At 39.0% G+C, this 126,222-nt stretch overlaps 1 protein-coding gene and 2 pseudogenes across 3 annotated transcripts; all 3 read left to right on the forward strand.

Annotated features, from left to right (window-relative positions):
- Window positions 1-50,572: 50,572 nt before the first annotated feature.
- Window positions 50,573-86,284, forward strand: LOC149161208 (AUGMIN subunit 2-like; annotated as a pseudogene).
- A 5,233-nt stretch (window positions 86,285-91,517) lies between these two features.
- Window positions 91,518-92,291, forward strand: LOC149161209 (AUGMIN subunit 2-like; annotated as a pseudogene).
- Window positions 92,292-103,800: 11,509 nt separating this feature from the next.
- On the forward strand, window positions 103,801-112,161 carry LOC149161210 (phosphoenolpyruvate carboxylase). 3 transcript variants are annotated; one of them, XM_089436913.1, is made up of 12 exons: window positions 103,801-103,956; window positions 104,402-104,636; window positions 105,386-105,777; window positions 106,490-106,574; window positions 108,186-108,408; window positions 108,593-108,696; window positions 108,865-108,952; window positions 109,146-109,300; window positions 109,395-110,393; window positions 110,513-110,899; window positions 111,027-111,320; window positions 111,751-112,161. In XM_089436913.1, exons 2-11 carry the CDS (start codon window positions 104,469-104,471, stop codon window positions 111,315-111,317), a joined length of 2,892 nt encoding a protein of 963 aa, XP_089293039.1. In that variant the 5' UTR covers window positions 103,801-103,956; window positions 104,402-104,468; the 3' UTR covers window positions 111,318-111,320; window positions 111,751-112,161. The 3 variants fall into 3 exon arrangements, with proteins under 3 accessions (XP_089293039.1, XP_089293040.1, XP_089293041.1); XM_089436914.1 differs by lacking the exon at window positions 103,801-103,956 and adding an exon at window positions 103,977-104,077; XM_089436915.1 differs by lacking the exon at window positions 103,801-103,956 and adding an exon at window positions 104,141-104,257.
- The last annotated feature ends 14,061 nt before the right edge of the window (window positions 112,162-126,222 follow it).

Genomic DNA, 126,222 nt, shown 5'->3' on the forward strand with positions numbered 1-126,222 from the left:
CAATGATGGAGCAAGTCAATCACAAATACTTGAGTCAGCAAGTCAATCACAAATATTAGATGGAGCAAGTCCATCACAAATACAGTTCCAACGGTCTGCTCACCCGATGTCACCTAGAACAGCAAAACAATTACTGAGTCCAACCATCTTCAACAACGAAAACATTCAGCAAATTCACCAGATTGACTGTGAAGAGGTGACCAGCGCAGAAGCTGAAATCATACAACTCAAAGACAACTTCCTTCCAATAGGCCTTACCCCGCTAGAGGACATTTTTGATTCAAATGACATCCCTAGGAAGCCAAAGATGCAGCCATTAGATGCAGCAGTTGAAGAATGCAACATTGGTACTATTGACAAGCCTAAAATAATAAAACTATCTGCTGCTTTGCCCCCTGATCAAAAACCCAAATACATTGACCTCTTTAAAGAGTTTCAAGATGTTTTTGCTTGGGGTTATGAGGATCTGAAGTCCTATGATACTTCTGTCATCCAGCACACCATTCCCCTCAAGCCTAATCAAAAACCATTCAAGCAGAAATTGAGAAGGATCAATCCTGTGCTCCTTCCTTCCATTGAAAAAGAATTACATAAAATGTTCAAAGCTGGTATCATAGCACCAATCAGGTTCTCTGAGTGGATTTCAAATTTGGTCCCTACAAGAATGAAAACTGGTGAGATTAGACTTTGCGTAGACTTAAGGAATTTGAATCAAGTATCACTCAAAGATAACTACCCTTTACCCAAAATGGATCACATTCTTCAAAGAGTAGTAGGGGCTTCAAGGATATCATTGCTTGATGGGTTCTCAGGCTTCAATCAAATCCTAGTACACCCTGATGATCAAGACAAAACTGCATTTACAACCCCATGGGGAACTTTCAAGTATGTAAAAATGCCCTTTGGATTGAAAAACGCAGGGGCAACGTTTCAAAGAGCAATGGACATTGCTTTTGCAAAAGAGATTCATGACTTCTTGGTCATTTACTTAGATGATCTTACACCCTTTTCAAAATCTGACCAAGAACACTTGAAACATTTGAGACAGATTTTCATAACATGCAGGAAATATGGTATTTCCTTAAACCCCAAGAAGTCATTATTTGGCTTGGAAGAAGGGAAACTCTTAGGACACATTATTTCAAAAAATGGCATAAGAATTGATCCAGACAGGATACAAGCTATCCTACAAATGCCTCACCCAAGGAATGTCAAGGAGTTGCAGGGATTCTTAGGAAAAATTAACTTTTTAAGAAGATTTATCCCGAATTTAGCAGAACTAATCAGATTATTAAACAATATGCTAAAAAAAGATTCAAAGGTCAAATGGACTGTTGAAGCAAAACAAGCCTTTGAAAGTATAAAATTGGCATTAACTCAAACCCCAGTGTTAACCAATCCTCAGTTTGACAGAGACTTTATCATTTTCTCCTTCGCCTCCCAACATACTATTGCTGTTGTTTTATTACAGAAAGATGACCAAGGAAATGAGAAGCCTATTGCCTTCTTCAGCAGAGCTCTTAGAGATGCCCCTCTAAAGTACCAAATCATGGAGAAGCAAGCCTATGCTTTGATCAAAGCTATTAAAGACTTTAGGATTTACATCCTTTACTCCCATGTTGTGGCTTATGTACCAAGTCCTATTGTAAAGGACATTATCACCCAAGAAAACTTAGAAGGCAGGAGAGGAAAATGGATTGCCAATATACTAGAATTTGACATTGAAATAAAACCTACAAAGCTGATAAAAGGGCAAGGTTTGGCCAAACTAATGACAGAAGCAAACTTCCAAGCCTTAGATATCAATCAACTAGACAGTGAAACAGAGCTGGCGACTCCAAAGATCAATGTAGCCTTTGAACAATCTTCTTGGTACTCTGATATCTGCTATGTGTTACAAAACCTGTGTGCTCCCCCAGGACTGTCCAGAACTAAGTGTAGGTTCCTAAAAATGAAAACATCTAGATTTTGTGTGATGGATGGAAATCTGCTTTGGAAAAACCATGAAGGTATATTGCTGCACTGTCTAATGGAGAATGAAACTAACAATATCATGCAAGATTTCCATGCTGGAGACTGTGGTGGACATTTGTACTGGAAGTCCACTGTGGACAAGATATTGAGGGCTGGTTATTACTGGCCCACCATGTTCTCTGATGTTAAGAAATTTACAACCTCATGCCACAAATGCCAACTGTTTGAAGGCAAAAGACAGTTGCTGCCACTTCCTTTGAAGCCCATTGCAACAGAAAGACCTTTCCAACAATGGGGCTTGGATTTCATTGGGGAAATTCATCCCTCATCTTCAGGGCAACACAGATGGATTCTAACAGCAACAGACTACTTCACCAAGTGGATTGAAGCTGCCCCATGCAGACAAGCAAATGATTCAGTAATTATTCAGTTTTTGGAAAACAATATACTAGCTAGATTTGGCTGTCCGGACAAGATAATAACAGACAATGCTGCTGCCTTCAGATCCAAGAAAATGGTAAACTTCTGCCATAAATTTCACATTACTTTGGGCCATTCTACTGCTTACTATCCTCAAGGAAATGGTCTTGCTGAATCATCAAACAAAAGTTTAATAAATATCATAAAGAAAGTGCTGGAAGAGAACAAAAAGAACTGGCATAAGAAACTAGTAAACGCTTTATGGGCAGATAGACTAACAACAAAAAGATCAATTGGGACCAGCCCATATGAGTTAGTCTATGGATTAGAAGCCAGATTTCCTTCATCACTAGGAGTACCGGTTATGAAGCTTCTGCAAGAAAGTCAAGCAGAGCCAAATGATATGCAAAGGAGGATCAATCAGATAATCTGTTTACAGCAAACTAGAGAACAAGTTTTCAGCAGAGTGCAGATATTACAAGAAAATTTGAAAAAGGCCTTTGATAGGAGAACCAAAGCAGAAGATTTCAATGTGGGGGACAAAGTCTTAAAGTGGGATGCAAGAAGAGAAGAGAAAGGAAAACATGGAAAATTTGATTCTTTGTGGAGAGGACCATTTGTTGTCCAAGCAGTGCAAGGTAACAACACTTACTTCCTAAAAAGCTTAAATGATACAGATTTGGATGAAGGTCCTATCAATGGCAGGATGCTGAAGCACTACTTTGACTATTCCACATGAGTGGAAACTAAGGATTCATTGTATATATGCAGATGTACATATTACTTTCTATTTAGATTGTAAAAATACAGTTTTCTAAGTGATTCACCAAACAGCAAAAGGCAAATAGAATCAGAGGTCCTTCAAGAAAGAAGCACATAGTTTTGACACATCAAAGCAGCGAATTTCAAGATTGAGATGGGCAGTCAAAGAACAAGGCAATCTGACCTGCTGTTCTTGGTCTTTCGAAAGAAAAACCATCCCCATGTGGAGCCACTGTTGGATACCTATACCAATAGGTTTCATATTTCATGATTGGCAAGGGAAAGTCCAAATATGCTCTGCTTTGGTATCACAAAGATCCCATATTTCCTAGAGAACAAGAGGTGTGTAAAGTGTTTTCAAATGTTGATGACCTTATTTCAATTTTGGTGGATGATCCAACAGTTTAACCTGGATCATGCCATGTTTCAATTTTGAGTTATAGAATAGAGAAAGAAGTCTGTCCAAACTGCTTAATCTTGGCAGACAAGTAGTTCAGGTAGAGAAGAAAAGGTTCCCAACAGCTCAATCTGGGACCTTGGAAGAAATAAGGGTAGAAGTAGATAGAAAAGAATAAAGAAAAAGCCAAAGAAAAGAAAAGGCAAGTAAGGGTTTGCAAGTCCAAGTGCACCCTCCAAGGAGAAACAGAAAATGTTAGGAAAATAGCTGGGTAAGCAGTTGTGGTTGCAGAAAGGGTATTTTCACCATTACACATATGTCAAAAGGTGTTTTGCCAAGGCAAAATCTATCAATGGACAAAGTGGTTAATTCCATCAAATTGCAGCAAGAAGCATGACTAACCTCCCTTTCCCCCTTCATTTCATTACTAACATTCCCTTTTCAGCTGAGATTCATGGAGAGAGATCATGGTTTTATGGTGGCTCTTGTTCATTCAGAAACCACATTTCTTGTCTAAAATCTTTTCATTTTGATCTAGTCTCTAAACTAAAGCAGTTTCACATGAACTCAGTGAGATCCCCCTCATTTGCCCCTTTCATTCATATTAACCTCTAATTCTACTATATAGCTCCCCCATCTTACCTTGTCCCCTAATAATATTAACACTATGGTGTATAAAGCCCCAAATTCTATAAATACTCCTCCCCTTGGCATTATAGCCATATGTTCTTCAAAAGGAACCAAAGTGACCTCTGGTCACCTTGGTGAACCTATCACGTCCCATTCCCCCTTGCTACAAGCCAACTTGCTCCTCAAACCACCATTTGCATTGAAAAAACCCTTATAAACCCTCTTTTACCCTTAAATCCTTTGCAAAAATTACCCAAAGTCTAAAAAGCCCGCCTCTGGCACATTTCCAAAAGGTTAGCGCGCAGTTTGTTTTAATGGAAAACATTGAAAAACCATTAAAAAACCATATTACAAAGTTTTCCGCCTACGCTTATAAATCAAGCACCTTTTTACCTCACCCACCGTCGGATCAGATCTTAAGGATCCGACGATCCACAGCGATATCGGAGCGGCCCCCATGGTGGTCCTTTACCGCCCGAGAAAGTGACGTTGCGTCACGTCACGGGCAGGCCACGCGTCAAACAATAAGGGCTCTCGGAGCCAGGCCTGACACTTTCAGCGCCGTACCCAGACCGCCCCGAGAGACCGTAGCGGCTAGCCTTAACCATAACCGCTACGGTCCTGACCGCCAGCTGCCCTCCTATGTCATATCGCCACGTCATTTCTGCTTATCCTTTTGCCGATTGATTGGTCCACCTCGCTGATGACATGGCTGCCACCTCATCGCCCCCATGGACCAATAGCTTACCGCCACGTCACCCGATGACGTCAGCTGACGTCACCTCACCTTGGCCCACCAATGACGTCATGCTGACGTCATCACTAAAAAGCGCCAAAATGGTAAAAAGGTCCATATTAACCCAAAAAACCGTGTTTTTCTCACTTTTTACTCCTGTCGCTACTTCGGCTCTGCATGGCTGTTTACGTCCAAATTTTCGCCAACCTGCTCAGTTAACCAAGGCGACCTCCAGAGCTCCAACCGTGCACGCCCATGCGACCTCTGTTCGTCAATTAACAGGTATTTACCGTTTGCTGCCCTCCATACGCCTGTTATTGAAATTAAAGTTACTCAGAGGGCTAAGGAGACCTTAAAAATTATATTTTCACCGGCCATTTCCCTCTGCACGTCCACATTTGCAACTGTGAAGTCCAAAAACACCAGCCGAGCCTTAATACCTGTAATTTCGCTCAAAAAACAACATTCACCGCGTATTCCCGGCAAATTTCTTGTTAAACTCAATTCACCCGCTAAAAGAGGACATAGTGACACCATAGAGAAGCCCTGCTCCTGAAACAAACAGTATTTCAACTGCTGTTGTGTAAATTCCTCCTCTGGTATTTGAGATACAAACTGTTTTTACAGAAAATCACTTCTATTCTGTGTTGCTTCCATTAAACCATCCACCTACAATTGTTGAACTTTGAAGAAGACCATGGAGACTCCCATTGCTCTCAACATCAAGCCCCTCAATGCCCCTCACCAGGAATTGGAGTGGAAAGCCCTGGGAGATATGGATTACCAGATGTTGGATTGGTTCCTTATGGGCACCAAATATAATATTCAGATGCTGAATGAGTTGAAAGCCCAGCATCTTAGTGGAGCAGACATTTTGGGAATCTGGGACTCAAACCTGCCAATCTATAACCTCCCCCAGGTAAATCCTATGCCAGAGTTGATATACAGCTGCCAGGAATGCTATGACCCAAGCCGAAGAGCTGTCATTAGCCCCTCAGGCTTAGTTTTGTTCCAGATCACCTCAGAGAGTATTAATGAGATGCTGCACTTCCATACTGCCAAGCAATTGACCCCCCTCAATATGCAGAATTTGATAAAGAAAGGAAGCAGGCTGACAACCGACCAAGTCATTAAGATTAATCAGTTGTTTGTAAGACCAGGCTCTGACACCATCAGAACTCCTCCTATTGGATATCAGTACTTGAATGAATTGGGCAGGATGTTAGTAGATTTGATCAGCTATGCCCTAGGATTCAAGGGAATGGAGGATGTGGATGAAAGCATAATGGCAATGCTGTCTCTATTCTCTCCTGGTAAGCCCCCAGCTGTGCATTATGATTATGCTACATACGTTGCAGATAAAATCCATGACCAGTTTATGAACTTGAAGAGGGAAAGACTATTCAGGTATACCTCATACATATACCACCTCTTCTTGTTTTATCAACCAGCTACCTTCTCTTTTCCTTTGAAGCAACTCAATGCCCAAGGAAATCCAAGATCAGTGGTGTTCTGGACCTCTGTCTTTCACTGTACATCTGTGTCACCTTACACATACAATGAGTTCATTGACTTATTCATTTATCCAGCCTTGACAGTATTGCATGGTGTTCCTCCTCCAAGGCTAACTGATGATATGAAGAGAGTTCTTCACCTAAACAAAACCTACAGCATTGGTAATTGGTACCTCTACCAAAACCACACAGTCATCAGAATATATGGCTGTGAGTTGACACCTTTTAGGTTGCCAAGGTATGTCCCCATGAGGCTTTTTGCCTTGGAATATTTCAAACAGTTTGGCAACTCATACTACCTGCATTTTCAGAGCAAGAACAAGAAGTCACAGCTAAAGGTGAGGAGCCAGCTGGGTCCTTTCCTATATAACAGAAAAGAGGAGGGGTGGAAGGAGGCAGACAATATCCTGGAGGGCCTCAGACTGCAAACTAGTTTTGAATGGATACCCTATGACCCCAATCATTTTGTCTCCCTCAGGAGGATAAAGTACAAATTGGGTAGCTATTCACACGTAAGGCGACCTGAAATTGAACAGTATGCCAATGCATTAAGCTGGGAAGAGGGTACCTTAGAAGAAGAAATAACTGCTGAAGAGCTTCTAGAAAGAGAAGCTAGAAATATACAAAAGCAAGCTGACTTGGAAAATTGTGGACAGGTTCCTCATTCATACAGAAGACAGCTTGGATCAGCCGCTTCATCATCAACAACACAGCAGCAAGCTGCCGGGAAAACACCACAAACAGCCAGTAAAGATAAAGGGAAACAGGTGGAACAGCCACCTCCATTGACAGAAGAGCAAGTGGAAACATTGGTGCAACAGCAAGAAGAGATGGAGCAGCAACAAGAAGGGCAACAGCAAGAAGAAGTGCCACTTAAGGAACAGCAACCCTTGCAGCAAGAAAGGGTGATTGACACTCCTAGTTCCACTGAGCAACAGGCTCAGAATATAGTGCCTCCTAGGGCAGAAACTACTTTTGATGCCTCGGTCCTCCAAACCCCACAAAAGGAGGACTTAACCAGGAAAAGAGATAGAGAGACTCCCCTGACTTCATCCATCAATCAGGGAGAGAAAAGGCAAAGGTTGAATGACTTCCCAGAAGATGATGCGGCAATAAGACAAGCATCGGGCATGGGCCCACCCAGCCGAGAAGTGTCAGCCAGTTCATTCCAGCATGAACATGATAGAGCTATGGGAGGAGAGGTCAGTTCCTCCAGCCAGCACCAAGAAGGACAAGTAAGCATCAAACAGCAATTTATCGACATTAAAAGGAGGAGTGATCCTATTAAAATACAGCTGTACAATCATTTGCTGAACCTGGCTCCCACCAATCAGCAAAGACTCATGTCTGCCTTTGATGTAAGTGAAGGCAAAATGATCATGAGTCATTTCATGCCCACAGCTCTGCATCCCCAATCTGCCTCGGATTACCTGAGAACCAACATGGAGGTTCTGGCCAAAGATATACACCCTATGGATAAAATCGAACTGCATAAACAAACTGGTGAAATGGTGTATGCCTCCTTGGCAGATGAAACATTGGAAAATTATAAATTGAAGAGCAGCCTGGATAATACAGCCTCTCAGCTAGAATTGGAGAGGGCTTCATCACAAGCCAAGGACAACAGAATCAAGTCCTTGGAGGATGTAATTATAGAAATAGGACATGATCCTAAAGATGTTAAAGGTATCCAAGAACTGTTAAAGATAAGGGATCAAGACATGGCTGCCTTAAGGAGGAAAATCAAGCTCCCAGCCACCATCCATCCTCAAACAGATGAAGTTGCTCAGCAAAGGCTAGAAAAGGATGCTACGGATTTGATGATATCCTTATACAAGGAGCTGGTTCGGACTCAAGACCAGCTAGGACAATCAGAAGCTGCAAAGGCAGCATTACAGACAGCATTGAAACAGAGAGAAGAGGGCCAAACTTCCCAGCCCCCTCCGGAAGTAATCAATCTTGAAGAAGCTCCTCCAACAACTACTCTTCCTCCTCAGCAGACAGGAACTACAGCACCATCTACAGCAACAACTACGCCAACAACAAAGCAGACTCCTAGTCTGGATATGCAGAAGCTGCAAGCTGAGATCCAAGTTCTTGAATCCCAAATGAAAGAGCTTGATGAAGTCAAAAGGTCTTTGACTAAGGTGAATGAAAGATTTGACAAAAGCAAGCAGAATGAGGCAGCAAAGGAAAGAGAGGTAAAAGCTCTAAAAAAGAGAATAGCTGAACTAGAAAAGGAGCTTGCACTAGAAAAAGTAACAGCAGAATTAAAAGCAGTCCTCTGGGGCAACATTGGTCGATCCATCACCAATCAGTGGCAGTATATTGAGACTATGGATGAGCAAATAGTACTCATCACAAAGGCAAACAAGGAAATACACAGAGCTAGAGCAAGCCTTGGCCACATGCCAGATGCTGCCAGCAGAATGATCAATATTTTAAATAACAAGACAAGCTCTCAGCTGGCCACAATAGGAATTACCAACAGGACTGAGACAATCTCAGTAGTTAAAAGAGTCCTGACACTACGAAGTCTAGTTGGAACGCTGGAGAGGAGAATACAGGATATGCAGACCGAGATCAACAAATTCCTGGACAGATTCCTGGCATTACAGAACAGAGGCCTCCCCAGCATATTAAGCAGTGTAGGAAGACTGCTTACCCTGGAAAACTACATCAAAAGGGTTGATGCCCATGCTGCAGCACAAATTGCAAAACAACCTAGTACCTCAGCAGAAACAGGGCCAGCATCAGGGCAGAATTTGTATGATAGGGTGGATAACCTGTTTTTTATCATGAATGAAATTGATCACCTGTTTGATACACCACCAAATTTCTTTAAGTATACAGAAGCAGATGAAACTATGGAGGCAATCATAAAACACCAATTGCCCACACAGGAAGTATGGAGGAATTTGATACAGATAATCTTATCAGGCCAGAACCTGTAGCGTTAATTTTCTCCAGTTTATGAACAGTCATGCACAGGCAGAATTTTGGTGGATAACTCCACAAGGAAAAGACAGATGCTGAGCCAACTCAGCAGGGCTATTTACTCACCACAGCAGCAATCACAATCACAGGTGGCAGACCCAAAATACAGCGCACGAGCCATAAAGTCGGATTCTCCAGCATTTGATCAAAGTATCCCAACCGACTTAGCAGCTCCCAAAGGCCAAAATATCTTCTGACAGAACATCAAGACGCCTTTATTTTGTATTCAATGCTGTAATAAATTTCTGATAATAATATCTCAAAAGTTGGTGAGAACATTAAGTCTGAGATAACTTAGAACTCAGATATTTTTGTAAAATCATATGTATATATTCGCCCCTCACTGAAGCTTAAGGGGTTGTTGTTATTTTCATTTTGGAGATCTTACTTGCTGTAAAATTCTCAGAGAAATAATACAAAGGGTGAATGGAATTTCCAAAGCTTGGCGTACCTTGATGCATTGTGATGAACGGTGAATGTTGCAGGATTCCAGGGTGGTTCATAAAACAATAAGTGATAGTGATTGGCACATCTTTGACATGCTTAGAACTTTTGAACATAAGTGTGAGCATATTATAATAGAGTGGGCTAATAATAACCAACCCTCATAACTGTATGTGTTATAGTTTCACCCGCATATTGACCACTTATCGATCCATCATGTAAATATTTAAGGACCTTATCTGTATCCTGCAACTTAAGGCACCTCAGCAGGACACCATTTTGGTGCTTCTAGTTAATCACTCCATGCATTAATTGGTAAGATATATCTTTTAAACGAATTAACCTATTTTTTTATTTTATAAATGCAAGGGCAAGGTGCCATGCTCAAGAAATTGCCGTAAATATACATACCATGGAATTATAGTCATGGATTGATGAACATGTTCAATTTCATATATTTCTATCTCTTGCTCCCATCCTGAAAGATCTTACTTGAGAGCATCTCTTGCTTTCACTACTAGCTTACATATGCCATGATCCTTTATGGTTTGAATTGGTTTGAACTTCATATTTATTCTTGAAGACATGTCATCCAGTTAGCCCTCTTCTCACCCAGCTCTTGTTGCACGAACAATGTTCTTACTGTTTGTTATAGACAATTTTGTGCCTTACAGCAATAAGCATGAATTGTCAATAATCCAAGGGATCCAAAGTTCCCTAAACATGATGTTCCTACCCCTAGAGGAACAAGGTCAGCAAACTAACAGCTCTCAGATCAGTTCTCCACCTGAAAACACTCAAAAACAAGCAATCCTGAAATCAAAGCAGGTGCTCCACTGGGTTTCTGCGCTGAAACACAACTGCTCCATGGTGTACCTACGTTGGAAAGCAGGTAGAACAAAGCCCACCTGCGTTGGGCGAGTTTGGACATGTGGCACAGTGAGTCATTGCTTGGGAATCTTCCAAAAATGACACTTGGATCAGGTATTTCGCCTTGTGATGAGTCAGAGGCTTTGTTTCTCCAAGTGGAAGCAAGGTTCACCAAGTGGACTCAAGAACTGAAGATCAACTAAAGATTAACTGAAGAGAGAGAGGACACAAGGCAGCTAAACATCAGTTGCAAGCTGACTCATCCTTTCTCAATTCATCTATATATTGAGCTCTCTCCTATGAGCTCAGGAGGCTGGAATTTTGTGCAAAGTAATGATATGTTGTTGGTTTCATTCTTGAGTTATTGGGTGATTGTTTGAGAGAGGTGAAGAAGAGCAATTCTTTCTGCTGGGAGGTGTTGCTGGGTTGGAGCCTGCAATGGTTGTAATACTCTCAGAACCTTTATTTCTTCATTAATAAAAGCTATTTAGGTTCTTCTATGTGATTTTGTTTCAATTATATATTGTGATGATTGCATGTTTGGTTTATACTAATCCATGAACCAGTTATGATTGCATGCCTCTTGTAGTTTCCTTCTTTGTCATTGTGCAGGATCTCATTGTAGCTGGGCGAGCAGAAGGACAAAGAGCTAGGAGCAAGCAGCCAAAGAGGAGAGTTTGGATTCGACATTAAGCGCAAGGCAACGGTTAGTGCTTCCTCCATTCTCTTTTGCTTTCATAAAGAAGTAAACTTTCAGTAGTTTGTTTTACAGTTGTTGCTAAGGAACTGTCACCCTTAGAGTGGGTTAGGGTCATCCGAGTCGGATACTTTTCGCTACAACAAACTGGCGACTCCACTGGGGATCGTATCCGTTTGATTGTGTTTGTATTATCTTTGCTATTCATCTCCTGAACAAAAGAGTACCAAATCGAAAAGCTTTTGACTATATCAAAAGCGAAGTAGAGGGGCTGCTACTCTTGCTCATTTTCTGAGCAGATTCATGATTTGAAGAGCTGATCTACAAGGATCCTTGTAAGCTCTTAGTGATAGCTTTGCACCTTCTAAATCATCCCTTTAAGTGTGCTTGACTGAATGCTTCTGATTTGAGCAAAAACCGTGCAATTTTGAGAAAATTATGACCCGGAGACTGTGAAAACGCAACTCTCGTTTTCCAAAGCAGGTAGTACACAGGCTACCTGCTTTGCAACGCAGGTCCCGAACTAGCTACCTGCGCTGAGAGCCAGTTTGACTGTACAGAGCCTGCGTTGACCCAAATTTGCTTAGTGCATTTGGGGTTTCCTCCTTTCTCTTGCCTGTTTTCACTTAGTTTTGCTGCTAGGTGTCAGTCTTGTGCCTGTTTTGAAACCAATATTACTTGCCATCATTCTGCCTCTGTTATATAACGAAATTGTACTTGTTCTTTGTATTTCTTATTCATTTACAATTTCCCATAACGAAAAGTAAACTAGTCATGCTTTTGGCCTCTTAGATCTGAACCTGTGTTAGGCGTTTTGCTGGTCTAAAGAGTTAGCTTACCTGTTTTCCATAGCTGATTAGTCATTTTTCTTTCGTTAGTATGGTTTGATTTCATGTATTTCCAGTGATTAAGCAAGTGAATCTTAAGGTGTCTTTTGATTTTGGACAAGCTTGTTTACTTTCGCTTTAAATCGAAATCAAAGTTATATAACCACTTTCTTTTTGTATCCATCCACATTAAGAAAGGGAAAAGAAAATACATGCATTGTGAATTTTGCATTTGACTGTGTGCTTGACGATTTAGGAAAATTTGCATTTTAGTGTGTGCTCTATGATATGTGTGAAAAGATTTGCCTTTCTTTTCCCTCGGTAGTTAAGGTTTTCAAAGTTGAAAGATTGAAAAGTTTGCTTCTCATCTTAGACTGCATTCAGGAATTTGTTATATACATCTCGTGGTGATCCTTAAAGGCAAACTGATAAGCAAGATCAACATTAAAATAAATCCAATTTACATAACAACGCTTTGTAACATAACGCAAACATCTAGAGGTCTAGGTAGAGACGTGTTCCGGCGTCGTTAAACATAGTGACTGTCGATCTCTACGAAGGTGGGTGATTCCTCCTGAGAGTCGGTGGCACTAATACGGACTTGTGCTCCCACGTACCGTCGCGTATATATTGGGAGACCCCTATAGGCAATTATCCTTTATCCATAGGAAGCCGTGTCGACCGCCCTACTGATCACGATGCAGTGAACACAGCATTCACGAAGATCGACCACCCGTACCGTAAAACGTATTTTGTGGTTTCGCGAAAGGTTTGGCACACCCTCTGCCTAGATCTCCAGAGCAGTTTCTTTTGGCCCTTTTCAAACTCTATAACTGAAAAGGTCCAACCGAGCATTTGTCACTTCGGGCTCGTTAAAACATCGAAGGCGACTAGAGTCATCTTTAGCTTTTTCTCGACTCTTAAAACATGAAAAAGCAAGTTTGTGTCTAAAAGCGTCGTTAATAAAATTTATTTTAAGCGGAACAAAATCACCTGTTATTCCCACGTTGATCTTTCAGTTGAAAAGTATGGAGCCCACCAACCAAGGAGGCAACCTTGGCGGAAGTCCAAATCCCTTCTCCTCTTGGGGAGATGTTGGTGCGCCTCATATGGCAACATTGTCACTTCCAGGATTGACAATTGGCCTACCTGTATGGCTCTTTTCAACTAATGTAGTCCAGATCGCCACTAATCCTGAGCAGTCGACTCAACGGTCAGACCAGTCTAGGACTACCCACCAGCCTTCCACTTCTTACAATACTTCCTCTGATCCTTCATCTTCGCAAAGTAGAGCTGGCAAAAGTCAGCCTCCCAAGGAGAAGAAGGAAAGGAAGAAGAGAGAAAAGAAGCAGAAGGAGCCTATGGCGAAGGCGACTGGGGGCAAACAAAAGATAGCTGACAAAAACCCACACACTGCACCGACCGGGCCTAAATCACCATGTGTCATTTGCGAAGGGGCCCACTTCCATCGTGATTGCCCTTGTATTCCCCGGATACTAAGGGACTGGTCCCCAAGATTGCACAATCCGGTAGCATCAACCTCTGGCAGTCATGTTGATTGCAGTCCGTCAACTAGCGAGAGTGAAGGACGAAGAGGGAGACCAAGATCACCCTGTATATTGTGTGAAGGCGAGCATGCCATCCACAAATGTCCATTCTTAGATGAGGCAAAGAGAGTTTTGGAAGATCGTCCGGTTTCGCCGTTACGACTTCCTCCTGGATACCAAAAACTCGCGCCTAATCCCTCGATAGTTGAAAATCCAGCTGACCCACCCAAGTGGTCAGCTGAAGTGTCGGTCATTGAGAATGAACCTACTGAATCCAGACCAGACGAAAGTCTAAAGGTCGAAACGGCAGTTGACCCGGTTCTTCCTTCAGAGGTTTCATCATCCAATGACTCCGTCATTGAAGACCCATCTTCAAATGACACCCTTACTGAAGAGGATAAGGATGACACCGTCCATATTCTTTTCATCAACACAGACTCTGATGAGCATCAGGGCAATGCGCCCATTCCTTTATCGCAGGAAGGAACATCGTCAGGGTCGTATCCGGCCGTATATTCGGTCCCACCACCAAGCAACCTAGTTGTATCCTTTGATTGGAATCAACTAGGCAGACCCCGGTTACCAGCCAGTATCCCATTCAGAATCATAGTCCAAATCTACAGAATGGTGATGGCTGGAACTATCATTGATGAAGGGGCATCTGTGAGTATCCTTTCCTCTGTTGCTTGGAAAGCACTGGGTTGCCCGGCGCTTTTACCTGAGATGAGAAATCTATCAGGTTTTGATAAAGGAACCAGTCACCCGTTAGGGATTCTCCCCAATGTTCCGGTTACATTGAAAGGGAAGTCAGTTCGCATGAACATCATGGTCGCCCAGGGACCCTTGACATATAACTTACTCCTTGGACGAGACTATATATATTGCATGGAGGCAATAGTGTCCTCACTCTTTAGAGTCATGTGTTTTCCGCACGAAGGAAGAATGGTCCGGCTAGTAGACCAACTTTCATTTCCAGGATCACGCATTGCAAATAGTCAAATACCATCCCTTAATGGTTTATTCACTCAAGGAATGCCACCTCCCCCGGTTCAACTTCCCGATGAATGCGAGTAATTCGGAAAGAAAGAACTGGGACCCAGGGGGCATGCACCCTGGCCTGCCTCGGGTAGAGAAAACCTTAGGTATAAAGTTAATTTCCGCAGAAGGATGGACTAGTCCGTACCCCGTCCGGCAGAGGAAGAGAGGGTTGTTCTAGGATAAAATTCTTTTGTCAAATTTATGTTGAAGTGAAGCGGTCGCTCCCTTTGTCTAAAGAAGTGGGCTCTCCTAAGGAGGGGGTCTATTTGTGGCAGCAAGAAGCCACCATCTTTGAATGTCAAGCCTCACCCATTAAAACAAGCTGTTTTGAAGGATAAGTAGGGGCAGTCTTCAAAGAAAGAGATGAAATTGCTGCAACAAGTGGTCACCATCCTTAGCAACCTAATGATAGACATCGCCGAAAAGAGAGTTTAGTTTGCGGCAGCAAACAAAACCATTTTTCGGATAATAAGTAAGAGATGGCAGAATCTCGAAATTATACTTTATACCTAGGGGCATGCAAACCTTTTGGAGTGCAAGCACGGGACGACTATTTATTTTTTTAAATTTTTAGGTCCTCCCTTTAAACCTGTAGGTCTAACCCATTAAACTCGTAGGATTAGCCGTTTCCAGCTTGCATAAAGAAAGGATGAAGGGCAAAAGTTAAAACCTGCCAAATTGGAGTAATTAGTGAGGTATCGCTCCTTAAATAAGATTACCTCACCTAAAGCATTCCTTGTATTAAGACTGGTATTTTCGAGCAGTTTTAGCAGTGTTCATGCTCGTTAAAAAATAAACACAAGAATCGAGCAGTTTTAGCAGTGTTCATGCTCGTTAAAAAATAAACACAAGAATCGAGCAGTTTTTGTGCAGAAGTTCATGCTCATTAAAAAATAAACGTAAATTGTGAGCAATCTTTCCCTAGCAGTTCAAGCTCATCCAGAAAAAATGAACCGGTAAACAACCTCGAGAAATGTAACCTTTGAAAGCCATATTAAAAGCCCTTGGTCGTGTTTATATGCCCTCACCTCCATCTGTTCATTTGGCCAATCATTCACCTCCATATGTTTGTTTACCCATTTTGAGGAACAGCTGCGAAGAGTGATTTCACTTAGCCATCCTTGTGACACTGCCGTGATTGGAGAATTCCAACCTCTACCTGGAATCTGCTGCTATCCCTGTTCATCACTCGTTCCTCAAAAGACGAGTCTTCTTTGAGCTCTTTTCACTGACTCGTAAAATATGAAAAGTTTGCCGAGTTTTGGCCTTCCAGCTCGTTAAAGCAACCGGAAAGCTATCCCTCCTCTAGATTTTAATCTTTTTGGACCTGAGGGATTATTACACAAAAAGATCGAGCGCTTGTTTTGTTCGGCTCGTTAAAGCAACCGAAAATTCATCCCTTCTGTATTGTTTTATACTTTTTCGGACTTAAGGGATTAGATGACGAAAAAGGAATCTTGGAGTTAACTTTTCGTACCTTTTCAGACTCTCTAAAAATGAAAAGGACCGAGTTTTCCTTGTCGTTAGACTCGTTAAAATGATTAAATAGCGACAAACTTGTCTTTAGACGAGAACGAGTTTCCCTATCGCTAGGCTCGTTAAAACATATCGATGGGCTTGCCCGAAGGGCAGGTTATAGAACAAGCATATGTTATCCTCCTCAAGCTTGACAAAAATAAAGAGGTACTGGTCAGCAATGACTGGGGAAAAATTGGGAGAACCTCACAGTATTAATGGTAGCAAGTCGCTCTTGAACATGACACTTTGTCCTCCGTACCGCATCGGGTTGGGTTGTTTCATTCACCGGTCGCAGAACCATGGTCCTCGCCACACCGTCCACAATTGGGGTAATGCTACCAATCCATCACATCAGTGTCGTTATATGTTCAAGAGATGTGGTTCTGTAAAGAGTCAACCCTGTTCCGCCCACTGCCATACATTATCCTTCATCCACTTCATGACCGCCACCCTGAATCATACATCACAGTTTGTTTTCACCTCATCATAATCACTAGCTCCGTTCCATGTCACTGATGTGGGATTCATTAAGGCCCTCCTTTGACAGATCGCTCCTTGTCGACATCAGCTCATTATCCAAGGAGTTGATCTAGGAACACCCCCCTCAGTACTTTGAAGCTTGCATGCCTCAATGGCAAGTTTCTCACTTCCGGCGACAGGTATACATCAATGACCTTCGACCAGAAGATTTTGCATGGTGGTCGACACCAAGTCCTTTATTCCCACCATGTAGATTGTACTGCCGTACCTTGAGGGTCATCATCCTTATCGGTGATTCCTCTCGCGCTTGTTAACGGTTTACATTATTGACCGGTAATCAAGCGATGTCTTTCCATGTTCGACTTCAAGAAATTCTCACATGGATCGACTTGTACATCGAGTGAAGATCGGAAGAGTTTGAAGACCCCGGATCTAGTTTCATCCATCCGGGCTGCGATATATATTCAGGACATAAAGACATTTGATATGTACATCATTACAGCAGATGATCATCCTTCTCAAAGGATGATAATTTCGGCAGAGAAATATCAGTCTACATCAGACGATCATCTGTTCTATGTACCAAAATGTATTTATAAAGCTGAGCATGGGAATGCCCGCCTCAGCTAGATCATGAAAAATGTATGAAAAATAATGTATTGTATTGTATCTTATGACAGGACACTTCTCAGCATATTGAATGAACTTCGGATCCTCTCAATAAAGCATTTCACCCGATAAACGACCTCATACTTTAGGGGGCATCTGTTATAGACAATTTTGTGCCTTACAGCAATAAGCATGAATTGTCAATAATCCAAGGGATCCAAAGTTCCCTAAACATGATGTTCCTACCCCTAGAGGAACAAGGTCAGCAAACCAACAGCTCTCAGATCAGTTCTCCACCTGAAAACACTCAAAAACAAGCAATCTTGAAATCAAAGCAGGTGCTCCACTGGGTTTCTGCGCTGAAACACAACTGCTCCATGGTGTACCTGCGTTGCAAAGCAGGTAGAACAAAGCCCACCTGCGTTGGGCGAGTTTGGACATGTGGCACAGTGAGTCATTGCTTGGGAATCTTCCAAAAATGACACTTGGATCAGGTATTTCACCTTGTGATGAGTCAGAGGCTTTGTTTCTCCAAGTGGAAGCAAGGTTCACCAAGTGGACTCAAGAACTGAAGATTAACTGAAGAGAGAGAGGACACAAGGCAGCTACACATCAGTTGCAAGCTGACTCATCCTTTCTCAATTCATCTATATATTGAGCTCTCTCCTATGAGCTCAGGAGGCTGGAATTTTGTGCAAAGTAATGATATGTTGTTGGTTTCATTCTTGAGTTATTGGGTGATTGTTTGAGAGAGGTGAAGAAGAGCAATTCTTTCTGCTGGGAGGTGTTGCTGGGTTGGAGCCTGCAATGGTTGTAATACTCTCAGAACCTTTATTTCTTCATTAATAAAAGCTATTGAGGTTCTTCTATGTGCTTTTGTTTCAATTATATATTGTGATGATTGCATGTTTGGTTTATACTAATCCATGAACCAGTTATGATTGCATGCCTCTTGTAGTTTCCTTCTTTGTCATTGTGCAGGATCTCATTGTAGCTGGGCGAGCAGAAGGACAAAGAGCTAGGAGCAAGCAGCCAAAGAGGAGAGTTTGGATTCGACATTAAGCACAAGGCAACGGTTAGTGCTTCCTCCATTCTCTTTTGCTTTCATAAAGAAGTAAACTTTCAGTAGTTTGTTTTACAGTTGTTGCTAAGGAACTGTCACCCTTAGAGTGGGTTAGGGTCATCCGAGTCGGATACTTTTCCCTACAACACTGTTGGATGAAGTACAAATATTATTGTGTGGTATTTTAACATATAAGGTCTGAAATAATTAATTACCATGTATACATCATACACTTGTTTATCAATTGTGGGATAATTTAATTCTATCCCGTGTAGACTAGTGCTCATAAAAGGGATAGTCTGCTCATTTCCTTCAATATCCTTTTGAGTCAACATGGCTACAATAGACGAATTTGAAGCAAACGTATAGAGCAGGAAATATTTTCCATAGTTTGGATTGAATAACACAAGTGCATTGGTAATAGCCAACTTAATCTTAGAAAATTCATCCTTCTCCTATTTATCCCATTTGTATACTATGAATTTCTTGATCATCTCTTGTATTGGTTTGATTATCTGAGCATAATCAGAGATGAATTTTCCTAGGAAATCAATTTTCCCTAAGAAATACTACATTGCTTGCTTATTTACTAGTAATAGGATTTGTGTGATGGCTTTGACCCTCTTGAGATCAATCTTAATTCCACTCTTTTCAATGATGTGCCATAGTAGAATCCCTTCAGACACACCGAAGACGCTCTTATTGGGATTAATATAAATCTGATACTTTCGACATCGCTCAAATATATGTTTCATATGATGTACATGATCTGATATTTTCTTGGAAAATAAAGTAACATCATCCAAATAAACAATGGCGTTCTGACCTATAAGGTTGTGGAAGGCAATTTCCATTGCTCTTTGAAAAGTCATACCTGTGTTTATAAGTCCAAATGGAATCTTCTTGAAAGCAAATGTCCCCCATTTGGCCTAGAAGGTAATTTTTATTTTGTCTGGTTCCTTTACTAGAACTTGATTATAACTAGACAAACCCTCTAGTAGCGAAAACATTTTAGACCCAGATATTGTTTGAAGGATTTGTTCCATGGATGGCACTAGGTAATTATATTTATTGGAACCCTGGTTAAGATTCTGGAAATCAACACATAGATGTATTTCACCAGACTTATTTCTGACTAGGACTAAGTTGGAGACCCAAGTGGAATGTCTAACTTTGAATATGGTCCAAGCTTCCAACATCTTTCTCAATTCCTTTTGGATAAGGGGTTCCAATGTTGGATGAAATTTTTGTAACTTTTGTTGGAAAGACTTTACCCATTCTTTTATAGGAATCACGTGTTGGATAATACGACTGTCATATGTCTTTAAATCATTATATGTCCATGCAAATACATTACAACATTTTTTAATAAGAAGATAAATTTCTATTGTTCTTATGGAGAACAACACTTATCGAGGTTCACATTCTTCGGATCTTCTTGATTCCCAAGATTGACTTGTTACGATAATAACTTTGATCTTTGATTCTTCATGTTGGTTGGTCCTCTAAATTGGTTCTACGGGTCATATAACTTCTCTGGGGACACCACACCCTTAAGCATAGTGTTTCCTTTTACTGCATTGGATGTCTTGCAAATCCAGATCGTGGCCATCCTCATCTATGGCAACGTCTTTAAATACATCTGCATTAGCCATAAAGTGTAGTATATTCAGATCGATGGCTTTCTTTAATCCAAGAATGAGCACTTCATATTCGCTAGTATTATTAGTACACTCAAACTCTAGACTGCATGAAAGGATATGCTTCTTGTTACGTGGGTAAGGAAGAACAAAACCAACTCTAGAATAGTCATGCATCCTGAAACCATCAAAATATAAAGTCCAAATATCATGAGCTACTAAGCTACTTCCTATATTGTTATTACTATTATTATGTACATCTATATTACTTGTTTCATTCTCACTAGCTAGAGAACAAGGAAGGAATTCCAGGTATGTATCTGGTGGAACGTGTGATAGTAGTGTCTGATAACACCTGAGGTTGGTTTCAAGGAAACAATTCCCAAAAATTAGATCAGTAAAAAAAAGAGGCTCATTGTGGTCCTCAAATGGTCTCACTCATGTACACTCATTGTTCACTCGAATCTGGTTATTCCTGCCCTTATATGGAAGCCACAAATGTGACTAGTTTGTTATACCCTTGTAGTTTGCTAGACCAATCTCTACTAAGAAGCACACCATAGGCTTCTGGTATGTCCACAATTACAATATTTATACAATGGTGAACACAATCACCTTTTGATAATATGATAAGCACATTCTTAAGCTCACCAATAACATGAACAAGAGACCTGTCAAGATGAATAATTTGTGCATCGGTTTCGTCCCATTTAGCATTTATTTTCTTTAATATAGATAGTGGAATTACATTTACATATGCACCATAGTCGTCTAAAAAATTATGGACATTATAATTAAAAATTTCAAATGTTAATAAAAATGGAGGGCAGAGTGTTATCTTCTAGTGTTAAAGCATTCACTACAGATTCAAGGGGACCGAAATAATTACCCGAAACCTTTTGAGAGGAAGAGGCTTTATCACCTATCGAAGCTTGTGAAAATTTATAGACAACAAGTTCATGTTGTCATGCTATATTTGCATGCTCATAGATAGAAATGTTGGCTCGCATATTAATCATATCTTCCACTATGTTATAATCAATCATTTCACCCATAGAAGACAACGTTGAAGTGTCTGGAGCAGTGGATTTATTCAACACTTCCAGAGTGCTAGACTTACTCTTGTTACTAGAAGAAGTGTTCTTGGACTCATCTCCAAACTTACTCTATGCATTCTAAGCAGGATTAACACGTGGTGAGATTCTTCTTAGCAACTGCTATTTTAATTTATGTCTTGTCAATTCCTATTTGTAGATGGGCGCTTTACTCCTTAAATTGTATCAACCATTTTTCTTCTAAGGAGGGGCCTCATATTGTGGTGGCTCTTCAACATTCTTCTTCTCAACGTTGTAGATACAATGATATGCATTCACAACATGTCCAATAATTTTTCTTTCTTCAGCCAATGCAGGTTCTTCTATTTGTTTTGTTTGTTTTGTCTCCTCATCTTCTAATAGAGCATTCACAATGTGTGCAACCAGAGCATTCATGTCGTGGCTCCACTGAGGGCATGACTTTTCTAAGTGATATTCTTGATGGAAAGAAAGTAATTATTCATGTTGATACTTTCTACATTCATCAAAACATTTGAGATTTGTGCAGACTATTAGGATATTTTGACACATAGGAAATAATTAAGTATAACTTGGTCTATTGTAGAGTTAGGTAAAGTGTGTTTCTTCACTATGTCCTTTTGTAACTTACAATTTTATGGTCATGATATATAGTGATCTGATGGTTCATTCTCTCCTCGGTATTACCGACACTTGATCCGTGGCTTAACACCTAATTGCTCCATGATCTCTATTTAAATAGCATGGAAGGTCATTTTTAGTGTAACCGTTCATGAGAGAAGCTTATATAAATTTTCATTCTTCTATTAATAAATTGCCTGAAGTGGTCGCGTTGGCTCAAGCCGTGGATTGTTTCCCTCTTTGAGGGTTTTAACAACGTCAAAAATACTAGTGTATTTATCTGTGATCTGTTTGTGAGCGGTGTCCTTTGGTCTTCTGTCTGAGGAACTTACCCTGTAAATTCCTACATGGTATCAGAGCTATTTGAGGGATGCATCCGTTGGTGATCCAAATCTGAAGCCGGTAGAACTGCATCCGACTGTCATTTCCTAGATCTACTGTTACTAACTACTTTTGGGCCAAGAGGACTGCTCTATTGTGTTAGGAGCATATGTTCCAGTGAGGAAACCCTTTCGTTTGATGCGAAAAGGTTTTCGGTAGCCCTAGCTACGTCATTTTTAAGATCTAGAAGTATACAATGTTTATTTGCAGTTTTTAGTTACTTTCTCTCTGCTTATTTCGGTTTATTTAGCTCTCTGATTTTTTTATTGCCGGATCTATACCTTTCATTTCTGCGTATGCTTTTTTCCCCATGACTCTATGCGATCTGGGCAAATAAGGAACAGTAAGGAAGGATTTTTCTCATGCGTATGCTCTTTTCCGCCACACCTTAGTGTGATCTCGGAAAATCATAAACATTGAGGAAAATATTTAGTTTCCATCTAAAGCTAACTTCAAGCCATAAGGTTTGGTTTTTTTTGCATGTCCATGTTGGGTTTTGTGTTTTTTGTTTTGTAGGAAAAAAATAGCTTTCTCAAGTAAGCATGCACCCAAAGCTTCAGTGACTAAAAAAAAAAAAACCCCTTCCTCTTTCCCAAAAATTACTAACCTTTTAATCTAGTTCACTTGGTCCAAAGCTACTTTATGAGAATAGAGGTTTTGAGTTCAAGTCTTTCTCTTTGTTGAGCTAATTAGATTAAGTTTGGAAAAGGGGGGGATTTTTTTTTTATAATATTATCATTCATTTCCGCACATTCACGCACTTCGTTGACATCTTCAACAACTTTTATTCAAAAAGCCATAACTTCTTCATTCATAAGTCGTTTTTTTTTTAATCAGCTTATTTTTTTGAGATCTTTCCATTGGAACACTTATTTTCAGCATATACAACTTCAATTTATGTTAAAATCGAAAGTCCATGCCAAGTTATTCTTGACAGCACCAACTACTTCCAATGGTGGTCCTACATTGTGGATTTACTTAGAAGTAAAGGTCTTTACAGAATAGCCTCAAGCAAAGAAACCAAACCTAAAGATGAAGATATGGCATCCAAATGGGAAAATATGCAAGATCAAGCACGTGGGTTGACATGGATTTCTATTTCTCTAGACCTTAGATTCCATATCACAGAACTTGATACCCCTAATGAAGCAATGAAACAACTCACTAAATTTTTTGGAATTAAAAATGAAACTAGAGCCCATCAACTTGAAAATGAGTTGTTTACGTTGGACCCCAATAATTTTTCTTCCATTGAAGATTTTTTGTCCAAGTTCAAGACCCTTAGACTTCTCTTGGAAGGTGTTAAGGTTAAGAAATAAGGTGGTAGCCTTATCTATTCCATTCTTACTAAGTTGGGACTAGCCTACTCTATGTTTTTTTCCACCTTTCTTTCTACAAGAGAAGCCTTCATTTCTCAAGGACAAGACTACAAGTCCCCTTCCTTTGATGCCTTGTGTGATTCTTTAATAAGAGAACAAGAAAAAATCTTACATCTTGGTCTTCTTAATCTTGGAAACTCTTCTAAGAAAGCCTTATCCACCCAATAGTAACCAAATTAAAAGAATCCTAAGAATCCATATCATAAAAAATGGTCCTAAACCAAACAAGGGTCCTAAGCAATTTCAGTCTCAAAAAAAAAAATCATTTCAAAAAATGATAAGGCAATTAAAAACAAAGGGAAGAAGACTGTTAGACATTGCCACTTTTGTAATCGAGATGGCCACTTAGAACCCAAATGCTTTAAGAAGATGGAAGCCTTGGAAGCAGCAATGAAGAAACATAACATCCATTTGGAGCACTCTTCAAATTCAACTTCATCTTCAGGAATAACACTTTTTGCATGTGGTTGTCAAGCATCATGGTCTTGATATGCACTAAATGTATCTTCTTCTTCTCATTCTCATGAGTGGCTCATTGATTCTGGAGCTTCTTATCACATGGCCAAAAACAAAGACATGTTCTCTTCTTTAAATGATTGTAACACCAAAAATATATACGTTGGTGATGATAGATCTCTTAGTGTTGTAGGGACTGGAACTGTTCATATAGACAATGGTCACTTTAATGATGTATTATGGGTTCCAACCTTATCCTGCAACCTTTTATCTGTATATCAGATAACTCATTTAGGTGAAGGTAAAATCATTGAATTTTCACTTCATGATGTTGTAATTAAGGACCTGAGAGATCCTAGACAGATTTTAGCTACTGGCATTGCTGATGATTCTACAAGGTTGTATAAGTTTAACAACTTTGGGTCATCAAATCTTCCCTCGGTATTTGTTGCTCATAATGATGAAGTGAGCAAACTTTGGCATGAGCGATTTGGTCACTTAAACTATCGCTCCCTTCAGAATCTATGTAAAGAAAATATGGTGACAGGTCTTCCAATGGTATCTTGCAGAGATGGTGTTTGTTCTGGATGTGTACTTGGAAAACATCATTGGGATAGTTTTGAAAAATGTGCCTCTTGGCACGCCTCAGCCCCTTTATAGCTTGTGCATAGTGATTTATGTGGTCCACTTCCAGTTGTTTCATTCTCTGGCTACAAGTATTTCTTAACTTTCATTGATGATTTCTCTAAATTCACTTGGGTATACTTTTTAAAACTCAAGAGTGAAGTATTTAACATGTCTTGGCCTTTAAGGCCTTTGCTGAAAAATAATCTAGACATCAAATTCTTAAGCTGAGATCTGATAATGGCGGAGAATATGTGTTTGGTCAATTTAGTGTGTCCTAAATTGATATTTAAAATGTCGATCCTAGAGTCGTAAACTACTGAAGTGAAGTGCAATGTATATGCAAGATAACCGATTTCTTAGTTCTTTGTCGTTTCTGAGTTTTTGGTTTTTTTTGGGTTTATCTTCTATGGATTCTCTAGTGTGAGATGGAAAAATTGAAGGTCAAGTATGGATGGTAATGGTGATTTCTACAATGATTTTCCAAACTTTAAAGTTCTCAAAAAGAAGGTTTCAAACTGGCTGTGATGAAATCAATTCTCAAAAGAAAATAAAAATGTACCAAAACAGTGAACTAGTGACAATGAAGCCCAATGTCCTTACTGTTGTATAAAAAGAAAATAAAAACTGAACTCAAAGCAACTCAAAGACTAAAAGTAAAACAAACTAAATCACACTACTTCAACCCATATTCTGACCCTTCACCTTTCGACTCGCTCCGGCTATTGGAAGTAATCATAAACAAGTTGAGTAATATGATATCTAAATTGCAGGAAATGAAATTGCATAAAATGAAACTAAGATTTAACTACTCATTCATATTTCAATTCCTGAAAATGACATAAGTAATTTCATCACTAACTTGTAGGAAAGTAAACTAAATCATACTACATCAAGTAATATTATGATTCCTCACTATTTGAGTCGCTTGGCTATAGGAAGGAAATCATAAACAAATGAGTAATATGATATCTAAGTTGCAGAAAAGTAAATAAGCAAAGCAAAACTGAAAGAAATGACAATGCTGGAATTAAAACTCAGTAAATGAATCAGCAGAAAGGACAAGATGATCTCATGTCATTAGTCATTAAAACTATGTAATTTTCCCGGGCTTGGCTACAAGAACCTGAAAGAAAAATATTGATCAGCTAGCAACCATGAGAAAGCATAAAAGAAAAGATGAACAACTGTTAGTATAAATATCAGGAAATATATACAAGCAACTGATTATAAAAGAAGTAACATAATGAAAGAAAGCGAGAAACTATACAGTAGATACAGAGCCTTGGTGTACAGGGGCCCTCTGCAACCTCGACCAATCAATACTCAGTCACAAATTGAACTTAAGAATGTTGTCTTCTCATATATTAAAGTGCAGCAAAAACATAAAAATAGAGCACGACACAGTGGGCTCGTAAACACAGTAAATATTACATGTAAAAAGCTAACTATCAAGCGTATGATAACGCTTTATTTATAAGTGAATGCTATAACTGATTCCTAAATTCTACGCTGCCAAGCAGACACGTAAATCTCCACGGCCTAAGATCTAGCAGTATGGTAATCATGACAAATAAATCCATGGAGTGGTGGCTGCTCGATTTGGTTCACAGGTTGATCCACAGGTGTTAGCACACCTCCGGAGATTGAGGATCTTGCCACGCAAAACTTCACGTGGGCAAAACAGAGCCGTGCCACCGCAAAACTCTTGGTTTGACCACTCCTTTGACTGTCTTTGACCATGGCTGTTTGTGAGTGATTCAGATGAACCAAGGGGACACGCTCCATGTACATGTCATTTGCAGCTTGCCCATGTGGCCGGATTCTCCATTGGACACCTATAACATAGTATTTAACAAAATGGCTGCGGAAACTTGAGCTGGCTACGGAAAGTGACAAGTTTCCGCAACTGATTGAACAAAAATCTAAATCAAACAGCAGTCACAAACATAGTTAGGAAACCATTTTATAAGCTCTTTTTAGACTAATATGCAATGATTTGACAGCTTGGTGGATCAAGTAAATGGAAAAGAAGGCTGAAAAGGTATATAGGGAAGATGCAAGTTTGGGACTCAACATACCCCCACTGTGAAGGTGTTGCATGTCCTCATGCAACCAAAATTTTAGTCATTCCCCTTTAATCCATATGTTCTGAAACCTCTGGTAGGACATCTAGTCCTCTTTTCTTCTTCCTTGGTGCTACCACCATCCTGGGTTTCCTTATTATACATCTGAATTTGAGATTGATCAATTCTCTACTCAACTTTCTGCACTTTTTCTTTAGTTTCTTGTTCTTCTTTTGCCATAGTCCCAAATGAAGCATAGTATTATCATGAATAATTTTATCTACTTTGCTCTGCTCCTTAAGTGCTTCATTTTCTTGCTTGATATGCTTGTTTAGAACCTCTAATTCAAACACCTCTTGCTTTAAGGATTGAACTAGAGTATCTGGTGTCATGTGGGGTTGAGTGGTACTCGGACCTGCAACTATTTTTTCTAAAGATTCGAGGTAGTCATATACCTCCTGTTGATTGGGATCTATTTCAGGTGTCTTTCTTGGACTGAGTTCAAAGTCTTGTGGAGGAGGAGGACTGATTTCTAGCTCTGGCCAAGAAGGGCTTTCATCAACATGTGTAGGACTAGTTTCAATACTTGGCTGAGGACGAGGTGGACTACGGCCAGCTGGAGGTTTCTCGAGTGTTTCCCCACCCAAGTCAATGAAGTGGGGCCGTTTTACTTGTGTTTTACTCCCCTTTCTTCTAAGCCTGGTGCTTCTTATTAAATATAGTGGACTAGTACTCCTTTCTTCTATGCTTTGTTTCCCTTTTTCCTTTTTCTTTGTCGTAGCAGTCTGTTCTTGAAGATGCACTAATCTCTCAGACAATGTTTGATAATCTTCCTCTATAGATGGCTCAGGTGATTGGTAGACATCTTCTATGTTTCTTTTTCCTTTCACTTTTCTCTGTTTCTTGCCCTTAGTTCTGTTCTCTTTTGCTTTTTGACCAACTTCTTGAGTTTCGGTAGTAGGAGAGTCTTGGACTATGGCACTCTTTTCTTTTCTCCTACTCCTTCTCGGTGTCTTTGGTGTACTACTTTCAGATGCCTCAGATGGCTCTTGAAAGTAATTTCTTATTAAGAATTGTTCCCAGGTATCTTTGTTTTTCTTCAGTTGGTCTTCAATGAGAATCTTTACAAGTCCATGATGATATAGATGAGGTTCTATATTTCCTATGTGCTTTTGGGCTGTGATACTCATCTTTTTCAAACTCAACAGTAAGAAATAAGGAAAATTAAGAGTTTGACTCTCTAAGAAGTTCATCAACAATCTAGCATGGTACATGTACATTGAACCAAAGCGTCCTTCGCAAGTGATAAATTTTTGGATAACTAACAGCAGGCTGGCCCATTCTTCTTTCAATGCATGAACAGGAATTCCTTTTGTAAACACAGTGATGTCCATACCTGGGTTTCATAGCATAATTCTCCATGCCTGTTCGTCCACGCTTTTGTTTTTAAACCATCGCTCACCTTCCTGGGGTAAGCCTGTGGCAGCTGCTACTGTTGTTTCAGTCACCGTGAGCTTTAAGTCTCCAATTTCCACCATCTGGCCATCGAAAGACCGTGCAAAGGCTTTGGTTACCTCTTTATTATGGCCCTTGAATTTTTGGATGAAGCGTAACCATTTTTCTTTCTTCAGCAAATCTTTTGCTTGAGGGTAACCTTCTAAATATTTAGGTCCTTCTGGTTCTACCCTTAGTAATCGTCCCATTCCTTCCTCTGTTTTGAATTTCAACTAAAAATTCAATTGCGTGTGAGGGTTTAGCAGAGGGAAGGTGGCTCGGTTGCAGGGTTTATGGAAAAATACAGTGGCTGAAATCGGTAGATGGATAGCAGGTAACGGGAGTGCTTCGGGATTACAGGCGGAACAGAGGATGAGCAGCCGTAGTGATTTCACAAGATGAAGTGAAGACGTATGTGAAGAAGATGGTCTTAATAGAATGGTAAGGGGATGGAGTGAAGTCGAGATTTTGAATTAAACAGCTGCATACGAAATGCTACATGTTTTAATGGATGGCTGCGGAAAATGTGGTGAAGAGGAGTCGTAATGAAATAGGTCACATCTCATGATTACAGGTGGTGAATGAAAGTGCAGTTGACTATGAGTTTAAACCCGAAAATCAATCATGAGACCATTAAGAAATGAATGCATGGTGCGTGGAATAATATCGTGGGATGGTAGTGGGTAATGGAGCTATCATGATGATCATTGCACATAGTAGAGCTTTTATGGTTTGATAACTATGCATAATCGTGACTTTAATTGCTATTTGAAAAAAAAATTGCTCATACCTTTGGAAACCTTGTCATTTGTTTCTCATTAGCTTTTAACCAACTGCTCTTCATTGATGTCTGGAGATGCTCCATGTCTTCATAGCATATGCTCAATCACACCTGCATTTTCATTATTATTGCACTGACATTTTGACTGTGGATTTGAAAAACAGAGTAGTGGCTGCGGAAACTGCTTCTGGCTGCGGAAACTGCTACCAGCTGCGGAAACTGACCCAACACCCACTTAGATGAACAAAGATAGTTAGATAATAACTAACTGAGTGAAAATGGTCCTGAAAGGGACTTTTATTGATGAAATGAAATGAAATGAATGAAATGGAGTGAAATGAAGCGGAGTGAAGTGAAATGAAAATGAGATGGAGATGGAGTGGAATGGCAAATGAGGTGGAGTGAAGATGGAAAAAGGAGAGAAGATTTTTTTTTTTGGAAAATATAGTGTCAGGTGTCCCTGATTTTCACTCTACATTTTCTGTATAAAACCGCCAATCTGTGATTGGTTTTCAGTCTTATACAATCTTCTTCTTTTTTAACTGAAAGAAACAAAGGCTAGGCTGGTGGGGAAGAAGGATTCTTCTTCACCATCCTTATTGTAGAATTTTCTTGAAACATTTTGACAAATTCCTCTTTTGAGAGTGGCTTATGATAAATTTTCAATCGGTGGCCATTCACAATGAGAGGAGTTTGAAATTCATCAATGGTCTTGATTCTTACCGCTCCATTGCTAAAGACTTTGTCAATCTCATATGGCCCAAGCCAATGGGCCTGAAATTTACCTTTGAAGTCTTTAAACTTGGAATCAAACAGTAGTTCCCAATCTCCCTCTTGAAAATTTTTCTCTTTGATGTATCTGTCATGCCACTTAGCTCTTTGATGTTGAGCTAGATCAGTTCTTAAAATTGCTTCTTGTCTGATCTCATCTAGCTCATTCAGCTGCTCCATTCTGTGCTTTTGGGCTTCTGATACATTCATCCCCAATTGAACTGCCATCTTGAAAGTCTTGACTTGAAATTCAATGGGGAGCAGGACTTCTTTCCCATAAACAAGTTCATAGGGAGAATGTCCTGTTGTATTCCTCCATGTAGTTATGTAGGCCCACAAAGCTTCAGGAAGCATCTTTGCCCAATCTCTTCTGTGTAGATGGACAGTTTTGGTGATGATGCTCTCAAGAACTTTGTTTGTAGACTCCACTTGGCTATTTGCTTGCAGATGGTAAGGAGTAGATTTTATGTGCTTGCTTTTGTATTCTTCCATCAGCTTCTCCATCAAGTTAGATGTAAATTGACTTCCCTGATCTGTCACAATTTCTCTTGGGACACCAAAACAAGTAAAAATATCCTCATAAAGAAAATTAACAACTGAATTTGCAGTGGCAGAAGGCAATGCTTTGGATTCTACCCATTTAGTGACATAATCAGTGCATACCAATATATACTTCTTTTGTTTAGATGGTGGATTAATGGGTCCAATAGAATCTAAAGCCCATTTTTCAAAGGGTTCGATGAGTACCTGTGGTTGTAATGGCATTTCATTTGAAAGAGTCAGTCTCCCAACCCTTTGGCAGCTGTCACACCTTTGGACATATTGTTTTGTATCTTTGAAGAGGGAAGGCCAATAATATCCTAAAGAAAGGATTTTATAGGCCATCATTTTTTCAGCAAAGTGTCCACCGCATGGTTCATCATGACATGCCTTGAGGATGTCAGGCATTTCATCTTCCCGAACACATCTTCTGATCACACAATCTAGCCCTGTTTTAAACAATTCGTTATAAATCCATGAATAATTCGAACTCTCCTGAATAATTCTTCTTTTTTCACTAGGAAATAAATGTGGAGGTAGCTTCCCTGTAACCAAATAGTTAGCAATATCTGCATACCAAGGAGTCTTAGTAGTTACTGCAAATAAATATTCATCTCGAAACTTATCCTCTACAAGAGAATCTTCATTAGTATTTTGGATCATAGACAAGAAATCAGCTACTGTATTTTGTTTCCCTGGTCTATCCAACACAATAATATTGAATTCTTGTAAAAGTAAGAGCCATATTGTAACTCTGCCATTAGTAACAGGTTTGTTCATTAGATATCTAATTGCAGAGTGATCAGTATGGACAAAAGTTTCATAGCCTGTTATATAATGTCTAAACTTATTGATTGCATGAACAACAACTAAGAACTCTTTTTCGGTCACAGTATAATTCAACTCGGTGGGAGTCAAATTTTTACTGGTGTAGTAAATGGCATAAGGAACTAAATCCTTTTGACCCAACACAGCTCCTAGAGCTGTATCTGAAGCATCTGTAGAAATATGGAAAGGAAGTTTCCAATTTGGCCCTCTCAAAATGGGTGCTTCAGATATTCTTGTTTTCGAAGTTTCAAATGCAAATTGACAATTAGGATCCCATTTTAATTCACAGTCTTTTGTAAGTAATTTGAAGAGTGGAGATGCTATTTTGGTGAAGTTTTCGATAAATCTTCTATAGTATCCAGTAAATCCAAGAAAATTTCTAACATCTTTTTGACAATTTGGAATAGGCAACTTGGAGATGACTTCAACTTTTGATCTATCGACTTTAATCCCATCCCCTAAAATATGATGTCCCAAAACAATACCTTCAGTAAACATCATAAAGCATTTTTCATGACTCAATGAAAGGTTTGTTTCTTTACACCTTATAAGGACTTTTTCCAAATTCTCTAATGCCTCTTCAAATGAATTACCATAAACTGTAAAATCATCCATATAAGCCTCTACACAATCATGGATTAGATCAGAAAAGATTCCTAGTACTGCCCTTTGAAATGTTGCGAGTGCATTACATAATCCAAAAGGAAGTACTCGGTAAGAAAAAGTTCCCCATGGACAGGTAAATGTGGTCTTATCTTGATCTTCAGGTGCTACCTGAATCTGATTATAGCCACTAAAACCATCCAAAAATGAAAAATACTTTTTGCCTGCTAAAGTATCTAATACCTTATCGATAAAGGGTAAAGGAAAGTGATCCTTCAAAGTTTCTTTGTTCAATTCCCTGTAATCAATGCATACCCTCCATTTACCATTCTTTTTAGGTACTATAACCAAAGGAGAAACCCATCGGCTATCTGAAATTGGATAAATGAAGTTTACATTGAGTAGTTTTTGGAGCTCTTCTTTCACTATCTCCCTAAGGTTTGGATTCATCCTTCTCTGAGGTTGTCTGATTGGTCTACTGTTTTCCTCGATATAGATGTGATGAATGCAAGTCTTAGGGTCAATACCTTTCATATCGGTATACTCCCATGCAAATGCAGTAGAATGTTTTTGCAAGATTTTGGTTAGCTCTCCCTGTTGTGATTTTTTCAAGTTTTTGTTGATATTCAATGTTTTACCTTGAAAGATCTCAATGGCGGAACTACCAAACTCTTCCATAGAGAAAAGAGACATTTGTCTAGATGATAGATACTCAATGTCAGAATCTACCTGAAATTGTGTGTGGTCATATTCTGAAGATGTTTCAAAGTTTTCTAATGTGTTCAGAATTTGACTATCTTCACTGATTTCAGAAATGGTAAAGACGGGTTGTATAGTATCCTCATCATCAACCCACTCATTATCCCCTATTTCTGTAATTGCTTTTGCTGGAGGATACAGATTGAATTTCTTTGTCGAATTACCATCAGAAATATACATATCCCCAGACCTACAACTGATAAAAGCATCAGCTGTGGCTAGCCAAGGTCTTCCTAAGATGAGAGGGTGTCCTCCTAAATTACTCTTGGGAGTTAAAATCATGAAATCTATTGGATATTCCCAAGAGTCTAAGGAGACCGAAATGTCTTCTAATACACCATCTGGTTTGATAATTGATCGATCTACAAGTTCCAGTAAAGTAGGTGTAAAAAGAAGATTAGGAAGTTTTAGCTCTTCCATAGTCTGTCTACTCATAATGTTGATAGCAGCCCCTAAATCAATCAAAGTATTTGGAATTTCTACCCCATTGACATATGTTTTGATAATTGGACTACCGAGATCTACATACTTCTGCATAGTATTTTTTCCCATCATGTTATCTGCAATTTTTCCTACCAGGTGGATTCTTCTTGTATCTCTCGGTTTCCTTCCTGGTCTTTTAAGACTCAACTCCTTTATTGTTTTTGCTAGAATAGGAATCTCTCTAATGGCTTGTAATAAGGGAATCCTGATACAGACATTCTTTAATTCATCTAGAAAATCATAGTCAGGCAACAAGATTTGTTTTTCCATCCCTTTGTCAATTTTTAATCTTTCAGGAAAAGGAGGTGTGGATGAAGATGCAGGTTGCTCAACTATAGGAGTTGTGGGGGTTGACTCTTTTTCTTTTTCTTTTTGATGCTTGGGTTTTGAAGAGATACTTCAGAACCTTTATTGGCTTCAAGAGAATCTTCCTCATAAATGCTTTGCTTTTGAGCATCTATAGAAGGCTTATCTAAAACTCTACCAGATCTGAGTTATACATCATTGAGAGGAATAATCATATAGGTAGGAAATTGTTGTCCTTCTACCATGTAATCATTTTGAGGGTTTTTATTGTTAGGGTTCGGCAATGGATGGGAAGGTAATTGATTTGTCTTCTATTGGAATGGAAGAAAGAGTTGAGAATTTGGATTCTGTTGAGAAAGTTGTTGTTTTTGTGGAAATGGCAATGATAGTTGTGGATTTTGATTTGGAAGTTGTGGAGCTTGTTGATTTTGAAAAGATGGAGGATATTGATAAAATTGAGCAAATCTCCCATAAGGATTTTGCATACCTTGTACCCATGATTGAAAAGGATTTTGAGGTTGGGACCAAGGTTGTTGCCAAGGATTCCAATTTGGTGGGGTTTGAAAGTTCATAGAGTTATTAAACCCTTGATTTTGTTGCCCCTGCCAAGGTCTCCTTGCAACAAAACAGAGAGACTCAATTGAATTTGGATCTTCTTGAAAGACAGCTTTGAGCCCAGGAATTGAAGGACAATCCTTGGTCTCATGGTTTTCTGAACAAATCACACATTTTTCTACAACTTTTGCATCTAAGGGACATTCCCTTAGAGCATGTTTCTTTCTACATTTTGGGCAAAAGATGGTCAAAGCTTCAGCTTCTGCTTTCTGCTTGTTTTGTATTTTAAGGGTGTCTAGTTGCTCACTAAGACTCCCTAAGATATCAGTTTTGAATTCATCAAGCATGTTGCCAATCTCAGCCCTACTTACTGATCCAGTTGCAGATTTGTTTGCTCTAATGAGAGAAGGATCTCTAGGCCCTTTTCCAGTTTTAGATTTTCCCCTTGAGAGATGGACACATAGCTCTGCTATATCATGAAGTGGAAGTTGAGATATATCTCCTTTTCCCATCATGTTCAAAATATCTATCCATTCATCTCTAATGGCTTTTAATAGAAGGGCTTTCAAGGTTTCCTCATCTAAGTTATTCATTTTTGCTCTTTTCATGTTGTATTGAAATCTTTCAAGTAAATCCTCTAAGTTTTCATCTTCTCTTTGCACCATTTTGAATACCTCATCCTTGTGATTGGTGGGCATACAATAGTCCAGGTATCTATCCAAAAATGTTTGTTTCATATCATTCCAAGTCCTAATGGATTGAGTGAATAATTCCATGAAGCATTTTAAAGCAGCTCCTTTCAATGTTGAAGGAAACAATTTGAGTTTTTGAGAGTCTTCCAGATAATCATAAGTTCGACACACGACTTCAAACTCAAATAGAAATGTTTTAGGATCCTCATTTCTTAACCCATGAAAGTTTGGGAGGACAGATGGTGAGATGTTTTTCATTGTTGCTCGAGAATCCTCATCAACTATAGGAAATCCGAATGAGTTATCTCCATCCCTATTTCCCTCATTGTTACCTCTACCTCCTCCATTATTTCATCCTCCTCCTTCTCTACCTCTACCTCTACCAAATCCGTTTACTACTTCCTCTGTCATGATAGTTTCCTCAGAGACTTCAGAGTCTTCTGGTTCCTCTACTAATGGTGAACGAGGAGGAATTTCTCCCTCTTTTTCTTCAGGTGATTCTACTTCTTCAATTACAATGTGTTTTCTTATAGAAGTAAAGAAATGGTCTTTTCTTAATTCAGATTCGATGGATGGTGTGGGAGAGTCTCCTAATTCAACTACTTCCTCTTGAATTCCAGGAATCTTAAGGCTAGGAGTGTGAGTTGGAGATGATGTAGGTGTCTCTTGTCTATTCCTTGAAGTAGATGGACTTGTAAAAATCGAACTCTTGGCCCTAGCTAAAAACCTTCCCCTAGAATCTCTTGCTCTATGCATGTCATTTTTTTATTTTTCTTCAAGTCGGGCAAATAATTCTCTTTCTGATCTTCCAGGTCACTATAGGTGCAAGAAGAGAGCATACTCAAGAAATTATTAAACCAATAACTCTCTCTTTTCTGATCATCTATATCACACTAGGTGCAAGAGGAGAGCATACTTTGAGAAGTTATCAATTTTTCCTTCCTTGCAATTTTCTTGTTTTTTTTTTTTTTAAGAAATTGGCTACCTAGTTTCACTTCCTTGGCAATGGCGCCAAAATGTTTGGTCAATTTAGTGTGTCCTAAATTGCTATTTAAAATGTCAATCCGGGAGTCATAAACTACTGAAGTGAAGTTCACTGTATATGTAAGATAACCGATTTCTTAGTTCTTTGTCATTTTTGAGTTTTTGGTTTGTTTTTGGGTTTATCTTCTGTGGATTCCCTAATGTGAGATGGCAACATTGAAGGTCAAGTATGGATGGTAATGGTGATTTCTACAACGACTTTCCAAACTTTAAAGTTATCAAAAAGAAGGTTTCAAACTGGCTGTGATGAAATCAATTCTCAAAAGAAAATAAAAATGTACCAAAACAGTGAACTAGTGACAATGAAGCCCAGTATCCTTACTGCTGTATAAAAAGAAAATAAAAATTGAACTCAAAGCAACTCAAAGACTGAAAGCAAAGCAAACTAAATCACACTACTTCAACCCATATTCTGACCCTTCACCTTTCGACTCGCTCCGGCTATTGGAAGTAATCATAAACAAGTTGAGTAATATGATATCTAAATTGCAGGAAATGAAATTGCATAAAATGAAACTAAGATTTAACTACTCATTCATATTTCAATTCCTGAAAATGACATAAGTAATTTAATCACTAACTTGCAGGAAAGTAAACTAAATCATACTACATCAAATAATATTCTGATTCCTCACTATTTGAGTCGCTTGGCTATAGGAAGGAAATCATAAACAAATGAGTAATATGATATCTAAGTTGCAAAAAAGTAAATAAGCAAAGCAAAACTTAAAAAAATGAAAATGCTGGAATTAAAACTCAGTAAATGAATCAGCAGAAAGGACAAGATGATCTCATGTCATTAGTCATTAAAACTATGTAATTTGCCCGGGCTGCCTACAAGAACCTAAAAGAAAAATACTGATCAGCTAACAACCATGAGAAAGCATAAAAGAAAAGATGAACAGCAGTTGGTATAAATATCAGGAAATATATATAAGCAACTGATTATAAAAGCAGTAACATAATGAAAGAAAGCGAGAAACTATATAGTAGATACAGAGCCTTGGTGTACAGGGGCCCTCTGCAACCTCAGCCAATCAATACTCAGTCACAAATTGAACTTAAGAATGTTGTCTTCTCATATATTAAAGTGCAGTAAAAACATAAAAATAGAGCACGGCACAGTGGGCTCGTAAACACAGTCAAGATTACATGTAAAAAGCTAACTATCAATCATATGATAACGCGTTATTTATAAGTGAAAATGCTATAACTGATTCCTAAATTCTACGCTGCCAAACAGACACGTAAATCTCCACGGCCTAAGATCTAACAGTATGGTAATCATGAAAAGTAAATGCATGGAGTGGTTGTTGCTTGATTTGGTTCACGGATTGATCCACAGGTGTTAGCACACCTCCAGAGATTGAGGATCTTGCCACGCAAAACTTCAAGTGGGCAAAACAGAGTCGTGCCACCGCGAAACTCTTGGTTTGACCACTCCTTTGACCGTCTTTGACCATGGCTGTTTGTGAGTGATTCGGCTGAACCAAAGGGACATGCTCCATGTACATGTCATTTGCAGCTTGCCCGTGTGGTCGGATTCTCCATTGGACACCTGTAACATAGTCGTTAACAAAATGGTTGCGGAAACTTGAGCTGGCTGCGGAAAGTGACAAGTTTCCACAGCTGATTGAACAAAAATCTAAATCAAACAGCAGTCACAAACATAGTTAGGAAACCATTTTATAAGCTCTTTTTAGACTAATATGCAATGATTTGACAGCTTGGTGGATCAAGTAAATGGAAAAGAAGGCTGAAAAGGTATATAGGGAAGATGCAAGTTTGGGACTCAACAATATGTTAACAACAAATTCATCAACTTTTGCACTGAAAATGGAATTCAAATGCAACATACTGTTCCATATACTCCACAACAAAATGGTGTAGCTAAAAGGAAGAATCGCACCTTAAAGGAAATGGTTAATTGTATGCTTCAATATAAAGGACTTAGTCTTAATTTTTGGGAAGAAGCAATTAATTGTACAAATTACATAGTAAATCGCACTCCTACTAAGGTTTTAAAGAATATCACTCTAGAAGAAGCATGGAGCTCAATTAAACCAGATGTAAGTCACTTTCGTGTTTTTGGAAGTGAAGCATGGGCCCATATTCCAGATGAGAAACATAAATCTTTAGAACCTAAGAGTGAAAAATGTATTTTTGTTGGATATTCTGAAGATGTCAAAGGATATAGACTTATTCCACTTAAGTCCAAAAATGTTATCATTAGAAGAGATGTAAGTTTGCTAAAAATATATCGACCTACAAGCCTAGTTCGGCGGATGTTCCACCTCTCTCTATCCCTTATACTTTTAAAAATATTTCTTCTTCATATGATGACAGTGAGGATGAAAATCCTCCCCCACCTTCTTAGGATCCTCCTTCAGCTCCTCAGCTTCCAAAATGGGTCTGTGCTACTTGGGATGCAGCAGGTGCTCTTGCCGATGATCCCACAGATCAGTGATGTACACGTTCTCAGTTCAATAGAGCCTCTTATTTACTGGCTCAAGCTTCAGCGAATTATGATCCTAAAACCTTTGTAGAAGCTTCAGGCCATCTAGATTGGGACACAACTATGAATGAAGAATATCGTTCATTATTGGCAAATGATACATGGGATCTTGTTCCTCTACCAAAGGGATGAAAACTTGTTAGATGCAAATGGATTTACAGAACCAAGTATGGACCAGATGGAAAAGTTGATAAACATAAAGCTCGTCTTGTTGCTAAGGGTTTTTCATAAGTCGAAGGCATTGACTATACTAAAGCCTTCTCCCCTGTTGCCAAAATGAACTCTATATGCCTTGTTCTTTCCCTTCGAAGTCCATCAGATGGATGTTAAATCTGCCTTCTTGCATGGGGACTTGCATGAAGAAATCTATATGGAACAACCTACTGGCTTTATAAAAATAGACTCCAGCCTTGTATGTCGGCTTAAGAAATCCCTTTATGGTCTCAAGCAAGCTCCTTGGGCTTGGTATCCCAAAATGGATAGCTTTCTTTTAGAAACTGGATTTTCTAGGTGTCATTCTGACAATATTGTCTACACCAAGAAAGTGGGCAAGTCTCTTATCATTCTTGTTCTTTATGTTGATTATAGTATCCTTACTGGTAGTGATCCCAACCTTATAAACCATGTGAAGTTCGGCCTTAAAAAGAAGTTTGAAATGACAGACTTAGGAAACTTGCATTATTTTCTTGGTCTTCAAATCTTGCAATCCAAGGAAGGTATTTCCCTTTCCCAGTCCAAGTATGCATGTGATATTCTATGCCATTTTCACATGGAAGACTTTAAGTCAACCCCTTCTTCCTTTCAGTATGGAGCCAAACGTTCAGTCACTTGTACTTCCCCTGAAGTTGATGCTACCTTATACCATCAACTTTTAGGAAACCTTTTGTATCTGACCCATACTCGTCCTGACCCTTCCTTTGTTGTTGGCCTTATTTCTCGATTTATGCAAAACCCACATGAAGGTCATTGCAAAGCAGCTAAAAGAATATTTCGTTATGTTCGAGGTACAATTCAGTTTGGGATTCATTACACTGAAGAAGCATCTCCTCTATTGGTTGGTTTCACTGATTCTAATTGGGCTGGTGACCCTGATGATCGGTAATCTACTGCAAGTTATGTGTTCACTCTTGATTCAGGACCTATTACATGGGCTTGCAAGAAACAAAGTGCCATTTCTCTTTTTTCAACAGAAGCAGAGTATCGTGGTGCTGTAGAAGCTAGTAAGGAAGCCATGTGGCTTCGTCAGATCCTGTCAGAGTTTGGCTTTCAGTAGCAGCATCCAACTACACTTTGGCGTGATAATCAAAGTTCCATTCAACTATGCAAAGATCCAATCCAACATCAGCGCAGCAAACACATTGAACTGCACATGCACTTCATCAGAAAGCTCATTCATGACCATGTTCTTGAAGTGCAATATTATTCAACAAATGATCAAGTTTCAGACATCTTTACAAAGGCTCCCACAGAGGTGAAGTTTACTAAACTTCGATTTATGGTTGGAGTTCAAGAAGTTGTCACTAAGGGGGGATAGGCTCTAATGCCTCCTTCCTTCTCATATTGTGTCATATTTGTACATCCTTCAATCCTATCCCAATTTGTTCTTAAGGGGGGATGTTAGGATATTCCGACACATAGGAAATAGTTAAGTATAACTTGGTCCAGTGTAGAGTTAGGTAAAGTGTGTTCTTTACTATGTACTTTTGTAACTTACAATCCAATGGTCACGATATGTAGTGATCTGATGGTTCATTCTCTCCTCAGTATTACTGATATGGCTTAACACCTGATTGGTCCATGATCTCTATTTAAAGAGCATGGAGGGTCATTTATAGTGTAACCGTTCATGAGAGAATCTTATGTAAATTTTCAGTATTTTATTAATAAATTGCCTGAAGTGGCCACGTTGGCTCAGGCTGTGGAATGTTTCCCTCTTTGAGGGTTTTAACCACGTCAACAATACTGGTGTATTGATCTGTGATCTGTTTGTGAGCGGTGTCCTTGGGTGTTCTATCTGAGGAACTTACCCTGTAAATTCCTACATAGACTTGGTAGGTTGATTTTGGTTGTTACTATTATCCTTCGAAAGGGGAAGGACTTGGGAAGCTTAATGCTGGTAGAAGTCTCACTTGAACTTTTTATAGGTTCTGAAATTTCATTGGTGAGTGTCTTCACCATCCTGGTCAAGATTTCGATGTCTGAAGCTTCCTTTTCTTTAGCCTTAGCAAAAGAATGTTGCGACTTCCTACTAGTTTCTTTGGATTCCTTTGATTCGTCATCATCCGTAATAACTCCAATCACACGCAAGTCCTCCTCGATTGCAATTTCTTCTAGAAAATTTAATGTCAATGTTGCCTTTGCGGCGCTTTTTAAGAATTGGGAAATGTTGGTGGGAAAGGAAGTTGTGTAACAATCGATAGTGATTGAATCATGTAGTTGTGTGCCCGAGGGAAACTTATTCGATACATGATTGAATTTTTTATTAAAATATTTCACTTCCTCTTTTTCCCCATATTCATTCTTCCTATCTCTTTCAATAACATGGCAAGAGTCTTGTCATTAGCAAAAATCTGGAGAAATAAATTTTTAAACTCCCTCCAAGTTTGGATTGAATTAGTGGGTGGACTATGGTACCATGTTTTTGCTCTGCCCTCTAGCATGTAAGGGAAAAGTATGCATGCAACATCACCATACCTCACCTCCAACATGTGTAGATGCTTGTAAAAATCATCGAGATGATCTTCTTCCTTTGTCTTCTTATCTGGATCATACTGTGATAGTAGCTTTTCCAAATGTCTTGGCATCTTATGTAGATTGTTTGAAAGAGAAAGAGGCTTTTGGGCCATCCAATCCAAATCTTGGTCAGCCATGTTCTCATCTCTGTGTTCTTCCTCCATATCAGAATCTAAGGAATCGTCACCATCTAACACGTCAAAGAGGTTGTTAGAAAGAACAAGTGTGTCATCCTCGTACTATTCATTAAGAGGTGTAATATGATCTTGATGTATTTTATCATTTACATATTATACTAACTCTTCAACATTGGAAAAGGCAAATCTTCCACTATAGAAACTAATATATGGGTATTGGTTGTTTCTTTCTTCTTCGAAAAATGTGGAGGATTCTGCACTCTAGGATTTAATCTGATAGGCTTAGCGTACCAATGTTATACAGTATTTTCTCTCACTCCCCATCTTGTATCGTGAAGTGACAAAATGACAAAATATGTTAGCATATTCACCATGAAACATTTTCAGAAGCATCCCTAAAAAAAATAAAAGAAAACTTTCCTTAAAATAATTCTAAAGAAACTTGTCAAAAACCTTGTTTTCAGGATCATCACTTTTTGCATAACTAGTGACACGTGCTGGTACCTTGTTGCACTATACTATCCTAATGCTTCCAATGTGGATTTTATCATGAAAAACATGCTAAACATCTGCAGTCACATTTTCCTAAAGTGGAGGAGAAGCTTCTCTTACTAGAAGTCTCGAGAATGGAAAGCTAGTTACAGATGAATAAGGATTGGGACAAGATTTCCCATTCTTGGTCCTTGATCCTAATTTCATGGATATTTCTCTTAAGATGTGGAAAATCTCCCTCCTTTTATGGATCCTTAACTCCCTCTCCTTCCCTATAAATTAGATCCCTACTATCCACAAATGGTTGGCTATTGATTGGTTGTCTTCCTAGTGCTGAACTATGCCCAAACACTGCCCATTTTGCTAAGGATAAAGGAATACTTGAAGATAGAGGTTAGGACTTGGAAACTCACCTAAAGGAGGCTTCCAACGTCAAGGCTTAAGTGGTCATAATTCTTACGTTTACCACCTATACATAATACATTATGTGTTTGCTTTCCATAAATGTGTCTATCATTGCTCATTTAGTACAATACTCCTTGATCTGTTATAAGGTTAATACTGGGATGGTTTTTTATATGTATATGTATTTTATCTCCACGTGATTTTCCTTTTAGGTATTCATCCACATTGGTGAAGAGGAGAATGATCTTGGAAGCGAGAGAATCAAGGATGACACCAACAGATTTTAGCATCAAAGTGAGGTAGGTCATCTATTCTCCTTTGTGTTTTTTGGTATAAGCTAGGAAAGCTTCCACATATTTGTCTAGTTTGTTGCTAGATCCTCCCATAGGACTAGAGGGATCATTTTTTTCCACAAAAAGGATTGGCTGCACAACAAAATGGTGACTCATCTGTGGAGCTTATAACCCTTCAAACCTCCTTTTTATGTTTGGTCTTTTTGATTAGTTTGGCCAACCTCCTAGTGATCTCTTAGGTTCATTTTGGGTCCACATTCTAAGTAGTATGTTATTTAGAGTGTTAAGTTTGGATCTCTCTTTGAGTTCTTTTCATTTTCCTAAGTCTTTCTCACCCAGCGCATTTTCTCTAGAAACAGTCGCGTTGTTAGCGTTGATTTTACCCATTAGAGTCACATTGAAGATGTTGTCATCTTATCAGCACAGGTTTTTACCATTAAAGTGGCACTAAAAACCCCTGTCAGCAAGGATTTTTACCTTTAACGTAGCGTTGGTCCAAAAAATGAGCATTTTTAGGGTTTCTACCAAAACGTTCTAGTGTGACTTGATCTCTGAAGCGTCCTCCTGCCCTGTGTGCATAGAACTTTCCATTATTTTTATTGATTTCTTATTGGTTTCTAGAAGTCCATCCCATTGTTTGAAGTAGTTTTTGATTCAAATTATAGCATTATAATTTTATTAACATAAATCATTAACCCAATGCAGGTAAGGTTGTGAGATGTTGCGCAAAATATTTGCAAGCTTAACACTATGAGTGTTGATTAATCTAACTAGTCAACCATACAAAACTAATGACTCTTTCCTTCATCAATCACTTAGTAGCAAAGGCTATAGACTGGATCAAACATCCCTCTATAGCTCTTAAGATTGTTGATGATGAATAGGAAAAGATACATAAATCAACTTACAACAAACTCAGAAATTCACTCAACATTATAAATCAAATATTCATTGAATGAATTCCACACATTAACATGAAACTAGTTCATTTAATCAATTGTTGTTGATATATTAGTAAGAGTGCATTAGCTGTAGGAACAAATTATTATTACATAACAGAAATAAAATGCATAAACACTAAACTACGGGAGTTGTGAGAAAAGGGGGCCCTCCCTTACTCACAACCCCTTCAAATTAGAAGAGCTTCCTCAAGGAAATAGATAGAACGTATAATATTGTATTAATTTGAAAAAGATACAATCTAGTACAATCTGATATGCAGTCTTAGCTAAAACCAACCCAACAACCCCTATCTTATAAACTAGAACATAATTTATACATTTATAAAAGCCCATATATAGCTCGAAGTAAGGAAGAATACTAATCTAAGCCATCGACTAACAGTCCTGCTACAAAATATCAAATTTAGCCACACTGGGTCTAATCCATGATTGAAAGCATGGATTAGACGAAATTCGTTACATGGATGTAGCTTTCCTCCAAACGACAAATGAAAGAAGGTTTATGAATCTGGGTGGTATCGTTGGTAGATCTAAAAAGGCCAATAGGACAACATCCATATATGATAGATTCCTAGTTAGAAAATTATATATTACAGATCTACATAGACACAATACAATTCCCTCATATATAGTGAGGGGTTGCCTTCTAGGGCAAAAAACCCTAAATTAAACATAACTTCTACCATCATATGTACGCCTAATGAATGACCTAGATTGACTATGAAATTACAACATTTTACAAGGCAAATTTACATCTATTTTTAGCTTCGGGGGAGCTGCCCCCGATCCCCTACCAAGGGGAGCTCCTAAAGATCATTGTCGCCCCCCCTAGACCCCCCTTGTAGTGCAAATATTACAGGCGGAGTTGCCACCAAATTACGAACTGGGGTCCAACGCAATGATACCTTTGGATAAAGAAGATAATCAGGCTCCAAACTTAACAATCTCACACTTGGAGACTGATTATAGCAACTCCACCACTGCTTCATTTGTTGGACAATGACTCCAATTTAGACTTGGTTGTTTCTCGTCTTCATCATCATACTTGAAGACCAATTGGAACTGAGAAAAATCTCAATTTCTCCCTGGTTACAACTTTTGTTAACATATCTACAGGATTCTGGCTAGTGTGTATCTTTTCCAGCTTCAACTGTCTATCTTCCAACACTGACCGTATGAAATGATACTTGAGTTGTATATGTTTTGTCTTGGAATGAAATGCAAAGTTCTTTGCAAGATGTATGGCACTCTGGCTGTCACTATATAAGCTACCGAACTCTTGCTTCTTACCGAATTCATCCAAAAACCTTTGTAACCAAATCATTTCTTTACTAACCTATGTAGTAGCAACATGCTCTGCTTCCATTGTTGATAGTGCAACAACACTTTGTAGTTTTGAAACCCAACTGACAGAGGTTCCACCTACAGTAAACACATACCCTGTTGTGTACCTCCTGTTATCTCTATCACCCACCATATCTTCATCAACATATCCCTGTAAAGAAATGTTTGAACCACCAAAGCATAATGCTTGATTTTTGGTACCTCTCAAATACCTGAGAATCCACTTCACCGATATCCAATGTTCTTTTCCAGGATTGGTCATGTACCTGCTTACAACTCCCACTGCATGTGCAATATCAGGCCTTGTGCAGACCATTGCATACATTAAGCTTCCAACCACTGATGCATATGGAACTTTAGACATATAAGCCATTTCTTCCTGAGTCTTGGGGCACACCTCCTTACTTAGTTTGAAATGGCTAGCCAAAGGTATACTAATTGGTTTTGCATTCTGCATATTAAATCTTTTCAACACCTTTTCTATGTACTCACTCTGAGGCAATGTTAATTTTCAATTCTTCCTGTCTTTAGTTATTCTCATACAAAGGATTTGTTTTGTAGCACCCAAATCCTTCATTGCAAATGAGTTTGCCAATTTGCTTTTGAGCACATTTATTTCCTGCATGTTAGAACCTGCAACAAGCATTTCATCTACATACAATAACAATATAATATAGCTACCATCATTTTGCCTTTTGAGATAAACAGAATGATCAGAGTGACATCTAGTATAACCTTGTTCAGACATAAACCTGTCAAACTTTAGATACCATTGCCTTGGAGCTTGTTTTAGGCCATACAAGCTCTTATTCAACCTACACACTAGTTTATCCTTCCTTGTTACCTCATATCCTTGTGGTTGCTACATATATATCTCTTCCTCCAAATCCCCATGGAGAAAAGTTGTCTTTACACCTAGTTGCTCAAGATGCAAATCTTCAGCTGTTACTAGACTTAAAATATTTCTGATTGAAGTCATTTTAACAATAGGAGAAAATATCTCATCAAAGTCTATAACCTTTTTATGTGCAAACCCCTTCACCACAAGCCTAGCTTTATACCTTTTTCTACCTCCATCTTCTTCCTTCAACCTGTAAACCCATTTATTCTGCAATGTTATTTTACCTGCAGGAAACCTGACTAAGTCCCAAGTATGGTTATGTGTTAAGGAGTCCATTTCTTCTTTCATGGCTTACCACCACTTCTTCCTGGTTTCTACCTACACTGCTTCTTCATAACATTCTGGTTCACCAGAATCAGTCAGCAATACATAATATAATGAAGGAGAGTATCGCTCAGGGAGTCTACTTATCTTGGTAGATCTTCTAACACCACTTTCAGATGTTTGAGGTGCTTGTTATTGTTGTTCTGGTTGTTGATCATTATGATTTTCAGGCACCTTCACCTTTTATGTGATCTCATCAAGCACCGTGCATTCTCTGTTTTCTTTTTCTTGTTTCTTTTCCTACATCTGATCCTTATACAAAACCTTTTCATTGAATATGACATATATGCTCCTAATTATTTTGTGTTTTTCATAATCATAAAAGTGGTAACCAAAATCATTAACACCATATCCAATAAAGGTACATTTCTTTGATTTTGCCTCAAGCTTTGTTCTATGTTCTTTATTAATGTGACAAAGGCTTCATAACCAAAAGTCTTTAAAAATGAGTAGTTTACCTCTTTACCTGTCCATGCCTCCTTTGGAATACCACCATCCAAGGAACTTGAAGACCCTCTGTTTATTAGATAAACAATAGTATCAACAGCATCTTCCCAAAATTGTAAAGGCAATCCTGCATGCAATATTATGCACCTTGCACGCTCCATGATTGTCTTGTTCATCCTTTCTGACACACCATTTTCTTGTGGTGTTCCTAGAACTATCTTCTCTCTGCGAATTCCATTCTCTAAACAATATCTATCAAACTCTTTGCTGCAATATTCACCTCCATTATCTAATCTGAGACACTTCAACCTTTTTCCTGTCTCATTTTCAACCAAAGCTTTGCATTTCTTGAAAGTATCACATACATCATATTTATTTTGAATACAATAAATCTAGATCTTTCTGGTTTCATCATCAATAAAAGTAACATAATAATGAGAGCCACCGAGAGATGATACCTGAGTAGGTCCCCATACATATGTATGCACAAGCTCTAATTTGTTGCTCTTCTTTTCTTTCCCAGCTCTGAGGAATCTAAGTCTCTTCTGTTTTCCATAAACACAATTCTCACAGAATTTTAAATCAACATGCTTCAAACCTAGTAACAAATTTCTTGAGTGAAGAATATGCATCCCCTTCTCACTCATATGCCCAATCTTATGATGCCACAATGTCGTATCTTTTCATATATAGGTTAAAGCAATAACATAATTAGAAATACCATTGCATAAATACAATGTAACAACCTTTTCTCCTTTTTCTATTACCAAGACTCCTTTACTGACCTTCCAAGTTTTATCTGTAAAAGTAGTCACACAGCCTTCACCTCCCAACTGCCATGTTGAAATTATATTTTTCTTCAAATCTGGAACATGCCTTACCTCCTTTAATAGCCATTGATTTCCATTCTGATGTTTTATGAAAATTGTACCCATTCCAATGATTTTACAGGGTTTATCATCACCCAATCAAACTTGCCCAAAATCTCCTTGAACATAACCATGAAAATGGTTCCTATCAGGTGTGGCATGGAATGAGGCCCCTGAATCTACCACCCAGGCATCAATAATATTTTCTAATGAAAGAATCAAAGCATCTTGCAACACATCACCTGTCACATTCACTTCATGATTGTTTTCTTGTTGCGCGTCTCCTTCTTTTCCCTTTCAAGACTTGCAGTCTTTCTCCAGGTGTCATTTCTTCCCACATTTCTAGCACATTATCCCCAATCTAGACTTGGATCTACCTTTCCTTGACTTACTATGATATCATGGGCTCTTTCCTCTTTCCATTTTTCCTCCCCTAGTATCTGCAATCAAAGCATTACCTGATGTCTCACCGGAGCTTTTCTGTTGCATTTCCTCGCTAAGGATTGCACCGACAACATCATCAAACTTTAAAGTACTAGATCCAGAGATAGAGTTACTAATGGCTATAACTAAACCATTTCAACTTTCTAGTAATGAGCACAGAAATAACAGAGCCCTAACTTCATCATCAAAAGTTACCCCTGCAAAACGTAACTGACTGGTAACTATATTAAATTCATTTAAATGATCAACAACAGATCCACCTTCTGATCTTCATATTAAATAAATGCTTCATAAGAAATACCTTATTTAAGGACGAGTATTTTTCATATAGTTTGGCCAATGCCTTCATTAAACCCTCCGTTGTCATTTCCTTTGAAATATTAAACAATATCGTCTCTACTAGGCACAACCGTATTTTTCCAAGTGCCTTTCTGTCGAGAATATCCCATTCTGTGTCTGTCATACTTATCGGCTTCTTTGTCTTTCCACTCAATGGTAGGTATAGATATTTCTGATACAGATAATCTTCCATCTGCATCTTCCACAGCTGGTAGTTTTGGCCATTAAATTTTTCGATCCTAAACCTACCATCTTCCGCCATTGCTCCCACTCAAACTAGGAACCCTTCTCTCCTACGAGTTTATCAGCCAAATAGACCTTCGGTTCTGATACCAATTGTTAGAAAATTATATATTACATATCTACATAGACGCAATGCAATTCCCTCATATATAGCGATGGGTTTCCTTCTAGGGTAAAAAACCCTAAATTAAACATAACTTATATCGTCGGATGTCTACCTAATGAATGACCCAAATTGACTATGAAATTACAACATTTTATAAGGCAATTTTACATCTATTTTTAGCTTCGGGGAAACTTCACTTCACCTATTCCCCTGCCAAGGGGGGCTCCTAAAGATCGTTGTCGCCCCCCCCGGGACCCCTCTTGCAGTGCAAATATTATGAGCAGCGTTGCCACCAAATTACGAACTGGGGTCCAATGTGGTGATACCTTTGGATAAAGTAGATAAGCAGGTTCCACACCCAACATTCCCCACAAAACCCATGTTCTCGTTTGAATTAGATATTTGTGGAACATATCTAACCGCCGATGTTGTTGTAGGAAATCCGGGCGGTTACAGGAAATCCGTGGCTACAGGAATTCCAGAGTGTTTGCAGGAAATAGGATCACACAACTGTCTGTAGGAAATGCGGGCCTGTTTTCGAATCAAAACAAATATGCACAATAACTCTAGATTATTTGGCATGGTAATTAAATAAAGAACAACTAGCTGTAAGGAATACTTAAAGTTAAGGTAAAAGACACTTTTTCATGTTAATTTGCATACCTTTAGCCTACAATACCCTTTTGGAAAAAACCTAAGTATTATAACCGAAATAGGCATAATAGGGGTTAAAGATAGTTCAAAATGGGAGAGGTAAAGTATGGAAAAGGGTGTCAAAATTGGGCAAAACCAAGCCCCAACATCTCCCCCACACCTAATTTCTTGCATGCCCCTTATGCAAGCAAAAATTTTGCATCTTCCCCAAAAATAAAAATAAAAAGGAAATCATTCCTTATCCTGAGCTGCAGCTACTGCAGCCAACTGATCTGCTACCTCTGCCAACTGGTCCAACTGGTTACCACTAGATTCTGCAGGAATTTGACCCTTGTATCATTTATTCTTCTCTTTCAATCGATTCTAGCATGCTTCCTTTTCATAATTCGGGCCACTTTCTAAACCCACTCATGTTCTTTTTGTATACGCAGGTTGTTCTCCTTCAGGGTCTCATTTTCCTTTCTCAAGGCTCTTTATGAAATGGTGAGATCGATGATGATTTCTTCCAATTCCTGCAGAGACTGTCTCTTCTGGGGGGTTACTTCCCCTTCCTGATGTCCTTAGAGAGATTGAGGGGACCCAAGGTCCTCCTTTGCTTGTTGTTCTCTTGATGTGTCATTCCTGCTTCCATGCAACGGGGAGTCCTGAAAGGACATTACTTCTTCGCCGATGAACTCGACTGACTCGGTCTTCTCTTACCTTTGGGTAGGTCGTGGTGTTTCTCCTTCTTCTTATCTGGTGTCTCGGGAAACACTTTTGCATCCGCAATATCCTTTATATCCAACTGAAGAGCCTAGATTCTAGTAAATATTTTCGCAGAGGCGGAAGTGCCATTCTTTGACTGAGGTTGTTTACCCATAATATCCCCTGTCACTAACACTTCCTCATCTCTTTCCTTCCTTCATTTGTAGCCTAAGGGTCTGTGGCTTCTTCTTCTTTGGTTTTTCTACAGGCTTCTTTTCAGTGGGCTTCGAAGAGTCAAGGTCGTTTCTTCTTTCCTTCTTTACCAGTGGCCCATGAGTCCGTGGATTTTTCTTTAACTTTTCCAGTGGTTTTTCCTTCATAGACTCTAAACGATCGGAGTTTTTCTCTTCCTCTTTTTCCTTTATCTTTAGTTCACGCATCAACGGCTTTTTCTTTGGTTTTTTTCCGGTGCTTCCTCCATGGAATCTGAGGAATCAAAATCCTCATTTTCTGCAAATTAATTTTTGGATAGGAACTTCTCCCATGTATGCTTCTTGTCTTTCAAAACCTCCCCCAGGATTATTTTCACCAGCCCATGGTGATAGAGATTTTCCTCTAAATTTCCCCCCCTCTCCTTGGTGGTCGTCGACATTTTCATCAGAGACATTCTCAAGTAATATGGAAAATTTAACTACTTTTCATGAAAATGACGAGGAGCCGAATGTGAAACAAGAATGCAATCCCAAAGCGAACTTCACATGTTATGTATTTCTGCAGGAAAAACAATACATTTTGCTACTTACTTTTCAAGAAATCCTGCGAAATTCCCTTACTCCAGTCGGGGTCTGAATGCTCTTTACAAAGGAAATATGTGCACAAGCCCTTATTGAAATGCTGGTTGTTAAACCAACATTCTCCCAGCTGTGGAATTTCAAATGATCATGCTACCATACACTCAAGCAACCTGAATTAGACATCCCCAACTTGAGCCTTATCAGCATTCAGATTCAGGGTGAAATATTTTGTTACTTCTGAGTTGTGGCCACGAAATTACTGGAAAAATGGTAGCCACCCTGCTTTTTCCAATCTCTCCTTACTGCGAGGGTCGGCCTCCAGCAACTCAGGCCCTTGCGGCTCGAAGTGGATGGGGGCACGTAATTTCGACATGGTGAAAAACTGGAAGACAAGGCATATGCACTTCTTTGAAAATATCAGGTTTAAGCTTTGCAACAGACTCACGCGACAAGGGAGGGCTTATTATAGAAAGTTATCAAAAAGCACGGGATTTTCGAGAGACAGGTCGTGATCATGATTATCATCATGATCCGACCTGTAGGAAGATATGGGGAGTACATCTATTGGTCATGTTAGAATCATGGTGATCAAGCGTGGAGTTAGAGTCATAATGCACCGGATTATGGCCACATTTTGCCGCAAGGGTGACCATAGCCGAAAAATCATACAAATGTTAAAAATTAAAGCGTTAATTACCCTTTACCTCAAGTGTCCTATCGCCAGCTGTACTTTACCTTTCTTACCTTCCAACGGTCTAGTCCTTTGGATGACACGTGCCTATCCTTGAGATGATAACCCACTTTAATAGTTAAATCAGATATATGACTTCATAATTCATGACCTCGACTAGTAATTAAAATCTGTTAGTACTTTAAATAATTTAAGTTAATGCTCTGTCTATGGTTTTTGTTTTTCAAAAAATCAGGGTGTCACTGCAGGAAATGGAATCAGGACTGCTAAGCCTTTTGCAGGAAATGGAACTGTGACTACTGAGCCTTCTAGAAAATCGAACCACAACTTTCAGAACTTCTACAGGAAATTAGACCATGACTTGCAGAATTTCTGCAGGAAATCGGACCATGACTTGTGGAGCTTCTGCAGGAAATCGAACCATCAATCAACACTTCTCCCTTGTTTGTGTACAATTCACTTCACATGAATAAAGGTGTTGATGTTGAATGTGCAATGAGCTCATTGGATTACTAGCCATTGAGGTCAGTTGTTAACTAATGCGAGGCCCATCACCTTTAATGAGAGCAAGGACCAAGGTACCCTCATGCATCCAATCGGGTGTGAATTAATGAGTTGTTGTCGAACCCCCCTATAGGATGCAGCAGTAAAGGAGCCATAGTGCTTCCCCATTGCTGTTGGTGAGATAACCTGTCATTAGGGCATACAAGCTTCAAGGCATCATAAGACTCTAATCTTGCACCTAGATAACTTGCTGATGTCGATGGGCCAATATTGTTGGAAGGAGGGCCTTAAGAAATCCCACATCAGTCCAACACAAGCAATCCAAATTTAACTAAAAACAAAATTTATTGAGAGGATCTACTAACCTGTAATTTTAATGAGCCCAGGGTAGTCCATGCTCACTGGATTTCAATTTTCGAGAGACTGAAACACTTGGAAAAGAAGACTCCGAGGGGGATCCTTTTTTGTAACTAGTCCATTGGGCCTGGAAAAAGGAATAAACCTATACCCAATAAACATTCCTCTCATGTTTTACCGAGCACGAGGAGGAACAAAGTGAGCTAATTGTGTCAACAGGAAATCATGAAGAGATAGTGGAAGGAATGATCCCCTCTCTCACCATCTCCAGCTCTCTTTTCTTCACAATTTCTTCCACAAATTCCTCCTTGGATTGTGGTTTTTGATATAACTTGATTCTTTGCCCATTAACCAAGAAGGTAACACTCCCATCAGCAATAGTTTTAACCCGAACAGATCCATTATCAAAAACTTTCCCAATTTCATAGGGGCCCAGCCAATGTGTGTTAAATTTCCCTTTAAAGCTTTTAAATTTTGAATCATATAACAATGTCGAGTCTCCCTCTTTGAACTGATTCTTTTTAATGTATCCGTCGTGCCATTTAACTCGTTGTTGCTGAATTGAGTTAGTATGCTGAAAAGCATCCTGCCTCATCTCATTAAACTCATTGAGCTGCAAGATTCTTTGCTATTGAGCTTCGTCAAGATTTATACCCAAATCTGTTGCCATTTTAAAAGATTTTCTATGAAATTCAATGGGCAATAAAACTTGCTTTCCATACACCAATTCATATAGGGAAAAGCCAGTGGTATTTCTCCATGTGATCCTGTAGGCCCACAATGCTTTAGGAAGTCGGTCAAACCAATCCTTCTTATGTAATTGTACTGTTTTGGTAAGGATTGTCTCCAACACCTTATTTTTTGATTCCACCTACCCATTGGCCTATGGATGATAAGGGGTGGACTTCCGATGAGTAATCTGATATTTCTACACAATTCCCTGCATAATATTTGACACAAACTGAGTACCTTGATCAGTGACTATTTCCCTAGGTACCCCAAATATCACAAAAATATCAAAAAAAAAAGAAAATCTACCACTGTTTTCTTTGTTGCTCTAGGTAGTTCTCTTGCCTCCACCCACTTCATAACATAATCAGTACAAACTAAAATATACTTCTTACCTTTGGACATAGGGTTGATGGGACCTACAAAATCAAGAGCCCACCTCTCAAAAGGTTCTATGAGAACTTGTGGTTGCAAAGGCATCTCGTCTGATTGTACAGGTCGCCCCATTCTCTGGCAGTTGTCACACTTCCATACATATTCTCTTGCATCTTTGAAAATACTTGGACAATAGTAACTTGAACAAAGGACCTTGTAAGTTGCTTGTCTACAAAATGTCCTCCACACGGTTCATCATGATAGTCTCTCAAAATGTCATAGATCTCATCTTCCCTAACACACCTACGAATAATCAAATCAGGTCTAGTGAAAAAAATATCTCCCCTAATCCAAGAGTAATCAACACTTTTCCTAATAATTCTCTTTTTCTGATTAGATGAAAAGTAAGGAGGAAACTTTCCTGTAGCAAGGTAATTGTCCATGTCTGCAAACCAAGGTGTTTTAACAGAAATAGCAAACAAATTTTTATTAGGAAAGCTATCATTAATAGGAACAACCTCACCTACATGGTTGAGTCTAGATAATAAATCAGCTACCTGAGTTTTATTTCCAAGCCTATCCAATACCATGATGCCAAATTCCTACAACAACAAAAGCCACCTAGCAATCTTGCCATTAGTAACTAGTTTATTCATGAGAAATCAAATGACAGAGTGATTAGTGTGTACAAAAACTTCATAGCCCATGATGTAATGTCTAAACTTATTAATAGCATAAATAATTGCAAGTATTGAAGCAAGTATTGTAATGCTACAAGTTTGTCATGCTTTTGATGTGATGTGGATGGGATCCAAGTTGGAGGAATGACTTTGAATCATACACAATGGTTGTAATTCCTTCTTCTATTCAATAAATTATTTGAACCTTTCTCCCATATGTTTGTATATTTGTCTTATGATGCTTATATGTGTGAAATGTATCTCATTCCATTCACTTGTATTCAATAGATCTTTTTCTTTGATCAGTTCTTTTCCTTTTGTTTGTATTTATAGGTACTTCTCAAGCGTGTTAAGTATGGGAAGGAGCGATAGGATTGATACAAAGGAGACAAGAGGAAAGCAGAACTACAAGTAGGTCTTCTCATCTTCTTTGTCTTATCTATTGCTTATAGGAAAATGCTAAAATGCTTTAAAATGTTGTTCTAGATATGGCTATTTATCTATGGAATTAGGATTTATCCGTAGATACCAAATTCTCCAAAACAAAGAACTCGTGGGAGCATGTGCCCATACCAGCTGATCTGGTCTATCTCTTAGCCTGACATTAGACCTGGTCAGTTCCTTGGTGAAGTTGTGTCACTCCTCCCTGTTATAGACATTTTTGTGCCTCGCGTCATGGAGCATGAAATGTCGATAATTACAGGGATCCTCAGTCCCTAAACATGTTGTTCTTACCCCTAAAAGAACAAGGTCATCAAACAACAGCACTTCCAATCAGTTCTCCACCTGAAAACACTTCAAAACAGGCTTATTTTGGATCATGTCAGCTGCTCCACTGAGCTTCTGCGCTGGAATGCAACTGTCCCTCCTTGTACCTGCGCTGGAAGTCAAGATTAATGAAGGCTACCTGCGCTGGGCGAGATTGGCCAAGTGGCACAGTCATCCTGCAAGGTGTCAACTGCCCAGGAAGCTTCCAAACTGACACTTGGTTCATGAGATTCGCCCTGTGATGAGTAAGAGGTACTTGATCACCATGTGTAAGCAAGGATCTCCAAGTGGACTCAAGAACTGAAGATTAACTGAAGAGGGAGAGGACACAAGGCAGCTTCATGTCAGTCTCAAGCTGACTCATCCTCTCTTCTTCTCTCCTATATATAGAGCTCTTCTATGAGGTCTAAAGAGGCTGGAATTTTGTGTTAAGCAAGGAGGTGCTGTTGGATTACAGTTAGAGCTATTGGGTGATTGTTTTACTAGAGGTGAAGAGGAGAGTTCTTGCTGCTGGGGAGGTGCTGCTGGATTGGAGCCATCATTGGTTGTAACCTTCTCAGAACCCTGTTACTTCTATCAATAAAGTTTTGCATGTTCTCCTATATACTTGTATTGCATTGATGTATTGTATTTACATGTATATTTGATTCACCCTAATCCATGCTTCAGTTATGAGTACATGTATCTTGTAGTTTCCTCTCTTGTTTTGTGCAGGATCTGTGTGTAGCTGGACCGGCAAAGAGAGCAAGGAGTTGGGAACAAGAGACAAAGAGAGAGGACAAGGATCGACTAAGCGAAGGACACTAGGTTGGTTGACCTTCTTTTCCTTCTCTCTGTACTTTCATAAAGGAAATCATCAAAGCTTTACTTTCAGTTGTTGCTAAAGACTGTCACCTTTAGAGTAGGGATAGGGTCATCCGCATCGGATACTTTTCCCCACAACAAACTGGCGACTCCACTAGGGAGCCTAGTATCTTGTTGGTGTTTGTAGTATTTTGCTATTCATTTCTTGAAGAAAAGAGTACCAAATCGAAAAGCTTTTGACTATATCAAAAGCGAAGTAGAGGGACTGTTACTCTTGCTCATTTGCTGAGCAAATTCAAGATTTGAAGAGCTTATCTACAAAAGACTCTTTACTCTTTGTGATAGATCTTCATCCTCTTGATCATCCCTTAGCCTGTACTTGACCTATAGCTTTTTATTTCAGCAAAAACAGTGCATTTTTGAGCTTTTTATGACCCGGAATTCTTTGTAGACGAAACTCTCGTGAGTCAGTGCAGGCTGTCCACAGGCAGTCTGCATTACAGCGCGAGTGCTCCCTTCGGGAACTGCGCTGAGAGTCAAACTGGCAGACTAGAACCTGCGCTGGTCCAGTTAGCCATTGTCTTGCTCAGCTTTCCCTTTGTGTCTTAGCCCTGTTTTCACTTGTTTTTGCTGATTGCTTGCTGGTCATTGTACTTGCTGTAAACCACTTCTCCTTAACATTATTCCGCCTCAGTTGTGTGATGAAACTGTGAATGTTGTTTCAGTATTTCTTGTTTCAGTTACAGTTTCCCATTGTGAAAAGCGAACCAGTATAGCTGTGGCCTCTTAGATCCTGAACTGTAAAAGTGTCTTTGTGATCTGAAGAGTTAGTTTTATTACTGTTCATGGTTGTTTGAGTTTGTTTGTCTTTCACTTTATGGTTTGAATTCATATAATTTTAGTGTTGAAACAAGTACCTGTAAAGCGTCTTTTCATTTTAGACAATACTTGTTTGTTTACGCTTCAAATTGAATTCAAAAATTATACAACAATTTCCTTTTGTCTACATCAACATTAAGGGAAAAGAAAAGAAATACATGCATCTTGCATTTGCTTTTTGATAAGTTTGGGTGTCTGACCTAGGAGAAAGTGCATTAGTTTGTGCTTGGTGCTCTGTGTGGAAAGATATTGTTTTTCTCTCCCCTCAGTAGTTAGGATTTTCAAAGCTAAAAAGATTGTGAAAGCTTGCTTATCATTTTAGCTGCATTTATGAATTTGTATCAATACATCTCGTGGTGATCCTGAAAGACAAACTGATAAACAAGATCAACTTAAAATATATTGAATGAATCTAAAAACGCATTGTAACATAACGCTCACAATAGAGGTCTAGGTAGAGACGTGTTCCAGCGTCGTTAAACGTAGTGACTGTCGATCTCTACGAAGGTGGGTGATTCCTCCTGAGGGACGATAGCACTAATACGGACTTGAGCTCCCGCGTACCGTCGCGTATATTGGGAGACCCCTATAGGCAATTATCCTTTATCCTTAGGAAGCCGTGTCGACCGCCCTACTGATCGCGATGCAGTGAACACAGCATTCACGAAGATCGACCACCCGTACCGTAAAACGTATTCTGTGGTTTCGCGAAAGGTTTGGCACACCCTCTGCCTAGATCTCCAGAGCAGTTTCTTTTGGCCCTTTTCAAACTCTATAACTGAAAAGGTCCAACCGAGCATTTGTCACTTCGGGCTCGTTAATACATCGAAGGCGACTAGAGTCATCTTTAGCTTTTTCTCGACTCTTAAAACATGAAAAAGCAAAGTTGTGTCTAAAAGCGTCTAATAAAATTCATTCAATACGGAAACATAATTCCCCTTTTTGTATTTTAGTTGATCAAGTAATCCGCAACCGTGGAGGAAAGTCAATTAAAACTCCGTCGTTCGGGGAGACTTGCGAGTCAACCACCTTTGTCTCCGGAACCGAGAGTAGTACGGACGAAGCGAACTCGCTTGACCAGGTCAAAATCTCCTTTTAAAGTTAGAACGGAAGTTCCAACAACATCTGAGATTCTGGTCACTCCCAATATTTCTGGAATCCCTGCCTCTATTGAAGAAGTTCAACAGCAACAGAAGGACAGTTGTACTGATCCTAGTCTGAAAAAAAGTACTTGCATAACTGAACCAGTTCCATCTGAAACCGGTCCACAGAGTCTTGTTGTTCAAACAACTGTCGCTGTCGAAGCAACCCCTTCTTCGGCACCAGAAATCTTTTACGGACCTGACGGTCTTCCTCTTCCTCCTGGTCTGATTGCAATAGAGGAAATCGTAGAGGACCAGCAAGCAAATACTCCAATTCATTTTGGAGTAGGTACCACTCTTTTTCCTTCTGCATCAGAAGTTTGTCCATCGCCACAGGAAGTTCCTGAAAAATCGTTAGGAAGTTTATTGGATAGACTTAAAATGTCTGAACAACCGTCGACATCTAGAACTGTGCCAAATGACACAGCGACAGCAGAAGTTCCTGCTGCCAATCCAACGATGTTTGCCGGCATACCAGCCGTCCCGACTAGCTCTCATCAGCTAGAAGGAGTCCACCCAGGGACTATTATGACAACTTGGTCTGTTCCAGTTTGTTCTTCCGGTATAATACCCGGTAATTCTTATGTTGAAACTAGACAAATTGATCCCTTTGGAAATCATTTTGGGCCATCCAGTCCTCAAAGGCCATCTATACCCTTGAGCTCCGGATTGTTACCGTATGGGGGGCAATATGCCCTTTCACATCCTCTTCCGGGGGTATACCCATACGGCAGTTTTCAACCACATTCAGGTTTGACTGAAGTAACGACGAGTGGTTGGGTACCTATGTTACCCCAACAACCAAGAGTTGTATATTCTATGCAACAATGTGTACCTATGTCTAGTATCCCGACGACGCCAGCAATTGTAACCGTGTCGCAAGTTCAATCGATGCCTGTTGTATGTCAACCCCAAGTTGTAATGCAACAGCCTATTGACCCTGCAACACAACCACAATCGCCAACTGCCGGGACGACACAGATACAAATGGGGACCATAACCCCGCATCTTGGTCCGTCGGTTAGTGTCGCACAGCAAAACATGGCTTCACAACCATGGATGGTGCAATACCAACAACCTCAGTTTCAACAGGTGTACCAAGGATCTGAGCAACAGATCTTTGCAAATAGTGGGCAACCCTATATTCAGAACGGGTTAAATCAACCACTTTACAGTGGCCAAGCCCACCAGCCATATCAGTCATATCAACATCAGTTGCATTATGCTGGTATGCAAAGGCCTACTGCTCAGGCGATTCCATCGTATCCTGGGTACGCCTCGCCAAACCTGAATCAGCAGTTGCCATTCGTGGCAACCTTAGAATTACCAGATTTACATCGATTAACGAACGATCCAATCGCCTATGCCCATTGGTGGCCATCGATTCCTCACAAACTTCCTTCGGACATTCCTAAATTCAATGGAAATCCGGGCGAAGACCCGTCAAATCATGTGATGACATTCCATCTATGGTGTTCGTCGAATACCTTGAATGATGATTCGATAAGGCTTCGTCTTTTCCAGAGGACATTGACTGGTCCGGCGGCCAAATGGTATATTGAATTACCTAGAGCCTCTTTCGACAATTTTAGTTCCCTAGCCACGACTTTCTTAACACACTTTCAGTTACTATAAGGTACGAAACTGGAACAGAGATCTTGACCAATTTCAAGCAGACAATTGCCACACATATATCTGATCATATACATGAGTGGCGTCGTCGTCGCAGAATGGTAAAAACCTATGTTCCGGATCAGCTATTAGCTGAGTGGTTTATAAAATCGCTTCTGCCGGCAATAACAGAAGATGTGGCCAAGGGAGGCGTCGTAACAGAGGAGCAAGTTATTGCTCGTGCTCAATATTTGGACTTAGTATATACTCAGTCGGGCACGCTCTATGATAAGATACCTGATGCCCCCAGACCGGAATTTTCAATCCCTCCTCCTCCCGGATCGAATAGTGACTCTCATGCCGGTGATGGCGTGATTGGAACTGCAAACGCTAAGTCGACAAGGGATTCGAATAAGAAAGCCCGTAAGACTTCGAATCAAAAAGCAAATCAAGAGATTCTTGCTTCGGAGGTAAATGCTGTATCTACGGATAAAGACAAAAACTCCAATCAACCAGGAAGCAAGAAGAAACAAAACAAAGGGAAGAAGAAGAAACAAGGTGAGTCATCCCCTCAAAAAACTTCTTCAAACCCTCCTGGGCAAAGGAAACAATTTCCTCCATGTCAAATATGCGATGAAAATCATTCAACCAAGAACTGTCCGTTCAAAGCTGAGTTAAAGAGGTTCTTTAAAAGTTCCCAAACTTCAGCTGTGTTGACTGATCCATTTCCCGCCCCAGGTCAAAATATGGTTGATAGTGGAAATGCTTCCCCGTCTCAAGTGCTTATGCTGTCGGTTTCTAAGCAAAATGATGCTTTGATCTCGACTAGGAATAAAGATTATGGGAATCCGCCGGTGTCGAACGACAAAGGGAAAGATCAACCCAGTAGTTCGACAACAACTTCGGCAGAAGTTGTACCCCCCCTCACGCATGAATTAACAATAAAGCCGCCTAAGGGAGTAGTCCACAAGTCGACATTCAACCCTCGCGCCAGAGCGGCGCAACACTATAATATAGTGGAGGATTTGGCCCAATCGCCATCTGCTATGTCAACTCTTGAGGTGCTACAAAATTGCCCATCCCAAAGACAGGCATTGTTATCAGCAATTGGTGGAGTGGATCCTAAAGATTCCAATCTTGTATCCTTTGATCACAAAGGATATGATCCTCAGTTACCAGTGCAATTAGCTTTCCTTATTCAAGTGAAAGCACTCAACAAAACTGTTCATAGAACGATTATTGATGAGGGTGCATCGACATGTATCATGTCGATGAGTTGCTGGAAAACTCTTGGATCTCCAACCTTGTCGCGATCTTCGACGACATTGAAAGCATTTGACGGTAGGTCGTACACTCCGTACGGTATCCTAAATAACTTTAAGGTTGAACTAGGAGGAAAAACAGTAGAGATTGATGTTGAAGTCATTGATGGCGATCTTGACTATAACATCCTACTGGGAAGACCATGGATATATGCCATGGCAGCTGTAGTGTCGACATATTTTAGGAAGATTGCATTCCCGTTTGAAGGAGGGATTACGATCGTCGACCAACAGAATTTCCTCCCTAATGGTTCACAAGTTACTGGAAGCATTCCCCTAATCCATGGGAGCGACCATTCGATAAGAGATATCGGAGTAGGCTTGCTAAAAGATCCCACAATGATGGGAACTTTCGCGTTGCCACCTCCTTTCCATATAGTGGATATCCCGTTTGTAGCAACATGCAACATGGTATCTTCATCGAAGGTCGCAGAAGACAAAGTCGTCATGGATCATCAAGTGGTATTGCCTCCTAGCCCCATTGAAATATTGTAGCAATCAATGTTTCAGGCATGGGAGGCGAGCCCGAATGAACGCTCGTCAAGCGTTTGGGTAGATAGGTCCGAAGAATATGGTACCCCATTAGATCCATGGTCAAAAGTTCATGGGACTGACGAAGGAATCTTACAATCAATGATGATTGAGGGGGCACCATGGAATGATCACCACCATCGTTCCCTTCTTCCAGAGTGTGAAGAAGAAACTCATCACGACCTATATCACCCTTCAGTATTTGAATTCCTAACAAATACTGTAAATACGGTGGATTCAGAACGAAACCTATCCAATATTGAAGAGACTATAGCCATAAACATCTCGACAAAATCTGATGTTGTTGAGAATATTCATGTCGGCAAAAGTTGTTCCCCTTCAGAACTGGAAATATATAGTGCTCTCTTTCGCGAATTTAGAGATGTCTTTGCATGGTCATATGATGAAATGCCAGGCATTGACTCGAGCATAGTTGAACATGAAATTAAAATGTATCCTGATGTCAAACCAGTAAGACAACGGCTTCGGCAGGTACATCCGAAGAAAGCCGCTGCCATTAAGGCGGAAGTTGAAAAACTTCTCCATGCTGGATTCATCTACCCGGTTCCTCTAACCGATTGGGTATCGAATATTGTCCCTGTTATGAAAAAACAAGGGACGATAAGAGTGTGCGTTGACTATAGGGATGTAAACAAAGCTTGTCCAAAGGACAACTACCCTACACCCTTCATCGACCAGATAATTGATGAATGCGCCGGATGTGAAATCTTTTCCTTTATGGATGGATTTTCCGGGTATAATCAAATAAATATCCACCCACAGGACCAGTCTAAGACTGCATTCATCTGTCCGTGGGGCACATTCGCTTATCGAAAATTACCCTTTGGTTTAAAGAACGCAGGGGCGACGTTTCAGAGGGCAATGAATTATGCCTTCCATGACATCAAGAACATTGTTCAACCTTACCTCGACGATCTTCCGGCTCATTCGCGGAAGCGGACTGATCATCCGCGGCATTTGAGAGCGATATTTCTACGTTGCCGACATTACAAGATAAGACTCAATCCGCACAAGTGTGTGTTTTGCGTCGGTTCTGGTCGTTTACTTGGCTTTGTTGTCTCTAAGGATGGGATTCGTCTCGACCCCTGTAAGGTTCAGGCAATCATTAATTTGCCTCCACCTTCAAATTTGCTTCAGATTCAGAAACTCCAAGGGAAAGCAAACTTTCTGAGGAGGTTCATTCCAAATTACGCAGAACTTGCCAAAGGTTATACTCGTCTTTTGAAAAAGGATGTACCTTTTGTCTGGGACCAGGTTGCGCAAGCTTCCTTTGACGCTCTGAAAGATTGTCTAGTAAGAGTGTCATTAATGTACGCCCCGGACTATCAAAGAGATTTTAACCTGTATCTAGCTGCAGCAGATACGACCATTGCGATGGTCTTGGTGCAAGAAGTCGATGGAATCGAACATCCTATTTATTATTTAAGTAAAAACTTAAATGATACAGAAAGTAAATATTCCTATGTTGAAAAACTAGCGCTTGCTGCTGTTCAAGCGATTCAAAGGTTTCGACATTATGTCCTCTTTAGGAAAACTACCGTTCTGTCAGATTGCAATCCCATGACGTATATACTGTCGCGACAGTTGCTTGGGGGCAAATATTCAAAATGGATAGCCATCCTTCAAGAGTTTGATTTAGATTTTGTAAAATCCAAATCGAAGAAAGCTCTAGTTTTCGCGGAATTATTATGCGATCTCCCATCGTCGTCCAACGATGAAACATCAGAAGAGTCAATCGTGGATGAAAATTTGTTTCTGATATCAGTAAGCGATGAGTGGTATGGAGACATCATTGTTTATCTCCAAACCCAAAAATTCAGGCCTAATACCTCACACTCGGAACGGAAACGTATACGATACCAATCTAAAGACTACATGATCGTCGGTGATACACTTTACCGTCGTGGAGTCGATACGGTTCTGAGGAGGTGCCTTACCCATGAGGAGGCCGAAAAAGCCCTGAATGATTGTCATTCAGGCGCGTGCGGGGGGCATCAATCTGGATATGCAACAGCACAAAGAATCTTACGAGCAGGATATTTCTGGCCAACTATGTTTAAAGATTGCATAATAGCTGTCAGAAGTTGCCATGCATGTCAGATCTTTGATAGCAAAACCAGAAGACCGCCCGCACCCTTACAGCCAATAGTTGCTGTTGGGCCCTTCGCCAAGTGGGGCATCGATTTCATGCAATGTAACCCCACCTCGACCGGGGGGCATGGGTATATTATAGTCGCTGTTGACTATTTTACCAAATGGGCCGAGGCGATGCCTACATTGGATAACACTGGTGAAACAGCTGCCCTTTTCTTTTTCAATCATGTAGTCGCCAGGTTCGGCGTTCCGCAAGCTATAGTGACAGATCATGGATCGCATTTTCGCAATCACATGATGGTTGAATTAGCTGCCAAACTAGGGCTATCGCACGACAGCTCTACCCCGTATTATCCGCAATCCAACGGACAAGTTGAGGCAATCAACAAGGTCCTGAAGCGTATGTTGCAAAGGATGATAGGGGTTCACAAAAGAAGATGGCATCTAATCCTGTACTCAGCATTATGGGCTTACCGAACCTCGGTAAAGAACGCCACTGGGTTCACACCATTCCAATTGGTGTATGGCCTGGAGGCAGTCTTACCGATCCAGTGCGAAATTTCGTCTCTTAAACTCGCAATTGACCTCCTCCCCGGAACCTCAGAAGAAGAGGCTCGTTTCTTGGAATTAATCCAATTGGATGAAAACCGTCGTGACGCCGCTTTGGCGAACGAAACCCATAAGAAACGAGTCAAAGCACAGTTTGACAAGAATGTCAAACCTCGCAACTTCTCTGAGGGTGACTTGGTTTTGCTTTACGACCAAGAATCCGACAAATTAGGAGCAGGAAAATTTCAGTCCTTATGGATGGGTCCCTATATTGTTAAAAGGGTGTTAGCAAAAGGAGCCTACGAGTTAATGGATTATGACGGAATACCACTGGCGCAACCCCGTAACGGGTTGTACCTCAAGCGTTACTATGCCTAAATAGTAACCTGAGTGCTTTTGTTGTATTTTGTTTTCGCTAAAATGTTTGTTTCGGTAGTAATCCACCCTTCTCGTTTGTTGCAGATGTCGAATTATTCTGATACATATGTGGGATATGCCGACGGAGCGAGTCGTAGTACGCGGAATTTGTCCTCCGCTGCCTGGGCCATTTTTGATCCAAGCGGCGAGTTAGTGAGTTTCAGAGGTGTGTGTATTGGACGGTCAACAAACAATATCGCTGAGTATAGTGCGTTGATCGAACTCCTCTCTGATACCATCGCTCATGGTATACGCCGACTAATTGTTAGGCTAGACTCACAACTTGTGATACTACAACTCACTGGTATATATTCCGTCCGCAATCCAGCTATTTATCGTATGTTTCTAAGAGTTAAGATTTTGGAAAGAGAGTTTGATTCAATTCAATACCAGCATATTTCCAGAAACTTGAACACATTAACAGATTCATTGGCAAACTATGTATTAGATAGACATTTACAACATATATAAAAAGAGATGCATCGGTGCTATGCAAGTGGATCACAAATAAACTGAAATAAACTCCGAAAATCAAAATATATAAAGCTGTTTATAGTTTGTACATAATGTGCTGTAATCAAAACAAAATTGGTCATATGACCTAGAACTCAAAAAGATGCTAGGGGGCACCCTAGCCTAGTGGTGCTCATGAAAGTACGTCACGGTCTGTGTGATCATGCGCAAGAGACGAGTCCATCGTCTAGGCACGCCGATGGTGTGCCGCTGCAACTGTAAAGGTAACTCGTCAATCTGTACATCCGGAAGACCACGAGTAAGGCTCTCAACCTGCTCCTGCACAGCTGCAAGTATCTCAGTATCACCAAGGTCGCGAATAACCACTCTCCTAGCAGGCTCTGCTGCTGGGGCAGCAACTGGCGATCGTGGACGAGCTACTGGACGAACAGGACCAACATCTGCATGCACCCAAGAGTTTGATCAGTTTTGAACAGTAAACATCATGAATAAAAACAATAAATAGTGATATGGTCAGAGATTTTACCAATAGCGCCCCATTGCTCGCCATCCGGAAGCACCAAGTCCGGATCACCTCGGTAGTCCATACCCACATATGGATACTCAGAAAATGCCATCTCCTGACGCTCGAACCACCTAAAGAAGGACTCAGTGAATGTAATATGAGGTTGACCAGCATGCCGGGACATATGGTCAACCCACCTCTGCATGCGTGGCTCGGTCGGAGAAGGCACATCAAGCAAGATGTACTGAGGTTGCATCAATGGGATTTTCTCCAAGACAAAGGCAGTCAGAATAGAACCAAATCCAAAGTTCTTCAGCCCCCCGTCCTTTACCTTGGTCAATTGACTTTTCATCTGGATAAGTACTGCATCACACCAGTTAAACACTTTCGGTTGGAGACACTCCAAGGCGTGCTGCATATAAGATCTGTTGGCAACATGTAAAGCTGCGCTACCGGCCATCCTACCAATGGTGAACAGAATGGACCTGAGAGACCTGTCAGTAATGTCACGGATATTGATCTTGTCGTCTTTGCTCGGCTGTGAACCTTCCCGGCAATACTGACGGATATAGTCTCTGGTGGAAGTAGTCCCTCGAGCCGTACCTGACAAAGAAATGGGAGCACCCCGCCTTGACAACCCAGTCAAGAAGTACATGTCCTCTATGGTCAAGGGGAAGGACTTCCCCCTAATCTGGAATACTTGGTTAACAGGATCCCAAGCATCAAGCATATACTGCAGTAAAGAAATCTGTGCTCTCATGCTAGAGATACGGAAGAACTTCAGCAGGCCACAGTTCCGAAGTGCGCTCACCGTGACTGGGTCATGGAGTGCAACCATGTCCTCTGCTTCATGTTCTCGTTCTCGCCATGTAAGGGACATTTTGTCCAAAGTTCCCTACAATCAAACAAGAGAAGGAGTAAGTTCCTGATTTTGATGAAAATCTGGCGAAAAATCATCAAAAAACTCATGCAAAATCAGCTTTTTTTAGGCCCAGCGCAGGCAGAGAGTCTTCCTCCTGCTCTAGAACTCAGTCTGCCTTAAGGCTGCCTGAAATACAGCGCAGATTTCGAAAGGGGAACCTGCGCTGATGCCAGGGCGCCCTAATGAAACCCCTGGGGCCCAGAAACTCTGAAAAACATGCATGAAACTGAAAAAGGAAACCATGAAAGTGAAGGGCTAAGGTTTAGCTCCTACCTGGTCCAAACGGCGCCGAAAATCGTCCACAGAATCTCCCGGAATCAGCTGGTGAAAATCAAGGAAGAAGAGGCACCTCCAGAGCTCCAACAAGCAAAATGCAAATGAAATGGTAAATGAGAGGTAAAAACCCCTTTTTATGACTTTTTACACAGTTTAAAGTTAAATATTAGGGTGATAATCTCGTTTTCATGCAAATATTGTCCATTTCTAACAAAATTTGTTGCAGCAATTGAAGATGAAGTACTACATTTGAAAAGAGAAAAGCTAGTAAAAGTAAAAAATTAAATTTGACCATGAATCGAGCAATTTTACCACGGAATTTATGCTCGTTAAAAAAATAGAAAAGTGTGAGCAGAGTTTTTCGCCAAAGTTCAAGCTCATTAAAAAATGAACCTATCTCGGTAAATAACCATTGCGATCGTAAATTTATAAGCCTTAAAAGCCTTGGTCGTGTTTTCATCCATCACCTCCATTTCATTTGGCCGATCGTTCACCCCCATATGTGTGTTTACCTATTTTGAGGAACAGCTGCGAAGAGTGATTTCACCTAGCCATCCTTGTGACACTACCGTGATTGGAAAATTCCAATTTGTACCTGGAATCAGTTGCTATCCCTGTTTATCACTCGTTCCTCAAAAGACGAGTCTTCTTTGAGCTCTTTTCACTGACTCGTAAAACATGAAAAGTTTGCCGAGTTTTTTGCCTTCTAGCTCGTTAAACGACCGAAAGCTATCCCTCCTCTAGATTTTAATCTTTTTGGACCTGAGGGATTATTGCACAAAAAGATCGAGCGCTTGTCTTGTTCGGCTCGTAAAAGTACCGAACAGCCATCCCTTCTGTATTATTTTATACTTTTTCGGACTTAAGGGATTAGATGACGAAAAAGGAATTATGGAGTTGACTTTCTGTACCTTTTCAGACTCTCTAAAAATGAAAAGGACCGAGTTTTCCTTGTCGTTAGACTCGTTAAAATAATTAAATAGCGACAAACTTGTCTTTAGACGAGAACGAGTTTCCCTATCGCTAGGCTCGTTAAATCATAGCGATAGGCTTGCCCGAAGGGCAGGTTATAGAACAAGCATATGTTATCCTCCTCAAGCTTGACAAAAATAAAGAGGTACTGGTCAGAAATGACTGGGGAAAATTGGGAGAACATTCAAAGTTTAATGGTAGCAAGTCACTCTTGAACATGACACTTTTCCTCCATACCACATCGGGTTGGGTTGTTTCATTCACCGGTCTCATCGCCATGGTCCTCGCCAAACCATCCACATTTGGGGTAATGCTACCGATCCATCGCATCAGTGTTGTTATATGTTCAAGAGGGGTCATTCTGAAAGTGTCAACCGTGTCCCATCCACTACCATACACTATCCTTCATCCATTCATGATCGCCACCCTGAATCATATGTCACAGTTTGTTTTCACCTCCACTAAAATCATTAGCTCCGTTCCGTGTCATTGATGTGGGATTCATTAAGGCCCTCCATTGACGGATCGCTTCTTGTCGACTTCAGCTCATTATCCAAGAAGTTGATCTAGGAACACCCCCATCAGTACTTTGAAGCTTGCATGCCTCAATGGCAAGTTTCTCACTTCCGGCGACAGGTATACATCAATGACCTTCGACCAGAAGATTTTGCGTGGCGTTCGACGCCAAGTCCTTTATTCACGCCACGTGAATTGTACTGCAGTACCTTGAGGGTCATCGTCATTATTGGTGATTCCTCTCGCGCTTGTTAACGGTTTTCATTATTGACCGGTAATCAAGCGATGTCTTTCCATGTTCGACTTCAGAGCAATTCTCACATGGATCGACTTGTACTTAGAGTGAAGATCGAACGAGTTTGAAGACCCCGGATCTAGTTTCATCCATCCGGGCTGCGATATATATTCAGGAAACATAAAAGCATTTGCCATGTACATCATTGCAGCAGATGATCATCCTATTCAAAGGATGATAATTTCAGCAGAAAATTATCAGTCTACCTTCAGACGATCGTCTGTCATATGTACCAAAATGTATTTATAAAAGTTGAGCATGGGAATGCCCGCCTCAGCTAGATCATGAAAATAGAATGAAAAATAATGTATTGTATTGTATTGTATTACAGGGCTCCTCTTCAGCACTGGAACGAACTTCGGATCCTCTAGATAAAGCATTTCACCCGATAAACGGCCTCATACTTTAGGGGGCAACTGTTATAGACATTTTTGTGCCTCGCATCATGGAGCATGAAATGTCGATAATTACAGGGATCCTCAGTCCCTAAACATGTTGTTCTTACCCCTAAAAGAACAAGGTCATCAAACAACAACACTTCCAATCAGTTCTCCACCTGAAAACACTTCAAAACGGGCTTATTTTGGATCATGTCAGCTGCTCCACTGAGCTTCTGCGCTGGAATGCAACTGTCCCTCCTTGTACCTGCGCTGGAAGTCAAGATTAATGAAGGCTACCTGCGCTGGGCGAGATTGGCCAAGTGGCACAGTCATCCTGCAAGGTGTCAACTGCCCAGGAAGCTTCCAAACTGACACTTGGTTCATGAGATTCGCCCTGTGATGAGTAAGAGGTACTTGATCACCATGTGTAAGCAAGGATCTCCAAGTGGACTCAAGAACTGAAGATTAACTGAAGAGGGAGAGGACACAAGGCAGCTTCATGTCAGTCTCAAGCTGACTCATCCTCTCTTCTTCTCTCCTATATATAGAGCTCTTCTATGAGGTCTAAAGAGGCTGGAATTTTGTGTTAAGCAAGGAGGTGCTGTTGGATTACAGTTAGAGCTATTGGGTGATTGTTTTACTAGAGGTGAAGAGGAGAGTTCTTGCTGCTGGGGAGGTGCTGCTGGATTGGAGCCATCATTGGTTGTAACCTTCTCAGAACCCTGTTACTTCTATCAATAAAGTTTTGCATGTTCTCCTATATACTTGTATTGCATTGATGTATTGTATTTACATGTATATTTGATTCACCCTAATCCATGCTTCAGTTATGAGTACATGTATCTTGTAGTTTCCTCTCTTGTTTTGTGCAGGATCTGTGTGTAGCTGGACCGGCAAAGAGAGCAAGGAGCTGGGAACAAGAGACAAAGAGAGAGGACAAGGATCGACTAAGCGAAGGACACCAGGTTGGTTGACCTTCTTTTCCTTCTCTCTGTACTTTCATAAAGGAAATCATCAAAGCTTTACTTTCAGTTGTTGCTAAAGACTGTCACCTTTAGAGTAGGGATAGGGTCATCCGCATCGGATACTTTTCCCCACAACACTCCCTCCATTGTTGATTAAGGTTTGAGTCGGTCCCAGACAACCAGGCTTGTCCCCATATGGTGGAGTGATCATTTTTCCCAATATAGCTTATGTGTTGAATGCCTCTGGTGTCTAGCTGGTTTATAAGGCCCGAGGAAAGTGAAAATTTCTCATTGCATCCCACCCATGGATCCTTCCCTATCCTGACTTGTTCACCATTTCCTACTTGCCAAGAAATGCCTTGTTCTATGATATTGAAAGCGTCTATGGTGTCTTTCCACACCACTGAAGCATTCCCTTTCTTCTTATTTGGCTTCCTGATCCAATCATCCAAAGGAATGGGATCGATGTACTTTCATTTGACTACTATTGTCCATAGGTTCTCCATCTTTATTAGTCTCCATCCCAGCTTAGCTGCTAGAGATGGTCCAAAAGCCGTTAACTATTTATTCCCCATCCTCCCCACTCCTTTGGCCTTGCCACCTTATCCCATGCCACCCAGGGCAACACCGACTCCTCCTTCGAACCTGCCCAAAGAAACCGGTTGCATACTCATCTGATTCTTTCCAAGATTCCTTTTAGAACCCATGTTAATGTTGCCCAGTATACAAGTAAATCAACCAATGTTGGGGTTAAATAGATTATTCATTTTTTTGTGACTAGTTGAATTGGTAACACGTCGGATCTCGTACTTGCATGACACAAGGTTAATCCTCGTCACCTTCCACTATAACCTCCAAGTGCAATTACATCACCCCCAAGAACATTGCACATGTAAGATGAGGTTTGAACCTGTGACCTGCATAGCGACATGAACACCTTAACAGTACATTCACTGGCCAACAAGTCACACCCATGAGGGCTTAAATGGATTATTCAATTAAGGATGTGCACATAAATTAAAGCAACACAACAACCTAGTTAATGACATTCTTTAGAAAATAGTTTGGGATAGTAATGTGCCACAAAAATTAAACTTCTTTTGTTGGACTTTGGTCTTGGGGAAGACTCTTACAACTAACAAGCTTGCAATAAAAGGGATTCTTGGCTCCTCTAGATGCAAGCTTTGCTTTTCCTTAGTGAAAACTAAAAAGAATATTTGTTTAGAATTCCCTTGCACCAAATAAGTATAGGGATTATTTTTTAGAAATATTTTCCCTCAAATAACTCCTCCTATTGCTTTGCAACTTGGCATAAACAATATTCTAGTTGTTTGTAATCTTTTGCGGTGGTCAGATTTTGAAGAAATTGGGTCTAGACATTGATCCACAATTATCATTTTTAGTCGATGTTTTAAGTCCAGAACATGGCCAATTTCTTGTTCCTTTGATCATAAGCCTGATTTCAAATCTATTTGGATGAATATCCTAAAATTCTTGCTCTAGAGGATCAATTGGCTCATAATAAGGGCATCCTCAAGCAATCCATTACCTCCCTGACCATGTAGCCAAAAAAACTCTATTTTCTCTTAGAAAATTCTTCTTCCACACTACCTCATGTTAAGAAAATCCTTAATTAGATAAATCAAAACAAGTATGGTGGACTACTTCTATTAATTCGAGCACTCCCAAGATAAAGAATCTGACCAAAACTCCGCTAAAATCATGATAGTAACTTTAGTTAGGAACACATGAATTCTCCAAATGGTGAAGTTCATATGATTCTTATGTCCTATTCTTTTATGGAACCTTGAAAGGAAATCTTGGGGGGTTATGTTTGTTGGAGGCTATCTTTTCCTCTAGAGGAACAATCAAAGGCAAATTCACATGGAAACTTGATGTGCAAATTAATAACTTAGTAGAAAGAATCATACACTCTCTTCAAAGGTATGTCCTTAGTCATATCTTTTTACTCGAATCATTTAATGGTTTTTGGAGACCCACAAGTGATAATAAGGTACATGCACAAAGGGTATAAGTACAAATATTGTAGATTTTAACCCTGTACAAAAATTACCTGCAAAAGAATTCTTAAAACAAAAAAAAACAATGGTGAGAACATAAAACAAATATACACAGATATTTTCCCGTGGACCCAAAAATCGAGACTACCAGATTGATTTTTCATTATGCTCATTTCAATGTTATAATATGTATATATACATGTTGAAACATTCATAAGCCTTAATCCATTAACCCTGGATTAGAACATAATCGATGTTCCCTTGACCGGATCTACAAAATACCATGGGAATAAAACATCATGCCCAAAACCATGTGCAAAACCCATGCACAAATGCATGGGTAGGTCCGCCCACCATCTTTGGGTCCACTCCCCATCCTTGGGACTACCCAACTATTATTGGGTTCCCATAAAAAAAAAATATGGGACGTTACCTTGGACCCTATGCAAGGGGGCTCCCGCCCTCCATCCTTGGGACTGCCCAACTATTATTGGGTTCCCATAAAAAATAAAAAAAATGGGGCGTTGCCCTAGACCCTATGCAAGGGGGCTCCTGCCCCCCATCCTTGGGAATAGCCAACTATTATTAGGTTCCCATAAAATAAAATGTATGGGGTGTTGCCCCAGACCCTGTGCAAGGGGGTTCCTGCCCCCCTGCAAACCCCCCGACAAGGGGGGATGGTGTCCCCCTTGTGACCCCCCCCCCCCCCCCCCCCCGCTGTGCCCAATGCAATGTACAACCCATGGAGCTAGTGGTGGAAATAATATAACACACACCCAACATTCTCCCACTTGTTGTTTTCTTTCCACACAAGGGGTCACAGGGGAGCTTAGTCATTGGTCTAATCCTGCAATGCCCATTTTTTCTCTACACCAAGAAAACTTCTTACTGTTCACAGACTTCGTCATTGCATCTTCAACATTCGTCAAAGTGTCCACCTTTACCAACAACACCTTTTTGTCCTTAACCATATCCCTCACAAATTTATACTAAACATCAATGTGCTTTGTCTTTGAATGATAAGCAGGGTTCTTTGTTAAGAAAATTGCACGTTGACTATCACAGTTTATCCTTATAGATCATTGTACCAACCCCACACTTGAACATAATCTCTACAACCAAACGACTTCCTTGCTTGCATGAGTGCTTGTCATGTATTCTACCTCTATAGTTGAAAGTGCCACTGCAAACTGTCTCTTGCACATCCAACTGACTGCTCCTCCAAATAGGTTAAACACAAACCCACTTGTAGATCTTCTTTGATCCATATCTCTAACCCAATCTGCATCAACAAAGCCATGAATGTTCAAAACTTTGTCCAATCGTGGTGTTCCTTGGTAGCACAAAGAATAATCACTAGTGCCACATAAGTACCTGAAAAACCACTTCACTGAAGTCAAATTCTCTTTCCCTGGTTTTGACATAAACCTGCTCAATACTCCCATTGCATGCAATGCCTTGTCTGGTGCAAACCATTGCATACATCAGGCTACCAAGTGCACTTTCACATGGAACACAAGACATGTTCTCTTCCTCTTCTTGTGTCTTAGGACACTGTTTAGTAGATAAATTTACACCTAAAGGAATACGAACCTTCACTGATTTACTATCTTGCATATTAAACCTCTACAATATTGTCTCGGCATACTTCCCTTGGTTTAACCAGAGCTTCCTCTTTGCCTAATCTCATTTAATTTCCATGCCCAAAATATAGTTTGCAGCACCAGGATCCTTCATGTCGAATTTGGAGGACAATTGGGTCTTCAAATCCTGGATAATTTCCCTGTCATTTCCAATTAGCAAAATATCATCCACATACAAGACCAAATAAATAACACTGTCACCAATTAATTTAAAATACACACAATGATCTGCTTTGCTTCTGGTAAAGCCAAGTCCCCTATATGTGTATCAAATTTTTGATACCACATCCTTGGTGACTGTTTTAACCCATACAAAGACTTTTTTAACCTACATACCAGTTCTTTCTTGCCCTTCACCGCAAAGCCTTCAAGTTGCTTCATGTAGATCTCTTCTTCTAGATCCCCGTGAAGAAATGTTGTCTTCACATCCATTTGTTCTACCTCAAAATCAAAAGTAGCAACAATAGATACAAGTAATCTAATACAAGCTAACTTGGAAACAAGAGAAAAAATATCACCAAAATCAATCCATGACACCAGGGAATAACCTTTTGCTACCAACCAAGATTTTTATTTATCCACCTTGCCTCCTGTTATAGACATTTTTGTGCCTTACAGCTATAAGCATGAAATGTCCATAATTCAAGGGATCCAAAGTCCCTAAAGATGTTGTTACAGCTCCTAAAAGAACAAGGTCAACCAATAACAACTTCTCCTAGAAGTTCTCCACCAAAAACTACTTAGAAACAGTCAATTCAGGATCAATTCAGAGGCTCCACTAGCTGCCTGCGTTGAAATGTAGAGGTTACACTGGCTAGGTGCACTGCAACGCAGGTGGAAGCACTACTAGGGTGCGTTGAGCGGGAAATGACAAATGGAAAGCTCATTCAATGAGGTGGAAAGACCCTGGAAGCTTCCAGAATCTTCTCCAATGACACTTGCCTCAATGAATTCGACTAGTGATGAGTAAGAGGTTCTCAACCTCCAAGTGGAAGCAAGAACTGACAGAGAGAAGCCACAAGTCAAAACATAAGCTGACTCATCCTCTCTACTTACATCTATATATGGATCTCTCACCCAGAGGTTCAGGAGGCTGGAATTTTGTACTTTGCAGAGAATTGCTGTTGGTTTGAGATTGAGATTAGTACATTGGGTGATTTATGCTTTGTTGGAGGAGAGGAAGGGATTCCTTTGCTGGGAGGTAGATGCTGGATCGGAACTCACTTGGTTGTATCTCCTCTTGGACTTTATTATCATATCAATAAACTATTTGAGTTTCTCCTACATGTTGTATACCAATGATGTTTTGTTATGCTTACATGTTTAGCTTAATCTGATCTTGAGCTTTTTATGAATGTATATCTGTATCTTCGTGTAGTTTCTCTCTCTTGTGATCTTGCAGGAATTCGGTGAAGCTGGGCTGGTGAAGGAGCAGGAAGCTGGGAGCTACTGAAGAGAGGAGTGATTTGGATCGATAAACTAGCGGAAGACACAGGTTAGTTAGATCATTCTTCCTCATTTACATTTCATAAAGAAGAATACTCAATTAGTTTACCTCGTTTGTTGCTAAGGCACTATCACACCTTAGAATGGGATAGGGGCATTCTGAATTGGATACTTTTCCCAACAACAAATTGGCGACTCCGCTGGGGAGAGTATCTTGTTAGTTTATTTGTGTTTCTATTGTTGTTCTTCTCATAAACTCAGGAGTGCTGAATCGAAATGCATTTGCCATTTTCAAATGCAAAGTAGATATCTGCCACTCTAGTCCACTCACTGGGCCTGTTTTTATGATCTGAACAAATTGATCCACAAGTGCTCTAACAGCCCTTTGTGATAAATCTTAGTCCTCCTTTAAATCATCCTCCTAATTGTACCTAATTGATAGCTTTGATCCGGCCAAAAACTGTAGATTTAACTGCAAACCGTGACCCAGAACCCAGAAACAACTCTCGTTTCTGCTTCAGCGCAGACTCTGTGAAGAGGTTCTGCATTTCAACGTAGGTCCCGTGAAGGATACCTGCGCTGAAGTTCAGATTCTCTGTGCTGAGGGTGCGCTGATCAGCCTTTGCCTTGTGCAGTTGTGGTTCCCTGCTTCTTTTTGCTCAGTTTTATCTCTGTTTTTTGCAGCCTGTTATCAATCAGTGTACCTATCTGAAACCCCTTTTCTTTGCCTCAATTCCACCTCAGTTGTATAAAGAAACTGTGTTTGTTCTTTGTGTATTTGTTACATCATTTGCAGTTTCCCATTACAAAAGTAAACTAGTCATACTGTCGCCCTTAGATCTAGACCTGTCGTAAGTGTCATTTTGATCTTAGCAGTGAGTTTGTTTGCTGTTCACAGTTGATTGAGCTTTTACTTTTGTCGTTTGGTTTGAATTTATGCATTTCTAGTGTCGAAACAAGTAAATCATAAGGTGTCGTAATTGTCTTTTGATTTCGAAAAAGGAACTTGTTTATGTTTTCACTTGAAACCGAATTCAAATTTGTACAACAACTTTATTTTTAGGCATCAATATTAAGAAAGCGAAAACAAATACATGCATATGTGCATTTGCATTTTGATAGTTTGCATGCTTTGATTTAGGGAAAAGTGCATTACAGTGTGCTCTATGCTCTTTGAGAAAAGTTTGTGTCTTCCTTTTCCCCTTGTAGCTAGGATTTTCATTGTTGAAAAGATATAAAAGCTTGCTTATCATCTTTAGACTGCATTTAGGAATTGTATCATACATCTCGTGGTGATCCAAGAAGGAAAACTTCTAAGAAAGATCAACCTAAAATAAATTGAATGAACTTAACAACGCTTTGTAACTTAACGCACAACATAGAGGTCTAGGCTAGAGACGTGTTCCGGCGTCGTAAAACCTGGTGACTGTCGATCTCGCTGATGGTTGGGTGATTCGTCCTGAGGGACGATAGCGCCAGTACGGATTGTGCTCCCACGTACCGTCGAGTATATATTGGGAGACCCCTATAGGCATAAAACCTTTATCGTTAGGAAGCCGTGTCGGCCGCCCTACTAATCGCAATGCACTGAACACAGCATTCAGGAAGATTGACCGCCCGTACCTTAAAAAGTATTCTGCGGTTTTGCGAAAAGTTTGGCACACCCTCTACTTAGAACTCGAGAGCAGTTCCTTTTGGCCTTTTTCAGACTCTATAACGAAAAAGTCCATCCGAGCATTTGTCACTTCGGGCTCGTTAAAACATCGAAGGAGACTAGAGTCATCTTTAGCTTTTTCTCGACTCTTTAAAATTGAAAAAGCAAGTTGTGTCTAAGCGTCGTTAAAATTTATTTTAAACGGAACAATCACCCCTTTTTCCTGCGTTGATCTTTAGGTTGAGAAAATGGAGCCCACCAACCAAGGAATTCCCCTTGGTGGAAATCCTAGTCCCTTCTCCTCTTGGGGAGATGTTGGTGCGCCCCATATGGCCACATTGTCGCTTCCAGGACTGACAATTGGCTTGCCGGTCTGGCTCTTCTCAACCAATGTCGTTCAGAACACCACTATTCCTGAACAGTCAAATCAACAGTTAGACCAGTCCAGAGTTTCCCACCAGCCCTCTACTTCCTCTAATTCTTCCTCTCCTCCTTCCTCTTCGCTTGACGGAACTGGTAAAACAAAAAACCAAGTTCCTAAGGAGAAGAAGGAAAAGAAGAAGAAAGAGAAGAAGAAGAAGGAGCCAAAAGCGACTGGGGGCAAACAAGTGTCGTCTGACAAAAATCCACACACAGCACTGACCAGGCCTAAATCGCCATGTGTCATATGCAAGGGAGACCACTTCCACAGAGATTGTCCCTGCATCCCTCGGATACTAAGGGACTGGTCTCCCCGTTTGCACAATCCGGTGGCATCAACCTCTGACAGCCATGTTGAATGCACACCGTCAACTAGCGAAAGTGAAGTCCTTGGACAAAAAGGGAGAGCTAGATCTCCCTGTAGACTGTGCGAAGGCAACCACGCCATCCACCGTTGTCCCTTCTTAGACGAAGCGAAAAGAGTTTTGGATGATCGTCCGGTTTCACCGTTACGACTCCCTCCTGGATATAAAAAACTCTTGCCGAGTCCTTCGTTAGTTGAAAATCCAGTTGGCCCGCTCAAGTGGTCATCTGAAGCGCCGGTCATTGAAGATGAACCAGCTGAATCCATACCCGACGAAAGTCAAAAGGTCGAGGCGGCAGTTGACCCGGTCTTGCCTTCAGAGGTTTTGTCTTCGAATGATACAGTCACTGAAGAGGATAAAGATGACACCATCCAAATTCTCTTCATCAACACAGACTCCGACGAGCACGGGGGCACTCCCCCCTTTCCTTTCTCGCAGGAAGGAAGTTCGTTAGAGCGATACCCGGCCGTTTACTCGGCCCCACCACCAAGCAACCTAGTTGTCTCCTTCGACTGGAACCAACTAGGTAGACCCCATTTGCCAGCAAGCATACCATTCAGAATTATCGTCCAAATATACAGAATGGTCATGGCTGGCACCATCATTGATGAGGGGGAATCTGTGAGTATCCTTTCCTCTATTGCTTGGAAAGCGCTTGGTTCGCCAGCGCTTTTGCCTGAAATGAGAAATCTGACAGGCTTTGATAAAGGAACCAGTCGACCTTTAGGGATCCTCCCCAATGTGCCTATCACATTGAAAGGGAAGACCGTTCAAATGAACGTGATGGTCATTCAAGGACCCTTGGATTATAACCTACTCCTTGGATGAGACTATATATATTGCATGGGAGCCATCGTCTCCTCACTCTTTAGAGTAATGTGTTTTCTGCACGAAGGAAGAGTGGTCAAGCTCGTGGACCAACTTTCATTTCCCGGATCACGCATCGCAAATAGTCATATACCTTCCCTAAATGGTCTCTTCACGCAAGAAATGTCTCAACCCACGGTCCATCCTCCCGATGAGCGCAAGTAATTCGGAAGGATATGACTGTAACCCAGGGGGTATGCGTCCTGGCCTGCTTCGGCAGGAGAACTTTAGGTATGGGGTAGGTTTCCACGGGAGAATATGACTAGTTTGTACCCCGTCCATCTTGGAAGAGGGGTTATTCTAGAATAAGATTCTTTTGTCAAAGTTATGTGTTTGGCACTCGTTGTCACTCACCTTTGTCTATGTCGGTAGACATCGCCGAAGAAATGTTTTGTTTGTTGCGTAAATGAGACAACCTTTGGTAACCTGAAAGAGGTAGGCCTTTCCTGGTAGAACAAATGTCTTATCTGCAAATTGAGGGGTAACCTTGAAATCGTACTTTATGCCTGGGGGCATGCAAACCTTTTTGAGTGCAAGCAAGGGGCGGCTATTTATTTTTTAAATTTTTAGGTCCTCCCTTTAAACCTGTAGGTCTAACCCTTTAAACTCGTAGGATTAGTCGTTTCCGAACTTGCATAAAGAAAGGATTCCGGAGCAAAGCTTTGTAAGGCGCAAGCTCCATAAAAAATGGCATCTTACATGAGACATTCTTATCATATGACTGGATAATCGAACAGTTTTAGCACATAGTTCATGCTCGTTAAAAAATAAACATAAGACCGAGTAGTGTTTTTCCGCGTTTAAGCTCGTTAAAAAATGAACTACCCTCCGGTAAATAACCACCATGAATGTAACATTATCAGCCATTAAAGCCTTGGTTGTGTTTGCACCGTCACCTCCACTTTTCCATTGGCCGATCGTTCACCTCCATATGATTGTTTACCCATTTTGAGGAACAGCTGCGAAGAGTGATTTCACTAGCCATCCTTGTGACACTGCCGTGATTGCAAAATTCCAACCCTTACCTGGAATCAGCTGCTAACCCGTTTTATCACTCGTTCCTCAAAAGACGAGTCTTCTTTAAGCTCTTTTCATCTGACTCGTAAAATATGAAAAGATTGCCGAGTTTTGGCCTTCCAGCTCGTTAAAGCAACAGGAAGTGCTATCCCTCCTCTAGATTTTAATCTTTTTGGACCTGAGGGATTATTGCACAAAAAGATCGAGCGCTTGTTTGGTTCGGCTCGTTAAAACTATCGAAAACTCATCCCTTCTGTATTGTTTTATACTTTTTCAGACTTAAGGGATTAGATGACGAAAAAGGACTTTCGGAGTTGACTTTACGTACCTTTTCAGACTCTCTAAAAATGAAAAGGACCGAGTTATCTTTGTCGTTAGACTCGTTAAAAACATTAAATAGCGACAAACTTGTCTTTAGACGAGAACGAATTTCACTATCGCTAGGCTCGTTAAAACATAGCGATGGGTTTGACCGAAGGGCGAATTATAGAACAAGCATATGTTATCCTCCTCAAGCTTGAAAAAAATAAAGAGGTACTGGTCAGCAATGACTGGAGAAAAATTGGGAAGAAACTCAAAGAACTTTATTGGTAGCAAGTCGCTCTTGAACATGACACTTCCACTCCGTGCTTGAGTCGGGTTGGGTTGTTTCATTCACCGGTCACATCGCCATGGTCTCGCCATACCATCCACCTTTGGGGTAAATGCTACCAATCCATCACACAAGTGTCGCTGATATGTTCAAGAGAAGTCATCCAGAGAAGTCAACCGTGTTCCATCCACTACCATACATTATCCTTCATTCTTTCATGACCGCCACCCTGAATCATATATCATCAGATCGTTTTCACCTCCATCAAAATCATTTGCTCCGTTCCATGTCACTGATGTGGGATACATTAAGGCCCTCCTTTGATGGATCGCTTCTTGTCGACATCAGCTCATTATCCAAGAAGTTGATCTAGGGACACCCCCTTCAGTACTTTGAAGCTTGCATGCCTCAATGGTAAGTTTCTCACTTCCGGCGACAAGTATACATCAATGACCTTCGACCGAAATATTTTTCTTGGTGTTCGACGCCAAGTCATTTATTCACACCACGTGAATTGTACTGCAGTACCTTGAGGGTCATTATCATTATCGGTGATTCCTCTTGCACTTGTTAACGGTTTACATCATTGACTGGTAATCAAGCGATGTCTTTCCATGTTCGACTTCAGAACATTTCTCACATGGATCGACTTGTACTTAGAGTGAAGATCGAACGAGTTTGAAGACCCCGGATCTAGTTTCATCCATCCGGGCTGCGATATATATTCAGGAAAAATAAAGACATTGACATGTACAGCATTGCAGCACAGACAATCATCCTACCAAAGGATGATGATTTCAGCAGGATCATCAGTCTATCATCAGACAATTGTCTGTCCTATGTACACAAAAATGAATTTATAAAGCTGAGCATGGGAATGCCCGCCTCAACTAGATCATGAAAACAGTATGAAAAATAATGTATTGTATTGTATCTTATTACAGGTCTCCTCCCAGCATTGAATGAACTTCGGATCCTCCTAATAAAGCATTTCACCCGATAAACGACCTCATACTTTAGGGGGCAACTGTTATAGACATTTTTGTGCCTTACAGCTATAAGCATGAAATGTCCATAATTCAAGGGATCCAAAGTCCCTAAAGATGTTGTTACAGCTCCTAAAAGAACAAGGTCAACCAATGATAGCTTCTCCCAGAAGTTCTCCACCAAAAACCACTCAGAAACAGTCAATTCAGGATCAATTCAGAGGCTCCACTAGCTGCCTACGTTGAAATGCAGAGGTTACACTGGCTAGGTGCACTGAAACGCAGGTGGAAGCACTATTAGGGTGCGCTGAGTGGGAAATGACAAATGGCAAGCTCATTCAACGAGGTGGAAAGACCTTGGAAGCTTCCAGAATCTTCTCCAATGACACTTGCCTCAATGAATTCGACTAGTGATGAGTAAGAGGTTCTCAACCTCCAAGTGGAAGCAAGAACTGACAGAGAGAAGCCACAAGTCAAAACATAAGCTGACTCATCCTCTCTGCTTACATCTATATATGGATCTCTCACCTAGAGGTTCAGGAGGCTGGAATTTTTTACTTTGCAGAGAATTGTTGTTGGTTTGAGATTGAGATTAGTACATTGGGTGATTTATGCTTTGTTGGAGGAGAGGAAGGGATTCCTTTGCTGGGAGGTAGATGCTGGATCAGAACTCACTTGGTTGTATCTCCTCTTGGACTTTATTATCATATCAATAAACTATTTGAGTTTCTCCTACATGTTGTATACCAATGATGTTTTGTTATGCTTACATGTTTAGCTTAATCTGATCTTGAGCTTTTTATGAATGTATATCTGTATCTTCGTGTAGTTTCTCTCTCTTGTGATCTTGCAGGAATTCGGTGAAGCTGGGCCGGTGAAGGAGCAGGAAGCTGGGAGCTACTGAAGAGAGGAGTGATTTGGATCGATAAACTAGCGGAAGACACAGGTTAGTTAGATCCTTCTTCCTCGTTTACATTTCATAAAGAAGAATACTCAATTAGTTTACCTCGTTTGTTGCTAAGGCACTATCACACCTTAGAGTGGGATAGGGGCATTCCGAATTGGATACTTTTCCCAACAACACCTCCTACATTCATCTTCTTCTTAAACACCCATTTGCTTCCAATAGGTTTCCTTCTAGCTGACAACTCCACTAGATCCCAAACCTCATTTTTGTCCAAAGATGCCATTTCTTTAACCATGGCCTCTTTCCAGATTTTTCCATCCTATGATCTACTATCTCCTTGACAATTCTGGGATCATCATCAATAATAGAGAAAGAAAATTTTGAATATAAAGTAGTTGGACTACCCCTTTCTCGTTGCCTTCTCTCTCGAACTGATCTTCTCACAACTAGAGTTTGTGGCTCTTCCTCTTCTGATTCCTATTCTATTGTAGAGTCTGATTCTCCCTCCTTTAGCTCAAACTCTATCTTCTTAGGTTCCTTTGGTAGGACTTCATGTTTAATAACATATTTCACCTCTCTAAACACCACATCTCAGTTGTACACAACCTTCCTTGTTTCTGTGTTCCAAAGTTTATAACCTTTTAAACCATACTTATACCCAGTAAAGATGCACCTTTCAGATTTACTATCCAACTTGGTTCTTTTCTCCTTTAGAATATGCACATATGCATCACAACCAAATACCCTTAGATGTGAAAGAGATGGTTTCTTACCAATCCATACCTCATGTGGAGTCTTATCCTCCAACACTAATGAAGGTGATCTGTTAACCAGGTAACATGTAGTCTCCATTGCCTTTACCCAGAATTCTTGTCCTAGCCCGAAACCACTGAGCATGCTTCTTTTCTTTTCCATCAACATCTTGTTCATTCTTTCTGCAAATCCATTTTTCCGAGATGTGAATGGAGTAGTCTTCTGTCATGTTATACCACACTTCTTACAAAACTCTTCAAATTCCTTCTTGCAGAACTCTCCACCATTATCTATCCTCAATACCTTGGTCTGCTTCTTTGTCTGATTTGCCACCAGAGCCTTAAATTCTTTAAAATTGCTAAAGACTTTAGATTTCTTCCTGAGGAAATATATCCATTATTCCTTGAGAATTCATCTATAAATGAGACATAGTACACAAACTTACCCAGTGATGGAATTGACACATGTCCAAACACATCACTATGCACAAGCTCTAATATCCCTTTCACCCTCTTAGCACCAGAGGGGAAACTCACCCAATTTTGCTTCCCATATACATAATGTTCACAGAAATACAAATCTAGAGAGAAATTAGACATACCTTCTACCATACCATTACCATGTAGTTGTTGAAGGCCCTTCTCTCCAATATGTCCAAGCATTTGATGCCATAACACGGTCTTTTCTTCAGGGACCACTAGATTTTTTGCTCCATTTTCAGGAACCACAGAATTGTTGCACCCGTCAATAATAGTGCTACCTAGAATGTTGTACATAGTTCCAATCTGAAATCCCCGCATCAATAATAGTGCTCAATGAAAGGCTTAGTATGCTTCAATTAAGCAATACACGATGATAATCCATCAGAGTATTATCCACCTATTGAAATAGATTCAACAACGGCTAGATCCAGAGGAAAGTTGTGAGCATTACGTTCGTGCATAACTTCCATACCTAGGTTAGCACGATTAATGATATCAGCCCAAGTGTTAATTACACGGCCTTGACTAGGTATCTTTCTTGAACACTATTTTTACACATGCATCATCCATCTTGCTTACAAAAATCAAATTTATGGCCAATGCAGGAATATGCAGAACACCGAGAAGTGTTTTAATCCTTCCACCTTGCAACTTCAACTTGACTTTTCCACGTTCGATGATTTTTGCCTTCTTATCATCCCCTAAGAAGACATCACCACCATCATATTTATCATACTCAAGAACCAATCCCTATGGGGAGTGAAGTGAAAGGATGCACCTGAGTCAATCAACCATGCCTCATGATCTACATGTGTACTCGAAGAAGCCAAGTATGCGTACCCACCTTCTTTTGAGGTGTTTTTTGCCTCTACAGAAGGAGCATCGTCCAATCCCTTTTCTTTCTCAGGAGTTTTAGATTTACAATCCTTTTTGTAGTGCCCTTATTTTCCACATTTCCATCATACCTTTACAGATTTTCCTGGAGATTTAGATCTCCCACTTGAGGACTTGTTTTTTTTTCAAATATGAGACTATCCTCTTATAGACAAGGTATCTCCATTTTGGATCTCCATATTTTTATGTCTCATCTCCCTCGATAATAAGGATGAGACTATTTCATCAAACTTCAAGGTAGTTGTATTACTACCTATAAAAACAACCAGACTATCCGACAAATCTGGTGGAGAACACAACAAACTGATGCACTTATCTCCATCTGAAATTTTTATATCAACAAATAGCAACTAGCTTACCACAACATTAAAGGTGTTCAAATGCCCTGTTACCAAGTCTCCATCCTTCATCCTTAGGTTATGCAAATTTTTTCACAGGAACAATATTTTCATCAGAGACTTAGATTGGTAGAATGTCCCTAACTTGTCCCACAAATCCTTCGTCATAGCTTCCCCTTATACATACAACAAACTAAATATGAGATACATAATCGTATTGTGATCTTTTCCTTCTGATCCAACTTCACCCAACCTTCTGTTGACGTTGTCGTTCGTTTAGTACCCAAATCTACCATGAACCAATGATCTTTATCCACCAACAGAGCCTCCATCTTGAGCTTCCACAACTCAAAACTCTGACCATTAAATTTCTCGGTCTCTATCTTTCCACTATTCGCCATCTTCTTTCACCACAAGAATTGATCCCGCATACCTCCCAATGTAACTTGGTCTACCACAGGCCCTAACAAAACCCCTCAACAACAAATACGTTCCCTTGAAGCTGAAATAGCTCTGATACCAAATGTAGGTTTTAACCCTATATAGAAATTACCCGCAAAAAAATTCTTAAAACATAAAAATAAACATTGGCGAGAATATAAAACAAATATACATAGATATTTTCCCCTAGATCCCAAAACCAGGACTACTAGATTGTTTTTCATTATGGTCCTTTCAATGTTACAATACATATATATACATGCCGAAGAATTTATAAAACCCAATCCATTAACCCTGGATTAGAACATAATCGTAGTTCCCTTCACCGGATCTACAAAATACCATGAGCAAAAAACCATCATGCCCAAAACAATGTGCAAAACCCATGCACAAAACCATGGGTAGGTTCACCCACCATCTTTGGGTCTGACCCCCATCCTTGGGTTTGCATAAAAAAAAATATTAGGTTGTTGCCCTGGAACCTGTGTAGGGAGGCTACCACCCACCTGCAAACCCCTCAACAGGGGGGGCGACAACCCCCCCTGTGACCCTCCCACTGCTCTCGGTGCAATGTACAACACATGGGGCTAGTCATGGAAAGAATACAACACACACCCAAAAAATATATAAGATTGGAAGCCATCATCAATCAAATTTGAGCTCAGGTTCACATTCTAGTATGTGATTTTGAATGGTTCCACATCAAGTAGTAAAATAACTAGCTAGTGGACTCGTGGGCCAACTTGGCTATTAATATAAACAAAAGGGGGGGGGTGTTCAAAGGAACAAATGTCACTCATCCTGTTAGAGTCGGTCTGTTCATCTCTCCATCAGAGATCAAAAACTCTTTTGTTGCATTTCATTTTTAGGTGTCTCATTCACTTCAGTCATTTGCATTCCATTAGGAGCATCAGTCTTCTGACGGAAGGGTTTTGTCACTCATGCACCTTATGTCATGTACCTGTTGGTCTGTGTCTATTCATCAAAATTAATTTTAAAGTCATTCACAGTCCTATTTGGTCTCTTGGTCAACAAAAGAGTCATTAGCCATTAGGTTTAGGGTTTCGTCTTCAAAGTGTCCAATAATGCCAGCAGGCTAGAGGGAGGTTCAGATTTTCATTATCAATAAAGCTCAAGGATGATTCCTCTTCAAAACTCTGTTTTGAATAGGAAATCGTCAAATTGGTAATAAATATGTATTTTTTTTATGCCATGGAGTACTTCAAATGTAGACTCTGGTCATCCTTTGCCGAAGTTCAACGCCACCATCTCCTGCAAAAAATCAACAGAAGAGCCATCATTTTAGCCAAAAATCAAAGAGAAACTTGAAGAACAGAGTTGTATTAAAAGTGAAGAAATGCCAATTTTAAAACATACAAAAATGGGTCTTTACAAAGACAAAATCAAAGCCATGTCTTTATGAAGATATTTTTATGTGTATCAATGCCATTTTGCATTCAAGGGATCAAATGAAGTCGACTTAAGTGGTGAGAAAGCAAAGTTGTGTTTGAAAGGCCGGACTATGTGTAATTGACAAAGCGCGGCGCGTTGGGAGTTGGGCGCGGCGCATAGAGCCGTGTTCCATCGTGGAAATTTGAACATGCGCGACACACTCACCGGGCGCGGCGCACTGGGATGTGCGTGCGGTGCATTGGCTTGAGACCGAATTTTTTTTTGCCAATCTTCTCAAATATCAAATTTGCTTGGTTACTTCGTGTTGATGAAGATGTGTAGAATTTGGGTAATATGATAGGTCTTATTGATACTTTGGTAAGAGTTTTGAGAGATCTTACATCTGCGCAACATGATTTGGCAGATTTGCAAGTGGAACTGCAGGTCGACGGGATGATAACAGCGTGGCACGTCTCACCCATAGTTTCAGCGTCGATTTTCAGAATTGTTGCTTAAAGTAGCCAGTGATTATGGAGCCTTAATTACAGCTCCAACGGAGTCATAGTTTTTAGGATCCACTATCTGCCTGGGGAAATGTTGTGACCCATTCTAATTGCCTTAGCATCTTGCACACGCTATTTTGAAACCATATCTGCAATGAGAGAATTAAATGCTGCACTTCACAGGCTACGTGTTGGTTCATCATCTCCAGTTACACCATCAAAAGATCCATCATGAATGTTAGATCAAGCGGATTCAGAATGTGTAACCCCTCCTCCATGGAGTGCAAATTACAATATGGATGAATCAAACTTAGATGATATTGTGATTCATAGTCGCACACGATTAGACCGATTAGAGTCTTCCGTTGAAAACCCTGATTTCGAAGCGTCTTTTGATGCTGGGCAGTCTGATCATAATGGTCTGAAAGCAAAGGCGGTTATCTTGGCCATTTTCAAGCGCTACACATAATATGGTGTAATAATGCTAGTAAATCAATCTCAGGATCATTGTTTTGGCTAAATCTCAAAAATGTATGGAAGGTTACTCTCAGTCCATTGTAATGCTGGAGGGTCAAAGCCAAGGAATCCGAGAGTTATGGAGAGTCGTTTTCAATTCTACACAGATGTGCGAGATCTGTCATATTTATAACAATATCTAGATCAACATCCTCGTTAGAAAACTCACCGAGGCATCGTGTGAGGTGAATGAAGACTTTTCCTTGGTTAGTTTTGCAATCTTGGACATTCGAGATAAAAAAAAAAGTGTTGGGAATCTTGTTAAGCAAATGGATATGTGGTTTTGATGGAGAGATCGGAGCTGGAATTGATGGAACTTTGTTTCCCTTCATTAAAGGTGAAACCTTAATAAGAATTAGTTTTTATTCAAACGGCAAAAGGGAAGGTGAAAAGTCAAAGACCGAAATGCCTAAATTTAGAGCGTAGATTCTACCATGGCTGAGAAATAGGATTCAATTACCTATTTTTGGACTTTAGTTATGATTCAAAGGATCTAAAGCTACAATTTCTGCCTCTTCATCAGTCATCAACAGATTTGAGTAGAAAATGTAACACTGCTCCCTTTCAGAACAAATGATTGGCTCTTCAGCTTCAGTTTGTTAATGATGATTAAACTATTCCTTATTTTCATCGATCTGTTTTCCCACATATTGAATCTATTTATTGTATTGTAAATCATTTGTAAAGGGGTTGGAGTTTCTGGGAAAGGTGTGGAAGAAAAACTCAGCACTTTACTGTACAGTTTTGGCAGAGAATTAATGAAATGATGCAGCTCTGATTCATGAGATTCATGTTGTATGAGTTTAGCATACGTTTCTTCTTTCTATTTCATATGTCTCCGGTTATGTTTTACCGTCCATTCATTTCTAGTTGAATTCTCTTAAGTAAGAAAGTTAGAATCCAGTTTATGCTCTGCCTTGTAAAGCATTCATGTTTTGTGTGTCTTCTTCTGTCTGAAAAGGATTCATGTGTATGCCCTTTTCAACTTCTCAACAGTATTTCCACTCCATATTATTTCAAATTTGATTGCTAAACTTCTTGCCTATCTTGCCTCATGAAACACTCAGTGTCTTTGATTTAATTTCCCAGCTCATGCTGTCCTTTGGTCCCATACAACCCAGAAAATTCAGTCATTCAATAAATTACCTCTTTCATATCTATTTACTAGCCTAAAATCAGTTTCCCATTTTAAGTCATCTCAAGCCCCATTGAAACACTTTTCGCTGAGATTGACCCGGAGAGAGCCCTCTCCTATCCTCGTAGGGCTAGCTACGAGGCTGAGCGTGGTTTGATGTTGAACCTAGAAGCTTGCCTTTTCAGCCTGAGGCAAATCTAGGCTCTAACATAGTGGCGACCATACTGGGGAAGGAAGTTTATTTTCATTGTTTGGCTTTGTAGACTACAGACGGAGCCCGAAGATTAGCCAGGTAGCCTTCGAAACACTTTTGCTTTGCATTTGTGCAAGTAGATAAAAGCTGCTTCAGGCAATCTCTGGTCTAGTTTATAAACTGAACATCTGATCTAAACGATCACCCCAGTACATGTATCAAGTTAGATCTGATGGTTTATGGTGGACAACAATCAGACATAAGAAGGCTGAAATCATTCACCTGGTGACTCCAAATTCAATGTAGAGACTCCACTGGAGGACTAACTCTTTCTCTGAGAAAATGGAAGGATCTTGCACAAAGTTTGGGTATCCAAAGTGGAATGGTATTCAGGATTTAGTCTGGTTTCTCGTAAATTACTTCTTTGTTGTTCTTGAAGTTGTCCTGAAAGTTTTTCAGAATTTGTTGTATAATAAAGGTGATCAAAATCTTCACTCGATCTATTCAAAAAGTGTAAATACTGAGTTTCCCTTTGATCCTGGCCTCCTTACTTTTCCCACATCTCATGATGACTCTCTTCAGCGTGATGAGCCTAAAGAAAACAAACCTGATCCTGTAGCTCTTGTATATACTCCTACACCTTTTATAGTCCCAGATAGGTATAAACCTCTTGTTTTACCTTCTGTTCTCCATGCTTTCCCTGCAAATTATTACCTATATTTGCCGAGATTTGACGGTGAATGTAAGAATGTCAACGCTGAGCAACATGTGCAGAATGTTGAGACTTTTCTTGATCTTTTTGAAGTTGATGAAGAAGATGTTAGTATTAGGCTTTTTGCTCTTTCTTTGCAAGGCAAAGTCAAGAGTTGGTTCAAAACCCTGCCTGATGCAAGCATCTCAGATTTCCAGCAGTTCGTCAAAGTTTTCCTTGACAGGTGGGTGATCAGACAAAACCCTTTCTTGATTATAGAAGAGTATAACCAGCTGAAAAGATTGCCAGGGGAGACAGTACAACAATTTTCAGCCAGATTTAACCAAGTTTATTATTCAATGTTGGTTGATATAAGACCTCCTCCTAGATCTGCTCTCTTGCACTATTCGGGTGCCTTTGATCTGGAAATGGAGTTTCAGCTGAGGGAAAGAAATCTTGTAACACTTGAAGAGATACAAAACAATGCAGTAAATGTAGAGGCTCATCTGTTGATCCGAAGGGCAAGGTTGAAAGAAGAAGAGACGAAAAACATAGATCCGGAGAAATTGACATCTCTAGAAGTAAAGCTTGACATTTTGGTAAGTGCAGTGGAAGAGATGATGCAAAAGATCACCACAAGGAATGATTATGATGTTCAAACCCATGGCTCGCTGATTGAAGAAGAACAAGTTGCTGATCCAAAACATAGATTTGATAATGATTGTTTTATAGATCATCTTGGAGAAGAGAGATCTGTTGATATGGCATGTATGCTTGATGATGTGTTTTATAATGAGGATTTTTCTCAGTTTGATAAGTATGATGATGATTATGTCCTCCAAACAGAAGCTAATCTTGCAGACAAATCAGCTGCTAGTTTGTGGGAGGAGGAAGTTCATTTTCAACAGCTCGAATACAGTGATCAAACGATTCCTATTAGCTATGACAATGACGAGGAAAGTGCAGCAAATTTTGAAGTAAGTGAAGGATCTTTTCCTTTTTGTTTTGCTTCATTTCAGTTCATCAGAGACAACATTCATGCACTCAGAAATCAATTGTCAACAGGTCTTGATCTGGACCACTTTGAGAGCAATTAAAACCTTGTTCAAGACTTCTCATATTCAGATTTGTAGCCCCCAAATGCCATTGATTTTCAAGTTGCAGATGAAGACATGGAAGCTGGCACATGTGATCAAATGATACAAGATGAATCATGATTCCATACCATTTTGTTTTGAATCATTTCAGTTTTTGAAGGGTAAATTGCATAGTAAATCTTCAAATGAACAGTTTGTAGGAAGTCAACAATCTTTCAGCTTTAATGTTGAGGATGAAGGTCAGATTACAGATGAAGGTGTGGAATCTGAAATACATGATTTAATGATGCAAGAGGATTTTGTACCCTTTTGTTTCGAAGCATTTCAGTTTATAAGGCAGAATCTTCGTAATATCTCTAAAGAAAAACATGAACAACTAGTAGGATGTTAGATAATTTTAATGAATACATCGCAGCAGTCTTCTCAAGTTTTTGATGATCCTATTGCTCGTGTGTTGGATGATGTTTGCTGTAAAAGTTCTTCCTCATCGGCTAACCATGTGACAGAAGAGAATGTTGATAATAATCTTATTCAAAAGTCGCCTTCATTGTCTTGTTTAACAGATTTTTCATTACAAAGCTCAGATCAAAGTTTGCAGTCATATGAGGAGATTGATAAAGGAGACTTTTGTTTTGTTTGGAATCAGCAACAGAGTTTGGTTATTCACGAAATTCAGGATCCTTTTGACAGCCTGTTGTTATCACCAAAGAAAGACAACACAGATGTGAGAAAAATCTTAATATCCAGCTATGAAGATTACTTGGACCAGAGCAGTAATGTGTTAATGGAAATCAATAGCGATGTTTATGAAGATCCTTTTGTAGTATTCTTGAAGTCATCTAGCCAATTCATATTTTGCAAGTTTATCACCAGTCAACTTGATTCCAAGTTTCTGTGGGAGTTGCCTTTTGATTCTTCCCTTTTCTTGTGCATCAGAAAGCATTTGGGAAGAAATCAAATACCAGCCAGGATGCTTACGTGGTTGCATTGGTTGTTCCATTTCACTTGATTAGGTGGTGAAAAGAACAATTAGAGTAGGTTTGATGAATAAGCCCAATTATGAGCATCTTTCCAGTTTGATAGTTATGTTTAGTTAGGTTTTGTTTTATTGTAGTTTTCAGTTTTAGCCTTCAGTCAGAGTCCGTCTGCATAATGTCAGTTTTCGTGTTTTGACTCCTTTGCCCAATGAATAATGGCACTGTCTACTTTTCCAAAGATCTGTAGTTCTTGGCACCTGCAAGGAGCTACCATCCCCATTGGAGCCAATGTTAGAGTCAGTCTGTTCATCCCTCTGTCAGAGATCAAAATCTCTTTTGTTGCATTTCATTTTTAGGTGTCTCATTCACTTCAGTCATTTGCATTCCATTAGGAGCATTGGTCTTCTAACGGAAGGGTTTTTTCACTCATGCCCCTCATGTCATGTACCTGTTGTTCCGTGTCTATTCATCAAAATCAATTTTAAAGTCATTCACAGTCCTATTTGGTCTCTTGGTCAGCAAAAGAGTCATTTTAGCCATTAGGTTTAGGGTTTCATCTTCAAAGTGTCCAATAATGCCAGCAGGCCAGAGGGAGGTTCAGATTTTCAATATCAATAATGCTCAAGGATGATTCTTCTTCAAAACTTTGTTTTGAAGAGGAAATCGTCAAATTAATTGTTTGTAATAAATATGTATTTTTAAAGTTTTCCGCCATGGAGTACTTCAAATGCAGACTCTGGTCATCCTTTGCCGAAGTTCAACGCCACCATCTCCTGCAAAAAATCAACAGAAGAGCCATCATTTTAGCCAAAAAAATCAAAGAGAAACTTGAAGAACATAGTTGTATTAAAAGTGAAGAAATGCTAATTTTAAAACATACAAAAATGGGTCTTTACAAAGACAAAATCAAAGCCATGTCTTTATGAAGATATTTTTATGTGTATCAATGCCATTTTGCATTCAAGGGATCAAATGAAGTCGACTTAAGTGGTGAGAAAGCAAAGTTGTGTTTGAAAGGTCGGACTATGTGTAACTGACAGAGCGCGGCGCGTTGGGAGTTGGGCGCGGCGCATAGAGCCGTGTTCCATCGTGGAAATTTGAACATGCGTGGCACACTCACCGGGCGAGGCGCACTGGGATGTGCGCGCGGCGCATTGGCTTGAGACCGAATTTTTTTTTTCCAATCTTCTCAAATATCAAATTTGCTCGATTACTTCGTGTTGATGAAGATGTGTAGAATTTGGGTTATAAGATAGGTCTTATTGATACTTTGGTAAGAGTTTTGAGAGACCTTACATCTGCGCAACATGATTTGGAAGATTTTCAAGTGGAACTGCATGTCGACGGGATGATAACAGCGTGGCACGTCTCACCCTTAGTTTCAGCGCCGATTTTCAGAATTGTTTCTTAAAGCAGCCAGTGATTATGGAGCCTTAATTACAGCTCCAACGGAGTCAGAGTTTTTAGGATCCACTATCTGTCTGGGGAAATGCTGCGACCCATTCTAATTGCCTTGGCATCTTGCACACACTATTTTGAAACCATATCTGAAATGAGAGAATCAAATGTTGCACTTCATAGGCTACGTGTTGGTTCATCATCTCCAGTTACACCATCAAAAGATCCATCATGAATGTCAGATCAAGCAGATTCAGAATGTGTAACCCCTCCTCCATGGAGTGCAAATTACAGTATGGATGAATCAAACTTAGATGATATTGTGATTCGTAGTCGCACACAATTAGACCAATTAGAGTCTTCTGTTGAAAACCCTAATTTCGGAGCGTCTTCTGATGCTGGGCAATCTGATCATAATGGTCCGAAAGCAAAGGCGGTTATCTTGGCCATTTTCAAGCGTTACACATAATATGGTGTAATAATGCTAGTAAATCAATCTCAGGATCATTGTTTTGGCTAAATCTCAAAAATGTATGGAAGGTTACTCTGAGTCCATTGTAATGTTGGAGGGTCAAAGCCAAGGAATCCGAGAGTTATGGAGAGTCGTTTTCAATTCTACACAGATGTGCGAGATCTATCATATTTATAACAATATCTAGATCAACATCCTCATTAGAAAACTCACCGAGGCATCGTGTGAGGTGAATGAAGACTTTTCCTTGGTTAGTTTTGCATTCTTGGACATTCAGGATAAAAAAAGTGTTGGGAATCTTGTTAAGCAAATGGATATGTGGTTTTGACAGAGAGATCACTACTGGAATTGACGGAACTCTGTTTCCCTTCATTAAAGGCGAAACCTTAGTAAGAATTAGTTTTTATTCAAACGGCAAAAGGGAAGGTGAAAAGTCAAAGACCGAAACACCTAAATTTAGAGCGTAGATTCTACCATGGTAGAGAAATAGGATTCAATTACCTATTTTTGGACTTCAGTTATGTTTCAAAGGATCTACAGCTACAGTTTCTGCCTCTTCATTGGTCATCAATAGATTTGAGTAGAAAATGTAACGCTGCTCCCTTTCAAAAAAAATGATTGGCTCTTCAGCTTCTGTTTGTTAATGATATTAAACTTTCCTTATTTTCATCGATCTGTTTTCCCACATATTGAATCTATTCATTGTATTGTAAATCGTTTGTAAAGGGGTTGGAGTTTCTGGGAAAGGTGTGGAAGAAAAACTCAGTGCTTTACTATACAGTTTTGGCAGAGAATTAATGAAATGACGCAGCTTTGATTCATGAGATTCATGTGGTATAAGTTTAGCATATGTTTCTTCTTTCTGTTTCATATGTATCCTGTTATGTTTTACCGTCCATTCATTTCTAGTTGAATGCTCTTAAGTAGGAAAGGTAGAATCCAGTTTATGCTCTACCTTGTAAAGCATCCATACTTTGTGTGTCTTATTCTGTCTGAAAAGGATTCATGTGTATGCCCTTGTCAGCTTCTCAAAATTCTTTCCGCTCCATATTATTTCAAATTTGATTGCTAAACTTCTTGCCTATCTTGCCCCATGAAACACTCTGTGTCTTTGATTTAATTTCCCAACTCATGTTGTCCTTTGGTCCCATACAACCCATAAAATTTAGTCATTCAATAAATTACCTCTTTCATATCTATTTACTAGCCTAAAATTTATTTCCCATTTTAAGTCATCTCAAGCCCCATTGAAACACTTTTCGCTGAGATTGACCCAGAGAGAGCCCTCTCCTGTCCTCGTAGGGCTAGCTACGAGGCTGGGCGTGGTTTGATGTTGAACCTAGAAGCTTACCTTTTCAGCCTAAGGCAAATCTAGGCTCTAACACATCCTATATTGTAACCTTATGGATCACCAAGTGTCACATCTTAACCACATCAATTGGAACTATTGTCGAGTATATCATGTCATGAATAGAATACACTCACCACTCTCCACCATGATGATAGGTTATGTCACCTACAAATTTTTGATTAACTTATTTCCTCTCCACACTTCCATTTTGGTGTTTATATGGCCTGACATGTGGCTGTCATCCTAGGAAGCTTGCTTATAGAGAATAGTGGTAGTTTGATAGGTCATTGTGCAATGTTTTTTTTTTTCTCCGTAAAAACTAGCTAAGTCATGTATTATATATACAAGTAAAAATTACAGACAGTAAGACATGTCTTCCAGGGCCTGTAGTAGCACCCTGGGAACCTTGACCATAGTTCTAAAAGCTCCCTTGCTGGGGTAGCTTCGCCAAAACCATTCAGACATTGCCATGACATCAAAAGCTCCCACGCAGGGGCAGCACCGGATCGACTTTTCAAAACAGTTCCAGACAAGATCAGACTCCCTGAGGAGCAGCAGAGTGTAGACCCAACACATTCTTGCCCACGCAGGGGCTTACTACCAAAATAGACTGACTCAAAGACCAGACAGAAGTGAGCATGACAGAGGCGCTCATATCAGCTATCAACTTAGACCATTTAAAATTAAGACTAGACCAGAGACTAGACAAAATTACACACGGCGAAGATGTAAGCATCATCTGCCAGCAAGCAATACGAAATAACAAGAGAAAAATACCCGCGGCTGCGCTAATCCTGGAGATGAGCTGAAGGTGGAAGGAGGGCCGCGAGCTGGGCATCTGCCTCTTCAGCAAGGCTTTTGTCTTCAACCACGTACGCCCAGCCATCACCCTCTGCTCGTCCCTCCCACATCTTCCTCCATATCTCTTCGTCGACGCCTGGAGGGGGTGGCCCCACTGGAGGAAAGGTGTCTTGCGAGCCTTTATCTTCCATGCTTCCAGCTTCAGACGCTGGAGGCACCATGGCAGAGCCCTGTTCCGCCGCGTCTTGTTCTCCTCTGTCAATTTCCTTGCCCTTGCCTTCCAGTTGCTTCTCCGGCAAGCTCTGAGGGGTGTCCTCCCCATTGCCTTCCGGAATTTTTGTGAACATGACTGATATGTGGGCACTAAGCCCTGGGTTGTCCTCAGAGCTTTGCAGCGTGAATACCACTGAACCGAAGGAGGGAAGCTCCGGTTTTCCTTCATTAGAACTCCCAACCTCCAAGAATTGTCTAATGGGGAGCGGGGTAGCCCTGGCTCTCCTATGACAATAACAGCAGCAGCAGTGGTGATGCTCATCCGCTGCAGGGGCTCGTGAGGAGGAACCTCTCGCTGGACCTCTCCTGCATGGCTGTCGTTCTCGAATTTTGACCATGGTGAGTCCGATTCTTCTTCTGTATGCTTGCGGGTGAGTTTGGAATCGATGGCAGAACCAATTGCTTTCCAAATCTCTCTCTGGTACCCAATCTTCACTCTGAAATCCTCCCCTTGGTAGCAGATTAAACCATTTCCAGAACTGTCGTTGCAATTGTGCCAATTGCCTACGTCTGCTCGACCAGCAACCAGAGTGGCAATGGCCACGGGTATCCAAGCCTCTGGGTGATAGAAACTGCCACCGCCGAGGCCCTCTGTGTTTCCGCCTCTTCCAGCTCTTCTCAGACAATAATTCTTTGCCCGATCCATCGTGCCTGTAAAACGCTGCCTCATTCCCTCGATACAGGCGCACATTAACTTCCTTCTGCATTTCCATCTACCATGCTCCCTCGCCATTAACTGCATTAACGCAGCAGGGGCTTCATTTATCAGCTGACGGCCTTCTCCTGGTGGCCGTGGTGTTAACACGGGGCAGCCCATGCGTGGCATGTGGCTCGCCCGTCCTTCCCAGTCCGCCACCCGCATCCGGGGGGTCATTGTGCAATGTTAAGAAATATAAATAGTTTAATTTTTTTGTTAAGCTACAGGTGTAGATATGGAATTTGGGGAGATATGAGCCACTTGTAGCTCCCTTCATCAACATGAATCAACAATCCAAGACTTGCGTCCTTAATTGGATTCCTTAACAGAAAAATTATCAGCATTAGAGAGCCCCTTTGCATGGGGCCGCATATCTTCTTAAGCATTACATTACATTTGAAGGGGAAGGTTGATTCCCTAAAGCAGAGGCTTAACAAGATGGAAAACTCAAGTTGCCCTCCTTTGCAGTCAACTCAGAAAGGTAGCAATGATCATTTGGGTGCCAATGCAAATAACATTTATCCTTCAACACTAATGACTCTTCTCTCTACAAATTCAAGTACGCCTACTAAAAATTTTGATAAGCAACTCAAAAAATTGATTGTTTTGAGTTATGTCTACTTTATATCCTTTTTGTATCTTTAATCTGTACAAGAATCAAGATTTTTTTTTTGGATCATGCATAACTCAGACCAGTGGCAAGATCCATTTAGTTTGGTATACTCAATATAGGAATTGCAATAATGCTCATCTCTATTTGTACAAAAAAACTTAAGGCCACTTTGATATATATGTATTCAATGAAAGAAGAAGAATCTTCCCATGAACTCAAAAGGAGTTTCTTGGTAATCTATTTGTGTGCTTCAGCTATAGCCTTTTATTAGAATAATGTTTTCTAGTGTTTGTTTAAAAAACAATATTTAAAATACTTTGGAAAGAAAAGAATTGTTTAAAAAACAATATTTAAAATGCTTTGGAAAGAAAAGAAGAGAAAATATATAATTATTTTGGAGTAGTTTATTTGTTCTATGTTTTGGAAATTGTCTTATGAATTCAATGATACAATTTGTGGTGAAATTATGGTTTTTTTTTTTTTTTAAATGCATTTTGAATGCACAAACGGATTCTGTGCCATGAAAATTCCCCAGAGCACTCAGATTATGTAGATTTCTCAACTCAAACTTGCGATTCCAACAAATCCTTACTGGATTTTGGGCAAAATTGACTAGGAAATATGCTCGAAAAAAATCCAAACTGTAGAAGAGTCAGATTACAACATTTTTTTATTTTTTATTTTTTACAAAAACAATTATACTTATATTACCAAAAAATCATGTTATAGTTGCATTTGTTCAATATATAATATATTAGATATTTTGAGAGTGTGCTATCGATGGTTAACGATCTGAATTCAAAATTCACTAAACTAAACTACTCAATATCTAAGAGAACTACATTCCAAAAGTCCATACATTTGTATATTCATGTGAATTTCTTGCATATCAGTAGACAAAAACAATACATGATTATATTGGATTGTGAGCTCAACTTCTATTCACTATTGGTTGAGATATTGATTGAGATTTCTTTTTTCTTTTCTACCACCATCCAAGCTTCTTTTGCATTTGATGTAGACCTTACTAATCCTACTAGTCCTAAATCATCTTGAACTAGTGGTGTTGTTTTCTATAAACTCTTTACTTCTTTAGCATGATCTACACAATTTTCACCTTGTTAAGAATTTAATTGAATCTATGTTCCTTTCTCTAAATCAAGAGAGATAAGTTCTCTTTCTTCAAGTTCTAATGTCACATTTTTTATTGTAATTCTTTAGGCATTCTTTTAGTTGCATCGAAGGATCCACTTGAGATGATGTTCCATTGGATTGCAAGGTTAGTAGATGATCTTCCATAGAGCTAACCTGTAATGTAGAATTACATTGTTGCTTCCTCTTTCTCCTAGTCCCTTTGAGGCAATATACTGTGATGTGCCCTGTATCAAAATAAGCTTTACATCATACAATAAATCTTTTGTCATCCAAATTTGAGGCCAGGAATAGATTTATCTATCAAAATACTAATTATGGTGGAAACCCTTTCCTGAAATCTATTTCCACACAAATTTTCACATGTGAGGAAATGATGTGATTCTCAATTTTTAGCCTTGCATAATGGAATTTATTTAGTCCCGAGGCAATGGTTTGAAGGTAGGGTGAAGCCAAAAAATGCAATTGAAAATTTGGAAACCTCAATTGAACAAGATAAAATGAAATAATATTAGTCAAAGGAACGAAAGGAGTTTAGGGCTTCATGCAAAAAACTAAGTTTCCCCAAAATCAATAGCTTGAATTAATAATCAAATCCATGTCTTCCACTAAATCAAACTCAACTATGAAGAAACCCTTCACACAAGGGTATATGAAGGCATGTTTTTTAATCAAAAGTTTCCAGGAGCTTCAAATCCAATCATCAAGATCAAAGAGCATAAGCCAAATCCCATAAAATGATAAACCAAGCCATTGGATTTTAAAAAAATACACCTCATCATTAGCTTCTTAAACCATGAGAATGGTTAAAACTAGGGATTCATGAACCAAAAAAGAGGAGGAAGGTGAGGGACAATCACAATGATTTTTTTGGATTATATCCTTGAAGGAGATGTTCTTAGATTACTAGAAAATCCAACCTTGAGGTTGCTAGTAGATAATGCACTTGGAGGCCCAAATATGGATGACATGTTGCCAAAATTTCTAGTCAAAGTAGTCTTTATCCCTACTGATGCCATTGAGGATAAAAAAAGATAGGATTAGCTCCTAAGACATGTGGAAAACACTATGAGTGGTTAGGGTTAAACCCTAGCTTGAGGATGTACATTGGGGATGGAAGGCGAGGACACTGCCAACTCCACTGAGGAGAGTGTTAGATGTGTTGTCCTTATATATGTTATATCATGGCATTATATCTATGTGTACAAGCTTATATGTTCATGTGGGTATTCATGGTTGCAGAAACGGGCTCTATGGTGGTTACATTCAATGTATGCTCCCTATTGCACCTCTCAACTCCCTAACTCCTAGTTATTATGGATATTAGATCCTCCAATACAAAAAAATGGCAATCTCCACCTTTTGGCACTTTCCTTGGCTTTTAAGACGACTCAATGGTTGTTTCCCTCTCCCGCTTATGAATTCTTCTTTCGTTCTTGGCATTGACTCTACTACAAACAAATAGAGTCACTAGTAAGTTTTTATCCTCCTTCACTACTTTTTTTAGTTGGCTAAGTTCTTGGTTCTCTTATTTTCTCCTCTACTCCTATTCTACACTCTTCACTCTCTCTTCCTATGTTATCTAAGCTTTGGTATCACTAATTTCTTACGTAGAGTTCACATTGGTTCTTCAAAGAGCTCATTGCCACTATGATGGAGGAGGTGTAAGGGTTCTTAGGTAGGTGTAGACTTTGGCCTGGCTCTATAGAGAGCAAATCCCACCACTTATCAGGGCACAAATTGACAAAGTAGAATATGATTTAAGGGGGAAGCATAATTATTTATTGGAATTGGAGGTGATGGACGTTGTGTCTGCATGGTTTCTAGACGCTAGTCATAGCCGTGGTAGAAAAAACCAATATCTATATACCATTGACTTTTATTGGTGCATGAAGGCACTTTTGGGCAAGGTTTTACTGGACATGAATACCGTGAAAGAGGAAATTCCTTTGGTTTTGGACAATGTGGTGCTACAACTCAAAGAATTGAACGAGCGCCTAATGCATATCGAGGAGACTGTTGATCATGGATCAACATCTCATTGCCCTAGTCTTGATGTTTGAACCCTATTGAGGTTGATACCTCTCCTTCCACTTAATTTTCTCATACTTAGCTTCATTATGTCATTTTTGGTTTACATTAGTATCTATGATAAGGTTGTAGACTAAATAATTATATATTTTCTAGGTAGTTACAGTCAACAGACTCCTCTAAAGGCTCCAGAAATTTCCAATATATTTTATATGATTATACTATCTTTTTGGATAATTTATTTTTTAGCTGAGACAAACTTATATTTTGCAAGTGGTCTGGCTTCCCATCTGGAATGCCATTGATAGACAACAAAAAATCCCTTATGCAACTAGTAGTTACTAATAGAATATTAATTCGCTAGAAAAAAGACCCAACCATGATCCTCCACAAGTAAAGACATCTTAACACACCTAATGGGTTTTTTCTGAGAGAAAATACACAACTTTAATCAAGTTAGAATTGCAAATTATTTTCTCAATTTACATAAAGATTAATCTCATTCTTAAAACTTATTATTAATATCCATAATATATTTTATAAAAATAAAAAGTATATATATATGTGTGTGTGAGAGAGAGTGTGAGAGACAACTGGACTATGCTCATATTTATGTGATATGAGGTTGATTTCAATCACTATTATTATAACCTCTACATGCATCACGCACCCTCCAAACAAAACATGTAAATTATATAAAATTTAAATCAACATCATAAAGAATACCTTAATATTATACTTTACTATCAACTGATCTACCCCATTCTAATAATTTAACAAATATAATAATCAACTTTTATTTATTAAAATTTAATAAATAATTATTATATCATTAACACTAAAATTCCATTAATCTATTTTTACATGTGCATGTTCCATGTCCTACTTTTCCTAACCATAATTTTAATATAACATGATGATTGGTCTCCTCTTCCCTATTAGATAAAAGAAAATATATAAACATAAATAAAACAAATATATATAAGAAGATAATAGGAAAAACAAATTTGCTCCCCCAAAGCAATATGTTTGTATTAATAAAACAAATAGAGTCTTTACAACTTACAGAAAGATATAAAGCAATATTAATTTATAACGCTATCTCGTCGTCATTTGAAAAAGACAAGAATATTTAAAATCCATTCATATGTATATATCATTTTTATACAATCGAATCATTTGCCATCTCGTTCGTGCATGTAGGGTTAAAATAGAATTTCTATATGTTGAATTATATGGGATGAACTTTTTTAAATTACTAATAGAAATTATATGGGAGTTTTTGTTAAGAATAATTTTGTTCGATGAGATATTTAGGATGAGATATTTAGGTTTGATTGATTTTTGTATGATTTTGGTGATAATAATATTTAGGTTTGACTGATTTTTGTATAATTTTGGTGATAATATTTTATGGTTGAGAAAATTATTTTTCTATTCAATATTAGGGTCGGTTTCGACTTTCTCTATATAAAACAAACATTATGTATAACAAACATAATTTGTCAATTGGGTTTATCTTGAGTGGTTGGGAAGAGTGATTGTTATCTTCTCTATTTAAGTTCAAATATTGCAAGTGACATGTTGAGTTCATAACTTTATGTCTTATTGTTATAAGACCTTGAACCTTATGCAATATCTAACCCTTGTTTATATATTAGAGTGTGAGAAGATTGGTGCTCTTTACTTCTGAAATATCTTACCCTTACTTAAACAGTGAATTGCTATAAAAGTAAAGAAAAAATAAAAATACTAAATCAAATCGAGATGTAAGATGTCACAAATAATTCTACATTTAATATTTTTGATAAAACATAAATATGATATGAATTTTACTTCATATATAAATTATTTTTATATTTCTTATTTTACATATAAATGATTTTGTAAGATTATTTTTTATTAGGTGTTTATTTAAAAAAGGTGACCAGGAATTTTTCGTAGTGTAAAGATGGACTAAAAGGATATAGAATTAGCCACAACCTTTAGTTGGTTGGCATCTAAAGTCTCAAAAGGACTTAAATCTCTTGATGGCGCTTCCCAAGTTGTTAAGCAATTGGAAATTATGACCAAGTTGACCTTGCCACCATCGACATTGAAGGAGAGAATATTTTTTTAGGTAGGCATGCTTTAATCAATTTTCTTATCGGAGAATAGCCAACTCTGATATCCTTGGAGTCATGGATTCAACTCCAATCCCCCCTTATGAAATGAGGCATTCAACTATATTTTTGTGGAAATAATATTTTGGATTTCATTTTTAGTTCAAAGAGGACTAAGATATAATCTTCTACAACAGTTGTTAACTCATGGGCTCACTAGAATTGTGCCTCAACACATGGCTCTTAGATTTTGTTTTGGTCAAGGGGACTCTATCCTCAATGCTGGTTTGCGTAAAACTCTTGCACCTCCCCCTCAACCTTTGGGTAAAAAATCCCTTGAGGCTATTAAAAAAATAATGGGAAGTTAGAAGAAATCACTAACTTTAAATCGACATAGTGCACCAAGCTTGCCTTTAAATGAGGTAAATCTGAAATAAGGACTTCTAGATGTAATGGAATTACAAGTTTGCTACTATATTCATGGCCAATCCTTGAATTATGAATATATACCCTTCAAGTGCAATGGGTGCCATAAATATGGGCACTTCAACCAAAAATGTCCTAGGCAAGTCCCCTCTTTCCCATAGAAATGAAGGCTTTAAATCTATCCCAAGAGCAAAAGGACATCCCAAAAATGACACAAAAACTAGCACTGGGTGGAATAAGTTTGTGGCCTTGGAGATTGAGATAGAAGAAGAAGTCCTCCATGAAGAAGCAACAATACACCCTTCACCCATAGAATTGCCAAGCTCTACATCTAGATCAATAAAACCCCAATATATTTTAGAGTAGTGATAAGAGCAAGGGGGAATTTTAGGCAATGGTTTGGGAATTTAGATGGAAAAGGTGAGAGAACCCCAAGCTATAAAGGAGGAGTAAGAAACTCTAGCTTCTTCCCATCCAATTGATGAGGTCCCAATTATAATAAATCTCTTTTGTGCAAGAGCTCCACTTACCTAAGGAAGAAAATCAAGTAGGGAATGCAAAGAAAGAGAGACAAAACATTATGAGAACTTCTTGATGTGACATTAAGTGTTTATGCATTATGTTGTATAAACAATTGATAAGGTAATATCCCTCTAATAATTGAGGTAAAAGACATGATATAGATGAAGAAGAAATTTATAACACCATATCCCATCTAGGAATGGGGGTAAAACTTTTGGGATTATATCACCACTATTAAAACAAGGTGATAATCAATTGTTTAAAACACAAATAATCATTATTCTGTTTTTTTAAAGCTTTATATAGTTTTTTTAATTAAAATTATTAATTTTCATTATTATTATTATTTTTAAAATTATACACCCATTCTTTGTAATATTTTACATAATATACTTACAAATTGTAAAATTAAATATAAATCTTTTATAAAATAAATCTATAATAAACATTATTTAGTGTCTTAAGGTATGATTTAAGTATTAGACGTTTTAGAGTTTTTGGGTAGAATTAGACAATTTTTTTGGGTCAAATCTTGATTTGTGTAATCTAACTATTAAATGTTTTAGATTTTTTTGGGTAGAATGAGACAATTTTTTTGGTCAAATCTTGATTTTTGTAATCTAACTATTAGATGTTTTAGAGTTTTTGGGTAGAATTAAACAATTTTTTTTGGGTCAAATCTTGATTTGTGTTGTTTACACTAGGGTTTTGACTACATATATAGATTTCAACATTATGAAAGGGCTTGGATGGTAGAGAGTTCACATTGAAACTTGTGATTCCAACTAAATTATGGACAAATTAGACCAAAAAAATAATCTGGAAAAACCTCCAAATCACTTGACATATAAACTACAACTTTCCTTAATACATAAAATGTCACCATATTATTTCTTGTAACACCATAATTATATTATTTTTTGTAACACCATAATTTTACGGTTAAATTTCACTTTACATTAATACACTCAAATTTGATTTTCGAAACAAACTTCACATCAAATTATTATTTTCCAAAATTTACTCATTTCACACTTATTTTAATATTATTAACCATCAACCAACAAAATTCATAATTATATTTTTTATTACTTCATAATTATAATATGTAAAAGATTTAAAATTAAACTTTATAAACTATATTTCAAAATCCATTAATTAATTAAAAAATAAAATTAATTCACATTCACACATAATTAAAAATATTACAAAGTGAAACCTCCTTTGAATTTTAAGTTTTTTTATTATATTAAATTATTATTATCCCATAATTCAACAAATCAACACCGACAGCTAATTTTAGTTACAACTAACCATACACATGGCTGACTTCACTCTAAGATTATCTCTTATTACAAACTGTTGATACATTGGCTAGGCTCTAATTTGTTGACCTAAAGAATAAGCACAACCGTTCTTAACGTGCATAAGTATTGCATGCTAGTTGATTATTTCATCTAACCAGTTCATTAACTTCGAAAATAGTTTGCATAATAAATGCAAAAAGTTCTAGTGTATTTTTTTAATCCGAGTTAGTAGGAAATATGTCTCCTGGTTAAAGAGTATAATGCCCCGGAGATTCCTCGTTCTGCCTTTATATACGGCATCTACTTTATGTCTCTCTGCACTTCTCAAGTCTTGGCTAAGCCTCTGCGGTGCCATAGTCAGCCTCGGAGGGCCTATTATTTGTTGTCCTAACAACAGGTGAGACAATTTATAATGCAATGTTCTTCTGTGGTCTACTAAAGATCAAATGGAATATATTTAGCTAGGATCCCTTTTTTTGGCTTGGATTCGTAATAAACTCCCATGCATCTATGAAGCGGTGGGATTATATATATATATATATTTTAATTTCATAGATTGGAGTTTTGTGTTATCGGAAATTAATATGGGAGTTGGGTTCATGCGTACATCCTCTGTGTCAGAGTTAAAGTCAATTGTTTGCCTTTGATTCGTCGTGGGCTTTGGTTTTTTACTGATGTTTTGGGACTCCAGTTGCTCGGTCCAGTCTTTTATGCCCCATTAATATCCCTCTGGCTTTGCAAAAACATAGCTTTGAGCATCTTAACCTGAATCTTGAAATAATTTTTGAGTGGCATCATTGATACTTTGAAGAAATTGTGTTGTTAAATTTTTGTTGTTGCAGAAGGAAGATCAGAATATTGAGGTTTTGGCAAGGGGGAGTTTCGATTTAGGAGCAGTCTATTGCAAAGATGGCTCGTAACAACTTGGAGAAGATGGCATCAATTGATGCCCAGATGAGGCTCTTGGTTCCTGGAAAAGTTTCTGAGGATGACAAGTTGATTGAGTACGATGCCCTTCTACTGGATCGGTTCCTTGACATCCTGCAGGACGTGCATGGAGACGATATCAGGGAGATGGTATGCATCTCTCTCTTATCTTGTTGCAAACATGTTTTATATGTGTGCCCAAATAAGGTGCTTTTATTTAATCTGGTATTGGAAATTTGAAAATACTGAAACTTTAGTGGGTTCCAACAAAGGGGCAATCTATCAAACTTTTTTTCAAGGTGGGCAGAGGCAGACTAATGGGTTCTTACAGTTTCACTCCGGCCTCATACCCTTTTTCAAGCTGGTTTAAGCTGCATCCCCTGTTTTTTGTTTGTTTGGGGGAGGGTGGTGTGTCTGGATAGGACAAACAAACCTAGTTCTACCATACATGTGTTTCTTTGTAAAACCTAAGTGGTTGACCATTCAATTTAGAAGCGGATATATTCCCCACAATATGGTATCACCTCATTATTATCACTTTCAAAAATAGTGTGTATGATGAGGTCTCTTATCATGCAAGTTGAATGTATGCTATTTTTCTGCTTTTTTGTGTTTATGGGCATTGCAGATACGTCATATCTGTTTTCAACACGCAGTTCTTATTCTTTAGATATAAATGCAGACTGGCTTGTTCCTAGCCCAGATCCAAAAAACTAGCTTTGTATTTTTGCTAAATGCACTAGAAACACTATCAGTGTTTATGCTTTTACAGGCCACAAGTCATATACTGAATTAATTTTAAATAATGGAAGTTTCATACTTATTTCTACCTAAAGACAACCAACTTCAGCCTGTAATTGCCAAGATGCTTGGTCTTACTGTAGTTCCTTCTGATGTAGGTCCAAGAATGCTATGAGCGTTCTGGTGAATATGAGGGGAATAATGATCCTTGCAAGCTGGAAGAGTTGGGAAATGTATTAACAAGTCTGGATCCTGGGGATTCGATTGTTGTGGCCAGCTCATTTTCCCACATGCTTAATTTGGCAAACTTAGCAGAAGAAGTTCAGATTGCTTACCGGCGCCGAAATAAAATAAAGAGGGGGAATTTTTCAGATGAAAACAATGCAACTACTGAATCAGACATTGAAGAAACTTTTAAAAGACTTGTATACCAGTTGAAAAAATCCCCGGCAGAGGTGTTTGATGCTCTTAAGAATCAGACAGTTGATTTGGTGTTGACAGCACATCCGACACAGTCAGTCCGCAGATCATTGCTGCAGAAGCATGCCAGGTTCGTTTTACAATCCAATGACATCTGTTTTTTTCTGTTGTTAAATTAGCTGTAGATATTGAGTTGTGCACTTCAATTTTGTTTCTAGTCAAACCTTTGTAATATGTATAATGCTATGACAAATTAACTGTGGCTAATCAACATGGAAACTTTTTATTTTGTATTTTATTGAATGATTTTGGTTTGGAGATGGTGAAGATATTGAATAATTGAGTGCAATGAGCTGCAGCAACATGATATTTAAACTTCTAGTATTATAAATTTAATAGGGTAATCTGGCAACATCATCCTCTTTAAGGTATCTGAAATTAATTATACTTATCACCCATAGATTTTATTCCATCTGCCTTTCACATATGTTCAACTGTAAGCCTTGTTAGGGAGGACTTCATGAGGACAATGAGAGACTTTCACTGTAGATTTCAGATTCCGGATACTCAGGAATATTTTCTCATACCGAGTTGTGCCTAATGTTTGGCTACAATATTTTAGATTGAGATTCTGAAAATTTATAAGCAGATTTTAGAAATGCAAATTTGTAAAGAAATCTTGGAGCTGTTTTCTCTAGGATGGCATTCTGATAGGGCGTTATAGTCTACAATGCTGTTTTAAAACTGGTTGAGAGATCTTACAATATAATTATTTAAAGAATTTTGACTCTACAAAAGTTGTTATTACAAATAACAAGATAGTTCTGTGCTTGTTCTTGCAGGATTAGAAATTGCTTGTCTCAGTTATATGGGAAAGATATTACCCCTGATGAGAAGCATGAGCTTGATGAAGCTTTGCAAAGAGAGGTAATATACGATCCACTAATGAATCTTATCTCAGTTATTGCTGTATTATACTATGCCTATAATATAGAGTAAAAGGCAAATAAGGTTAATCGACTCATACATGGTCCTGTCTTTTCATTCTTCCTCTCTTTTCATCCACTTGCAGTCTTTTATACATGCAAGCAGAGATCCCGAAACAATACAAAACTGGGACCCCCAAAATACATTTTGCATTTTTTTCTGAAGCACATTTAGACAGACCATCTTCACACATTGCCAGAGTCCAGACTGCAGACACCTAATAAATGATTTTGAACCAGAGTTTTATAATCACCAAGGATGAAAGGTCGTCAATGCAAAGTCTGAACTATATATGTTGAAATTTAAACTGCACTATGTCTCATCGATACAGTCCTCGTGACTTTACAGTCTCCAAAAGAAATTAAAATTGCTTTACTGTCTCCTGTATACCACAAGGTCCACAGTCAGAGTTCTGCAAAGTTTGATTTAGCCTGCCTAGCTTTTGTGGGAAGACCCTGATATACAATGAGCCAAGCAAGTGGCCTGATTTCCCTGACTTTTAACGAAAGAGTGATAAGTTAGACGCTTCTGTAAGCATTTTCTTTTGTGCAAATGAAGTTCCTTTTGAAGTTTTATTTGGCAATTTTTCTTAATGATCTTGATCCACAGTCACTGTTTTCATTTATTTATGTATTTACTCTAAAAATTGAGTCTTAACATTGATGCTTAAGTTCACTGGTTGTAACATCATCAACTTTATTATTTTCACTACACACATACATTGTTTCTTTGTACTACTATATGTATAATGTGTGCAAGCTATTTGAGTCTTTGCTGAGTGCTCTGTTCCTAACAATAATCTTCATATGTGAAACCATCACATCAATTAAGATATGTGAAAGTCTTATCCTTTTCAATCTTTGCGAAATCGTCGTCTCAATGTATGTGCATCTGTGTTACATTTTCACATACATTTAATGTGCTAAATGGGTCTATGACTCTGCAGGCCTTCAATGAAGATATGTGCATCTGTGTTAAATTTTCACATACTTTTAATGTGCTAAATGGGTCCATGAATCTGCAGGCCCTCAATGAAGATGTGTGCATCCGTGTTACATTTTCACATACATTTAATGTGCTAAATGGGTCTATGACTCTGCAGGTCTCCAACCATATTTTCAATAAGGGATGCAGTAGTCTTCAGCTGTAAAGCACATCTTACATCTTTGCTATAATGCATATCTATTGAATACATCTTTGTTTTCATTTCCCTGATTTCCAGAGAGGGCTTGAGAAACTTGGAAGTACTAATTAGAAATGATGCTGACAGCCTTTGTTACACTTATCGTCGGTCCTTCTGATATCTGCTGTTCTTTCCTACATTAATAGAACTTATTTTACATCTATAGCAATCAAGGCATTTGAAAAATGCAGAATAGAGAACTGTGGAAAATTTATAATTTGATACATTTTTCTGCATCTGATACGTGATCATCTGTATTCCAATGTAACTCATAAACATGAAATTTGAGTATTGAATTTTCAAATATCTTATTTTGCAGTGTAAGTTAGTGGTGATTTTTGTTTTTATTTTTCCATCTGTTTTTTCAGATTCAAGCTGCCTTTCGCACAGATGAAATTCGGCGTACTCCTCCTACTCCACAAGATGAGATGCCAGCAGGAATGAGCTATTTTCATGAAACAATTTGGAAGGGTGTCCCTAAGTTTCTGCGCCGTATTGATACTGCCCTGAAGTCAATTGGGATCAATGAACGAATGCCATATAATGCACCTATTATACAGTTTTCTTCATGGATGGGAGGTGATCGAGATGGTTAGTATATATTTTGAATACCATCATGACCTTAGGTGTAATCATCTGTGTGATGTGCGTGCTCTTCTAAGGAAATTTGGCTGGTGCCTGTTTTGTCCTAATTTACCTATTTGACAATTGTATAGGCTTTTGCAGGCTCTGATAAAAATGCAAATGACGCCTGATGCTTTAAATTCTATTACAGGAAATCCTAGGGTAACTCCGGAAGTAACAAGAGACGTGTGCTTACTTGCAAGAATGATGGCAGCTAATTTATATTATTCCCAGATAGAGGATCTTATGTTTGAGGTGTGGAATTAAGCCCTCACAGTTTGTCATTTTTTTGTTTAGATGTTTATATATTACTATTTTATTGTTTTGATTGTATATAAGCCCCTTCTTTCTACTGGATTAGTTAGAACACTTAAGTTTTATAACTAATTCTAGCTGCTTACTGTGATATCTATATCTTTTCAGTTGTCCATGTGGCGTTGTAGTGATGAGCTGAGAGCACGAGCGCTACAACTCCACAGTGCATCAAAGAAAGATGCAAAGCATTACATAGGTATTGGTAGTCTCAGCCTATCCAGATTTGTCTTTTGGAAACATCACAACAGCAAAGATTTCAAAACCTTCAATGAATCATTCTATTTTAGTTATTACATAGGCTGTCAGACTTCATTATTCTTTTACCTTTGTCATTATTTTCTTTTCCTGTTTACAAGGCACTGCTTAAGAATGTATGGACTTTGGTGCAGAATTTTGGAAACAAATTCCTCCAAATGAACCTTTTAGGGTGATACTGGGAGATGTACGAGACAAACTGTACAATACTCGTGAACGTACTCGCCAATTACTTTCTAGTGGAATTTCTGACATACCAGAGGAAGTAACCTTCACAAATGTTGATGAGGTAAAAGTAGATTCCCAAGTGATGCATATTTTGTATTTACTGGTGGCATAATATGTTGGTAGTTTGGCTGATACCATCCTGGTTTTGCTTCCAGTTTTTGGAGCCACTTGAACTTTGTTACCGATCACTGTGTTCCACTGGAGACCAGCCAATTGCAGATGGCAGTCTTCTTGATTTCATGCGTCAAGTTTCAACCTTCGGTCTGTCACTTGTTAGGCTGGATATTAGACAGGAATCTGACAGACACACTGATGTTGTTGATGCAATTACAAAGCATTTAGGCATTGGATCCTACAAAGAGTGGTCAGAGGAACAACGACAAGCATGGCTTTTGTCAGAACTACAAGGGAAACGTCCCTTGTTTGGGCCAGATCTCCCGAAAACAAATGAGGTTCGAGATGTTCTAGACACATTTCATGTGATATCTGAGCTTCCTGCTGACAACTTTGGAGCTTACATTATTTCAATGGCAACTGCAGCATCAGATGTTTTAGTAGTTGAGTTATTACAACGGGAATGCCATGTAAAAAGGCCATTACGTGTTGTACCATTATTTGAGAAACTTGCAGATCTAGAGGCTGCTCCTGCCGCTTTGGCTAGATTGTTTTCAATAAACTGGTACAGAAACAGAATTGATGGAAAGCAAGAAGTCATGATTGGTTACTCTGATTCTGGAAAGGATGCTGGTAGGCTAAGTGCAGCTTGGGCTTTGTACAAAGCACAGGAGGACCTTATTAAGGTTGCTAAAGAATTTGGTGTTAAGTTGACAATGTTCCATGGTCGTGGAGGAACTGTAGGCAGGGGGGAAGGCCCAACCCATCTGGCCATATTGTCACAACCTCCAGATACAATTCATGGCTCTTTTCGGGTCACTATTCAAGGGGAAGTTATAGAACAGTCTTTTGGTGAGGAACATTGGTGTTTCAGAACTCTCCAACGATTTACTGCTGCCACTCTGGAGCATGGAATGCGGCCTCCAGTTGCACCAAAGCCCGACTGGCGTGCACTGATGGATGAAATGGTTGTTGTTGCTACAAAGGAGTACAGATCAATTGTTTTCCAGAACCCGAGATTCGTTGAATATTTTCGTTCTGTAAGTGGCACAAGTGTTTTTTTCTTCTTTTCTCTGTATTTTCCAGAACTTATGCAAGAAAGAAAACATTTCCTTATTCATGTTTTAGTTCTGAATTTTTCTTTCATGAAATGTACCAGGCAACACCAGAATTGGAGTATGGTCGAATGAACATCGGGAGTCGCCCCTCAAAAAGGAAGCCAAGTGGAGGAATTGAGTCACTCCGTGCCATCCCATGGATATTTGCTTGGACACAAACCCGATTTCATCTTCCTGTTTGGCTAGGATTTGGTGGAGCATTCAAGCATGTTATGGAGAAGGATATAAGAAATCTCCATACGCTGCAGCAAATGTACAATGAATGGCCATTCTTTCGGGTTACAATTGATCTAGTTGAAATGGTTTTTGCAAAGGGTGATCCAGGGATAGCTTCTTTGTATGACAAACTACTGGTATCTGATGATTTGTGGGTCATTGGTGAACAATTGAGGGCTAACTATGTTGAAACCAAAGATTTGCTACTGCAGGTAAAAACAGTGGGCTTTCTTTGTCTGGATGAATGGTGTACACTAGTTTACTGGAAAATTGAACGGGTCAAGAAATTATCTGTTATTTTGATGGCATGCTAAGTGGCTCAAAAATTGTGTGATACAGGTTGCTGGACATAAAGATCTCCTTGAAGGTGATCCATACTTGAAACAGCGGCTCAGACTTCGTGACTCATACATTACAACTCTGAATGTTTGCCAGGCTTATACCTTGAAAAGAATTAGAGACCCCAACTATCATGTAAATCTTAGGCCTCATTTGTCAAAGGAAAGTTCAACCAAACCGGCAGCTGAATTGGTCAAACTTAATCCAACGAGTGAGTATGCGCCAGGTCTGGAGGATACATTAATTCTAACCATGAAGGGCATAGCAGCTGGTATGCAGAACACTGGTTAGAAGGTGAGTCAATGTTATTAGGAGATCTTAGATTGTTCTCATTTTTTTCATTTTATTGAAATTATTTTTATGCTTTAAATGGAGTTACGAGGGTTCATGTGCATTTATGGAGACTGGGGTTTCACAGGGGATGTGTCCCCAGGCATCTGGGATTCATCCTTTGTGTTCCAAGGACAAGGAGGACACACTTAGTATGTTTTCTCCCATCATTGGAAGTGCAGGGGATGGCTTTGGGGTATTCCCAACCCTTCCCTATACAAAAAGGCTGTCGTAGGGATGTCGAGGGGACATCTCTTGACCCAAGGAGGATGCCCGGGTGTCCCCTATAGGTCTGGTGCCTTGTAAAAAAATAGAGTAAAATTTAGTGTTTTGGCTTTAGTTCAACTGCTATATAGTCTGATATTGTAAGTTAAAACTACTGGCTGTGTTACAGGGTTTTGGCAACAGATCAAGTATTTCTCACATTAGGACTATAATGGAGGTTTCTTGAGACCTACTTGTGAGGGGCCTTATCCAGATTCCAGTGTTAAAGGCAGCTTCTAAATGTGTCAAAGCACCAGCAAAAATAGTGATCTGCCAGTGTAGATATGGTAATTTAATAAGCTTGAGAAGAGAGTGCATGCTGGTTGTCAGTTGATAACTGTCAAGGATTTTAGTATAACGAGTCGAGGATCGTTATGATCTATAAGATCCCTAATACATTTATATATATATATATATATATGGAAAAACCTAAAACATGTATTTTTGTTAACTGGACTTGAGGACCAGGCCTCCTTTATATGCAAGGCTTGGGAAGTACAATGATTGAACTTGATGAATGCATTAATAATGATCTTTAGCATGCTGTGGTTTGTGGCATGAATGGATTGATTTTAGCACTAGTCTCATTTTCTTTCAAAAGTAGCACAGATTTGTCTAGCAATTCAGAGATGAGATGGATATTTTTCTCTATGTTGATTAAGGAAAGGATCAATAAGTCTTCTCATCTGTCATTTTCAAGACGCCGAAAGACCTCAATTTTCATTTCCCCTGCTTATGGCCAAGCTTGTTCAAATCATCTTTACATCTCCCAGGCATTTGTTTCCTCATTCTATAATGGTTAAATAATACAATGATCATTTGAAAATTGGAATTTTATTCTAATCTACATATTGCCAATTCCTGGGAAAGCCATTCCTTCTATCAAGTTATTAGGGAAGCCACACTTGTTTTAATCTGAAATTTGTGGGCATTTTTCTGATCGTTGGTATTGTTATCTATTTTTGCTATGTTCAAATGATTGGATTTAGTTTGTTAGCAACTAAATCCATTTTCAACCTTTCATATCGTTGTGAAATAGATGGAATCTTGTGGACTGCGGGGCCTATTTTTCCTAAGTTATTAAACCTTGGGAAAACTGGATTGACATCTTGCTTGGAGAGATTTGTTCAAAATGCTATAATGAAAGTGTTTTCTTCGACCTTTAATGTCCGTACTAATTCTGGTGGTTTTTATGATATGCCTGCAAGCCCTTTTTTGTTTTCAGAGTTGTCTACTTGTAATACCTACTATCTATTCATTTTCATGACAAGTTTATGAGGGCTGAAGTTCCTTGCCACACATGCTTTGACTTCCCTTTACTTTTTCCAACCATAAACACCTTTTCTTTTGAAATAACAATGTCATACTATGTTATGTCAACAATCTTTGATATATTATATATACTTGTGACAAGAAGTGCCAAATATAAACATCATTTTTTAAAAGTTAGAATGTCATAATATATTATGTCAACAATCTTTGATATATTATGTACTTGTAAACTGAGTGGCCAATACCATATGCCTTCACTACAAAAATGCTCCTAAATGAATCCATTTCCTGCTCCCAATAATTCCTTATGTTGAAGGTTGTGGCTGGTGATAAATATTGAAGGACTTATTTATATCGTTCTAGGGTATAATTTAATCTGGCCTACGCTTGACAGGTTCAAGATAGTTACCTTTTTCTAGAAAGTTCAAATAAACACGAAACAGGATTTAAAAGATTGGTTCCATCTCCATCTCTTCCTACGCAAACATAGCATCACATCTCTTGACCCTAATACATTTATAGCTGCAAAACAATATAACATGAAGCCTTGTTTCCCTTTTACATATGCAGTCGCGAAACAGAGTTTTCTTATGCAATATATGAGTTGAGCTTTTAATATTGGTAATTGCATTGAGAGAAACAAGGTAGACTCTAGGTTGCAGGGAAGTAGATATATTACATTTATTCATCATGTGTAAAGTAAATAAAATAAAATGTAATTCATGATGTGAACAAAGAAGATGAAAAAGTTGATTATGGTAAATGTAAAAGGATAAAAATAATAAATAATGTATTTCAGGTATGAAGACTGAAATTAAAAGATAATCCTCCAAGTTTAATTGATTTTAATATTTGGGGTTGACAAAGTATAATATAAAATATTGAACCAATGCCTTAAATGCCTCACTAATACCAATCATTTCCTTGCCTTAAATGCCTCACTAATAAATTGGTATGTCATGCTTTTTTTTTTTTTTTAATCTTAAATGACTTAGTAAAACCACATCTTGCCATTGATTTGTCAAGTTTAATTACATTTCCTTCACTGAAATGTATCACTAATAGTTTGTTACGATATGCTTCTCTTAAATGCATTATATTTAGCAGGTTGTTAGATCTCTAGCTAGACATGTTTTCAGATACTATTATATAGACTTGGCTTAGATGCCATATTACTCATGGTTGAATAATTGGGTTTTTCCTTTAAATGCTTTTGTTATAGATTTTTTTTTGGCAATGAACAACTTGTCATGGTTTTATTGTATAGACTTGGCGTAGATGTTGTATTACTTTAGTTGAGTGAGTATGAGTTCTTCCTTTAAATGCTTTATGACATGCTAGTTTGTGGGCAACAGACAACTTGCCATTTATGAGTTATTCAAGGGCTAATAAGGATTTTGAAGTCATTTCATCTAATTGTATACAACATGGTTTACACACACATACTCAATTGTTTAAAAATTAGAATAAAAATCTCTATCATTGCATTTGATTAATACATAATGATCCTATCATCTATGTAGTGTTGGTAATAGGTTTTATTTTTCAAATTTTACTTGAGAATACATGCAATTAAAAAAAAAGACCTCACAGTGTGTATATATATATATATATATATATATATATAAACTTTTCTTGCTATTTGCCCATTATAATATATAAACTTGACATTTATAAATTCTAGTAAATTGATCACATAAGAAAATAACATGGCAATTCATAACGAAATCTTAGTTCTCAATAGAAAAGCCATGCCCATTGCGGGTTTAATTTCAGTTTCTTCAATGTCCTACATTCATTTTTCCATTTAATTGCCCACACTAATTTATAAATTCTAGTAAATTGATCACACAAGAAAATAACACAACAATACATAAAGAAGTCCTAGTTCTCACTAGAAAAGCCATGCCTATTGTGGGTTACTTTTATTCATCTTCTTCATTGTCCTAAATTCATTTCTCCATTTTTTTCCATTCATCTTTATGCTTCCCTATTCCTTGTTGCTGTCTAAGTCTTCCCTCTATGCCTCATAGACTGATCCAATGGACTTTGAGGGCCTACTTACCATTCGCTGTGAGCTTCTAGTGAAACCAATTATCATGTGATGTTGCATATCACTATTAGAGGCCAATTTATTCATTCATCTATTATGGGCTTTAATCGTGTTTCCAAGCCCTCATATCAAGTCTACTAGGCATCTATGCGATTGCCAATGCCTTGGTATAGGTGAGATATCACTTCCTACAAGACGTCCAATTATTTATTGTTAGCTTGATAATGCTTCTCGAGTTTAAAATTGCGCACTCGACACATTATTGGGTATGTGTTATATTCTTTGCACGACTAACCACATGTATGTTGTATTGGGCACATCGTCCCCATTTTTTTTGGGAGATTTTTTGCTTCTATTTTTGGCACACGGTTTTCACTTCTAGTGGTTTCGTGGTGCACGATGGTTCAATCCATGGTTTTGTAATTCTAGTTGAGGAACTACAGTGGTATTCTAATCTAGGGTAAATGAATTGACCGTTTATGGATGCCACGAGACATACATATTGTATTATAATACTGTAAAGAAGAGATAATTAAAATTCTTTTTGGATTTCTCAGTTTGCATTTCTGGATAAAATCTCTGTGTTAATGTGTGCATGCCATTGCATCTTTTCTATTTGATTAAGAATTTGTATGTAACAGTTCACTGTACGTGGTTAAACCCTACATTAGGCATCATAGTAGTTTTGACTTCAAAAGGACATCTTTGTGGCTAAGATGTTTGGCTCAGGCTTATGGTAGACCCTTGTTAGAGTGGGAGATACGTGGAATCAATTGTTGTGGTGAAAGGAAATGACACACATTTCAAAGATAGAGATTGAAAATTTGATGTGTAGACTTTTACGTTGTAGAAGTTCAAAATGGAAGATTTGTTGGTTGACAAAATCAATGGATCCCTGTGGACTTAGGTACTTTGCATCGATGAGGACGTCAACAAAAGACTAGACTAAGTTGGATCGAAAGGCAAAGAGCACAATACAATTATGTATCTCAAATTCAATATTGTTGTTTGTGGAGAAGCTACAATGAAGGCATTGTGGATCTTGTTAGGGACTTTGTATTAGTCTAACTCCTTGATAAACAATTTGTTCCTATGGAAAAAACTATATAATCTAAGTATGAAGGATGGAGATTCGATGACAGAGCATTTGAATGTCTTCAATATTGTGCTAAGTCAACGATTATCTACTAATATTAAGATTTCAGATCAAGATAAGTGTATCAGATTGTCGTGTTCTTTACCAAAATCATGTTGAGAAATGTAACTAGTTTTAGTCTTTATAATTGTTGTACTCATTTCAATATGTATCCTATGTAACAAACAAGAAAAATGAAAAGAAAAAATATTATTATCAAAGCATGGGTTTCATGCTCATTATTGATGGTCTTTTAGGTAAAAGCATGTTCTTGGTGCTTCTAGGGTATGTTAGGTCTTAGGACTTATTGTCACGAATCAAAGGAGTTAACATCATGTTTATAAGACCCTTCTGGGAAATTTGTAATTGTAAAAAGAATTATTTTTGAGTCTAGAAAGTCCTGGAATCTCCAAGAGTACAAGTTGGCCCTGGGATCCTCAAGTCAGCCTAAAGGAGGGAATTTGACCCCTTGAGAAGGCTATAAAAGGAAGCAATTTGACCTCATTTGGATATACACACTCACAAGTTTGATCTATCAAGGAAGGAGTTCGATCTGTAGCTAGGAAGCAAGGAAGAGGAGAGCGAAAATCTAGAAGCTGGGAGGATGAAATTTGTTGTTTTTGGGCTCTATCTCTCTCACATGTATGAAGAAGTTAGGGTTTCTGCAGCTAGAAAGAGGTCGAAGTTGCAGGTCCAAATTGCTGGGGAGTGAAGTTGTTCATGGGAGTAGAATTGCAGGAACAAGTTGCTGGATAAAGCGAAAACCTTGTCTTGACATCATTGACGTTGGGAGAGTTGTCTTGCTCTAAGTAGGTCTTAGAAGGAGGTTGTGTTAGGGTTTCCAAGAAGCTGTAGGGACGAAGTTGCCAGGTTGAAGCTACAGGTCGAGTAGTAGTACTGAAGTTGGTAGGTCGAAGTTGCAAGGAAGAAGTAGTTTGGTACAGGAACAAGGAAGGTCTTGAGGAAGGGATGACTTAGTGTTGGGAGAAGGAGTTGGTCTAGGGATTGGGTCACTGTATCTCATTTGAAGCAAATTCCAGGAAGAGAAGAGTTTCTAGGTTTTCCCTTTGGAGGGGTTTTTCCCTGGCTGAGAGCCTGTTATGAAACCAGCTCACAAAAAGATAGAAAAGAGAGATCCACGCCTTAGAATTCAGCCTCTTCGAGGGGGCAACCTCCTTTACATTACATAAATGAACAATTCTTCGATGATTCAAATGACAAAACCTCCTTTCTATATATAGGAGTCTAAGGAGTCACAATATAATCCAGCCGACCTAACAATAATAATATAAAGCCACAAAAATAACAATAGAGGGATTCTATGGGCACATTAATAACAATATGGGGTAATGGGGGCACAACAATATAAATAAGGGGTATAACTACAATAGTAATGGGGTAATCACTAGTATTATAGGGACCCAACATGCCCCTCTCCTTCAAAAAAGTGTTGTCCTCAACGCTTGAGTAGTTCTGGATACTTCTGCATAAAATTCTCATCCTCCCATGTGGAATCTTCAGCGGATAAGTTCTTCCACTTGATAAGATACTCTGAAATTGATCGATTTCGTAGCTGTCGAGTTCTTGTTTCTATAACTGCTTCCGGTTCCAATATAATTTTTCCTTCCTCGTCAAGTTCTGGCAATATTGTTTGAACTGGGAGCTTGTCGCCTATAACCTTCTTTAAACATGAAACATGGAAAACTGGGTGCAATCGAGAAGCTGCAGGAAGCTCCAATTTGTATGCCATAGTACCAATCTTTTGCAACACCTTGTACGGACCATAATACTTTGGTGATAATTTATTATCCTTCTTAGCTTGCTTGAGGGACATTTGCTTATATGGTTGTAGCCGTAGGAATACCCAATCACCTACATCAAAACTTCTTTCACTGCGATGTTGATCTGCCTGTTGTTTCATTCTATTCTGTGCCAACACGAGGTTATCCTTTAAGAGTTGGAGGACTTGTTGTTGATGTTCGATGTGATGTTCCACTGCCTGAACCTTAGAATTTTCTCTTAAATATGATGTGATGGATGGTGGTTGATACCCATAAAGTGCCATAAATGGGGTCATTTTTGTTGCTGTATGGAAGGAAGTGTTATACCACCATTCAGCCAGAGGCAACCATTTGACCCATTGTGTCTGTTTATCAGATACAAAGCAACGAAGATATCCTTCCAAACATTTGTTTACTATCTCAGTTTGCCCATCAGATTGAGGATGATAAGATGAGCTATGAGCTAACTGAGTACCAAGACAAGAAAATAATTCTGTCCAAAAATTTCCAGTGAAAATGGGATCTCTGTCACTTACAATAATCTTTGGGTTTCCATGTAGCTTTTGAACTGTTTCCATAAATGCAGTAGAAACTGTACTGGCTTTAAATGGATGTGATAATGCACAAAAGTGTGCATACTTGGTAAGTCTGTCAACTACCACCATGATGACACTCTTTCCCTCAGACTTGGGTAAACCTGTGATAAAATCCATTGAAACCTCCTCCCAACGTTGGCTTGGAATGGATAAAGGTTGTAATAGACCCGGTGTCTTAATTGTTTCAACTTTATTTTGTTGGCAAACCAAACATTCCGCCACAAACTTTTGAATATCTGATTTAAGGCCATCCCAAAAAAATTCCTTCTTAACCCTGTGGTAAGTTTTTAAAAATCCTGAGTGCCCTCCTAAGGGAGAAGTGTGCAATTCCATAAGAATCTTTTGTTTTAGCTGGGAATTCTTACAGAGGTATAAGCGATCTTTGTACCATAACGAATCATTTTTCCAGCTAAATGTATCAGACGTACTGGAATCTTGTTGTAGCTTTCGAATAAGTGCCCACACTTCTTCGTCATTCTTCCATTCCTCCCTTGCTTCATTTATCCAATCTGGTTGGATAATAGAAATGGCGCACAACAATGCTTCCACATCCTCATCCTTTCTTGAGAGTGCATCTGCCACCACATTTTGCTTCCCTTTTTTGTAGATGATTTCAAAGTCATAACCCAACATCTTTGTGACCCACTTTTGTTGCTCTTCAGAGGATAATCTTTGTTCTAAAAAGTATTTAAGGCTATCATGATCTGTTTTTACCTTGAAGTGTCTTCCCATTAGGTAGGGTCGCCATTTCTTAAGTGCATGGAGTATTGCCAACATTTCCTTCTCATAAATAGCTTTGCTTAAAAACTTTCCCTTGATTGGACGACTTTCAAAAGCAATGGGTCTTTCATCTTGCATTAGAACAGCACCAATTCCATTTCCTGAAGCATCACATTCCACAATAAAGGTTTTTGTGAAGTCCGGTGTAGCTAAGACCGGTGCTTGGCACATTGCCTCTTTAAGATGTTCAAAGGCCTTTGTTGCTTCCGGAGTCCATGAAAATGCATCTTTCTTCAATAATGTTGTTAGAGGTGCTGCTATTCTCCCATAATTCTTAACAAACTTGCGATAATACCCTGTCAACCCAAGAAATCCTCGCAGATGCTTTATGGATGTGGGGATTTTCCATTCCTTAATGGCTTTAATTTTGCTAGGGTCTACCTTAACTCCTTCATGAGATACAATATGACCCAAATATTCCACCTCCTGGACTCCAAAGAAACATTTGGATCTTTTTGCATATAATTGTTTCTCCTCCAATAGTTGTAGCACCCTGTCAACATGTTCAACATGATCCTTCCAAGACTTGCTGTAGATTAGTATATCATCAAAAAATACTAACACAAATTTTCTAAGGAATGGTTTGAAAATTGAATTCATCAAACCTTGAAATGTTGAAGGTGCATTGGTAAGGCCAAAAGGCATGACCAAAAATTCATAATGACCCTCATGAGTTCTAAATGCCGTTTTCGGAATGTCTTCAATCTTCATTCTGATTTGATGATATCCTGAACGAAGATCCAACTTGGTGAAGTAAATTGATCCATGCAATTCATCCAGTAATTCATCAATGACAGGAATGGGGAACTTATCTTTAATAGTGAGCTTGTTGAGCTCCCTATAATCGGACACATGCGCCATGATCCATCCTTCTTGTGCACCAATACTACTGGAGCAGAGAAAGAACTTTGACTCGGTTGAATTATACCAGCCTCTAGCATTTCTGCAACCATACGTTCAATTTCACTTTTTTGGACATAGGGATATCTGTACGGCCTGATGTTTGGAGGAACACTTCCTGGAATCAGATGAATAGCATGATCATGATCACGCATAGGTGGGAGACCTTTGGGAGTCTCAAATACCTTGGAATGATTGTCCAGGACTTTTTGGAGATCTGGAGAAATAGATGATTCCAATGTGGAAACATCTAGCGAACATAATTGTGCAATTACACCTCTTTGCTCCTTTTTTAGAAGCTTTGTCATACCATTAGAGCTGATTATCTTTCCTGGTTTCCCTGCAATACCCCTTAATTCAACTTCCTTTCCTTCCACAGAAAATTTGATGAAAAGTTCTTGAAAATTAAAAGCTATTGTACCCAAGGATTGTAGCCATTGGACTCCTAGTACAACATCAGCACCTCCCATTGGAATGGAAAGCATTGGGCTAGTCAATACATATTCTCCCATGGATAGCTTGATATTATGGCACTTTCCAGAGCAATTTATTGTTCCTCCATTTGCAATCATCACTTGACACTCTGGTGCTGGATATAGGAAGCAATTCAATTCTTTTGCTACCCTACAATGAATAAAATTGTGGGTGCTTCCTGAATCAATCAACACTATTACCTTTTTCTTCTTGATTTGTCCTTCTATCTTGATGGTTTGAGGAGTGGTAATTCCCGCCAATGCATTACAAGATATGGTCGGATTTATTTGTTCTTCATCTAGGCTTTGTTCCTGGAGTATATCCTCTTCTTTTGACCTTTCTTGCTCCTTTTCTTCTTCCTCTTCACAATCTATGTAGAATAATTTCTTCTCAGCACACTTATGACCTTTAGTGTATTTGCTATCACAACTGTAACAAAGCCCTTTTGCTCTTTTTTCTTCCAATTGTTGTGGTGTCAACCTTATAGGTTGTGGAAGACTAGGGCAACAACACTTCCGTCTTTATAGTTGTGAGTGGTATGCTTCCTGGTTGCCATAATTTTGCTTTCCATTTTTCTTGCTAACCTGAATGCCTTCTCTAATGAATCAGGTTCCCAAAGGCGAACATCATGTTGGATATTATCCTTTAAAGACCCTATGAACACATCAATCCTATGCTCCTCTGGAATATCTTTTACCCTTATGTTCAATTTTTGGAACTCCTCAATGTGCTCCATTATTGAACCCTTTTGTTTGAGACTTATCAATTGGCTAAAAAAAGTGTTGCTTTTTGTATCCTCATAATGTGCTATCAATTCTTCCGTAAAAATTGCCCAAGTGATAAATTGTTTACGAGAGCAAAGCCATTGATACCATACAAACTGATTTGGTTCCAAATATAAAGTTGCCATACGTACCTTTTGTGTGTTTTGCACATTATTGAGATCGAAGAATTGCTCCATCTGTAATATCCATGTGGCGGGATCCTTGCCATCAAACTTCCTCATATCGATTTTTGGAATATGGTGGGTCTTCGATCCAACATTAGAGTCTATGGAATCATGATTAACATTTCTTTTGTTCTCATCATGAGTTTCCTTTACTACCTTTTCACCATTAGTAAGTATTTCTTGTAGAAAATTTGTCAAATCTGTCTTCAAACTGCCATGTCTGTCTTCAAATCTGTCTTCAAATTTGTCATGTCTTTCTTCAAATCTGTCTTCAAATCATCCATCTTAGCTTCCATGCCCTTTATCTTAGATTCCACGCCATTTATCTTAGCATCTGTTAGCTTTTGTGAGCGTGACATTTGTTGCACTTGTTCTTGTAATTTTGATATATCATGTAGCATTTCTTCCTCTTCTTCATGAGTCATGCTAGAGCTTTCAGGTTCCTTACTAGGTGTTTGCATTTTCTTTCCTCTGGGCATCAGTTACCGATAATAATGCTTTACTATGCCCTTTGAATTCCTTCAAACCAAGCTTATGCAAAAATTAAAAAAAAAAAACTACACACCTTTTTTCACTTTATAGAAGCCTGATATTGAATCTGATGTATCTCTGTAATTTCGAATCATCCAGTTCTGAAATTGTGACCTGTAGTAGCCTTCTGTGTCCTCTTTCCAATGCCACAAGTCTGAACCAAATTGGATTCTCCAAGAAAGAGTTATGCAAATCTCCCACAGTGACCTGATTATAGACTAGTTCAGTAGAGCGAACTTGTATGAAGTGCCACGTGTCACTGTTTCAACCTTTGACTCTGAAAAATATATAAAGAAACTACAGTCCGTCCTCTTTCTGTACCTTCTTACGAAATTTCAATCCGATGCCAGAAAGAAAGTTATGACGATTTTCCCCAGGTCACCTGTTTTGAATGTAATTCAGGAGTCTGCAAAAAGACCAACTTCCTCAGATCATATCTCCGAAATATCGCGCGAAAAGCTCTGAAATTCGGACCCAAGGTTCAGCGCGATTTCTTCTCAAATGGGTTTTTTTTGCGACTTCTGAAACGTCACAGAAAAAAAGTTATAGCGAAAATGCCACGATGACCTGTTTGGAGCAGCGAAACCCTAGAATCCAAAGCTCTGATACCAAATGTTATGAAACCAGCTCACAAAAAGATAGAAAAGATAGATCAACGCCTTAGAATTCAGCCTCTTCGAGGGGGCAACCTCCTTTACATTACATAAATGAACAATTCTTGGATGATTCAAATGACAAAACCTCCTTTCTATATATAGGAGTCTAAGGAGTCACAATATAATCCAGCCGACCTAACAATAATAATATAAAGCCACAAAAATAACAATAGAGGGATTCTATGGGCACATTAATAACAATATGGGGGTAATGGGGGCACAACAATATAAATAAGGGGTATAACTACAATAGTAATGGGGTAATCACTAGTATTATAGGGACCCAACAGAGCCTATATCTGTGTCCTCTTTTATTGATGTTGTTTCTTGATATTGTTTGATAAAGAGATCTAACTAAAATACATAAAGAAGATAACTAAGTTTCACAAGAAAATATCAAGGTTAAAGAAAATAAGTTATAATTGCTGCCACTTAAAATTTTCTAACATGGTATCAGAGCTAATGTGACAAGGAAGGCAACCAGAAGGACACGAGAAAGAATTGTTGATCAAGGGATATGAAGCTGTCAAGGCCTAAAATAAGAATATTGTCTCTTGAAGGGATTTGGTAAAAGGCTCGTTGATAGAAGACCCTTCTAATCTAGGGTTTTGTACATTGAAGAAGATCAAGGACTACATTGGTCTTGCAAGAAGGGTGTTGATCTTGCAAAAGGAAGTCTACTTGGAAGACATCAATCTTGGAAGACATAAATCTTGGAAGCTGTTCATGGAGGAATCCTAGGGGACATCTTTCAAGGGCATCATTAGAACTCTCTAAAGGTCTTGAATACATCAAGAAGGTTGGAGATACTATTCAAGTGAGTAATGTACTATCTCATAATGGTTGAATCTTCAATTCATGTAAGTTATTTATGCAAGGACAATAACAAGCTCATTGGGGTAGTAAACTATCTAGCATGGAAGAAGTGGATTGACTTGACACTCACAGAACAAGATGTAATGGGATATGTTATCAGAGAAATTACTAAACTTGGGGAATACAAGACACAAGATATAGCATTTTAAGGTACAAGAATGGGGAAGTAAGAGCTCAAAGGATCATAGTGGAATCAATCAAGGATTCTCTTGTTGCTTTTGTAGCAAATTTGAAGACTTCCAAGGCCATGTATGCCAAGCAAGTGAATTTGTACCCTGTAAGTACAACATGTAAAAATATGTCTTTGTGGAACAAACTATATAGAATGAAGAAATCAAAGGATGAGGATATGGCATCCTTCCTCACGAGAGTCTCTCAGTTAAGAGACCATTTGTAAGGACATGGGGAATGCATCACTGATTCTGAGGTGATTGTATGTGCTCTAAATGAATTGCCACCAAAATGGAGCAAATTTGTCAACAAGTGTCTACCCCAAGAAAGATTCAACTCCATTTGATGAGTTGTGGACACAATGCATTCTATAAGAGTCAAGAATCAAGGTCAAGGATGCCATTGGATCAAATGAACAATCTCAAGCCTTTCTAGCCTGAGTCAAGAAGATGAAAAAATGAAAGTTTGGAAAGTCCATTTAGAAATATATGTCTAAGGTGCAATGCTTCAAGTGCAATGAGTTTAGATACTACAAGAGGGACTATCCAAATCAACAAAACAATAAGATAAAGGATAGAAGTGAAGCTCAAGTAGCCAAAACAATGGGAGAACCTAAGAAGAAAGAAAAAAAGGAAGAAGTGAAAGATATTTACTATTGAAGAAGATTCTCTACTGAAGAAGATTAACTAACTTCTAGGTTCTTTATGCATGTTTCTCTTTTGGATGATATGTTTTGCATAAGCATCATAGGATAGAAGCACATGATAGTAGCATGTCTTGAACTTATATGATTATGTTAGTAGATATCATTTGGGATCATTTTTCACAATGATCATCCAAATATTATCTAACATTATGCTAGAGGTTTTCATCTTGCTCAAATGGATCATTATCATCCACGAAGGACCATCATCTTGGAAATTCCTTGGGAAGAACATCATGACATAAATACTATGTATTCTATGTAATGTGGAAACATGCTAGTAAAAAGGGATGAAGGATTGCAATGGGTCAAACTTTTTGTGAAATATATAGCTAGATGATTGGATAAAGAGCATGGGAATGCATGACATAAAGAAAAAATCTGGATAAGATTCATGTGTATAAAAATCTTGCGGAATAAGGTTGGTTAGAAAAACATGCTTAAGTATTTATGATTCTAGAAAAATAATAGAACTTGACTTAGTTAAATTTGGACTTGATCTAGAATATGTATTTGATATTGATTAACATCTAATATAATCTCCAGAAGAAAGTTGTAACTTAGTAATCAAGTTCGATCCTTGGGCACTCTAATGCAAGAAGGAAAGATCAATTGGAGATGGGAGATGAGGATGTTGATGGAACGAGAAGGTCACCATGGTGAGGTAAGTCTATTTCATTTTGGTTTGGTTATCTGGTTAACATATTATTTTGATACCTAGTAGAATGTTGCAATCATACATGATAACAGTTGAGGCCAGGTCAATTGTATGGATGAAAAGTATTGAGAGAAGCTCAATATCTGGCACTTGGAAACTATGAAGTCAAGATGTGTTCATATTGGAAGGTAGTTGTGCGAGAAGATAACCTAAAGGTCAAGGAAGATCACTTTGATAAGGAAGCCACAATTAGATAAAAGTTTGAGAAGGATCAATACAGTGCCTTCATGTTAAATATGGAAAGTGATGAGCAAGAAAGATGACTTGGATCCTGTCACAAGAACGAAGAGTGGAGATGGTTCCATGATACCTCGAAAAGAAGCAGGCTTGATGTAAGAGATGTGAAGGCAAGAAGGAGCCATGTAGCTATGGAAAATTGGTAGCTGACACTCTGATGAAGACAAGCTACAAGGCTTGTGGTGTTCGCTTCCATTACTGGAAGGAAGTCTGAAATCTCCTCTAGTTCCGAGAGGGAGAAAAAGGAGTCTCCTTAAATAAGGAGCAATGATCTATTCTCAGGATTAAGGGAGAATAGGGATGTCCTCTCAATTTGAGAGGGAGTGATTTTTTATATCACATGTGCATTCTCCTCTTCAGATTATGAAGAGAGAATGTCAGAGGATTGGATAAGCATATGTGGTTTCCTTAAGGATATAACTTCTAAGAAAGGAAAGGGAGTGACACTCTTTATGGATAGGAAGGGAATCCAAGAGAAGAGTGGTTGAAGAGGACTGATATTTTTTTTGAGGACTCAGGTATGGAGGTCCAATATAAGAATAGTCCTAAAAGGATATACCTTGTGGACATCCGAATGGGGTGTGTACCTTAGAGAGGTAGTGCGGTATCACACATAAAGCCTCCTAGCATAATGCTCTTGAATTAAAGAAGAGTTTCTCTAGTTAGGCCTTAGGGATAGTGCTGGTCATAATGATGATGCTTACAATATGGCTTATCAATCCGACCCTTCTTGAGAACTATTCAGTTTGAGATGTGATGTTGTAATAGTT

This window comes from Pinus tabuliformis, chromosome 5_2 (assembly GCF_031772625.1).
Source record: "Pinus tabuliformis cultivar Carrire ecotype Pingquan chromosome 5_2, CPIR1, whole genome shotgun sequence".
Classification (NCBI taxonomy): Eukaryota; Viridiplantae; Streptophyta; class Pinopsida; order Pinales; family Pinaceae; genus Pinus; species Pinus tabuliformis.

Coding starts and splice junctions, on each gene's coding strand:
- LOC149161210 (XM_089436913.1), top strand. CDS start 104,469: ATGGCTCGTAACAACTTGGAGAAGATGGCATCAATTGATGCCCAGATG. Junction 110,394..110,512: donor TCGTTGAATATTTTCGTTCT/GTAAGTGGCACA, acceptor GAAATGTACCAG/GCAACACCAGAATTGGAGTA. Junction 110,900..111,026: donor CCAAAGATTTGCTACTGCAG/GTAAAAACAGTG, acceptor TGTGTGATACAG/GTTGCTGGACATAAAGATCT.